General features: G+C 55.8%; 4 protein-coding genes and 1 pseudogene across 14 annotated transcripts; 3 read left to right on the plus strand and 2 right to left on the minus strand.

Moving 5' to 3' along the window:
* The first annotated feature begins 7,119 nt into the window (after positions 1-7,119).
* FLNC (filamin C) lies at positions 7,120-36,002 on the plus strand. Of its 2 annotated transcripts, XM_519364.7 has the most exons (48): positions 7,120-7,733; positions 12,064-12,312; positions 13,894-13,991; positions 14,132-14,282; positions 14,371-14,489; positions 14,721-14,798; positions 15,001-15,163; positions 15,338-15,538; positions 16,757-16,894; positions 17,282-17,408; positions 17,568-17,704; positions 17,904-18,097; positions 18,188-18,301; positions 18,964-19,107; positions 19,308-19,431; positions 19,527-19,687; positions 19,961-20,051; positions 20,140-20,309; positions 20,528-20,645; positions 20,736-20,998; positions 21,391-21,988; positions 22,722-22,895; positions 23,031-23,193; positions 23,475-23,635; positions 24,427-24,594; positions 24,675-24,798; positions 25,290-25,446; positions 25,522-25,711; positions 25,910-25,933; positions 26,060-26,307; positions 26,705-26,803; positions 27,113-27,212; positions 27,532-27,672; positions 27,961-28,089; positions 28,184-28,357; positions 29,320-29,481; positions 29,557-29,760; positions 30,198-30,350; positions 30,444-30,566; positions 30,703-30,945; positions 31,142-31,411; positions 31,504-31,641; positions 31,928-32,043; positions 33,247-33,379; positions 33,474-33,650; positions 33,847-34,065; positions 34,737-34,946; positions 35,065-36,002. In XM_519364.7, exons 1-48 carry the CDS (start codon positions 7,382-7,384, stop codon positions 35,250-35,252), a joined length of 8,178 nt encoding a protein of 2,725 aa, XP_519364.3. In that variant the 5' UTR covers positions 7,120-7,381; the 3' UTR covers positions 35,253-36,002. The 2 variants fall into 2 exon arrangements, with proteins under 2 accessions (XP_519364.3, XP_003318826.1); XM_003318778.5 differs by lacking the exon at positions 26,705-26,803 and having other exon boundaries at positions 7,121-7,733.
* Positions 36,003-39,586: 3,584 nt separating this feature from the next.
* ATP6V1F (ATPase H+ transporting V1 subunit F) lies at positions 39,587-42,469 on the plus strand. The gene is made up of 2 exons (NM_001252592.1): positions 39,587-39,780; positions 42,091-42,469. The coding sequence occupies exons 1-2, from the start codon at positions 39,623-39,625 to the stop codon at positions 42,290-42,292; spliced, it is 360 nt and encodes a 119-aa protein (NP_001239521.1). The 5' UTR covers positions 39,587-39,622; the 3' UTR covers positions 42,293-42,469.
* A 216-nt stretch (positions 42,470-42,685) lies between these two features.
* On the plus strand, positions 42,686-45,569 carry SPMIP1 (sperm microtubule inner protein 1). Its single transcript, XM_001142779.7, has 2 exons — positions 42,686-43,557; positions 45,393-45,569. Exons 1-2 carry the CDS (start codon positions 43,137-43,139, stop codon positions 45,500-45,502), a joined length of 531 nt encoding a protein of 176 aa, XP_001142779.1. The 5' UTR covers positions 42,686-43,136; the 3' UTR covers positions 45,503-45,569.
* A 1,812-nt stretch (positions 45,570-47,381) lies between these two features.
* On the minus strand, positions 47,382-88,813 carry KCP (kielin cysteine rich BMP regulator). 10 transcript variants are annotated; one of them, XM_016958133.4, is made up of 42 exons: positions 87,552-88,813; positions 85,079-85,221; positions 83,948-84,137; positions 83,785-83,861; positions 82,963-83,047; positions 80,754-80,836; positions 80,425-80,518; positions 79,474-79,556; positions 70,936-71,029; positions 70,712-70,791; positions 70,542-70,635; positions 70,126-70,211; positions 69,973-70,054; positions 69,605-69,757; positions 69,424-69,530; positions 69,250-69,343; positions 68,387-68,560; positions 68,192-68,274; positions 67,926-68,019; positions 67,646-67,837; positions 67,090-67,260; positions 65,620-65,796; positions 63,922-64,007; positions 63,583-63,673; positions 63,362-63,444; positions 63,171-63,264; positions 61,809-61,982; positions 61,493-61,575; positions 60,716-60,836; positions 58,665-58,744; positions 58,354-58,453; positions 57,726-57,814; positions 57,349-57,451; positions 57,116-57,258; positions 56,643-56,815; positions 56,448-56,559; positions 56,252-56,353; positions 55,288-55,452; positions 51,262-51,348; positions 51,054-51,186; positions 49,746-49,805; positions 47,382-47,464 (listed from the first exon to the last, which is right to left on the minus strand). In XM_016958133.4, exons 1-41 carry the CDS (start codon positions 87,625-87,627, stop codon positions 49,771-49,773), a joined length of 4,566 nt encoding a protein of 1,521 aa, XP_016813622.3. In that variant the 5' UTR covers positions 87,628-88,813; the 3' UTR covers positions 47,382-47,464; positions 49,746-49,770. The 10 variants fall into 10 exon arrangements, with proteins under 10 accessions (XP_016813622.3, XP_054512244.2, XP_016813624.3 ...); XM_054656269.2 differs by lacking the exon at positions 49,746-49,805 and adding an exon at positions 54,224-54,530; XM_016958135.4 differs by lacking the exon at positions 55,288-55,452.
* Positions 88,814-89,333: 520 nt separating this feature from the next.
* On the minus strand, positions 89,334-90,961 carry LOC740751 (filamin-C-like; annotated as a pseudogene).
* Positions 90,962-113,243: the final 22,282 nt, after the last annotated feature.

Consider the following 113,243-nt stretch of genomic DNA (forward strand, 5'->3'; position numbering starts at 1 on the left):
AGCGAATTTTTGTATTTTCTGTAGAGACAGAGTTTCACCATTTTGCCCAGGCTGGTCTCAAATTCCTGGGCTCAAGCAATCCTCCTGCCTCAGCCTGCCCAAAGTGCTGGGATTACAGGCATGAGGCATATTGCCCAGCCCCAAGCATATTCTTAAACCATAGTGGAAACAATGACCCCATGACTCCTGGCTTTCTTTGGACCCCTCTTTCTTCCTCCCTCTCACCCAAAAGGACTTTGTTCCATTCAACCAAACATCCAAAGAAACACATGTACAGAGTGTATACTGTGGTAGCACTGCCAAGCTAAATGAATTCTTTCCTTCTCTAGCTCTTACCTACAGGGAGTAGCAAGGACATTTAGAATTAGGATATTTTCAAGTTGTATTCAGCCCAGAGAAGTGACACGGCTGAATCAAAAGTCCATTTTGGCAGACATGGGGCTAGTGCTGAAATTGTGACTAGCCTCCTAGAAACGTGACTGCAACTAGGCAAACTGAGGACAGTGCCATATGCCTCTTTTGCCTTTGTCTAAATCAGCGGTCCCCAACCTTTTTGGCACCAGGGACCGGTTTCATGGAAGACAATTTTTCCACGGATGGAGAGGGGATGGGGATGGTTTCGGGATGAAACTGTCCCACCTCAGAGCATTAGCTAGATTCTCGTAAGGAGTGTGCAACCTAGATCCCTCACATGTGCAGTTCACAATAGGGTTCCTGCTCCTTATGAGAATCTAATGCTGCCACTGATCTGACAAGAGGCAGAGCTCAGGTGGTAATGCTTGCCTAGCCACCACTCACCTAATGCTGTGTGGCCAAGTTCCTGACAGTATCGGTCCATGGCCTGGGGATTGGGCACCCCAGCTCTAAGTGACTCCTCTTTGAAGACAGTTCTGACCTAGGCTGGTCTAGCTTCTTGCTAGTCCATGTGACCCACAGATCTGCAGCATCAGCATTGCCCGGGAGCTTATTTGAAAGGCAGATCTCAGGCCCCAACCCAGAACTACTGATGCAGAATCTGCATTTCCAACGAGATGCCCAGTTGATTCGTATGCACGGTAAGATTTGAGAAGCACCACCCTAGTCAATTATATTAGATTGTATGTTCTCAGTTGTAACCTAAAGAAATTATTTCACAACTGACCTGGTGCCACTGGCTGCTTGCTTTTCAGTGTAGTGAGACTGCTATTTACCCACTTTACTGCCGCCACCAGTTGACTGAAGAACATGGGTATGGGTGGTGGAAAGGACTTATAGCCAAATGCTATGGTAAGCATGTTTGTGTCTGCCCCCTATCCTGCAAATTCATATGTTGAAACCCTAACCCCTAAAGTGATAATATTAGGAGGTGGGCTTTGGGAGGTGATTAGGTCATGAGACCAGAGGCCTCAGGAGTGGGATCAGAGCCCTTATTAAAGAGACTTCAGAGAGATCCCTCACCCTTTCTGCCACGTAAGTTTATAGTAAGACTACAGCCAGGCCAGGCGCAGTGGCTCATGCCTGTAATGCCAGCACTTTGGGAGGCCAAGGCAGGCGGATCACCTGAGGTCAGGAGTTCGAGACCAGCCTGACCAACAGGGAGAAACCCCATCTCTACTAAAAATACAAAAAATTAGCCGGGCGTGGTGGCACATGCCTGTAATCCCAGCTACTCGGGAGACTGAGGCAGGAGAATCGCTTGAACCTGGGAGGCAGAGGTTGTGGTGAGCCGAGATCATGCCATTGCACTCTAGCCTGGGCAACAAGAGTGAAACTCCATCTCAAAAAAAAAAAAAAAAAAAAAAAAAAATGACTACAGCCATCTGTGAGGGAGTAGGCCCCTCGCCAGACATGGAATCTGCAGGCATCTTGATCTCGGACTTCCCAGCCTCCAGAATTGTAAGACATAAATTCTTGTTGTTTATAAGCCACCCAGTCTATAGTGTTTGGTTACAGCAGCCCAAATGGACTAAGACACCAAAGATCACTGATTTAACCTGGAATTACAAGCCAGGATAGAGGTCAGGTTCTAGTAGGGTGGTCCCCAGCTAGGGGACCTGAACCTAGACCCTGCCTAATGACAGGAATGTGGGCCTGCTTTTCCCACTTTTTTGCTTAGACTACAAAACCCCTCCCTTTAGGACATGTCCTTCTCTGTTCGTTTCATTGATTAATTGATTGATTGATTGAGACAGGGTCTGGCTTTGTTGCCCAGGCTGGAGTGCAGTCGTGCAATTTCGGCTCACTGCAACCTCCACCTTCCAGGCTCAAGCCATCCTCCCACCTCAGTTTCCAGAGTAGCTGGGACTACAGGCGCTCACCACTGCGCACAGCTAATTTTTGTATTTTTTGCAGAGATGGGGTTTTGCCATGTTGCCCAGGCTGCTCTAAACTCCTGAGCTCAAGTGAATCGCCCGCCTCGGCCTCCCAAAGTGCTGGGATTACAGGTGTGAGCCACTGCACCTGGCCCTCCGTTCATTTTAGAATCCCATTCTCTTCATTTGGTTTGGACTGTCTCCTTGTCTTAATGATACACTGTTACCCAGGCGTATTAAAGAGGAATCTTTTTTTTTTTTTAAGAGGAATCTTTTTTGTTGAATGTGAAACATTCACTTGAGCTAGCTTTAAAAAAAGGCAGTAGGATGTTCTCATTTATAAGTGGAGTTAAAGCCGGGCGCAGTGGTTCACGCCTGTAATCCCAGCACTTTGAGAGGCCGAGGCGGGTGGATCACAAGGTCAGGAGTTCAAGACAAGCCTGGTCAACATGAGGAAACCCCGTCTCTACTAAAAATACAAAAATTAGCTGGGCGTGGTGGCAGGTGCCTGTAATCCTAGCTACTCGGGAGGCTGAGGCAGGAGAATCGCTTGAACCTAGGAGGTGGAGGTTGCAGTGAGCCAAGATTGTGCCACTGCACTCCAGCCTGGGTGACAGAGCAAGACTCCGTCTTTAAAAAAAAAAATGTGGAGTTAAAGAATGTGTATAATGTGTACACAGGGACATAGAATGTGAACTGATGGACATTGGAGACTTTGAAGCGGCGAGGGGTAGGGGGGCGGTCGGGGCATGGGGCGAGGGGAGGGATGAGAAATTACTTAATGGGTACAACGTACATTATTTGGGTGATGTTACACTAGAAGCCCAGACTTCACACTAAGCAATATATCCATGTATCAAAACTGTACTTGCACCCTCTAAATTTATACCAAAAAAAAAAAAAAAAAGACAGGAGGGATTGATCTTAAGTCTGGAGGGGTACGCCTTGGAAGCCACAGGCAGGCGTGCACTTGGGCCTAGGTGTGCTAGAACCAGGGACTCAAAGCACCTTCAGGAGCCTCCATCTCTCCCCGCTGCTGCCCTCTGCATAACTGCCTCCTTTCTGCGAGCTCCCTGCAGCCTAGCCCTGTCTGGTTTCCCTTCCCAGGCCAAGAGGTAGAGCAGCCACCCGCTGCCACTCCTGTCAAGGACCAGCTGCTTTTGGGGCAGGGTGGGTGGTTCTAAAGATGACAGGTACTGCCGGTTCTGATTGTGGCAGAGGGAATGTTGGGTTGCAGGGAAGGGGAGAGGGGAACAGCCTGCAGATCCAGGCAGTGGTCCCCACGGAGGTGTGGACACAGAGCTGCAGGGGAAGGCCTCTCTCACCAGAACCCCTTAGTCTCCAAGATAATCAGAGGAAGCAAACTAATTGTTTTGGATCACCTATTAGATGCCAGGCACCATGCTAATCATCTTTCTTGTGATTTCCTTCCATTTTCACACATTAAAAAAAAAAAAAAAAAGATGAGAAAACAGGCCCAAAAGAGTTACATTACTTGCCCAAGGTTGCAGAGCTAGAAGTAGAGAGGCTGGAATTCAGCCCATGGATCATTCCACTCTACCACACTGTCCCTGGAACCTGGGTCAGAGCCACAGTCAGTATCAGTATCACTGAAAGTGCCTGTTGTGACCTGGCCAGCCCAGTATCATCACAGGTGACTGTGGAAATGTCCCTGGTTCCAGAAAAACAGGATTTTCAAACATGGCTCATTGTATCCGCTCACTTGGATTCAGCTCAGCCCAAGATAAATATGGCCAGTATTGGTGGCTGATGAGCAGAGCCCCTTGATGGCAGAGGCAGGACCAGGTGAAGAGCCAGGCAACCTGGTCTCCTGAGATAGGTCAGCAGGTGGTGAGTCAGGGGGCTATAAACGGCCTGTGGCCCCAGCCAGCACTGCCCAGATACTCAGCTGATGAAACCCCTTGTAACCCCCTGTGTGCCCCTGCCTGGCTTGGGGAGGAGCATGTCAGCGCTCCTCGGGGAGGGGGCCCTACTTGGCAGGCCGGGCCCAGCATTGTGCACGGTCTGTTCCAGCCTGGCTGGCCAGGCCCAGGGCCTGGGCTCATGGGCTATATTGAGGGCTGAGTCACCAGCCTGCGCCTGGGTCAGGCTGAGTGTCACTGGCTGCTGGGGCCTGAGTCAGGCCCCGATTTATCCTGGAGAGCAACAGGCTCAGGTTTCTGAGGACGGTTGCGGGGGGTGACGGGAATCATCCTTTGGCACTCTGTACCCTCCTCTCCTCTGCCAACCATTCACTTGATCCCCTGGGACCCGCACACTGACCTCCCCTGGAGCGAGCTCTTGAGTCAGAGGGAAAGCAAGGGAAGCTACGCTGGGAGTTCCTTCTACCCTCCCTGGCTTCCTCCGGCCTCTCCCACCTGAACAGAGGCGCTCAGCTGGCTGGGGGACCTCAGATAATGCCTGCAAAACAGGACTGTGGACCATTAGGGTCTGTAAAGGGGCTGTCAGCTCCGAGCTACCTCACCTTAACCCTTTCTCCTCCCCAGCAGCTCAAAGAGGAATGCATCCTTTCTCAGATCTGTGTCTCAGTTTACTCACCAGGGATTCAGAGGCAGCACTGCTGAACCCTGAGCCCTTGGCACATCAGGTTGGCTGTCAGAAGTCGGCCTTTGTACATACACAGTTCCCTTGTGAGGCCCAGCTGTGTGTCCTAGGAGCGGGGCCTCTCTCCACAGCAGAGCTCAGCCTCTCAAGTGTATGGACAGCACGGGTGCCTGATGGGTGGATTTAGCCATGAGTTGAAGGTGGCTTGGGGAGAATGAGAGTTCTAGAGATAGGGAGAAGGGGTTGCCAATAGGAGAGTGGAATTCCTGAGCACCTCGTCACAGGCAGCCAACAGAACATGAGCCGCAGGGCCCAGGCTATTTATACCTCGCCTGTCACTATCAGGGTCCCCAGAGCTCCCCCCACCTCCAGCCACGCACAGCAGGTCCTTTTGCTCTTTCTGGTCCCTTCTCTACTCCTCCCCCTCCCTACCTAAGGACCAGGCAATTTCATTCATAGACCCCTGTCATCATAAGCATTGCCCCCACAGAACCCTGACACTTTTTCCTCAGCTCCGTAACAGGGGGTGCCCTCATTGGCCCTTGGGGGAAAGAGCCCCCAAAGATGCTCACTATCCCTTCTTTTACACCACGTCTAGGGGTAGAAGAGGAATTAGATATAATGATTCATCTAAAAGGGCCCAGAACCTTCCCTGGCTTAAAGAAACTTCTCAGGCTCAGATATGGCCTCCTAGCCAGCTCAGCTAGACTTACTAGGTCTAGAAGGATGGGAAAGCTGAAGACACATGGCTTGAAAAAGGGGGAACTGGGAGATATGGCTGCACGTATGTTACAAAGTTGCAGAATGGATCCTCTCCTTATAGAAATACATTCTCTAGGCCCGGCACGGTGGCTCACACCTGTAATCCCAGCACTTTGGGAGGCTGAGGCGTGCAGATCACCTGAGGTCGGGAGTTCGAGACCAGCCTGACCAACATGGAGAAACCCCGTTTCTACTAAAAATACAAAATTAGCTGGGCGTGGTGGTGCATGCCTGTAATCCCAGCTATTTGGGAGGCTAAGGCAGAAGAATTGCTTGAACCTGGGAGACAGAGGTTGCGGTGAGCAGAGATCATGCCATTGCACTCCAGCCTGGGTAACAAGAGCAAAAATCCATCTCAAAAAGAAAAGAAAAGAAAAGAAAAAGAAATACGTTCTCTAGCTCTTTCTCCTCACCCCAGGCCAGAGTCTGTTTGGGTGCCTCGGTTTCCCTGCTGTTCTATTCCCCAGGCCTGCAGCCTTTGGCTTGCCCTGAGTGCAGCTTTGCCTGGGCATCCCAGCTGGCTCCCTTAGACTCTCCCTGACCACTCTGCCCCTGGCCCTGCCTACCCGCCTGGTCACATTTCCCCCTGGCTGCTCTGGCTGGGGCTCTCCCTGTTTCTGCCTGGCTGACCCACCCTTTCCCTGGCAGGATCTGCCCTGTGGCCCAAAAGGGCATGTTGCCCAGGGGGCTCCCTGGCACTATGGGGGAAGAGTCTCTCCTTCCCCTCTTATCATCTCAGTTGAGTCAGACTTGGGGGAGGGGGATACACAGTGTGAGTCACTGGGTACCCTTTTCCTGAGCTCAGCTTCATACCGAGGCGATGAGGCCAAACGGGCTGGTGACAGGGACACTGAGTCAGGGGCAGGGGCCCCGGTCTTACTCCTGGGCCTCTGGATTTGGGCCCTACATGAGGCTTTTCTATCTGTAAAGTCAAGCAATGGCTGGGAGGCACACACAACCCCCCGCCCCCCCGCAGGCTTCTCCTTCATTGGCCCGGGCAAGGTCCCTGCTTCCTCTCAGGCCGTCTCTGCACAAGCGCACACACTTCCCTTCCCTGTCCACAGGTGGACAATGCCCTGGGCTAGGAGCCAGCCCTCGCAGGCCCTGTCAACAGCCTGCCACCAACTAGTCTAGAAAATTCTGTGAACACCAGATCAGTGGGTTTTGCCCTAATCACTGGCCTCAGTTTCCCCATTTACCTCTTCAGCCCGTGCGGGGTGTGGAGGGAGCATATTTCATTCCTGACAGTTTGGTGTGTTGGGTGTGGATGGAGAACTGTCGGCCCTCCCCGCCACCTTCCAGCGCGGCGGCACCGGGGGCCCAGGGGTTGGCGCCCTCAACCCCGTCCCGCCGCTCGGGCGGCGCGGGGGAGGGGCGGCGGGGGCGGGGCGTCCTGTGCGGCGCGGCCCCCACCCGCGGGCCGGGCGGCATTCCTGGGAGGCCGGCGCTCTGACGTGGACCCGGGGGCCGCGGGCGCGGCGGGGGGGCGGCGGTCCGGGGGCTTCTTAAACCCCCCGCCCCGGCCCAGCCCGCACTTCCCGAGCACCGCTCCGCCCCTGGAGGGAGAGAGAGCCAGAGAGCGGCCGAGCGCCTAGGAGGCCCGCCGAGCCCCGCCGAGCCCCGCCAGCCCCGGCGCGAGAGAAGTTGGAGAGGAGAGCAGCGCAGCGCAGCGAGTCCCGTGGTCGCGCCCCAACAGCGCCCGACAGCCCCCGATAGCCCAAACCGCGGCCCTAGCCCCGGCCGCACCCCCAGCCCGCGCCAGCATGATGAACAACAGCGGCTACTCAGACGCCGGCCTCGGCCTGGGCGATGAGACAGACGAGATGCCGTCCACGGAGAAGGACCTGGCGGAGGACGCGCCGTGGAAGAAGATCCAGCAGAACACATTCACGCGCTGGTGCAATGAGCACCTCAAGTGCGTGGGCAAGCGCCTGACCGACCTGCAGCGCGACCTCAGCGACGGGCTCCGGCTCATCGCGCTGCTCGAGGTGCTCAGCCAGAAGCGCATGTACCGCAAGTTCCATCCGCGCCCCAACTTCCGCCAAATGAAGCTGGAGAACGTGTCCGTGGCCCTCGAGTTCCTCGAGCGCGAGCACATCAAGCTCGTGTCCATAGGTCAGTGCCGGGGGCGAGGGCACGGGCGCTGCGGGGATAGGGTCGTCCCATGGGGCAGGGGACACAGGTGCGGGGTGGGCGCGCGGGGAGCTGAGAGACAGGGCAGAGGGCACCCCCCTGGTATAGAGAGAAGACCCTGGCCCCGGCCCTCCCACCCATCGACAAGGGCCACGGGCACTGCCTGCACACCCCTCTGGGGACAGCGAGCACTCCCTGGGTGCCCCGGGGAGTCCAGGCCTTAGGGTTTGCGAGCCCTCCAGCTGCTGCCTCCCCATGCACATTCCCACCGCCCGCCTCGGCTCACCGTTCCCTTTCCTTCCATCGGGCAACCCTAGCCCACACTCGGGAGGACAGAACCAGTGCCTGTCACTGATTCCTGGGGGCATCTCCCCGCCCCCAACAAAACAAGTGGCTTCCCAGCTTCACAGCCCCTCCGCGGGCTGGGAGAGGGCTGAAGACAGGTCCCCAACCACTGCCCGCGTCTGCGGGCTCTGGGGCCGAGGGGAGCTGGCGCGGGAGGCCCTCTTCGTGCATGTGCTCAGCAGCTGGGTTCAGGCCCGGGGGCCAGGACAGGCAGGGCCCAGCCTCAGAAACCTAAAAAGGCACTGAGCGAGCGCGGGGAGACTTAACCCCTGACTGTCCTCCTCCTGCTTCAGCCTGCGGTGGAGGGGGCTTCCGCAAGTCCAGGCCCTGCCCCAGCCCACCCCCTACCCCGGGATTGGCTGCAGCTAACGGTCTGGGCTGCGGGGAGGGAGGGAAAGGCCTGTGGAAGGGAGGAAGTCATTGAGTGTAACCAGATTTGGAAGGTGTGTAGTGCAGGGTGGGGGCGGGGAGGTCTAGTCTTGGGAGCAGAGACGCCAAGGGTGGGCTTGGAGTGGCAGGAGGCTGTCCTGCCCTCAGAGTCCTGCAGTCATCCCTGAGGCTGGGGGCCTGGGGAAGATCCCCCCGCCCACCCCTGTGGAGAGCTCTTAAGAACCCTGCTGGGATTTGCAGGACGAGGTCCTTGGACGGTGCACCCCACGGCCCCAGGAGGGGAGTTTCATGTGGGGCCAGGTGGGCCCCACACAGGATGTTCCCTGAGATTTCTCCAGATGACTTGATGTCTGTCAGCCCCACTCTCCCTTGGGGCCATCTCTAGGCCTCCTGATATAGCAGCTGAGGTCAGCCCAGGGCCCTTTGCCCCGTCCAGTCCTCTCCCTAGCCCTTACCCCCTCCTGCCCCAATACTGCCCCCCCACCCCACCCGCCTGCCCTGTCCTGGAAATAGCCCTGCCTCCGTGACACAGCAGATGTCTCTGAGCTTTCCAGAAGGACAAGGCTGAGGGCAGGGGGTGGGGGAGGGAGCCTGGAGTGTGTAGTGAGACTGAGGGCTACGTGATGGAGGCTGAGGGGTCAGCGAGGAGTCAGTCCTGGGCCGGCATCCTCAGCAGGCTGGGTTTTGAAAGGCAGGACTGACTGTACCAGGTGGGGTCTGGGGGAAGAGCCGGAGGCTTCGGCAAGACATATAGGAAACCGCTCAGCCTTCCCCTCCCCTCCAGTCTGCGGGGGCTCTCGGCCCCTCTCCAGGCCTCGTCTTTCCTGAGCACACCTCTCCCCTCCCCCGTGGCGGTGCCTGGCTCCAGCCCCCTTGGCTCAGCGGAGGAGGGGCTGGCTCAGAGCAGAGGGGAAGAAGCAAAAGCTGGTTTGAGGGTGGGAGGGAAGCTCCCTGGTTCCCGCTGGGAGGAAGGGGAGGCAGTCCCCATTTGGGCCAAGTGGCTCACTGGCGCTGATGAGATAAGCTGTCAGCAATTCAGCTGCCGGCCCCAGGCTGAGGCTGGAGGGGAGGGGACACCGGCAGCGACCAGCTGGGGCGCCCCACCATGAGGAGGTTCAAAGGGGCTGCCCACGAGGCAGGGGCATCCTGCTTCTGCTAGCTCCCCTACTCCATTTAGTGGTGGGAAGGGGCTATCCATGGGGCCACCTTCTGAGTATTGTCTCAGCACCGAAATCGAGCATCTGGGCACCTCAGGGGGCGTCAGAAAGACTCCCCACTTCTCTTTCCAGGAGGGAAGTCAGGGTCTGGAGTAGCAGCTGGGATCTAAGTCCACCTGAAGAAGGGGCACTGAGCCCAGGTTAAAGGAGCTGTGCCCTTCATATCCTCACCACCTTGTCCTGGCCCCCCATCACCCCTCGTTCCCTCCGAACAAAGAGGCCTATGAGGCAGCTCTGTCTCGCAGCTGTTCCCCAGTTGCTATTCCTTCTCCTGGAGCCAACAACCAAGGGAGGGGCTGGAGGGGGCAGCAGCTGTTCCAGCACCTCCCTAGGCCCAGCCCTCTCCTCCCCCTCCATTTGAGGCCTGGGGTGGCCTCGGGAACTAGCTGTCTGGCTCCTCCCACTCCTTTGGGGGTATCCCTAGGCAGATGGAGAAGTGGCTTGGTGAGCCCTGGTGGCGCTGAGCTCCTCTCCTCTGCCTGGCCTCCGAGAGGGAGGAGGGAGAGGGAGGTCATTGCTTCCAGAGTGGGACTTGGGGCCCCACTGCCCTTCTCCTGCCCCAAGCCTGGACCACTTGCTGTCTGGCCCAGGGCCAGTTGCTGGGGAGAAACTTCCCTCTCCAGCAAATATGAATGACCACCCTCCCCATATACACACCCCCCCAACCCCTGCAGCCTCAAGGCTTCCTGCCCAGGGGTCTGGCTCCAGTTTGCAAGAAGTACTTCTGGGCGTGTGAGCTTTGGAGGCTGTCGGGGTTGTGAGAGGCTGGGGGCACTGGGGCATCCAGACTGTGTGAAAGTGTTGGAGCCTGTGTGTTTGAGAGAAAGCACCGGGAGGCAGGGAGTGAGTGTGTCATGGAATCTGAAAGCTGCCAAACCATTGTGCTGCAGTGGAGCCAGGGGAAGGGGGTGGGCTGGGGAGCTGCTGGGGAAGGAAGGATGAATCAGTGACAGGGTGGGGGAGCCCAGGAGGCCAGATCCCCAGCCAGAGGGACAGGGAGACTGAGGCACCCCTCCCGGGGCAGGTGGGAGTGGGGCAGGGGATGCCCTGGATTTCCCAGGCTCTCGGTCTCCTAACACTTTCCCCAAGACCTGGGGAAGGGTGGAGAGGAGAAGATGTGTAAGGGGAAGGCTCCACTCCACCCTCTCCCATCTCTCGGGCAACATCAGTAAACAAGACTGTCTTCCACCCCCTTCCAGCCTCCTGAAAGCAGTGCTTTGGGAAGCTGATAGATTTCAGAACTTCATTGCCCTTTACAAGTAAGCTGAATTCCAAAGATCTATCTACGTGCTAGGCCACCCCAGGCTTCTGGATATTTCTTTCTGATTGTTAAGGGGGATCTAGGCCCCCCCCCAAATCTTGAGGAACCAGTTCTGGCTCAAAGGATTCCTCAAAGGAGGTGATGGGTGGAGTGTGTCAGCTCCTGAGGCTGGAGTCCCTCTGGCCCCCAGCCTTTGACAACATGACTTTCAAGACTTAACTGAGAATGTACTGGACCCCACCCACCCACCCCTGCCCCACTATCAGAACCCCTTGGTTTCTAAAGCCCTTTCTGGCATTCGGGGTAGAGTGTGAGTGGAAACTTGTCCTACCCCACTCCAATTTCAGTTCTTAAAATATTCATTCAACCAATATTTATTGAGACCTTACTATGTTTAAGACCTTCATTGTAGAAAGATAAAACCTAGTGTCTAGAGTGAAAAAAACCAGACCAAAAAAAAAAAAAAAGAGTATATACTGTGTGATTCCATTTATATAACACTCTAGGAAATACAAAGTAATCTATCGTGACAGAGAGCAGATCAGTTGTTGCTTGGGATGGAGGGACAAGGACGGCAGGAGGGAGGGCTCACAAAGGGGTGTGTGCAAGGAAACTTTGGGGAGTGATGGATGGTACCTTCATTATTCTCCATCTGTGGTGACGGCTTCGTGATATATCCATAGTATCAAAGCTTCTCAAACTTCATTCTCTAGCGTGTGCAGTTTGCTGTATGTCAATCATAGCTCAGTAGAACTGTTAACAAAACAAAAAGGCTCTGCCCTGGGAGCCTTACAATCCCACAAGGCCAGAAAGAAACCAGGTAATTACATAGACAGGAGGCAGACTCACTTGCTGTAGCTGAGGTGAGGGTACCTTCCAGAACCACAGGAACACAGAGAAGCAGCCTTCTGACCGGAAGGGCCCCATAAAGAACTTGGCATCTGAGTGGGGCCTCGCAGGAGGGAGAGGGTCAGGTAGGCAGAGACTAGAGGCCTGACCCCAGAGCTCTGGCCCGAGGAGCTGTGCAGGTGAGGGAGGGTGCTCTGGGGCAGTGGAGGGTGGGGCGCCCCTGAGCCCGTCTGTGCCCTCCCCTCTGCAGACAGCAAGGCCATCGTGGATGGGAACCTGAAGCTGATCCTGGGCCTGATCTGGACGCTGATCCTGCACTACTCCATCTCCATGCCCATGTGGGAGGATGAAGATGATGAGGATGCCCGCAAACAGACGCCCAAGCAGCGGCTGCTTGGCTGGATCCAGAACAAGGTGCCCCAGCTGCCCATCACCAACTTCAACCGTGACTGGCAGGACGGCAAAGCTCTGGGCGCCCTGGTGGACAACTGCGCCCCCGGTGAGTGGGCCAGTGAGCACAGCATGGAGCCCTTAGCTCCCAAAGACAGAGGGGACAAGCTGGGGCTGCCAAGGCGTGTGGTTGTCAGAATGCACACCCTGGGGCCTGGGGGCCAGGATCCCCTGCAGGGTTTGTCCTCCTCCAGCTGTGGCTCTCCGCTGGCTGGTGGCAGGCCCTACCTGATGAGTGTGCCAGATTCCGCAGAGGCAGGAAGAGGTTTAAAACCCCTCATTTTACAGACAAGGACACTATGGCCCAGAGAGGGCTGGTGACTTATCCAAGATCACACAGCTTATCTGTGGCAGAACCACCTAGAGCCCAGGGCCTGGACTCCCTGCCCCATGAATTTTTTACTGTGCCATGAGGCACTATTCCTGCCGAGCTGAGAGAGAGGCAGTGTGGTGACCAGGACTTGTAGCAAGACCAGGAGTTAGCTCCAGAGAAGGCTCTTCTCTGGGAGACCCTGGGATGACTTTGAGAAGGGGTTGAGGCTCAGGATGATGTGGGATGAGGCCAGTGGGGCACTGCCTGGTGGCAGGTGACCCAGCCTTGCCCCTTCTCCGTGTAGGTCCTGGCCTGGTCAAGTGGGGGCAGCTCAGGGGCCATGAAAAAAGCTGAGGCATCACTGGCTAGAGCGTACCCCATGGACAGCTCCCTTTCTGCCCCTCATCTCCTGAAAAGATAGGTTTTCTCCAGGAGGCACAGCCCCTCGGGAGAATCCTCCTCCACCCTGGGGTCAGCCGGGGAGCAGGGGGTGGGAGGCGGGGGCACAGCCTCCTGGGAAGCATTCCCAGCTGCTGAGCCATGGCCCATAACTGGTGTGGCTGCCAGCAGTGAGCTCAGCTGTTCCAGCCAGTCATGGATTCCAGCCTTGAGCCGGCCCCCTCCCCGAAACGGTGTGCCGTCCCCCTCCTCCAGCTCTGGCCTGAACCAAGCGCCCCTTCACCTGCACCCTTCATAGGAGTGATCTGGGGCTGCCTCAGCATCCTTCCTGTTAGGAAGGCAGGGCTCCTGAGGGCTGCAGAGGAGAAGTCATTCTCTCCTCACAGGCCCTTTAATGCCTCAGTTTCCCCAAGTGAGCAGTTAGAAGGAATAGGGAGTCTCATACCCTAAGACTGGTGTGGAAAGCATTTGGAGTTCTAGAGCTTCGGGGCAGCTGTGAGGAGGCCTTCTAGGGGGGATGGGTCAGGGGCATATGTGGGACAGGCACTCTGACCTCCTCTGCCCACCCCTGAGAAAGCTGAATGAGGCAAGAGATAGCGAGAGGGGGTACCCTCCCAGGGTTTGGGGTTCAAGGTCTGAGCTGGGGCCTGGGCAGGCAGGAGGCCGGCCAGCAGGGCTGGTGCCAGGCTGCGTCAGCCAGGGCAGAAAGGCTTCATTGTTGGTGGTGGAGAGGGCTGTCCTGCTCCTACGTGGTGAGGGGCCTCGAAGCTGATGGGGTCAGCAGGAACCTGGCTGGTCAAGGCCTAGAGCTGGTGGGAAGGGGTGTAAAGCCACAGCCTCTGAGGGTGTTGGGTGAACAAATGCCCTGCATCCTGGCCGGCTGGCTGCCCCTCACCATCGTCTCCATCACCTCTCCAGGTCTCTGCCCCGACTGGGAGGCCTGGGACCCCAACCAGCCCGTGGAGAACGCCCGGGAGGCCATGCAGCAGGCCGACGACTGGCTTGGGGTGCCCCAGGTACATGCGCAGATGGGGCAGGGGGGAAAGGGGGCAGGGGCAGAGGTTGGGTCTGTAAGTTTACCTGGCCAGGGTGCAGGGGGAGACTGGGGCTGCTGGGAAAAGAGGGCGCCATGTGACATCACTCCTTTCCATCGCAGGTCATTGCCCCTGAGGAGATCGTGGACCCCAACGTGGATGAGCATTCTGTTATGACCTACCTGTCCCAGTTCCCCAAGGCCAAGCTCAAACCTGGCGCCCCTGTTCGATCCAAGCAGCTGAACCCCAAGAAAGCCATCGCCTATGGGCCTGGTATGTGTGAGCCTCTGGCGGCCCTCCTGGGCAGCTGGGCACATGTAGGCTCTCCCTGAGTAACCTGGGCTCTGCTCCTGCCCCGCAGGCATCGAGCCACAGGGCAACACTGTGCTGCAGCCTGCCCACTTCACCGTGCAGACGGTGGACGCGGGCGTGGGCGAGGTGCTGGTCTACATCGAGGACCCTGAAGGCCACACTGAGGAGGTATGCAGAGGCTGCTGGGGACAGAGGGATTCGCTTGGGATTGGAACCAGAGAGCGTGGGGCCAACAACAGGAATGGCCCGGAGGTGACTGCCAGAGCCACACACTGTGCTGTGCAGTCTGGGGAAGGTGTCACCATGGGGGCTGAGTGGGGCTGGGGTGCATAAGGCACTGTGGGGTCAGGAGGGGCTATGGTCATTGGAGAGGCTTCCAATCTTTTTCCTTCCTAATAGGCCAAGGTGGTTCCCAACAATGACAAGGATCGCACCTATGCTGTCTCCTATGTGCCCAAGGTCGCTGGGTTACACAAGGTATCTCCCTCTAGGCCCCCCTGCCTGCGCTGCTCTTCACATCCTTGGTTCCGGCTGCATGGACCCCTCTCTCAGCCTGTACCTCGCGCCTGCCCAGAGCCCCAGCTGCCCGCCTCTCACCCTCCTTGGCCTGGCTGTGCCCCTCTGCCCCCTCTCAGGACTGCTTTCCCCTAGAAGCTAACCTTTGACCTCTGGCCCCTAGGTGACCGTGCTCTTTGCTGGCCAGAACATTGAACACAGTCCCTTTGAGGTGAACGTGGGCATGGCCCTGGGAGATGCCAACAAGGTGTCAGCCCGTGGCCCTGGCCTGGAACCTGTGGGCAATGTGGCCAACAAACCCACCTACTTTGACATCTACACTGCGGGTAGGACGGGCCCCAGGGGGTGCAGGCGGAAAGCCCCTGACCATGTGGGGCTGTGTGGGGGTGGGGGGAGGCTGGGGCAGGGATGCCAGCCAGAGGGTGGGCAGCCTCAGGGTGAGGGCACCGGGGCAGCTGTGTGTGTCCAGAGTGGGTGCTGACAGCCTCTGTTTTCGGCAGGGGCTGGCACTGGTGATGTTGCTGTGGTGATCGTGGACCCACAGGGCCGGCGGGACACAGTGGAGGTGGCCCTGGAGGACAAGGGTGACAGCACGTTCCGCTGCACATACAGACCTGCCATGGAGGGGCCACATACCGTGCATGTGGCCTTTGCGGGTGCCCCCATCACCCGCAGTCCCTTCCCTGTCCATGTGTCGGAAGGTAAGGGCCCTTCACTGCTCCCCACGGTAGCCCTTACCAAAGCCAGAGGCTTGCAAGGGGCAGGAGGAAGAGCTGGGGCGGGGCTCTGCAGAGACCCCCTCCCTGAGTCCTCCACCCCACCCCCAAGGTGGCTGGAGTTCCTAAGAGCACAGCTGGGAGGCCACAGTGAAGGATCCCAGAACACGTGCCACCCTGGGAGGGCTGATCGGAAGTGATGGGGCTGTATGGGTGGGGGCATATCTAGGGAGTACTGCCTGCATGCCAAGCCCTCAGGTGGTGACTGCCCCACTTGTTCTCTCCCTGCACTCAGTGCCCATCGTCCACCAGGCCGAGAGTGATGCCACATTAATGCTCTCCAGTGGAGGCGGGGCCAGGCATGGCCGCAGCTGACTGGCCTCACCTGTGCTGTGTGGCATGGCCCGGGCCGTGTGGAATCGCCCCCACTTCCATGGCATTCTGTGGCAGGCCCCAGGTTCCATGCCGTTGTCTGTGTTCTGTGGCAGGTCTAGTGTCTTTGCCACTTGCCTGGTGATTTCTATGATGAAATCTGGGCTCTGAGCCATTGCCTGTGTTCCGTGGTACCCCTTGGGCAGTGCCGTCGCCTATGGTCATGGTAGTCCTGGAATATGTGTCGTGTCCTGTTTCGTAGCACCTGTGGGTCCCATGCCATTTTCTGGATTCTGTGGCAGGCTGAGATTCCCATTCCTTTGCCTGTGTTCCATAGCAAGGCCTGGGCTCATTGCCACTGGCCACGGTCTGTGGTAGGCTGATGTCCACACGTTGCCTGTGTTGTATGGCAGGCTTCGAGTTCTATGAAGTAGCTCTTGTTCTGTGGCATTGCTGGATGTTTTGTGGCATGACTTAGATCCTAAGGTTGCTTTGGTGCCCTGAGAGGCCCAGAGGGCTCTAGATGGATGGCCTTGGGCTGGGTAAAGGGGCCTTCCCTGTCTCTCTGAGCCCACTCTCAGCCCAGGCTCTGCCATGCATTTCCCCAGTGGCACTGGCTCGGAAACTTTCTTGTAACCTGCCTGATCTGGGGCCTGTAGCCAGCTCCAGCCCAGCAGCCCCGGTTGTGCTGGGGACACAAAGGGCTCCAGAGCAGGGCTGTGGGCCACTGCCTGTGCCTGGGAGGGGTTAGAAGGACTGTGCACAGGGAGGTGGGGGCTAGTGGTCCAAGGCCCCTCAGCACCCCCAACCTCCTTTCTCTTCCTCCCCTAGCCTGTAACCCCAACGCCTGCCGCGCCTCTGGGCGAGGCCTGCAGCCCAAGGGTGTTCGCGTGAAAGAGGTGGCTGACTTCAAGGTGTTTACCAAGGGTGCCGGCAGCGGGGAGCTCAAGGTCACGGTCAAGGGGCCAAGTGAGTGCCAGAGCCCAGGGTCGTGAGGGTGGGGCTGGGGGATCATAAGGGAAGTATGGCCAGTGGTTCTGACTCCCAGAGGGCAGTGACAGCCAGCACCACAGCTCCACAGTGACCAGAGGCACCCCAGAATCTCAGGCTCATTGTCTCCTCTCTGCCTCAGTTTCTTGGTCTACAAGCCAGGAATGATTCTCTCCACCCTAAGTGCTATACGGGGTGTTATGCACAGGGATGACAAGTGTTCCCTGCCCTGAGTTGCAGCACTGCTCACTACAGCACTGCCCTCGGGCTGGGTCGGGGTCCCAATGGCTCCTTGAGGGGATTGAGGAGCTGGGACTTCAAGGATATTGATCTGCCTTCTTCCCCACCCTGCCCCCATCTCCTCAGAGGGCACAGAGGAGCCAGTGAAGGTGCGGGAGGCTGGGGACGGTGTGTTCGAGTGCGAGTACTACCCGGTGGTGCCTGGGAAGTATGTGGTGACCATCACGTGGGGCGGCTACGCCATCCCTCGCAGGTGAGTACCTTGCGCCCCCCATGCTGTCCTGTCTAGGCCATCACAGGGAGGGACGAGGGGCAGTGGGCTGCGAGGGAGTTTGAGGGGAGATGGAGTTTGGGCTGCGAGGGACTTTGGGGGGCACTTCCTGGCATGGACACCAGCTCCCTCTCTGCCCAGCCCCTTTGAGGTACAGGTGAGCCCAGAGGCAGGAGTGCAAAAGGTCCGGGCCTGGGGTCCTGGTTTGGAGACTGGCCAGGTGGGCAAGTCAGCCGATTTTGTGGTGGAAGCCATTGGCACCGAGGTGGGGACACTGGGTAAGTGGCTGGGAGGCAGGAGGAGGGAGTGCTGCGGGGGAGGGCAGCAGGGGACACTGTGGGTAATGGGTGCAGTGCGCATGCTGGGGAGCACTGGGGTGAGCAGGGAGATAGGACATGAGGGCAGCTAGAGGGGAGCTGGGGGACGGAAGGGTCTTGCCTGATGCTGGACCCCCGACCCTCCCCCACCTTGCCCCAGGCTTCTCCATCGAGGGGCCCTCACAAGCCAAGATCGAATGTGACGACAAGGGGGATGGCTCCTGCGATGTGCGGTACTGGCCCACGGAGCCCGGGGAGTACGCTGTGCACGTCATCTGTGACGATGAGGACATCCGAGACTCACCCTTCATTGCCCACATCCTGCCCGCCCCACCTGACTGCTTCCCAGATAAGGTGTGGTCGCAGCTCACACACACCTGCCCCGGGGGTGGGGCAAGCTGGTTCTCCTCCCCTCCCCAACTCAGCCTTCTTCCCTCCGCACAGGTGAAGGCCTTTGGGCCTGGCCTGGAGCCTACCGGCTGCATCGTGGACAAGCCCGCTGAGTTCACCATTGATGCTCGTGCAGCTGGCAAGGGAGACCTGAAGCTCTATGCCCAGGTAGGTCATTGTCCAGTCTCTGCTGCCCTTACTACCCATGGCAGGGACCCTGGAAGGCAGGGCCAGGCCAGAGGCAGAGGCCTCCCAGCAGGAAATGACAGCATCACAGAAGATCAGGCAGGACTGATACTCATGGGCTCATCAGTACCATGGAAAATTTTAAATTTTGTGTTTTCTTAACGATGATAACCTAAAAACGTATTTTACCAAAGAGTCATTTTTGTGCTAATTTGTAATTGAAAGATTGTTTCATTGAATAAGACACTGGTTTCCCAAGTCAGTTTCTCAGACTGGTGTCCATTGACCCCTAGAGGTTAATGAACATATTCTTGAGGATCTAAGAGGGTGATTCTTCTTTGAAAGGCTCATGATTCAGTTTTAGGAACATAAATTTAGCCCACACTCTTCCTGTCCAACACATTTCAGAGTTGAGGAAACCTAGGCTGGGAGAGCAAGCCATACAGATGGCCTTGAGCCAGGCTCCCAGGGTGGGCTCTGGCCGCCACAGCACGTGGCCCTGGGCTCTGGTGGCCTCAGTGGCTGGTGTGGGGGCGGGAGTGCCAGTGTTGGGGTGGGAAAGGAGGCGCTGGGTTCACCTGCGGCCAGCAGAGGGCACTCTGCAGAGGCCACAGCTATGAACTTTGCTTGGGTGATGCCCACAGGACGCCGACGGCTGTCCCATCGACATCAAGGTGATCCCCAACGGCGACGGCACCTTCCGCTGCTCCTACGTGCCCACCAAGCCCATTAAGCACACCATCATCATCTCCTGGGGAGGCGTAAACGTGCCCAAGAGCCCCTTCCGGGTGCGTCCTCCCGGCCTGCCCCGTGCCCACCACCAGGGGTCCCTGAGGGAGGGCGGAACCCTCGCTGGAGTCCCTGTTGCCCCTGGGCTCAGGCTGGGACTGAGGCTTGGGCTGGTGCCACTGAGGCTGGGCCGGGTGCGCTGGGCAGGAGGATGAGGCTTGAGGGAGGGCACCACGCTGAGCTGCGACCCCTCCCGCAGGTGAACGTGGGCGAGGGCAGCCACCCCGAGCGGGTAAAGGTGTACGGCCCTGGAGTGGAGAAGACGGGCCTCAAGGCCAACGAGCCCACCTACTTCACGGTGGACTGCAGTGAGGCGGGGCAAGGTGCGCCCAGCCGGAAGGGGCGGGTCTGGGAGGGGGCGGGGGTGAGTCGGGGCGGGGGCTGAGCCCAACTCACAGCAGTGCCCGCTTCTCTGCAGGCGACGTGAGCATTGGCATCAAGTGCGCCCCAGGCGTGGTGGGCCCTGCAGAGGCTGACATCGACTTCGACATCATCAAGAATGACAATGACACCTTCACCGTCAAGTACACGCCACCAGGGGCGGGCCGCTACACCATCATGGTGCTGTTTGCCAACCAGGTACCCAAGCTCCTGGGTACTCACAGCGACGTGCACCTCCCAGCTCCAGAAGGCAGCTGGAGATGCTGTCACTGGGAACAGGGAGGGATGATTCCGCAGACATGGTGGAGCCCTACCTGTGTGAGGCAGGGTGCCTCAGAGGAAGCAAAGGGGGCCCTTTTGGAGGCTGCCCCGTCCATGCTGGGTCCCCTGGGTGTGTCCTGAGCCAGCATCTAGCCGAGAGCAGGGGTGTGTTCCCCTCGAGAGCCCTGACTGAGCCTCCTCCACATCCAGGAGATCCCCGCCAGCCCCTTCCACATCAAGGTGGACCCATCCCACGATGCCAGCAAAGTCAAGGCCGAGGGCCCTGGGCTGAATCGCACAGGTGAGTGTCTGGGCAGGGGCTGGGACTGGCTCGAGGTTGGGGTTAGGTGGCTGCCAGGCCCTCACCGCATCTCTGGGTGGGTCCTCAGGTGTGGAAGTCGGGAAGCCCACCCACTTCACGGTGCTGACCAAGGGAGCCGGCAAGGCCAAGCTGGATGTGCAGTTTGCAGGGACAGCCAAGGGCGAGGTTGTGCGGGACTTTGAGATCATAGACAACCATGACTACTCCTACACTGTCAAGTACACCGCTGTCCAGCAGGTGCGCTCTGCCCCTCCCATGCTACCGCCCGGCTGGCCCGCCAGAGCCCTGGGTCTCCCTCCTCCAGTCCCATGGGACCAGTTCTGGATCCTCCACGCCTTTCCTGCCTCCTGCCCTCACTCTCATGGTGGATCTGAGCTTCAGAGCCCATATTCACCACCAGGATGTTGTAGGACCTTGCCTTATACCCAGTTCTGACCTACCATTGTACCCAACAGGGCAACATGGCAGTGACAGTGACCTACGGCGGGGACCCTGTCCCCAAGAGCCCCTTTGTGGTGAATGTGGCACCCCCGCTGGACCTCAGCAAAATCAAAGTTCAGGGCCTTAATAGCAGTAAGTGGGGCAAGAGCCACCCTGGGAGTGAGGGGTGTTCGGGTAGGGTGGACCGGAGTCTCCTCATGGTGTCACTTGCCCTCCACGCAGAGGTGGCTGTGGGACAGGAACAAGCATTCTCTGTGAACACACGAGGGGCTGGCGGTCAGGGCCAACTGGATGTGCGGATGACTTCGCCCTCTCGCCGGCCCATCCCCTGCAAGCTGGAGCCAGGCGGTGGAGCGGAAGCCCAGGCTGTGCGCTACATGCCCCCGGAGGAGGGGCCCTACAAGGTGGATATCACCTACGATGGTCACCCGGTGCCTGGCAGCCCCTTTGCTGTGGAGGGTGTCCTGCCCCCTGATCCCTCCAAGGTGAGGAGATAGGAGCTGGTTGGGGCTGGGAGTTGGGGACTTGTTGGGAAGATAGATGAGTCATAGGGGGCAGAGGCCAGAGGGACTTATGTGCCTGGAGTGGGCACAGCCAAGGGTGTGGGGCTGAGGCCAGCCCCACCCCACCACCTGCCTTGGAGACAACTTAGCTATTAAGAGCCTGGCCTTGGAGTCACACCTGGGCTTGAATCCCAGGTCCACTAACTGGGGCAAATTGCTTCATCTCGCTGCCTCAATGTCATCACCTGGGATTGTTATAAGCACTCAGTCCACAGTAGCAGCCACAGTTGGAGGTGATGAGTTGGGTGGGGGCCATGAAGGCTGGGATGAGGAGGCCAGGTGCAGGGAACCCACACACCTGCCTCTTCCCCTAGGTCTGTGCTTATGGCCCCGGTCTCAAGGGTGGACTGGTAGGCACCCCCGCGCCATTCTCCATCGACACCAAGGGGGCTGGCACAGGTGGCCTGGGGCTGACCGTGGAGGGCCCCTGCGAGGCCAAGATCGAGTGCCAGGACAATGGTGATGGCTCATGTGCTGTCAGCTACCTGCCCACGGAGCCTGGCGAGTACACCATCAACATCCTGTTTGCTGAAGCCCACATCCCTGGTTCGCCCTTCAAAGCCACCATTCGGCCTGTGTTTGACCCGAGCAAGGTGCGGGCCAGTGGACCGGGCCTGGAGCGCGGCAAGGTCGGTGAGGCAGCCACCTTCACTGTGGACTGCTCAGAGGCAGGCGAGGCGGAGCTGACCATTGAGATCCTGTCGGACGCCGGGGTCAAGGCCGAGGTGCTGATCCACAACAACGCGGATGGCACCTACCACATCACCTACAGCCCCGCCTTCCCTGGCACCTACACCATTACCATCAAGTATGGCGGGCATCCCGTGCCCAAATTCCCCACCCGTGTCCATGTGCAGCCTGCGGTCGATACCAGTGGCGTCAAGGTCTCAGGGCCTGGTGTTGAGCCACACGGTGAGTGGACAGGAGGAGCCAAGAAAGGTCAAGTGGCAGGTGCAGGAGCTGGGTAGTCCGTGGGAGGGAGGGAAGAAGAGCTGAGAGCTGGAGGAGCAACCTGGGGTGAAGGGAGGGCTCTCGGAGCAGCCCCAGAGTCCTTACTGGCCCAGAAACCCCAGAGAAGGAGTGGAGGGGAAGACCGGGGGTGGAGATTGGCCTCTGCTCTTGTGGCAAAACTGCACCTGCCTCTGGGCGTTTTTCTGGAGAGATCTCTTCTTTCATGTGCTTAAGGGGTACCCTGATCCAAAAAGCTAAAACTCTGCTCTGGAGGGGGGCACGGGGAAAGCTTTGGGGTAGAGGATGACAAGAGTCAGAAGACAGTAAGTGGGAATGGGCCATCTGCCAGGGGCCAGACCCTGGCTAGGCATGGGGCATGGCAGAGGGATGCAAGACCCAGGCCCACAGCCTGGTGGGTGACTCAAGTGAACAGAGAATGTCACTACATGGAGAAGGGAGTGAAGGCAGAGGCTGGAGCTCACAGAGGTGCAGGGGAGGGTGGGGGCCCAGGCTCCGATTAGAGGAGCAGCCTGGGAGTTGGGGAGTGGGAGAGGAGGGGGAGAGGAGGGTGAGAGGAGGGGAAGAGGAGGGGAAGAGGAGAGGGAGAGGAGAGGGAAAGGAGGGGGAGAGGAGAGGGAGCATCTGTATGAAGGCTGCCCCCACCCCTGCTGAACACGCCACCCCTGGGCTCCAGGTGTCCTGCGGGAGGTGACCACTGAGTTCACTGTGGATGCAAGATCCCTAACAGCCACAGGCGGCAACCACGTGACGGCTCGCGTGCTCAACCCCTCGGGGGCCAAGACAGACACCTATGTGACAGACAATGGGGATGGCACCTACCGAGTACAGTACACCGCCTACGAGGAGGGTGAGGGCCGGTGGGCCAGGCTAGTGGGCAGGGCTGGGCGAGTGGGCAGGGCCGGGATCTGATGATATTGCCCTCGGGGCAGGAGGGGTGGTGGGGGCGCACACTCCCTGATTGATGCCCGTGGCTGGCTTCCAGGCGTGCATTTGGTGGAGGTCCTGTATGATGAGGTCGCTGTGCCCAAGAGCCCCTTCCGAGTGGGCGTGACCGAGGGCTGTGATCCCACCCGCGTCCGAGCCTTCGGGCCAGGCCTGGAGGGTGGCTTGGTCAACAAGGCCAACCGCTTCACTGTGGAGACCAGGTATCCTCCCCCTTTGCTAGCCTAAATCTGTGACCACCCTTTCCCAGCCCCTGGCCCTCCTCGCTCATCCCTCTGCCTGGGCCTCAGCCCCACCCCATCCTCTCTCAGGGGTGAGGCAGGAGCAGACCCCCTCCAGGACCCCAGATTGGCCCCTGTAGCTCGTTTCTCCTCAGCTGGGTCCCCAGCGGCCTGCCCTCTTTCCTCCCTGTCCCCCCATTCAGCTACTCCCTCATCCTCACTCACTGGTCTTATGAAGCTGATGGGGGGATGTTATCTCTCAGGGGAGCGGGCACCGGGGGCCTTGGCCTAGCCATCGAGGGTCCCTCGGAAGCCAAGATGTCCTGCAAGGACAACAAGGATGGTAGCTGCACCGTGGAGTACATCCCCTTCACTCCTGGAGACTATGACGTCAACATCACCTTCGGGGGGCGGCCCATCCCAGGTGTGCAGAGAGAGTGGTCGGGGTCTCAGGGAAGACAAGGGAGGGTGCAGGATGCTCGCCCCACAAGGGGAAAACTGGAAGGAAGTTGGGTAAGAATGTTCATAGAGAGGACAGCCTAGAGTGGGTTGGGGCCGGAGCCCGGCCAGAGGGAGGACGTGGAGGAGGCAGGCAATGAGGGTTGCTGTGACAAACCCCCTGGTCAATCACAGGAACACACTCTGGCCTCCTAGCCCCTTGCCTGGAGCTCAAGACCTTGGCTGTGCAGGTCCACCACTCACTGTGTGTCCAGAAACTCAGACACAGCCCACTCCTCTTGGCGGCTCAGGCCAGCCTTGGGCCTTCTTGCACGCATCGTCTGCAGAACTCCCCTGCCCTCTGCAGGCCCAGCTGCCCGGGCAGGTCATGTCTTCAAATATTGTATGACTTGGGACTGCTGAAATTGGAAATTTTTTCCCTTATCTAATTTCCCATCTTTTTATTATTTCAGCCACAGTGTCAGAAATACATTTCATTTTTGAAAACATTTTATTTTCACATTTTATTAATTTAGGAAGGCCTTCTCTTCCAGGCCTGGGACCCACATGAGTGAGGTTTGCCCAGCCTCAGTCTGCAGTCAAGTTCATTTATTCTTGTGTGTGTTTTCTTAGCAAGTTCCTAGCCATTTTCCCATGTTGGTCTGGCTTCCCTGTGGGCATTTCAAAGGCAGGGAAGGCCTCCTCCTCCGAGGCTCCTCAGCATCAGGGGGACCCATCAGGGCTGGTGGTCAGGGTCTAATGTCCTTCTCCTCACAGGGAGCCCGTTCCGCGTGCCAGTGAAGGATGTGGTGGACCCTGGGAAGGTGAAGTGCTCAGGGCCAGGGCTGGGGGCTGGTGTCAGGGCCCGGGTTCCTCAGACCTTCACAGTGGACTGCAGTCAAGCTGGCCGGGCGCCCCTGCAGGTGGCTGTGCTGGGCCCCACAGGTATAGAATGGCCGGGGCAGGGAGGAGGGAGGTGGGGCGGGACACCCGGAGGCTCTGCTGACCCTGTGCCCCTTGCCTAGGTGTGGCCGAGCCTGTGGAGGTGCGGGACAATGGAGATGGCACCCACACTGTCCACTACACCCCAGCCACTGACGGGCCCTACACGGTAGCCGTCAAGTATGCTGACCAGGAGGTGCCACGCAGGTGAGGACCAGCCCTGGGCTCCTGTGCTGCGGCTGAGCTCTGGGGTGCTCCTGCTGGGGTAGCACTCAGGATCACTGCTGGAGTCCCCTGGAGAGCCTCTCCCGGCTCTCAGCCTCGTCCAGTCTCGCCACCCCATCCCGCTCTTCGCCGGGGCTCTCTGCTGTGAGGCTTTCCTGCCCCAGGAGCTTTTACGGCAAACCTAGCGCCTTAGGAAGAGTGCAGGAGGCCTGGGCCAGGGCCTCCTCCTGGACCCTCCCACAGCACCTTCCTGGGGAATGGAGACGTACCCTGGCTCTGTCGAGGGAGTCCCAGAGTGCCCCCACCCCCAGACACGGAATGTCATCGGCTTCTGGGAACTGGTTCCTCCTCCCTGCCCCACAGTCCTCCCTCCTGCCCATGTCTATGGGGAGGACTCTGGCTCAAGATGAGATCACCCCCCACCGCCCCGTCCATGCCCCCCGGCCAACGGTTTATCCCTTCTGCTCCTCAAGCCCCTTCAAGATCAAGGTCCTCCCAGCTCATGATGCCAGCAAGGTGCGGGCCAGCGGCCCAGGCCTCAACGCCTCTGGCATCCCTGCCAGCCTGCCTGTGGAGTTCACCATTGACGCACGGGACGCGGGCGAGGGGTTGCTCACTGTCCAGATCTTGGTGAGTCTCTGCGCATCCCACCCCCCAGGTCATGCTCCAGGCACAGGCGGGCCTTGACCTCTGCTTCTCCCTCAGGACCCCGAGGGTAAGCCCAAGAAGGCCAACATCCGGGACAATGGGGATGGCACATACACCGTGTCCTACCTGCCGGACATAAGCGGCCGGTACACCATCACCATCAAGTATGGTGGTGACGAGATCCCCTACTCGCCCTTCCGCATCCATGCTCTGCCCACTGGGGATGCCAGCAAGTGCCTCGTCACAGGTGGGTGCCCACCCGCTGCCCGTGCCCTGCTCACCACCCAGCCCCTCAAAGCCTCTCCAGAACCCTGGCCTGGTCCCCAGGGGTCTGCTGGTCAGAGAGCACACATGCCCTAGCCCTGGCCCCTCCCTCCCTCACCCCCGCCCAATGCCCCAGCCCGCGTTGAGCACCACCTGGCCTCACACTCTTCTCTCTTTCCAGTGTCCATTGGAGGCCATGGCCTGGGTGAGTGCCCTTTCTCTCCTCTTCTTGCTGTGGGCCAGGGTGGTTGGCAGTAGGGGGTGGGCAGCGGGAACAGAGAGGGCTGGCTCCAGCCCACCAGCTCCCTGAGCAGGATCTCCCGCATGGCAGGTGCCTGCCTGGGCCCCCGGATCCAGATTGGGCAGGAGACGGTGATCACGGTGGATGCCAAGGCAGCCGGTGAGGGGAAGGTGACATGCACGGTGTCCACGCCGGATGGGGCAGAGCTCGATGTGGATGTGGTTGAGAACCATGACGGTACCTTTGACATCTACTACACAGCGCCCGAGCCGGGCAAGTACGTCATCACCATCCGCTTCGGGGGCGAGCACATCCCCAACAGCCCCTTCCACGTGCTGGTAAGTTCTGTAGCCACAGCAAGACTAGATGGCTGGGGAGGGGGGCCTGGCCCTTTTAGCAGCAGCAGGGATCCCAGATAACTGTCCCCAAGGAATCCCACTTCTCTGAGGGCTCCTGGGGCCAGAGTGCTCCAGGATGGAGGCTTAACTTTCCCCACAGCCCCCCCGAAGTGGGAGGAGAGCATGGCCCTGCCCCCTGCCCAGTGCTGTCAGCTCTCTCTGGAGGAACCCGCTGTGCTCTCCACCATCCCCAGCTCCATCTCCCCAGAGGCTGCCCTGCAGGAGGATGAACACCCAAGTTACCACCCAGCATTTCAGGTTCCTGGGCCATTCTCTGAGTCAGCCCCTAGGCCTGTGAGGCTGCCACACCCTGTGCCCCCGTGCCTTGCCTCCCCAGGCGTGTGACCCCCTGCCGCACGAGGAGGAGCCCTCTGAAGTGCCACAGCTGCGCCAGCCCTACGCTCCTCCCCGGCCCGGCGCCCGCCCCACACACTGGGTACTGCGCCTCCCACCAGGCGATGTCCTCCTCCTCCTCCCCTTTCTTCATTTCTTCTCTCTACTCCTCTGCAGCCAGGGTGGGGACATGGTCTGGGGGCCTCTCGGGGAGCAGGCAAGAGTTAGGCTGGGCAGATGGAACCCCACTTGGGCACAGCACTCCTTCTCTTGCAGCTGACACACCTCTCCTGCCACGCTGGTTTCACGATTAACTACCTTGTTCTTTCCTCACTCTCCAGCTTCAGTCATAGCATGGGCCAAACTCCTGGGCCTTCCCCAGTCACTGACTGTTCCCTCTCACCTGCTGCAGGCCACAGAGGAGCCAGTGGTGCCTGTGGAGCCAATGGAGTCCATGCTGAGGCCCTTCAACCTGGTCATCCCCTTCGCGGTGCAGAAAGGGGAGCTCACAGGTACTGCCCTGTGGCCCCCAGGCATGAGGGCTGAGGGGAGAAACCCTCTTCCAGGCCCAGTCCTGTGTCTTAATGATGAAAACCAAGGCCCAGAGAGAGGAAGTGAGCTCTACCCAGGGTCACACAGCAAGTTGGGCAGAGCCAGAACTCAGGTGCAAGCCATCTGTCCCCAGTTCAGGGCTCAGGCCACTGCCACAGGCTGTCTCTTGATGCCTGGCCTCTCGGGTGGCAGCAGAAGCACTCAGGACCAGGCCTGGGACAGCAGGGAGGTTGCAGTGGGGGAAACCAGGGTCTCCACGTAACTGTGTCTGCCCTGCAGGAGAGGTGCGGATGCCCTCGGGGAAGACGGCACGGCCCAACATCACCGACAACAAGGACGGCACCATCACGGTGAGGTATGCACCCACCGAGAAAGGCCTGCACCAGATGGGGATCAAGTATGACGGCAACCACATCCCTGGTGAGTTGGGAGCTGGGCTGGGCTGGGGCTTGGGTGAGAGGAGCAGGCCGCAGCTTCAGTCCTGCCTTCCTTCTTTCAACAAATATTTATTGAGCACCCGCTGTGTGCAGACACCAGGCGAGGCCCCAGGGAGGCTTATACCCTGGTGGGAAGCAGACCTCCACCAGCCAGGTCCCTACGGCACAGACGGAGGGGGTTGGCAGGGAGGCTGCTGGAAGGTGCTGGGGCCAAGGTGGGCTCAGATAATCCCTGATGCTGACCCAGCCCCCTTTTTCTCTGTATCCCCAGGGAGCCCCTTACAGTTCTATGTGGATGCCATCAACAGCCGCCATGTCAGTGCCTATGGGCCAGGCCTGAGCCATGGCATGGTCAACAAGCCAGCCACCTTCACTATTGTCACCAAAGATGCTGGAGAAGGTGAGGGAGCTGCAGGTCGCAGGCTGGGGTGGAGACTCGCCAGGGGCAGGGGTGAGGGCAGGACCTCTGATCTTGGCCACACCTCCACCTACAGGGGGTCTGTCACTGGCCGTGGAGGGCCCATCCAAGGCAGAGATCACCTGTAAGGACAACAAGGATGGCACCTGCACCGTGTCCTATCTGCCGACCGCGCCTGGAGACTACAGCATCATCGTGCGCTTCGATGACAAGCACATCCCGGGGAGCCCCTTCACAGCCAAGATCACAGGTGAGGCGGGTGTATGGGCATGTGCAGCCCATGAGACACACACACCGCATACAGTGCACTCATGTGCAAACCCAGCCCGTTCAAGTCACTCGTGACATTAGGGCAGAGGCCCTTCGAGGTGTGAGGGGTCATATTTTGATAAATGTAAAAACACTTTGTTCTCCACAGCAGCTAAGAAGCAGTCAGCCACCCCTTGTGCCTGAAAACACGTTGCCTCATTTAGTCTTTGAAGTCATTTGTTTTGTTTTTGTTTTTGAGACGGAGTCTTGCTCTGTCACCCAGGCTGGAGTACAGTGGCACAATCTCGGCTCACTGCAACCTCCGCCTCCCGGGTTCACGCCATTCTTCTGCCTCAGCCTCCCAAGTAGCTGGGACTCCAGGCGCCTGCCACCATGCCCAGCTATTTTTTGTATTTTTAGTAGAGACAGGGTTTCACCGTGTTAGCCAGGATGGTCTCGATCTCCTGACCTTGTGATCCACCTGCCTCGGCCTCCCAAAGTGCTGGGATTACAGATGTGAGCCACCACGCCCAGCATGAAGTCACTCTTAAGAAGTTAGGGCACGGATAATCCTTTTGATAGATAAGGAACCCCTGTCCCAGAGAGGCCAAGCAACATGATTACAGCCACACAGCGAGGAAGGGGTCTGGGCGGTCCAGTCTAGTGTTTTGTTATCACAACATCATGTGACTCAGGGTTAAAATGCAGGAGGTTTTCTTTAGGGATTTAGCCCACAAGGACTGAGGCAGCCACAGTGGAATTGGGGTACAGGCCCCTCTGAGTCTCTGCCAGCTCACATGTGAGTGCAGACTGCACTTTCCAGGCCTTGGGCCTCCGTGCACCTGGGAGTGGCCCCCCATGTCTGTTGAGTCCAGCAGGGGCTGCTCAGGAGGGTTCCTGAGCCCTGTGAGGGCAGGGCCTGCCTGGAGTCACAGCAGCCTGATGCCCCAACTCCCCCACCAGGTGATGACTCCATGAGGACCTCACAGCTGAATGTGGGCACCTCCACGGACGTGTCACTGAAGATCACCGAGAGTGATCTGAGCCAGCTGACCGCCAGCATCCGTGCCCCCTCGGGCAACGAGGAGCCCTGCCTGCTGAAGCGCCTGCCCAACCGGCACATTGGTGAGCGTGGGGCCTCACGGGGACCTCAGGGGTCGGGGCCCACAGGATGCTCTGCCTAACACCCACTTTCCACAGGGATCTCCTTCACCCCCAAGGAGGTCGGGGAGCACGTGGTGAGCGTGCGCAAGAGTGGCAAGCACGTCACCAACAGCCCCTTCAAGATCCTGGTGGGGCCATCTGAGATCGGGGACGCCAGCAAGGTGCGGGTCTGGGGCAAGGGCCTTTCCGAGGGACACACGTTCCAGGTGGCAGAGTTCATCGTGGACACTCGCAATGCAGGTACCTCCTGCCCCAGAGAGCCCCCATTCCAGCGGGTGCCTCCCACAGGCACTTGTCCTCGTCCTGCCCAGCACCCCCTTGGCCGCACTCTCTCCTCCCTGAAACTTCCTGACCAGTCTGCGTCAGGATTCGCATTCTGGGGCCCCTTGCGGGAAAGTGAATGGCCCCGCATCAGTTCTCTCCCTTTTAAGAGAAAGCTCAGCTGTCCTGAGTTTCTGTCCCTCCCTTGCTCACTGGAATCCAAGAGGCTTACCTTAGGGAATTTTCCAGACCGCCTGTCCCGTGGTGCCCCCGCTCCTCCCACTGAGCCATTTTTGTTAGTGGTCACTACACACATCGGTGCCCATTCTGGGTGGAGCCTGCAGTCTGGGGAGAGGAAAGCATTGTGGCTTGGCCAGCCTAGGACTGAGGGAGATGTGTTCCTTGCTTTCCCCCAGGTTATGGGGGCTTGGGGCTGAGTATTGAAGGCCCAAGCAAGGTGGACATCAACTGTGAGGACATGGAGGACGGGACATGCAAAGTCACCTACTGCCCCACCGAGCCCGGCACCTACATCATCAACATCAAGTTTGCTGACAAGCACGTGCCTGGTACGGCTCTGGGCAGAGGTCGGTGGCGAGAGACAGGGAGGCCAGGAGGCTGGGGCTCTGAGATTCCTGACCCACCCTTTGTCCCCACTTCAGGAAGCCCCTTCACTGTGAAGGTGACCGGCGAGGGCCGCATGAAGGAGAGCATCACCCGGCGGAGACAGGCACCTTCCATCGCCACCATTGGCAGCACCTGTGACCTCAACCTCAAGATCCCGGGTAGAAGCCTGGAGGACCCTGGGTGGGGCGGGTGGTGGGAGAGGGCTGGCCCGGGCCAGAGCCCACCTGTCGGGCCTCCACCCTGCTTCCTCACCCCTCGCTTCCCTCCCTCACCCTGGCTCCCTTGACCACACAGGAAACTGGTTCCAGATGGTGTCTGCCCAGGAGCGCCTGACACGCACCTTCACACGCAGCAGCCACACCTACACCCGCACGGAGCGCACGGAGATCAGCAAGACGCGGGGCGGGGAGACAAAGCGCGAGGTGCGGGTGGAGGAGTCCACCCAGGTCGGCGGGGACCCCTTCCCTGCTGTGTTTGGGGACTTCCTGGGCCGGGAGCGCCTGGGATCCTTCGGCAGCATCACCCGGCAGCAGGAGGGTGAGCACCGCGCACTGGGCCGGCCGGGTCCTCACGGCGGGATGGGAGGGTGCTGCGGACCAGGCTTGATGCTGGCAGACTGGCCCCGAAGGCCAGGGCGGGTCTGAGCAGAGGAGGAGGTTTAACTGATGGGGGAGGGAAGGGCCAGGGCTAGGAGGAATCCCAGTGTTGCCCTGACATCCCCCAAACCCTGCAGGTGAGGCCAGCTCTCAGGACATGACTGCACAGGTGACCAGCCCATCGGGCAAGATGGAAGCCGCAGAGATCGTCGAGGGCGAGGACAGCGCCTACAGCGTGCGCTTTGTGCCCCAGGAGATGGGGCCCCATACGGTCGCTGTCAAGTACCGTGGCCAGCACGTGCCCGGCAGCCCCTTTCAGTTCACTGTGGGGCCGCTGGGTGAAGGTGGTGCCCACAAGGTGCGGGCCGGAGGCACAGGGCTGGAGCGAGGTGTGGCCGGCGTGCCAGGTAAGGGGCAGGTGGCCAGGAGTGGGGATGAAGTCAGGGCAGCCAGTGTGAGGGGCGATGATGCTGAAGTCCCCTACCTTGCCTGTCCCCAGCCGAGTTCAGCATCTGGACCCGGGAGGCTGGCGCTGGGGGCCTGTCCATTGCTGTGGAGGGTCCTAGCAAAGCGGAGATTGCATTTGAGGATCGCAAAGATGGCTCCTGCGGCGTCTCCTATGTCGTCCAGGAACCAGGTGGGCGTCCACACTGGCAGTGGGGCTGGGCCTGCCTGACCTTCCAGACTGGGTTTCTGCCCACTGGCCAGGCAGGAGATGCTTGGGGCCACAGAACTCCCCTCCCCGGAGCCCCCTGCTCTTCCTCTGCCCCGTCTCCCTCTACCCCACACCCTCAGAAACATGTGTCTGCCTCCAGATCTGAGCACTGACCACAGAGCCTTTCCTGGGATAAGGCCAGGGTGGGGAGGCTCCCGCCCTGCCAACCTCCATCCCGGAACCTGTGCTGACTGGTCTCTCTCCCCAGGTGACTATGAGGTCTCCATCAAGTTCAATGATGAGCACATCCCAGACAGCCCCTTTGTGGTGCCTGTGGCCTCCCTCTCGGATGACGCTCGCCGTCTCACTGTCACCAGCCTCCAGGTTTGTGCCCAGGGTGGGGGTGGAGGGTTTCTGCTATCTGAGAGATGGGCAGGAGTTGAGGACAGCAGGTCCATGGGGCCAGGGATTTAGCAGTGACCTTGGAAGGGCCAGTTAGGAGTCCCTTCTCATAAGGCACGAGGCAGGGCCCTTGGGGACGGTGGGCTCCCACCCTGGGGGCTTGCCCGTGCACTCAGGCATGCCACGCCTCGTTCTGCCTTTCTCAGGGTGTGTCTGCCTGTCCTACTGCCACCTGCCATTTCTTGTTACAGTTTGTTCCACCTTCTGTTGTAAGAATGCTAGATGACAACATTTATAAGAATGAGAGTATAAAATCTATACAAACTAAGAGTAAACCAGTTTGCACAGAGGGTGTGAGAGGCTCCTCTAAAGGGAATGCCTATGGGCTGCAGAGCCTGGGCTGCATCCTCTTCAGGCCACTGGGGGCCTGGCTTGCTTTCTCTTGCTGCTGACTTCTAGAGATGTGGTATGTTCCTTTCATTCTGTCACAGCGGACATGTGCAAGGAAGGCTTTCAGCAAGTCACACTGAAACATGCAAACCAGGGGGCCAGGTGTCCAGGGGACACATTGTAAAGGAGCTTCTGCATAAGGCGCACAGAATGGGCTTCACCCCACCTCCTTCTCCCACGCGCCTCCTGGCTGCCCCTCAGGGTGGTCACATTAGCCCATCCAGAGTCCTTGTGCATCTCCTCCTCCCACTCCTGAACTGGGCTCCCCGATGCAGGCTCCAATCCCTCCCCCAGAGCCCTTCTGTGCTTCTTCTGGTCCTCCCTGTTGATCCACCTTCTCCAGGAAGCTCTCCCAGGCCAGGCCAGTGAAACTCAGCTTCCTACCTCAGAGCTCTCTGGCACCCTCAGCCCACACAGCCCATCAGGCACTTGCCCTCCGCCCTCAGCCTGCCTCACACAGAGTGGGGCCCTTCCTTCCTCAGCCAGGACAGGGCACATCGTCTGTCATCTCCCACACACCAAGCACAGCTAGGATAGCAGGTGCACACATAGGGCTGCATACCGGACCCTGGCTCCTCCTGCTCCCAGGCTGGGCTGGCAGGCAGGGGCCAGGCTGGGCATGGGGTGGCGGCAGCCTTTGGGCTGGGCTTACAGTGAGCACCGTGTGGGGCTTCAGAGAAGACTGCTCCAGCCCCGGCCTCCCAGGAGTCTGAGCATCCTCCGTGGCCTTTGCAGGAGACGGGGCTCAAGGTGAACCAGCCAGCGTCCTTTGCCGTGCAGCTGAACGGTGCCCGGGGCGTGATTGATGCCCGGGTGCACACACCCTCGGGGGCTGTGGAGGAGTGCTACGTCTCTGAGCTGGACAGTGGTGAGCTGGCCCTGCCCCTGCCAACTCCCTTCCAGGCTGGGGCCTTCTGGGGAGGGGAAGGATGGAGGCTAAGCCACCAACCCTTTATCCACAGACAAGCACACCATCCGCTTCATCCCCCACGAGAATGGCGTCCACTCCATCGATGTCAAGTTCAATGGTGCCCACATCCCTGGAAGTCCCTTCAAGATCCGCGTTGGGGAGCAGAGCCAGGCTGGGGACCCAGGCTTGGTGTCAGCCTACGGTCCTGGGCTCGAGGGAGGCACTACCGGTAAGTGCCTGGAGCTGGGGAACAGGGTGACTTCTGGGGGTGCTTGGCCACTAGTCTGGTGCTGCTTTGCTCCAGAGGTAGGGGCCCTGCTTCCTAAGCCAGGAGTCCCCACAGAGGCTGTCCAGGGAGCTGGGGCCCAGTCCCTCTTGGGCCACAAGCCCTTCCTGCCCTCAGCCTTGCTACCTCTGGCCCCCAGGTGTGTCATCAGAGTTCATCGTGAACACCCTGAATGCCGGCTCGGGGGCCTTGTCTGTCACCATTGATGGCCCCTCCAAGGTGCAGCTGGACTGTCGGGAGTGTCCTGAGGGCCATGTGGTCACTTACACTCCCATGGCCCCTGGCAACTACCTCATTGCCATCAAGTACGGTGGCCCCCAGCACATCGTGGGCAGCCCCTTTAAGGCCAAGGTCACTGGTGAGTGCCAGTTTGGGGGAGGTCCACCCAGCCTGCAGCCCAGCCCAGCCTGGAGGGCTCCGGTGGCCACGCACATCTAGGCCATAGTCTGCCCCCAGACATCATGGTCAGTTTACCAGGGCTAGAGGTGGGCCTGGCTCTACACAGTACACGTTCTGTGGAGTCAGGCATGATCATGTAAAAATGCCATTCTTCCTCTCCATCGTGGCCCCTCACTCCTTCAGCTCTGGCCTGCGCTGGCTCCTCAGGCTCTAGCACCACTTTCTTCCCTCCTGGCTTCCCATATTCCTCCGCTCCAAGAAGACACAGTTGGTATTGAGCAAGCTTCCCCTCTTGAGGCTGTCTGTAGGATGAGTTGGGTGGGTGTTCCTTTGTAAAGTGGCTCTTACCCTGTGAGTTAGCCTGAGTTCCCAGACAAAGCCTGCAAGGATGAGGGACGCAGCATCTGAGGCCCCAGCCCTAGGGTGGAGCACCAATTGGAGCTGGCAGCTCAGGGCCCTGGCTGGGAATGAGGCTGTGCTCCTAGAGTGGCCCTTGGAGGAATTTGAGGGGGAGCCTCAAATGCAGGCAGTGAGTCCCACAGAGTGGCAGTGCTGGCCAAGGGTCCCCTGCCTGGGGAAGAACAGGAAGCCCTTCTGACTAGGTTTGTGCCCCCTCCACCCACCCCTCAGGTCCGAGGCTGTCCGGAGGCCACAGCCTTCACGAAACATCCACGGTTCTGGTGGAGACTGTGACCAAGTCCTCCTCAAGCCGGGGCTCCAGCTACAGCTCCATCCCCAAGTTCTCCTCAGATGCCAGCAAGGTGGTGACTCGGGGCCCTGGGCTGTCCCAGGCCTTCGTGGGCCAGAAGAACTCCTTCACCGTGGACTGCAGCAAAGCAGGCAGGTGGCGGGGGGAGGGCGTCTCCCGGGGTGTGAGCAAGAAGCTGTCGGGGAGCAGGGTGTGGGTCACAGTAGGGGACTCCCTGGTGTGAGCCTGTCCCTCTGCCTCCCTCTCCAGGCACCAACATGATGATGGTGGGCGTGCACGGCCCCAAGACCCCCTGTGAGGAGGTGTACGTGAAGCACATGGGGAACCGGGTGTACAATGTCACCTACACTGTCAAGGAGAAAGGGGACTACATCCTCATTGTCAAGTGGGGTGACGAAAGTGTCCCTGGAAGCCCCTTCAAAGTCAAGGTCCCTTGAATCCCAAAAGTGCCTCCCCAGCCTCAGCCCCCACCTCCAGCCACACACACATTACACACACACACACACACAAATGTGCCACACCCAGACACACGCACAGAATCAGACACTACAAACACCTGCCTTGGGGGTGAAGTGAAGGCCCAGCCTCCCCACCCCACCGCGCCCCAGGGGTTGGAGGACCTTGTCTGTGTCAGGACAGTGTCCCTCCCTGGGAATGTGACATGAGGGCAGACTGGAGCCAGGCTCAGGGGCAGAGGCTGGGACACAAGGGGCTGACGAGTGGGCTGCGAGGCCAGGGAAGCCCTGAGTTTTCTGGCGGGGCTGAGCAGTGGGGGAGCCTTGTGTTGTGGGTGTCTGTGTGTGAGGTCACCCTCAAACTGCACTGCCGGCCAGATACCCTCCTGCCCCTGAGGACTTGGTCTGGTCTCTCTGGTGGCTACAACCCCAGAGTTTTAAGGACTTGGAAAGGAAAGCACAATCAGAGAAGAAAACAGCCCCTGAACCAGCAGGAGTGGCCTGGCACATGGACCGGCCCGAGCGATGTGCACTCCACCCAAGCCAGGCTCCCAGGGGGCCTGATTTCTCTCTCACTGTCTCTTTTTTTAAAATGGTTGCACGGCTCTGCCCCATGGGGGGCCTTTTTTACACACTGCGAGGCCCAGCTTTCTAGGGGACTTTTGCACATGTCATGCAGCTCAGCTGGGAGCTGCTTAGGTGGAAAACTCCAAATAAAGTGCGGCTGTCGCAGAGGCTTGGCTGTTCCTTGGGGGTGTGCTCTGTGTGGCTGGCTGCCCTCTGGCCTGCCACACGAAAAACCGGGCCCTGGGGAGGCAGAGGCGGCCTGGCTGTTCCCTGGAAGATTGACCCAAGTCGAGGGAAAGGTCCTGGGGCAGAAGTGAGGTCTGGGATGTTGGCAGAGTGCTTGAAAGAACCGGGGGTGGGGGCTCGGGGATGTGGGAAGGGGTCCCAGCGGGAGGGTTCGTGGAAAGTACAGGGTGTGGATACTGTGTTCTACAGTACTGCCCCAGGACCCCTGGGAGGCCAGTTTCAGTTCAGCCTGACCTCAAGGATGTTTTTCAAATTAAGACTTTAAAACAGTGAGCACTGACTCAAACAGGAATATTCCTCAACCAGCAGGCAGGCAGAACCACCTGCAGACTCAGCACCTTCCCCCTAGTCAGTTCCTGAATCAACTTGGCCTGTTTCATGCCCCTTTCCAGCACTAAGCTTGCACAGGGCCTCCCTCCTGAACTCCTGCACCAGCCCTGCCCTGGCCAGCTCCCTCCAACCTCCCCTCCATGCTGCAGCTTGGCGGGGGGGTCACTTTAAAGATAGTATATGCCCCTCTCTGGTTTAGGGCCATCTGTGACTCCCTCCTGCTCCAGAGTAAAGTCTCCTCTTCCTGACAAGGTCTCCAAGGCCCCCCAGGTTCAGACAGCAGCCTCCCCAGCCATATGAGTTGGGCAGCAAGCCCACTCTCCATTGTACCCTCCACCTCCAACCCCCCTTCATTACCTCTGGGCACCCATGCTGTAATTTGGGCCCTTGCCCGGAAACACCCTTGCCTCCCCACCCTCTTCATCTTCCTGGCCAACAGGAAGTTTTCCTGGACCCCTCCCTACCCCTCCTGGATCAGTGCCCCCAGCTCCCAAACTGCCCTGGGACACATCTCTAGTTGTAGTTACGACCCTGAGCTGTGGCCATGTATCCACGGCTCCTCACCAGATGGAGCTCCCTGGCCCTGGGTGTGAATGAGTGAGTAAATGGGTATGAATGAATAAATGAGCAGCTGAGTAGCTGCAGCAGGGAAAAGAAGTCTTTCATTCAACTGATCCCACAATCTAGACCCACCTGGGCATTTCAGCACATGGTGGTGGGCTTGGCAGAAAAACCCACGAGTCCCCAACTCCTAATCCCTGATCTCCCCACCTCTCTCACCAGGCTCTGTGCTTCCTCCCTCTTCCCTCACACCCTCCCACACACCCATCCTCACTCTCTGCCCCCCTCACCCTCACCCTCACCCCTAGATGTGCTAATTTCCCCCTCAGCTTCGGCTGCCTCCACCTGTGTGTGGCTGATAAGCTCACAGACCTCCAGCCTGCCTGCTTCCAGCCAGCCACAGTGTGGCCCTGGGTGCTGAGCCTTACAGGCCCTTCCTCATTAATCCTCATAACAGCCCTACGAGGGGGGGCTACTACCATCTGAAGAAACCAAGGCCCTGGGAATTTCAGTGATGAGTCTGAAACCGTACCTTTAAGTAGTGGGGCACAGATTGAAACCCAGGTGTGCCCGAATCCCAAGCTTATCACACATACAATCGCTAGACCAGACCACGGGCACGTCTCAAGCACTCCAAACTCACAAACCCCATGCCAGACACCGGGAGTGCTGGTTTGTTAAAAGGGAGGAGGAAAGAGTGGCTCCTTCCCCTTCAGCCTGCTCATCTTACAGAGGTCACTTTCTTGGCAATGTTACTCCCATCCATGTGCTGCACAGGCCAGAAACCTGGAAATCACCCAGGTCTCTCTCTCTACCTCACTCCCCAAACACATCCACTCTGAAACCAGTTTTGTCCTAAATATCTAAATATCTCTCGGCTCTACCTACTTCTCTGCGTTTCCCATTATCACCACCTGAGTCCTGGCCACCATTATCTCTCACAATGGCCTCCCAATTTGGTTTCTCCTCCCTCAGTTTCGCCTCTGCACACAGCACAGTCACAGTGAGTGACAGCTCTAAAACGTAAGTTTGGCGATAGCACTCTCTTACTTGAAATCCCTCAGCAGCTTCAGGATAACTGTCCTCAGGATAACTTCCAGATCTTTTTTTTTTTTTTTTTTTAAGACAGAGTCTCACTCTGTCACCTAGGCTGGAGTGCAGTGGCGCCATCTCAGCACACCGCAACCTCCCTTGCCCGGGTTCAAGCAATTGTCCTGCCTCAGCCTCCCGAGTAGCTGGGACTACAGGCACACACCACCTCACTGGGCTAATTTTTTTTGTATTTTTAGTGGAGACGGGATTTCACCATGTTGGTCAGACTGGTCTCAAACTCCTGACTTCAGGTGATCCACCCGCCTCAGCCTCCCAAAGTGCTGGGATTACAGGCGTGAGCCACCGCGCCCAGCCTGCAGATCCTTTTTTTTTTAGACAGGGTCTCGCTCTGCTGCTCAGGTTTAAGTGCAGTGCCGTGATCATAGCTCACTGTAACCTTGAACTCCTGAGCAAGCCCTGCTGCCTCAGCCTCTCGAGTACCTGGAACTATAAGTGTGCACCACCACGCCTGGCTAATTTTTTTTCTTTTTTTTTTTTTTTTTTTGAGACAGAGTCTCGCTCTGTCACCCGGGCTGGAGTGCAATGGCACAATCTCGGCTCACTGCAACCTCCGCTTCCCGGGTTGAAGCAATTCTCCTGCCTCAGCCTCTCGAGTAGCTGGGACTACAGGCGCCCACAACCACGCCCGGCTAATTTTTTGTATTTTTAGTAGAGACGGGTTTTCGCCATGTTGGCCAGGCTGGTCTCAAACTCCTGACCTCAGGTGATCCACCTGCCTCAGCCTCCCAAAGTGCTGGGATTACAGGCGTGGCGTGAGCCACCATGCCTGGCCTTACCAATTATTTAACTTTCCTTGAAGGCCCTACGCTCTCTAGTCAGTACGCCTTTGCACATGCTGTTCCTCTGCCTAGAACACCGTCTTGTCCTCACTTCTAGCCCCTTCATCCTGCAGGTCCTTCAGGTCTCAGCTTAGATCTGAAGCAAGCTTCTTGGGGAAGGGTTCTTTGGACGCCCCCTCTCTCCATGGGTTAGTTGCCATGGATGTGTGCTTCCATATACTTTTCACATTCTAACCATTAACACACAGCTTTGTAGTCGCCTGTTCCCTTGACTTTCCACCTCACTAGGCAGTATCATCATTAACTTTTGCATTCCTTTAACTGAACAAACGTGTGTTACTTGTGAACTATGTGTCATAGTTACACACATACATACACGATAAAGACCCAGATCCTGCCCTTGAGATGAGTAACTGCGTCTCTTCTCTGGGGTCTCGGCGTCTAACAGCGTCAGGTCCAAAGCGCTTGTTGAACGAATGAACCAAGGAACGAGTGAATGAACGAATGAATGCCCGCGAAGGACGTGGTGCCGCGCGGTCTTCTGGGAATCGTAGTCCCCTGGTTCGGGCCTGTCTTTACGGCGCAGGCGTATTCACATGGAGGCCGTGTTGCTGTTAATGCGCATGTCCCGGAATGCGGCTGGGAGGACTGCGCATGCTCGAAGGGTGGGGGTTGAGGCCGACGGGGCGCCGTGCGGCGGAGGCGGGGTTTCAGTGGCTTCTGGTGCTCTAGGGTGAGCTCTGCCCGGCTGCAGGGATGGCGGGGAGGGGTAAGCTCATCGCAGTGATCGGAGACGAGGACACGGTGACTGGTTTCCTGCTGGGCGGCATAGGGGAGCTTAACAAGAACCGCCATCCCAATTTCCTGGTGGTGGAGAAGGATACAACCATCAATGAGATCGAAGACACTTTCCGGTACGGTACCGCGCGAGGCCTGAACGGGCCCTTCTGCTGCTCGGTGGAGTGCGGGGCGAGGCTGGAGGCTGCCCGGACGGGGGTGAGGGGACGATCCTGAAAGTCCTTCCGCCCTTCCGGAGCGGAGGCCTCCGCGCCCCAAGTTCCCGTTTGGGGCTCGGTGGGACAGAAGCTGTATCAGGTCCACGAGCCCCCCCACCTCACATGATCGTGTGTCATGAAAGAAGGGGAACAGAGCTCGTGACAGCCTAGACAGTGGGCTTGGACTTTGTTCTGCTTTCTCCTCCTTTAGAGGCTCACCATCGTCCCGTAAGGCAGGGATGATTTTTGTCCTACTCACAGGTGAGAAAACTAAAGCTCGGAGAGGGTAAGGCACACACTAAAGTTACGAGTCGGCAGAGGCAGAGCTAGAATTTGAACCCAATCCCAACCCTTTCTGCCTCCGGTAAGCCAGGTACACACTCTTTGCAGGTCTCCTCAGGCGGCCTCGGAATTTCCTTGTAGTCTTGAGCACAGTAGGCAGAAATGTCGGGACTGTGAGAGCCTTCTGCTAAGACCTTGCACTCAAGCCCTCACTGCCTGCCTTAGGTCAGAGTGTGGGTGCAGACATGCTTTTAATCCACCAGGGGTCCTGGTGACTGGAATTAAGGATACCAGCCTCCTATTTTATTCCTCACCCCTTCTCCAGGGCCCCTGTACCAAGTCTCAGGAATAAACCACTCACCTGTTTCCCCCAAACAGTCCAGCCCAGGGCTGCTGGCTGAGACTGGTTCCTGCTGCCTGGTGTATTAGGTAGTCCCTGACCTGGGAGGCTGTTATCTGCCGATCTCTAAGCTGTCTGGTAAAGTGACCCAAGTTATCATGGGAGAAGGACAAATTTTACTTCAAGAATTTTTTATGTTTCCAACCAAAAGGGACCTCAGAGATCAAATCTAACCCAGTGACTGGCAGGGGGTGGGTGCTCAGTAGGTAATTTTTAATCAGTAAATAAACGAATGAGTCTGGGTGCAGTGGCTCACGCCTGTAATCCCAACAGTTTTGGAGGCCGAGGCGGGTGGATCACCTGAGCTCGGGAGTTTGAGACTAGCCTGACCAATATGGTGAAACCCCATTTCTACTAAAAATACAAAAATTAGCCAGGCGTGGTGGCGGGTGCCTGTAATCCCAACAAATCAGGAGGCTGAGGAAGGAGAATTGCTTGAACCTGGGAGGTGGAGACTGCAGTGAGCCGAGATCCACCACTGCACTCCAGCCTGGGCGACAGAGGGAGACCCTGTCTCAAAAAAATAAAAATAAAATAAACAAATGAATGGGTGGGTGACCACAGGAGAGAAGGAGCACAAGGCCAGGTTCTTTTTGTGCAGAAAGTGTGATTCCTTCATCAAGGTGTCCTCTTCCTAGCTTGTGATCTTGGTTCATGCCAAAGTTTCCCTCTGACCCCTCCACCGCCCTCATCAGCATAGACCTTGAGGCCTTCAGTGGTCTCATCAGCCCTATTTTTAAATAATTTGTTTTCTTTTTAAAAGTTAATGTGTCTTTTTTTTTTTTTTTTTTTTTCTGAGACAGGGTCTCACTCCTGTCACCCAGGCTGGATTGCAGTGGCGTGATCGCAGCTCACTGCGGCCTCGACTTCCCAGGCTCAAGTGATTCTCCCACCTCAGCTTCCTAAATAGCTGGGACTACAGCTTCCCAAGTAGCTGGCACATGCCGCCACATCCAGCCATTTTTTTTGTGTGTGTATATATATAGATAGATAGATAGATCCGCCACATCCAGCCATTTTTTTGTGTGTGTATATATAGATAGAGAGAGAGAGAAGGAGATGGGGGTCTCACTGTGTGGCCCATTCTGGTCTCAAACTCCTGGGTTCAAGCGATCCACCTGCCTCAGCCTCCCAAAGTGCTGGGATTACAGGCGTGAGCCATCACAGCTGGCCTTCAGTATCTGCACATAAAAAGGGATCTGCATACATATAATCTTATCCTTCCCCTTTCTGACACATCACTGCATATTGAATACACCAGTGTGCACCCTAATCAATCTTCATTACCAGTTCACTTGGAAGCCTTCCGGGCCGTGTTGTAGAAGCCAACCCTAATCAGCGTGACCCCCCGCTTTGGGATGAAATTGATTCTAGATAGGGTTGACAGAGGGTTGAGCGTGGCAGCCTTTCCCCTTGTCCTCTGTGCCCTCTGGGTCATGCTCATTCCCCTCCACAGCCCAGCCCAACAACTCGGAGAGGGCTGCCTGGGTAGGAGAGACGGCAGCCCCCAGAGCTGTCCTGGACTCCCTTCTCATCTCTCCCCACAGGCAATTTCTAAACCGGGATGACATTGGCATCATCCTCATCAACCAGTACATCGCAGAGATGGTGCGGCATGCCCTGGACGCCCACCAGCAGTCCATCCCCGCTGTCCTGGAGATCCCCTCCAAGGAGCACCCATATGACGCCGCCAAGGACTCCATCCTGCGCAGGGCCAGGGGCATGTTCACTGCCGAAGACCTGCGCTAGGGGACTCCTCATAGCCCTCAGCCCTTCCCTCGTTTCCAGGCCTCTCCCCAGGCTTGCCATCAGCCTTCTTTACTTTTTGAGCCTCTGATTTCCAATTCCCTGCTCCTTCCCACTCCATTAAGAGGCTAGGTGAGGCGCTTCTAGGTTGCTGGGGCTCTGCTGTTAAAATCAAAGCTGGTTAAGGAACAGGAAGCCTGACCATCTCCCTCCACTACCTCTTCCCTGTGCTGTTACACAGTGTCATTGTTGATGTTAAATTAAAGTCATATTCTTGCTTCTCTCCAGACGGGTTGGGTGCTGGAAAGGACACGTGTGGGGTGAGGCCATGGGGCAGATTCGGTTGGCAAGGATGGAAAAGGTGCTGCCAAAGACAGGCATAGAAGAGCTGGCCCAGGAGGATTGTGCCGGGAGGCAGAACTCAAGGACTGGTCCTTGGATCAGAGAAGACCAGCTCTGGTCTGGGGAGGAATGGGAGGAGGCTTGAGCCCAGCTCCTGCCTCCCCTACCTTGCTCGGCATTGGGCTGGGAAGGGGGCCAGATCCAAAGGACAGAAGCAGAAAGCACACGAAACCTGGGAGCCTGTGATGCCAGATCCCGCGTGGGCCCTGCGGGAGTTTTGGGGAGCAGGGCTCTTAACCAGTGGGCCCTGGCCTCAGGCTGCCTCAGGAAGCCAGGCTCATGGGGTCTGCTGGGGGCATGGCAAGTAGAACCCTGGCCCTGTGTGAGGTGAGGCATGGTTGCCAGGTGACTGTGCCTGGGCAGCCACTCGCCGTCAGAAGCACTCTGCTTGCTGTGCTCACCCCTCAGCTGTGGCCACCCTGGTGCCACTCCTTCCCTGGCCACCATGTCACGGCAGCTCAACATAGACACGTTACGGCAGAACTTCTGGAAGGAGGAATATCTGAGGGAAAAGATGTTGCGCTGTGAATGGTACCGCAAGTATGGGTTGATGGTGAAGGCCAAGCAGAAGGCTAAGGCCGCAGGCCGCCTGCCCCTCAAACTGCCCACCCTGCACCCCAAAGCCCCACTCTCACCCCCACCCGCCCCCAAGTCAGCCCCTTCCAAGGTGCCCAGCCCTGTCCCAGAGGCGCCTTTTCAGTCGGAAATGTACCCGGTACCACCTATCACCCGAGCCCTGCTGTATGAAGGCATCTCCCACGACTTCCAGGGGCGCTACCGCTACCTCAACACTCGAAAACTGGACATGCCAGAGACGCGATACCTCTTCCCCGTCACCACCAGCTTCACGTATGGCTGGCAGCTGGGTGAGCCCAACCTCTTGGAAATCACCTCAAAAACAGAGCACTAGCCATGTGCTAGGGAGTGGGCATCCTGGTGAAGGGTCCAGACCATAAACAGAGCAAGGAGATGGCCAAGAAGTGTCGACACGTTCCACAGAACTAGGGAGTGGCGGTGGGCAGGGAGGCAGCGGCCATGTGCTGCTATTTATTGGATTGTCAGGAAAGGCCTTTCTGAGGACCCGAGGCTGAGAGCCAGATGATAAGGATGGGTTTGGATTTTATTTGTTGTGCAGGGAAGCTGATGGAGGGTTCTAAGCAGATTTCAAGAGTGACACTGGTGAACCTTTTAAAAAGTCACCCTGACCTGTATGTAGGCAGTGGCTTTTTCAGGGGAAATGGTAGAATCTGGCACATGAGTTGGGCATCTGTTTTGTTACCCTGTGGTAGTGGCCTGAGGGATCAGCAATAGAGCTGAAATCAATTCAGGATGTTTTGGGGGAAGACTCGGTGGAACTCACCCATGGATAGAATGTGAGAATAAGGGGAAGAGAGATCAATCACCCAGGTGTTTAGCTAAAGCTGCAGTGACAGGGAAGACTGGGAGAGGTCAGGGCTGGAGCGTGCATGAACAGGTCCTATTTAGCCATGTGTGTTTGGCTATGTTATGCTTGAAGTGTCTGTAGGGTGGCTGTGTCTATAAGTCTGGATTAAAGTCAGAGCTGAAGATGCAAATTCGGAGGTCATTTGAATATAGGTGCTTTTTTTTTTTCTTTTTCTTTTTGAAACAGTCTGACTCTGTCACCCAGGCTGGAATGCAGTGGCACGATCTTGGCTCACTGCAACCTCTGCCTCCCAGGTTCAAGAGATTCTTCTGCCTCAGCCTCCCAAGTAGCTGGGACTACAGGCGTGTGTCACCACGCCCAGCTAATTTTTGTTTTTTTAGTAGAGACAGGGTTTCACCATATTGGCCAGGCTGGTCTCGAACTGCTGACCTCGTAATCTGCCTGTCTCGGCCTCCCAAAGTGCTGGGATTACAGGCATGAGCCACCGCCCGGCCTATAGGTGCTATTTAAATCCATGAGATCTAGGGAGCTCAAGTTGCTGGAATCTGATGGGAGTGGGGGCAGGAGGGCTGAGCCAGAGGGGGTAGGGGATGTCATTGGCAGGAAGCCTGTCCATCTCGGCTGAGTCTTTTTTCTGTGAGGTTGAGTCAAGGCCATCAGCGGGGAGGGAGCTGAGCTGAGGCAGTGGAGTAACTAGAGATGAAGAGGAAAGGTGTGGAACAGGCATGTGCCAGGCAGGGCTGCTGGGCGATGTTGCTGCACATCCCATTGCTGTCTGTGCTCATGAATGTCAAGTGAGACTCCTCAGCCCTGTACCCTTCTCCAGCTGCTTGAGTGTCTTGCAGAAAAGGTGGATGGTTGGGGATTGACTCAGTTGAGATTTTGCCCCCAAACATCCCTTTCCCCCAGGCCCCTAAAGGGGAAGTCAGGGAAATAACTTTCTAACAAAAGCAGGAGGCGAGCCCTAGAAGGGGGGAGCAGGAGGCCGAAGGAAATCTCATCTCTCCACAGTCTGTCCCTGTGACAAGCAGGCTAGGGTGGCCCCCCTCCCTGCAGGTAGAGGATCCTGAAGCTAGGGTAATGATGGCAGATGGCAGATGGCTGCTGTATCCTGGCATCCAGCCAGCTCCCAGTATTTGCCCATAGCTCCCATTCCTCCAAAGCACTTTCTATTTCTTCCCACAAAGTGGCTACTCCACTGACGGATTCCTAGGGCTGTGCAGACAGACAGGGCTCCCATGCTCTGCGTGTCCCTCCCTCAGGAACCCATGCTTGGCCTCTGACATCTTTTCCCAGGCCCCCCAGTGAAGCAAGAACTGGTCTCCTGCAAGATGTGCCGCATTGAGTCATTCTTCCGCAAGAACGGGGCCTTCGCACTGCTTGATCCCCGAGACCTGGCCCTCTGACCGTGGGCCAGGTGTGGGCTTAGGGGAGGGAAGAAGAAATAACAGGCCTCCTGGTGGGGCAAAGCTGCTGTGTGTGTCTGTGCCCCTCTGCTCTCCCTGTCCCTGAGGTTGCATTCAGGCCTTTCTGAAACTATCTGACCTGCAAGTTGCCCTCTTGCTTTTTCCGTAACCCTCATCTCTTTAATCATCCCTTTGAGGACCCAGCAATGACCAGAGGGGGCTGGGAAAGGCGAGCACTACTTCGCAGGCACGGGATCCTCAGCACCAGGGGAACACAGTAGTTCCAGGAAGTTCTGGGTGTTCCTGGGGAGAGAGCGGCTTGTCATTTCGGAGGCCAGGGAAAGGGGCCTCCTGCCACCGCCACACCCCTCCTTGCCCGCCCCTCACCTGGCCCCGAGGGCCCGCAGCCGCTCGGTCCTCTCCCGATGCATTTGCTCCAGCTGCTCCCGCAGGGCGCGCCGCCGCCCAGCCGCGTCCTCCTGGTGGTGCAGAGCGCTGAGCGTCCGCGGCTCAGTGGGGCGGGCGGGGCAGCACCTGGCACACCTGCCCCTCGCGCCCCGCCGAGTCACTGCCAGAGTGCAGTGCGCTCACTTCAAAGGGACCCGGGCGCGCCAAGCTCGGCCCCTGCCCCGCGCAGGCTCCTTGTGGCCCCACCTCCTTCTAGGGGTCTTGCCTGTGGCGGGAGTTGAGCCGGACTGGGCGGGAGCCCCACGGGGTGATCCCGGCAGTGGCGGTTCCTGGCGATGTGGAGGCGTTCCAGGACCTGCAGAGGCGGCAGTCAGCGTCCGGCCGCCCCTCGGTGCCCCGCCCGCTCCAGGCAGGCCCCGATCCCGGCGTGGGGACACACCCGGAGCCGCTGCTGCTCACGGTCCCGCCGGCGGCGCCGCCGCCTGGCCGCGCTGTGCAGCTCCAGCAGCCGCTGCAGAGCCGTCACCTGCTGCGCCGCGCTTAAGCCCGCAGGCGCCTTGGCGGTGCTGAGGGGCGCTGGCCACGCGGCCATCAAGGCCTTAGGACGCTCAGGGCCGCCCCCACCCGACCCCGGAGGGCACCCAGAAGCCAAGCCTGGCCCACCTCCTGCTCCCCCGGGGCGGGGCCCACTCCAGGGCCCTGCAGCCCGTGCGGATCGCGCTCCAGGCCTGGGGGCCCCCGGAGAGCCCCGAGGAGCCCCTGCTGCCCGGATACCTCGGCGCGCAGGGTCGCTGGCATCTCGGCTCCGGCTCCGCGACCTGGGAGCCGCCGCCGGGCCGGGGGCTTCGGGCCCGTAAGCGCAGCCCACGCCCCCTCCCGGGCGGCCCCCAGCTTTGCCACCGCCGGTGCTGACCTTTGTGTCTCGCCTTTGATCATGCTCTGCGTCAGCGTGGTAGTCCTTCTCCGGAGGTTTGGGCTCTCCCTGCACACAGGCTTTGGAGTCTGTGCTTTCAGGGACCCGCAGGGGTCCCTCGGATGGCTATGGGGGTCGCCTTCCTCTGGGGGCTGCACAGTGGCCTCTCCGGGAGCCACCTCCCAGGCTTGTGAGATATTGCCTTCCCAAGACCGCAGCATCTTCTTCCCTGGACTCTGGGGACTCGCCTTTCCCTGGCATTTAGGACTAAATTCTCTTCGACTCCTCCCTCTGACCCTGAGGAACCCTTGGGCTCTGGCCCCCGTGTGTCTTCACCCTCTTGACTCTGAGGAGCATCTTTGATCTCGCCCCGGGAGGCCTCCGCCCTCTTACGCTGAGGGGTCTCTGCTTTCTGATCCTGAGGGTCCTCCTCTCTCAGACTCAGGGGTGTCCATCCTTGGTGGTCTTTGAAGTTCTGCTCTCTCCTGGCCCAGGTGCGGGTCCGAGCCCAGCCCTTCAAGGGCATCTTGGGAAGGCAGGTTTTGGGAGGGCAGGTCCCCCGGCCCAGGGGTCCCGGGAGTGAGCTTTCTTTTCTGGGTCTCAGGCTCTGCCTCACTCCTCTCTTCCCTCTGGGCCAGGTCCTGGAAAGGAAAAGCACTTTGGGCCCAGGTTTGAGAGGGAACCTGCAGACCCCTGGGGCCAGCCTTTGCCTGATTCCTGAATTTGTTAAAGCCATTTTATGTAGTGTGGAAGGTGCTTCACTGAAGAGCCTCCCCCTCACCCCAGCAGCCTCCTCCCAGGCAGACCCACCCCTGCCATCCCCAACCTGAGACCCTTGACCTTTTCACCTTGCACTCTGAGCTACCTGGCACCCCAAAGCTCCTCCTGGTAGTGGGGTTGAGCTCTTGTAAGGAGCCTGAGGAAGAAAGACCAGTATTGGGAGCTCATGTCCCAGCCCCTCATGCACAGTTCACCTAGACTAGAGCCAGGAAGTTTAGGGAGTCCCAGTGCATGGCTAGGGGTGCCCTGAGGGCGCTGTCCGAACCTCAGGCTGTCACAGTTCATCAATCAGCCAGCCATGCACCTGTCAGGTGTGCCTGCCAACAGCCTGCCCCATCTTTCTCATCCTCCCAGCCAAGGCAGACCACTCCAGAGGGACCTGCACAGCCCCTTCCTCAAGACCACCACAGGAGGCCTGGGAGTGAGAAGGGTCACGGTGCTGGGTGCCTGGGTTCCTCAGCACCGGCCACTCCCACTTTGCCCTGGTGTGCCCATCAGGCCCAGAGAAGAAACCCGCTCTGGGCGTCTTACTTTTTACTCTTATTCAGAAAAACCTTCCTTAGCCTTTTCTTTGTTTCTGACAGCAAAATCAAAGGAAATTCAAGATGAAATTTTAGGCCAGAGCCTGGCCTAAAAACTGCAAGTGTTCATAATTAACAAAAGAAATCTAAAAAAAGAGATGATGTGTTGCCGCGCCCCTGCAGCTGTGGAGGAAGGAGAGCTGTTCTGCATCCATAAAAGCCAGTTGAAAGGGATTTCATAAGGTCTGAAATCGAGAACTTTCCCAAGAATACTGCATCTTGTTCTCTTGTGCAATATACAGACGTGTGAATATTCCTAACAGTAACCAAATGGGTGCACTCTCTGTGAAAACACATCTTTCAAAGAGTTTTTTAAACAAAGGAGACTCCTGGGCCTTTAGAAATAATTGCCACAAACTGCAAAAACAATCTCCAACCTCCCACTTCTGTAATTCTCATCTGTTGTCTTACTAGAAAATTTATTTCTCTGGTAATAATGTTATAATTGATATCCCTGTCTTCTCAAGATGTAAAATACTTGTAAAAACTTCTCTGTCCATCAGAAAATAATTATTGGCACTTTTCTTCTCTCTCATGTGCATGATGGAACAATAAAAAGCTTATGGCTTTGCTAGATCTATTATTTAACAAACAATTTGAGAGTCTGTTTCATTTAAATTAATAGGCTCAAGGCTCACAGTATCCATTCCACTGCCTGTTTATTGTCATGCTATTTCTAGCCTGTGATCTAAAGACAAGCACCTAGTCTCCTTGTTCTCTGTATATCTCCATTGCCCAGCTGAAGGGTGGCAAACAGGTGGCCTGTGCCTGGCTGAAGGGTGGCAAATAGGTGGCCTGGAGTTGGTATTCTGTTCCCTCATCCCCGGGCAGCCAGTGATGCTCATTCCTGAACTTTCTCCCCTGAACCCCAGTTTAGCATCAGAATCCTACTGGACACAGTGCCTAAGACAGCTGGTACCAACCAGGTGGAATTGGCACATCAAATAAAACCTACTTGCCATCGCTGGGTGTCCCGGCATTCCCATCAGGAAGTGTGAGATGACGAATGAGTGAAAAAAGAAGTCCTGCGACTTGGGGAGAGGACTTTCCTGCCTCATCCCAATCCAGTCTGGCTGCCCCAGCCCCAGGGGCCCCCTGCCCTCCTGGCTGTCTGATGACGTACTGTGTGTGGGCTCTGCAGGTCCTCCAGGGCTCTCCCACCCTTGGTCTGCACCACTACCGGTTTCACCCAGATCTGGGGCTGATGAGAGGTCTCCGGCCTGCCCCCTACAGGAGTTCAAGGGCTACCTCTGATGCACCTCTCTGGGCCCATGGGCTCTGGAATGGGAAGGAGTCTGCCTGCCAGTCTCCCGAGACCCCCACCCCAGCATCCAAACACTTGAGTCCTGGGTGGCCGCCCCCAGTACCCTCCCTCCTCCCCCATCACCAGATCCTGGGAGCTGGAGTTTGGAGGTTAACCTTTCCAAGGGCTGTGGGGCAACCATGGGTGCAACTAAGAGCCCAGGAGGCGTAATGAGGGGCACCGGGCAGGACTGCAGAAGGTGACAGGGAAAGAGCCCAGTTCACAGAGGGAAAGGCAGGATTCCCCGGGGAGACTCACCCCTCCAGGAGCTGATGGTTCTGGCTCAGGGAGTCCCTGTCCTGGGGTAGAGGATGCAGCCTAGAATTTTGGAAGGTTTGGGGGCACCCTAGTCCACAGGGCTCCATCCCCCAGTGTGGCAGCCAGCCTCTAAAATGGCCCCTAAATGATCCCTGCCTCCTGGAATTCATGCCCTCTGTGACCCCCGCTTCCCCTCCATGCAAAGGAGCTTGGAAACAGATCCCTCCTGCCCGGTTGAGCCTCAGATGAGACCACAGTTCTTTCCAGCGACATCGGCTGAACCCTTCCTAAGTTGCACCACGAACACCCCTCCTGCTACAGTGGAGAGTGCCTTGGCCCAGAGAGGGCTACCAACCTGCCCAAAGTAACTCAGACAGCTGGTGGCTGAGCCAGGACTGGGACCCACATTCCCAATTCCCAGCTCTGTTCTGGGCCCAGTCACCACAGCACCCCCCTCCTGGAGGCTCAGCCCAGCTGCAGCCCTGGAGGGAGGGGCCAGCGGCTGGGGCTCTCAGCCCCTGTGTCTCAGGCGCACACTGGGCATCAGTGCCTTTGCTCTCTGGGGCCCTGCCAGGCTACTTTCCTCCCACGCTGCGGTAACATGGAAAGGCTTCCAGATATCACCACACAGGTGATTTGACCAAGACAGTCGTTAACTGTGGAATGAGAATAACGGCCTGCCTGGAAAGAGCAGGCCCTGTGTGCCAGGCATAGCCCATGAGTCCACTCTTCCTCCCGACAGCCCTTAGAGAAAGATCTCTTCTTGTGGGCGTTTTCTTTTTTTTTTCTTTCTTTTTTTTTTTTTTTGGCCGGGGGGCTTGGGGGAAACGGAGTTTGGTTCTTGTTGCCCACATTGGAGTACAATGGTGCGATCTCGGCTCACTGCAACCTTCACCTCCCAGGTTCAACTGATTCTGCTGCCTCAGCCTCCTGAGTAACTGGGATTACAGGTACAGGCATATGCCGTCACACCTGGCTAATTTTTGTATTTTTAGTAGAGACGGGGTTTCTCCATGTTGGTCAGGCTGGTCTCGAACTCCCGACCTCAGGGGATCCGCCCACCTCGGCCTCCCAAAGTGCTGGGATTACAGGCGTGAGCCACCACGCCCGGCCTCGTGGGCATTTTCTAGCTGAGGAAAGGTAAACTCAGAGCCCACGGGGGTGGTCAGTGTGGAGATTCAAACCCAGCCCTGTCTCCAAAACCCTGCCCCTTCCGCTTGCCCTCACCACAGCAGGGCCCCAGTGTTCCCAGAACCTCTGTCCCCGCCGTGCCCCCTCACCCACTCACCGGCTGCTCAGGGTCCCCACCTGTGCTACCACCTGGCTGACAGCACTGGCTCCATGCTTGCTGGGCCTGGCCCCTCGGACCGAAAAACTGGGCCTGGGGTGGCCAGAAGAGGCCCAGCTCCACACCAGTCAGCAGTTCCAAGTCCCACAGGAGCTGCAGGAAGATGGGGTGCCAGGGCGTGAGGGGGCACCCACCCTGGCCTCAGCCACACCCCCAGCCAGCCCTTACCTGCTCCTGGGCCCGCCAGCTCCACTCCATCTGCAGCAGCACAGGGGGCAGCTCCAGCCCTGGGGGATACCCGCGGCCCTCTTGCACCTGGAGGGGCAAGATGGTGTCAGGTCCCCCGCCTGTCTCCTTCCTTCTGAGGCAGTGCCCCTCCCTCACCTGCCAAAGTGCAGCCCTGAGCTGGCCTGGGCTTGCAGGGCACCAGAAGAGATACTGGTACAAAGCCAAGGCCTGTCTGGGGCTGCAGGGGAGCCCTGAGGCCCCCGGGGTGGCTGCCTGCACCATGCGGAGCCTGGAGGGAAACGGAGGACAGGAAACCAAGAGCCAGGAGCAAGGAAGGACAAAGGCTCTGATCTCAATCATGCAGGGCCTGACACCTGAGCCCTGGCTGGACCGCGGCCAAGCCTCATAGACTCTGACCTGTCTCTGAGATGGCTTTTATGGCCCTACAAGTGGCAGCGTGGAGTGAGCAGTGTGACCCCGAGAGAGGGAGGTATACGCATATGCTTGTTTACAGCCCCCAGTGAGCATTTGTTTGACATATACTGTACAAGCATACATATGCACATCAACCACACAGCTGCATTATTTGGGCACACAATATGCCCAATATGGGTAGCAACAGCAGCTGCTACCAACAGTTTAGCTTGTGCGGGAATGAAGATGCTTCGTACATATAATCCTTCCTTGCAGCAACTCTATGAAGCAGGCTCTATTATTATCCCCACTTTATAGGCAAGAAGACTGACTCAGAAAGCAACTTCTCCTAGGCCAAGTGTGGTGCTTCACCTCTGCAGTTCCACCACTTTGGGATGATGAGGTGGGAGGATGGCTTGAGCCCAGGAATTTGAGACCAGCCTGGGTGACATAGCAAGACCCCACCTCTTAAAAAAAAAAAGTTAGCCAGGAGTGGTAGCACGTGCCTGTAGTCACAGCTACTTGGGAGGCTGAGATGGGAGGATTGATTGAGGCTGGGAGGTCAAGGCTGCAGTAAGCTGTGATCGTGCCACTGTATTCCAGCCTGAGTGACAGAGCAAGATCCTGTCTCTTAAAAAAAAAAAAAAAAAAAAAAGGAATAGCTTGTCTTAACATGTGGCAGCATTTTTTTCATCTGGAGATGGATGGATGTGATACCCTCTGGGAAGACATGGTCCCGGGAGCCCAGGCCGTCCATCAGCAAGAGGCGAGTGGTAAGAGGCCCTGCCCCAGCGAGCACTGCCCACGTGCTTATCCATGCTGTCCACCTGGTAAGTGCTGTCCATGCGTCACTGTTCATTCCCCAACACATACCAGATGCTTGTTACTATCATCCTCATCTCGCAGATGAATAGACAGGTCATTTAAGTTATCTAATCAGGAGAGGGGCTGAGTGCAGGAGCTCTGCCATCTTTACATCCTGCCCTGTCGTGAGCAGATTTGCCTGCTGGCTACTTTGTCCCCATTCCGTGAGAGAACGGAGCAGACCCTCCTCTTGGCCAGAAGAGAAAACAGCGTCAATGAAAGAGCAATCAGGCTGAGTGGCCTCCAATTCAACCTGGCGCTCTTTTGCGTCCTTGCCTGAGCACAAAGCCCTTCACTCCCTGTTGGAATAGCAGGGAGCAATGAGGATGGAGTCCCCTGACCTCATGACCAAGGTCCCTAAAACACCAAGGTCACAGAGCTGGTAGGCAGCAAAGAAAACTTGAATTCTGGACTTTTTCTATCTCAAAACCCATGTTCCCTCCCTACAGTGACGTCTTTACACGCTGCCAGTGTCTACTGCCCATATGTCTGCCCAGGGTGGGTGTGGCTGTGAAGGCAGGCAGGTATGCATTGCACGTGCTTATCTGGGTTTCTGAGGGATGTGTGTTTGTGTGTGTGTTTCTGTGTGCACACGCAGGTACATGTCCACACTGCATTGCGGTCTATTGCTTCTGTTTCTCACCCCAGGCATAGGGTCCCTGTGTCACTAGCTCTCAGAGTGGCCCAGAAGGTGCCTGCACACTCAGTATCCCCAAGCCACAAGGAAGGGGGAGGCCATTCTCTGATGCAGCCCCTTCTCCATGGTTCCTCAGCCCCTGCAGGATCCCACATGGATCCACAGAAGGTACCACATGGGGCCACGTGTCATGCCTGCTACACAGAATGAGCACAGGGCTAAGACCAGGGCACCAGGGTCCTCCTTCTACCCACTGCAGGGTTTCCCAGACAGCACCAGGGAGTGGCTGGGTGGGGCAGCCCAGGCATGCAGGTGCAAGGAGTAAGCATGGTGCTGTGATTCTGCGGCCACTGATCACTGGACCCCATGTTCCTGGCAGCCCAGCCTCTGTCCCAGCACCAGGAGGAAATACACACACACACAAGGAAGCCTTCGGGCAGGCCTAGAGTTTACTGCTTGTGACTCAACATGGCGAGGGTCTTTGCAGGGCAGGGGCCCAGGCTCCAGTGTCCAGGCAGGGCATTCTCTCCATAGCCCTAACCAGGGTGGGAACTGCTCGCCAAGGGGAGACTCCTGGCCTGATGAACCCTGATCATGCACTGTCCTGGCTCAGGGTGTCTCCTGGGGCTCCCGGCTGGGGCTGGGCCGAGCACCAAGTGGCTGGTCTCCAGTGAGCAGGACTTGGGGGCAGGCCTCGGGTGGGATGCAGTGGGCCTCGTGCTCCACCAGGCCTGCAGGGCACTGGCAGCCAGGCACACAGGGCCTCACGCAGTGGGCTGCCAGCTCCCCCAGGGGGATATGCTGATTGAAGCAGGTGCGGGGACAGGGTGGGCCGCACTCATCAAACACGAAGCCACGCTCCAGGGGGCAGCCTACCACTGCAGGGGGAGTGGGAGGCGGGGTTACCAAGGCACCTGAAACTGCCCCAGTTGCTGTGCGTACCCCTGCGAGACTCGCCATACCCGGCCTGGTCCTGCCCCGAGCCCTCCGGGCTGCCCTTCTCTGTGCTGAGCCTCCCCCAACCTGCAGCGGGCATCACCCCCTCACCACACAGCGTGGGGCCTCGCCAGGTAGGTGTCACTCCTGCCTGGCGACAGTGACTGGCGTAGGCTTCCAGGGCATCACAGAGGCAGGCATCAGCGGAGGAGCCAGGGCCACAGGCACACAGGTCATACACACAGGCGGCAAAGAAGGGCTCCGGTGGCACCACAACATGGCAGCGACTGAATGGGGAGGACTTCAGCACCCCACACCGGGCATTGGCCTCACGCCTGGCACGGTAACCTGCTGCCCGGCACGGATCCACCTCTCGGCCTGCAGAACAGGGCCGGCCAGGCCACAGCCCCTCTGAGACCTGGGTGGGGAGAGCAGCCCTGACGTGACAGCACCACTGACAGCTGGCCTCTGCATGCCGTGCTCTTCAAAGCACTTCCCACCCAGTCATTTGCTTTAGTCCCCAAAACCTCCCTAAAAGAACAGCAAATGAAGTACTGTCTACCTTCTTTTTGTCCCCATTTTACAGATAGACAGACCAAGGCCAGAGTAGGTCAGCACTTGTCCAAGATCACACAGCCAGTGAGTGGCAAAGCAAGGCTTGAGGGTTCAAGTAACAAGGTTCTTTTTTTTTTTTGAGACAGAATTTTGCTCTTGTTGCCCAGGCTGGAGTGCAGTGGCACGATCTCAGCTTACCACAACTTCCACCTCCTGGGTTCAAGTGATTCTCCTGCCTCAGCCACCCGAGTAGCTGGGATTATAGGCATATGCACCACCAGGCTGGGCTAATTTTGTATTTTTAGTAGAGATGGGGTTTCTCCATGTTGGTCAGGCTGGTTTCGAACTCCCAACCTCAGGTACCCACCTCAGCATCCCAAAGTGCTGGGATTATAGGCATGAGCCACCCTGCCCGGCCAATGAGGCCTCTTTTGACAAGCCGCCCTACCTCTCCAGCACCAAGACAGGCAAGAAGCCCCCACACCTCCCTGAAAGCCCAAAAGCCTATCTTGTGTGACTTTGCCCCCACCTTCCCTGCTTTCCATGCCAGAGGGTTGCTCTGAGACTCATGCTCAGCTGCGTCTCCCCTAATCCCCATCCCCGGTTCCTGTGCCACTCACCTGCCAGCTATTCCCAAACGCAGCCTCCGAGGGCAGGAGCAGCCCCTCAGGGCCCTGCAGATCGTCCTGGGCAAAGCCATTGAAGTTCCCACAGAGCCCACAAGTCCGGCCCTGGTAGGAGCCAGGTACGCTCACCTCCACCTGGGACTGCCCATCCCACAGCACCTGTGTGGAGAGGCCTGGGACTGGGGAGCAGGGAAGGACAGGGGCCTTAAGAAGCCCAGGGTCCATCATGGCCCCAGGCACTGTGTTCAGTGCGGCCAGTGCTGTAGGGGAGGAGAATGGACAGGTGGAGGCTCCCCTTGGAAGAAACACCACCCTGGCCAAGGCCAAGTGGATACATTCTGTGCCAGCCCTGGGCAAAGACAGATGGCAGGAGGAGCTGCCCACAGCTCCTGCATGAGGGCACCTTCTCCTGCTGCCATCCCTGAACTGGGCCCCAGGTGAAATGCAACCTCCTTCCAGGGATTCACTTTCTCATGGGCATTCGGGTCTTGCAGAGGACAAAGCACAATTAGGGTCCGGATTAGAAGTGTACACCCTTATTCTATGAATTTACGAGTTGTGTTTCCTGCTGGGGGCAGGGGGCAAATTACTCTTCCACATGAGAGTTGGAAGGAACCTGAGACACCCCGCCAGGAGACTTCAGCTGACATCCTCCCCACTGCCACTGACCCTTCCCATTCCCCACTTTACAGACGAGAAATCTGTGGCCCAGAGGAGGCTGGTGGTGGCTTAAGAGGCTGAGCCGAGATTAGAAATCAGGCTCAGAGCTCAGAACTCCTCTGACTGCCTGGGGAGATCTCTGACCCTGATCCACCTCCCCTCACACCCCTGCACCCCACTCCTTGCCTTTTTTGGCTAGGAGGTAGCTGGCATCCCCACCCCCTCTACAGATACAGAGGCCTAAACAGGACTGAAGCTCCCAGCAGGCAGCCCACCCAGACTCGCCCTGGAGCCGCACCTGGAGCCCGGGCTGGGCGTGCAGGATCACAGTGTGTCCTCGCAGCTCCACATACAGCAGCGGCTCCTGCAGGAAGGGCAAGGCCACCGGGTGCCCATCCACCTGGAGGATAAAGGAGGTGGGAGGAGGGGTGATGTCGAGGCACATGGGTGGACAGCACAGGATCCACCTTCCTCCACTCCTCGGCTTTGCTCACCGTGACTGCCCCGTCCTGCAGCAGCCGCACGGCCACGTCTCCCAGCAGCACCGCCACCTCCTGGGTCCAGGCCACACCGCTCCGGCCCCGGTCATCATTGGTCACGTGCACACTGTGGGCAGGAAAGTCCCAGGTGCCAATGGTCAGCAGGGCTGGGTGTAGGGGTTGGGGAGAAGAGAGACAGGGGATGCACACCTGAAGTCCCCGCTGTGGCAGTCCTTGGCCAGCACATAGCTGCAACTGCCCTGGAAGTGCAGCAGGCGGCCGTCGAAGGTGCGGTAATGGGGGTCTCCGAAGGCCATGCAGGAAGCGGGCCGAGGCAGGCAGCGGGGGCAGCAGCTGCCAGGACTCAGGGCAGGGGCCTTGTCCTGCACTCAGCCCCAGACACTATCAGACACACCGCCCTCCCCGCCATGCCTCTCGCAGACCCTCCCAGAAAACCAAGCATCTCCCAGGAGTCTCCAGGGATCTCCAGGACTCTGGCTCCCAGGCTCCCTGTGAGTGAGGTCAGGGCACCACTTCGTGGTCGCACTGGGAACAGCACTGTCCCCAGCTCCCAGCTGGCGGCAGGAGCCCAGCCTCCCTCTCTGATGCCTGGTCACACCAGGATGGCGGTACCATGTGCCCCCACCCTGACCCTCCCCACCACTTTAGATTGCGGCACTCACGGGGCCACACGAGAGCGGTGAGCAGCGCTGGCTCTGGCAACGCACGGTGCCCGCCATGCAGGAGCAGCTGGTGCAGGTGTCCACAGTCCAGCGCTCTCCAGAGGCCACCTCACGGCCCTGGTGCACGCAGGACTGGGTGGGAGCTGAAGGGATAGGAGCTGGAAGGGTCAGCTGCTCCTCCCACATGCCCAGAAGGTCTGGCTTACCCCTCCCCCATCACCCTGGCTGCACACCTTGGCATCGCTCACAGCAGCTGTCAGCCTGGGGCACCTTCGCCCAGCCATGGGGGCAGGAGAGGGCCTGGCACTCCTCGAGGTGGCACTCCACATGGCCCCACTGAGGACAGACATCATTGTTCTGGGGTTTTCTGCAGGGCTGGAGTCCCCGGCCTCATGCTTCTGGGGGCCTCTGGGCATGGACTTCTGCCTGCCCCTCCCACAATACATTCTTCACAGTTCAAGTGGGGAATGAAATCCAGCCTTCGGCTCCATGCCCGGCGCAGGGATGCCCCTGACCCTTAAAGACCCCATATCTGCTGGTGGAGTGTTGGACACTCCTCCCTTTATCCATCTGCGAGATCCTCCACCCTCCCAGGCCCACCCCAGCTCACATGGCAGGTGCAGGCGATGCACGCATTGCTGGGGTCCCGCCAGCTCTCTCCATCTGCCACTCTCCGGCCCTCGGCCTCCACCACACATTCTGAGGGGGGAGACATGGGATGGGCAGGCACTGTCCCTCCAGCTGTATCCTCCCTCCTTGGAGCTTACCCAGCATTTCACGGCAGGAAAGCACCCACTCCATGTCCCTACCACCCTGATGGTGTTGATTTCTTCAGCCAATATCCACAGGGCCTATTAGACATCAGGCCTCGCATCAGAGCTCAGGATGTCTCTAGGGTCCTAGGAGCCCAAAGGGCCAGAGGCTGGAACCCCACTCTGGGCCAGCTGCCCGCTCAGCAGTGCAATGCCCTCTTCATGGGCCTGGGGATCCCGAGCCCCCTGACAGGCATCAGGCCAGACCTTGAGAATCTAGGCTTCATCCCAGCTTCCCCCTGCCTCATGGGTCTCTTCTCCACCTCAAGAACAGCCCCCCTCCATTTCTAGAAAAGAATGAACCCTGCATTCTGTTCTAGAAACCGAGTACAAACCCTGGGCTGCCCGCTTGGCCCATGAATGCCTCCCCTTCCTGTGTTCCCCTGGGCTCCTCTCTGAGGGTGGAGGCCAAGGTTGGGCACTTACCCCGGCATACAGGACAGCAGCTCCCAGGGGGAGTGTGGCGCTCTGAGAGGGGACAGCTGAGCTCAGGACAAGCCTGGTGGATGCAGAGCCATGTCAGGTCCTGCCCATGTGAACACAAGAGATAGAGAATGGCAGATCTCAGGGAGCTGGTGGAGGAGTAAGGCATAGGCAGGATGTGACAGTCAGGACAAGTGGGCAAATGTCAGGGCGAATGGAGAGCCCTGGAGCTGCTGCGGGAGAGGAGTGGCAGCCACAGCCCACAGAGAAGGAAGAAGAGGGGCTCTGTGAGTCCCCAAGGCAGGAGGGCTCACCTGGCACTGGCACGTGTAGCAGGGGTCTGGTGGGGCTAGCTCAGATCCCAGCAGGCCCTCTGAACAGTTACTCAAGGCCTCTGTGAAGACAAGAATCCAGAGTGGGGGACAGAAAGAGGGGCACAGGGCTGGAAATCCCAGCTGTCCCCATGCACTGTGTCCCCACGTTTCTAACTCGAACTCCTGAGCATACCCATATCCCAGCACCTTGACTCCAGGGAGGATAAGTCCTCTTTCTCTTCAATTCAGTCAAGTTTACACGTTTTAAAAGAAACTTTGCTAGGCTATTATTTGGGGCCGGGTGGGGGTGCAAGGTGACTGGAAACAGACCAACCATGGCTTCCTTAGCCTGAGGTCACTAAAAATGGCCAGTCTGCGGCCTGCTCTCCCTCCCGCTATCTGTAATACAGTGTGGCTACAACAGCGCAGGGAAGCACACAGCCAGGCATCCCGGGTTCGAATCCTGATGCCAGCACTCAGTGCCTGTGCTTATTAGGTTAGATTAATCCACCTCTCTGAGCCTCAGTTTCTTAATCTGTAAAAAGAGATTAATAATACTTCCCTCACTGGGTAACTACGAAAATGAAGCGAGAGACTTTATTAAGAGCACCAACTACAGTCTGTGGCATGGAACAGGTGCTTAATCAATGTTAGTCTTCTTCCCTTCCCCTGAAGCACCCCCTAGCAGGTGTTGATCAGAGCAACCCTCCCTGATGGATGCCAGGGATGACTGCACAGCATTATGAACGTATTTAATACCACAAACTGTACACTTAAAAATGGTTAGGATTGTACATTTTAGTGTCTTACCACCATAAAAAACAAACAAACAAACAAAAAACAGAAAAGTCGGCGAGGTGGCTCACACCTGTAATCCAGCTCTTTCGGAGGCTGAGGCGGGTGGATCACCTGAGGTCAGGAGTTCGAGACCAGCCTGGCCAACATGTTAAAACCCCATCTCTACTAAAAATACAAAAATTAGCCAGGCTTGGTGGCGCATGCCTATAATCCCAGCTACTCGGGAGGCTGAGGCAGGTGAATCCCTCGAATCCAGAGGTTGCAGTGAGCTGAGATTGTGCCACCGCACTCCAGTCTGTGCGACAAAGCGAGACTCCGTCTCAAAAAAACCAAATTGGAGAAAATAGGATTATCATTAAAAAAAAAAGTATGTTTTTTCTTTTTTTTTTTTTTTTTTTGAGACAGAATCTCGCTCTGTTGCCAGGTTGCAGTGTAGTGGCACCATCTCAGCTCACTGCAACTTTTGCCTCCCAGGTTCAAGCTATTCTCCTGCCTCAGCCTCCCGAGTAGCTGGGATTACAGGCATGCCCCATCACGCCCAGCTAATTTTTGTATTTTTAGTAGAGACGAGGTTTCACCATGTTGGCCAGGATGGTCTCGATCTCTCGACCTTGTGATCCTCCCACCTTGGCCTCCCAAAGTGCTGGGATTACAGGCGTGAGCTACCAACCTCAGCCTGTTTTTTCTATGTAAGGATAACGTTCACCTGTATTGCAAAGGTAGGTTATCATTTCAGTGCTGGTATAGGACCAGAAACAGAAAAAAATTCCCTCCACAACAAATGTAAAATGGCTGTGTTAGGTAAACAACTATTAAATCCAGGAGACAGAAATTGGCCATCTTTCAATATTTGTAATAAAAATAAAACTGTTTCTTTACTTTTCCCCCCAATCTTAATAAATTTTTACTCTAACAACGACAACAAAAAAAGCTCGCCCACCCCTGTGGCTGGGCTACCCCCTGCCTGCCTGGGCCTCACGTCTCAGCACAACTGTCGCCCTGCAGCGCCACCTGCTGGCCAAGATGCTCCACAAACTGCACCCAGCTGCGGAGAGGCAAAGGGTTCCTGTCAGCTTCCCCAGTTCCCTTAGGGATGGTGCAGCCCTCGCTGCAGCCCTCGCCGGCCAGGCATGGGGTTCTAGAACAGTCCACTGGAGTCGGGAAGAATCTGGGGCTGGGACTGGTGAGGAAGGGCGGCGGGGGATGGCAGCCCTAACCTCATATCTCATCTACCCCCACAACCCTGGACTCACCAGCACAGGTGGGACAGCAGTGCTGGGGCCCAGGGGGCAGGAGCTGGCTGGGGGGGCAGCCCACCAGGCTGGGACACTGCCGCCGGTGACAGCGAAGGCTGGGAGGCCCCTCAGGCTGTGGCTACAAGAATGAGTGAGCAGCGGTGGGTCCTGGGCCGCGAAAACCCAGAGCTGCCCTTGGCCAGGACTTCCGGCCCCTCCCTCTGCCTGCTGCAGCCTCTTCCGGGACATGTCTTGGGCCCTGAACTCAAGGCTGAAGACTCAGTGTCTTCTAGACGTGCTCCTCACCCCATGCCCTAGTCTCTGAGATGATGTCTCCTTCTCCTTTAAGTCACTTGGGCCTGAGCCCTCATGTGACCTTTGATCCTCCGGCAGGCTCATGCCATCCTCCTCCCCAGGCCCATGGCTTAGTACCCTGACCTGTGATGTCATTTGCCTGCTCCAAGCCCTTCCATGGCCTTGCAAATAAAATCTCCACAATATGACCCCTAGCCATGTCCCAGGTGGCTCTCCGGCCATACACACCCGCCCTGCACTGCAGCCAGGGGGGCCACCTACGGCCTCCTGCACACTTGGAACCTGTACTCCTTGTCTAAACCCAGACCTCCTGGCCCTGTTGGACCCAACCCTGCCTTGTCTCCTGGCCACAGGGATACACTCCTTTGGCCCCCAGAGTGCCTGCTCCATGCAGTGACCAGCTTGGCTGGGCCTCACCCCATGCTGCCCACTCCCCGCCACCTCGAGGTGCCCCAGCCCCACCACTGTGCCCTCACCTACCTGGCAGATGCACACTTCACAGGGGTCTGCCCCAGGCTGGAAGCTCTCCCCGGGCTCATACTTCCGGCCCTCATGCTCACAGTCTTTGGGGTGGAGTGAGAGCAGAACGGGACCAGGGGTCCTTCAGGCTGGCAGCGAGGCAGGGGTGGAGTCCTCTATCTCCAGCCTCCCCCTGACCCCAGGGAGTGGAGTGTGCACAAGGACGGAGGCCACTTCTCCAACTGCCTGTCTCTGCCACCCGGCCCAGCAGTGGCAGGGAGGTGTGGGCCCAGGGCTCCCTCCTCGCCTTTCCCCTCCCGCCCCAGGCTTCCAGTACCAGAGCATTGAGGACAGCAGTCATGGGGCCCCTGGCGGGGCTGGGCGCAAGAGCTGATGCACTGGATGCGTGCACAGGTGACGACGCCCTCGTGACACACACAGGAGGAGCAGGCACTGTCGGGGGGCACCCATCTACTGCCTTCAGGGTGCTCTTCCCCATGAGCCAGGCAGCCTGTGGTGCAAAGTGGGCAGGGACAAGCTCGGAGGTTGAGATCTGGACATCTGCTCCTGGCCCCCACCCTCAGTGGTCACCTAGGCACATGGCGCCAGGAGTGAGTTTGCAGGGATATGGCGGGAAGGTGCGATGGGGCAGAACTCCTGTCTGTTGTGGAGGGGAAAGGCACTGGGAGGGGTTCAGAACACCTGGGTTCTAATCCTGTTCTGTTCCTACCTGCTCTCAAGACCAAGCTCCAGGCAGCAGGCACTGCCCAGTGCAGCCTGCACCGGCCACAGACCTGGCATGCAGCAGCTGTGTCATAAATGCATGTGGACCAGGTGAATGGCTCCATCGCTAACCATGGGCCCAAGGTAACTCACTCTCTCCGGGCCTCAGTCTCCTCATCTGTTAAATGGGGATTTCCTCTGTCCTGCCTCCCTCCCAGAGCAAGTGAAATGCTATGACAGTTCTGTGGTTCTGTAGAAACACCACCACACTGGGCAGGGTGTGGGACGAGGGGGCAGTGGGCAGGCTAAGAAAGGCTCAAGTTCAGAGCCAGATGGTCCAAGTGTCCATCTTGACTCTGCCACCTTCTCTACCTCTCTGTACCTCCACTTTCTCATCTGTAAAATAGGAGGACTAAGAGTGCTTATCTGGTAAGGTTGTTGTGCTGATTAAATGAGATAATACACGTAAAGTGCTCAGGGCCTGGCACATGCTACCTGCTCACTGAATGTCAGGTATCTTGATGATGATGGTGATGATGATGATGATGATGATGAATGGGGTGTGGTTAGGAAGAGGGGCAGCTTTTTGTTTTATTTTTTAGACAGAGTCTTCTTTGTTGCCCAGGCTGGAGCACAGTGGTGCAAATGCAGCTCACTGCAGCCTCAAACTCCTGGGTTCAAGTGATCCTCCCACCTTGGCCTCCCAAAGTGCTGGGATTGCAAATGTGAGCCGCTGCACCCAGCCCAAGACAGGCAGCTTTGAGGGAACTCTAACCAGCACCTGGAAGAGGGATGGTCTGGGCAGTCCGGGACAGGGAGAGGTAGGAGAAGCTGAAGGTGGCAAGGGTGTATGCAAGGGCCAGTTGTTGGGGCAGGGAGGTGGGAGAAGAGCTGGCTGAGGGGAGGGAGGTGGGGTGGACAGAGGGACACAGGGCCAAGGGGCTGAAGCAAGGGGTACGGCTAGAGGCGGCCATACCTCTGCAGCGAGGGCAGCAGCTCCCCCGCTCGGTGACCTGGAGCTTGCAGGGAAGGGGTGGGCACTGCAGCCGCACACAGCTGACCTGGCCAGCCTGTAGGAGATGCAGGGACACTGGCTCGCTGCCTAGACTGGGGCCCAGAGGTGCTATGGTCCAGCTGTCACTCCACACCCCCCACCTCCTGCTATACCTGACAGAGACACCACTCACAGCTGCCTGCTGGTCCCTCAAACTCCTCCCCGTCCTGGTGCTCCCGGCCCTGAGAGACACAGCCTGTGGGGGACACACCTCCTGGGTGGGGGGCCTGTGCCACCCTGCCCTGCTCGGCCCAGCCTTAGGCCTGGCAGGAAGGGAAGGGGGAGGGAGAGGCGGGGAAGGGCATGGGGGCCGCGCATGAGGAAGGCAGCTCACTGTGGCAAACAGGGCAGAAGCAGGGGCCTGGAGAGGGGTGGGGGCAGAGAGCTGGGGGACATGGCTTCTTCTGGCAGCGCATGGAACCTTCCTGGGGGAGAGAGGCCCGTCACACCCTCAACTGGACTGCACATTTCCCCAGGGCTGGAGCCCCTACTGAGCCTGCAGGGGCCCAAACACCCTCCCTTGGCCCGGGACACCTCAGCCCAGTCCTGTCCCATGAGATATGAAGGGCAGAGCGTAGCCCTTGCCACCTGAGTGGAGGAGACAGCCTCTTCCTGGCCAGAGAGGAGTATCAAGGGAGGAAAGGTTACCAAGGTCCTAAAGGGGCTGCCTCACCTGGCAGGTGCAGAGGGAGCAGGTAGGGTCAAGTGGGTCAGGAAGGGTCTCTCCGGAGGCAGCAGTGACGCCATGGTAGCGGCATCCTGGCAGAGCGGGGAGTCCAACAGAAGAGCTGCCATCAACAGAACCTCCACTGTCACACACACACACAGCCCCTCCCCCTCCACACATACACACACAGCCACAGCCAGACACACATACAGCCACACACACACATACACATACCCACATACACACACACCCATATACACAGCCACACACACACATACACATACCCACATACACACACATACCCATATACACAGCCACACCCACCACCACATACACACACACAGCCACACACATACATACACGCATACACACACAGCAGGTGGGAGTGCAACAGAAAATCTGCCATCAACAGAACCGCCACTGTCACATACACACACAGCCCCTCCCCCTCCACACATACACACACAGCCACACCTACACCCCCCTACACACATAGCCACACACACATACATACACAACCACACCCATATACATACAGCCACACACACACATACACACACATATACCCATATACACACACAGCCATAGACACACACAGCCACACCCACACCCTCATACACACACACATAAACACACAGCCACACACACACATACACACACCCACATACACACATACCCATATACACACATAGCCACATACACACACACATACACACATACCCACCTACACACAGTCACACACATACACACAGCCACGCACACACACACCCACACACACAGCCATACAAACACATAGCCACACACACCCCCACATACACAGACGCGCACACACCCACACACAGAGACCCCCCCACGTAGACGCCCACACACAGCCACACACACATACACACACACGCACATACACACACAGCCACACACACATCCCACATACACAGACACAAATACAGACACACACACACATACCCACATACACACAGCTACAGCCATACACACACACACACACACAGGGCCACACACACATACACAGCCACACAAACACACATATACACACAGTCACACATACACACACAGATACACAGCCACACACACACAGCCACACACACATACACAGACACACATACGGTCACACACACATGTACACAGACACACAGACACACATACACTGTCACACACACACACAGCAACACACACACATACACAGATACACCCACACAGAGCAACACACACATACACAGATACATCCAAACACACAGGCCAACACACACAGCCACACACAGACACACACATACACACACATATACACATGGCCACACACACACAGAGCCACACACACATACACAGATACACCCACACAGGCCAACACACAGCCACACACAGATACACACATACACACATACAGCAACACATACATACACACATATACACACGGCCACACACACACAGCCAGACACACACACACACACATGCATACACACAGACACACACATACACAGACACACACACACAGAGCCACACATACACACACACATACATACAAACACACAGCCGTGCCCGGGACCTCTATCAAAGGTGAGGGAGTCGGAGAGTGAGAGAAAAGTATGGTGGAGCGGCAGGCAGTGGGAGGGCTGGGAGGAAAGTGGAATCAGTGAGAAAGGCACCCCGGGAGCCCCAGCAGGGGGAATGGAAGGGCAGGTGTGGCTCTACCCTGGCAGGTCGGGCAGCAGTGCCCAGAGGGGATGAGTGGGTGGCTGCAGCCCGGAGGCTCACAGGGCTGGCGGCCGCAGGTCACGAAGCCTCCAAGGCAGGTACACAGGTTGCAGGGTTCTCGGGGGTCTGGGAACTCCTGGTTACTCAGGTAGGACTCCCCCAGGTACTCACAGCCTTTCAGAGAAGAGACAGAGAGGCCGAGGGGAGGGACAGAAAGGGATGAGAGGGCAGTGGTCATAGGCTCTGAGCTTGGGCCTGTTATGCATCCAAGATCTCAAAGATCTAGCGTGGGGGCTGGGGGGTCACAGGCCAAGCCCAGGGGGCAAAGCAGTCGTGAGGGGGGCGGGGTTTGGATTAGCCAAAAGGCAAACTTTCTCCCCTTTATCCTGCAAAAAACCTTCCTGTTTAATTTGTAGAAAAACACCCACAAGGAATCTGCTGCCCTTGGGGTTAAATACTCAGCAGGCCATTGCCAGAGGCACCAGTTTCCCAACCCGGAGAGCTGGGAGTAGCCCCAGCTGACTCAGGTGGTGTGGACCCAAGGTAGCGCCTTTCCCATGCTCTTCCGAGCCCACTGATGAATCCAGGAAGGGGTGGGGTCCCAGGGTGGTGGCAGCCTGCTCTTGGCACCTCTGCCATTTGCTCACCTCCCTTTTTAAAAAAGAGGGGTGAATTTCAGGCTCAAAGCCTTGGTGGGCAAAAGTATCTGACAAGGATTTAACAACATTATAATTTTAATTATATTCATTTTTATGGTAATGTGGTTCTGGCAAGTCTAATTTTCCACTCACAGTGTGATATAAAACTCCTTTCTAAATCAATTTAAATTAATAAGTGAGTTAATTGGAAGGCAAATAGTAAATAAAATTACAGTTGGTAAGGGCAAGTGGCCAAAATGGCCAAGATCGCACAAGAGTGAGGGAAGACGGGGGACTGGGGGACTGGGTCTTTTTACAAGAGCCAAATTTAGGCCCAGAGAGGCTATGTAACTTGCCCAAGACCACACGGCAAATAGCAACAGAGGCAGGAGAAGATCCAGGCTTTAGTCTCAGGCTTTTTTTTTTTTTTTTTGAGACAAGGTCTCACTCTGTCACCCAGCCTGGAGTGCAGTGGTGAAAACACGGTTCACTGTAGCCTCAAAATCCTGGGCAATCCTCCCACCTCAGCCTCCGGAGTAGATGGAACTACAAGAGGCACCAGGACCAGCTGATTTTAAATTTTTTGTGTAGAGACAAGATCTCTCTATGTTGCCCAGGCTGGTCTTGAACTCCTGGGCTCAAGCGATCCTCCTGCCTCAGCCTCCCAAATTGTTGGGGTCACAGGCTTCAGCTAGGGCTCCCAGCCTCGGGGCTTTTTCTTACTGTAATAAATATTTTAGATCCACCCTAGGGCAGTAAAGATTATTCTGACCCAGCCCTCTGGTCCCCCGCATCCCACCCCAGCAGCTCCCTATCCCATGACCCTCACCATCACAGTCAGGGCAGCAGTCGCCCCTGGCAGGGAAGGGGCACAGTGCAGGGGCACATGCCCTGGGCTCGCAGCTCACGCTGCCCTCCCAGCAAAGGCAGAGGTGGCAGGCAGCAGTGGGCGATGGGAAGCGCTCCCCACTGGCAAACTCCTTCCCCTGGTACAGGCAGCCTGGGGAGAAGGGCAGGGGCTGGGGGGCCGTGGGGACTGGAGGGTTGTGGGGACTTGGTGGTCGTGGGATTGAGGGGCGTGGAGGATGGGTGTCGTGGGGGCCGTGGGGGCTGGGGGTCGTGGGGGCTGGGGGTCCGTGAGGGCGGGGAGGCCGTGGGCTCCGTGGAGGCTGAGGTCCGTGGAGGATGGGTGTCGTGGGGGGCTGGGGCCGTGGGGGATGGAGGGCCGTGCCGGCTGGCTCCCAGGCCGTGCTGACCGGACACTACATTCCTAACAAGATCCCCGACGTGGGCGGAGCGGGCCTGGAGGAAGGGGACTGGGCAGGGCGCTCCGGGGCGGGGCGGCAGGACGCGGGTGGCCGGGAGGGGCACCGCCAGGGCGTTACCGTCGCAGGAGGGGCAGCAAGGCCCCTGGCGCGGGTGCGCGCAGGGCGCGGGCGGGCAGGGCAGCCGCTGGCAGGACACGGAGCCGTCGAGGCAGAGGCAGCGGCGGCAGGGATCGCCGGGCGGGGAGAAGTACTCCTGGTGGCGGGCGGGGGCCGCGCCGGGCCGTGGGCAGCCGGCGGAGGCTGGGGCGGCTGCGGCGAGAGAGCGCATCAAAGGGGCCCAGGAACAGGCCTCCGAGGGGACCCCCAGTGAGGAGCAGCCGAGGGGTGCGGCCCCTACCTGGGCACTGCGGGCAGCACTCTCCCGGCAGCAGGACAGGCTCTGGACAGGGCAGCGGCGCGCAGCGGCGGGCCAGGCACTGCACGTTGCCGCTCTACGGACCGACAGACGCACCACGGGTCAGTGGGTTAGTTGGGGGAGGCCGAGGAGACCCCTCCCACCCAGTGCCACCAGGTCCCACCCCTCCCACCTGGGCGGGCCTCTCCTGGCCTCTGCAAGTCCTGCCTCCACTCCCCTGGGCTCCTCCCACCCAGGTGCAGACTCACCAGACAGCGACACAGACGGCAGGGGTCAGAGGGGTGGGGGAAGTCCGCTCCGCTGGGGTACTCTTTCCCGCCAAAGGCACAGCCTGGGGGAGGGAGCGGCTATAGCCTGGGAGAGGGCGACTGCCCCAGGGCGTGCTGCCTTCCGAGGGCCACGCCATCCCATCCCAGAAGGCCGCCGTGACCCGCCCACCTCACCGCTGCAGTCGTTCGGGCAGCAGGTCCCAGGCAGCGGATGGGCACAGGGGGCCCTGGGGCAGGCGCGAGGCTGGCAGTGGGCATGACCTTCCTGGCATCGGCACTCCTGGCAGGGGTCTCGGGGGTGGGAGAAGCTCTCGCCGTCCACAAACACCTCTTCATCCAGGATGCAGTCTGGGCAGTGGACAGTGGGGGCAGGTATGAGGGCAAAGCCTGACAGTCCCTCCAGCCCTGGAGTCCAGAGCCGCCACGCAAGTACCCACTTGGAAGGTGACTCGAGGGGAAAGAGGAGGAAGTGGCCATGTGCACAGGCATGTGTATCGTTGTGAGCACACATGAGTGTGTGTGCGCATTGGGGGTCATTCACCTGCAGGCAGATGTGTGTCTCTGAGGGGAAGAAGGGGAGTGCTTACACACGTGTGTACCTGTGTTTGACACACGCCCTCACACAGACTCTCTATGCGGGCAGGGACGTGTCCCATGCATCCCAGCACCCGGCCTCCTACGTGGCAGGCTCAAGTGCCTGCTCATGAACCTGTGTTATCCAGGTAGATACATGGGTTTACCTGGGGGGTAGGGGGGTGGGGGCCCTAGCGTGGTGGTGGTGGGGGGGGCAGTAGTTACTAGAAGAGGAAATGGAGCATGGGAGGAGAGGGTGGTGTAGGTACAGGCAGGAATAAACAAATCTCTCTACTCTCCCTCCCACCCACACCCCGTGAGTTCCAGAGAGTTCTAAGCTCTGAAACAAGACTGAAACCATTCAGAAGGCCATTGCTTTCTAAGGTACCTGTTAGGCCCATGGGGCTGTGGGACAGCAGCCTCTGGGGCCCTGATTCCCTCAGGCCCAGTGAGTGCCCACATACCTGGGCACCTGGGGCAACACTGGCCTGGTCCACTCTGGGGCCTGGCACAGGTCGTGGGAGGGCAGTCAACCAAGGAGCATGTCACAGTTCCATCCTGCGAGAGAGCAGGGGAGAGAGCAATCGGGGCATGCCCAGGAGGGGCTCAGCAGGGCAGCAGCAAGGCTGGGCAGCTACCTGACAGTGGCAGGCATGGCAAGGGCTGTCTGCATCCGTGAAGTTCTGCCCATTGGCATACACTTGGCTGTGGTAAGTGCAGCTGTCACAGCTGGGGCAGCAGGCACCTGGGTGGGGCAGGCTGGTCAGGGTGAGCTGGGTAATGCAGGGGAAGAAAGCCAGGATCAGCCCAGGCACTCACCAGGGGGCTGGGTGGGGTGCTGGCAGGGGGCTGGGGGGCAGAGCACAGCCCCGCACTCGGGTACCCCATCTTGACAGATGCAGGCGGTGCAGGGCCGACCATCAGGCTCCCACTGGACTCCCTCAGCAAACTCCTCTCCATCCAGCTCACAGGCTGTAGTAAGGGGGCTGTCACATGGCAGCCTGCACACCTCCCACCCATCCCTGTCCTTCCCAGGACACAGGGACCCCACCTTCGCCATCCCCACTGACACTGTAGAATGGCTAGTGGACTTAGCAACCCGTACCCCGTCCTGGGAAGGAGCACCCTCCTTCTGCAGCCCTCAGAGGCAGCGCCCATAGCAGCTGCTCCTCCCCCCTCACACACACCTGGGCAGAGCTGGAGGCCAGAGGCAGGCAGGGCACAGGGGGTGACTGGGCACTCCTGCTCCTCACAGGAGACCTCGCCAGCCTAGGAGGGAAGCAGGTGAGACACCCTGAAGGAATGAGGCAGATCTGGGTGTGAGCGGAGGGACCGCCTACCTGGCAGGAGCAGCGGACACACAGGCCCCGCTCTTGGAGTCTGAAGGTCTCCTGGCTCTGATACTGGTGTCCCTGGTACTCACAGCCTGGATGGGATGACAGGGGCGTGGGGGTATAGGGCTGGAGGCAGAGGGGAAGCTTCATGTCACCCTGAGGTGTCCAACCCCCACCCTGACAAAGAAGACCCAGCTGAGTTCTCCAGGGCGCCCTGCCAGCAGCCCCCTGCCCCCCCACAGCTATGCCACAGAAGCGCAGGCCCCAGCATGGTGCCAGTTTGCCATGAGAAGGTGTGGTGAGGACTCACTTTGGGAACAGGGGAAAAGGGGCTTAGGTCCAAGAGAAGCAAATCCCCCACACCTACAGCCTCTCTACAGCCAAGGCCTGCCCCTCCCGCAGAGACCCCGGCCCCCACTCACCATCGCAGACAGGGCAGCACTGCCCAGGGATCCTGCCTGGGTGTCTGCAGGGCACTGGCGGGCAGGGCAGAGGCTCACACTGGACACTCCCATTCTGCCAACAGGGCCTGGTCAGCACGCCAGAGGCAGGCCCCGGAGCCAGGCCCTCCCCGCCAGGCAGCCACACTCACAGCACAGCGGCAGTGCGAGCAGGGGTCCCCTGAGCCCACAGGCTCCCCGCTGCGGTGCTCCCGCCCGTTTAGGAAACAGCCTGTTGGGAAGGGGGGCCTAAGATGTTCCTCAGGGGCCCCTCCCCGCCGTCTCCTGGCCTTCATGGGCCCCCGAGCAGGGCCACCCATCAGTTTTCTCCAGGTTGCCCACCATGGTCAGGTCCCTGCCCTACCCACCGACTCACCATCGCACACAGGGCAGCAGGTGCCTGGGAGGGGCCGGGCTGGGTATGGACACAGGCTGGCACATTCTCGCTGGCGGCACTGGATGTGACCCTCCTGGTGGGGAGAATGAACAGGGGAAGGGGCCGACAGGGCTCAACTGAGAGGTGGAAATGGCATTAGAATCCCAGCTATCCACTTATTAGATGTGTTTATGGGTTGAATTGTGTGTCCCCGCCCCCAAATCCATATGTTGAACTCCTCACCCCCAGCACCTCAGCCTGTTACACTATTTGGAAACAGGGTCATTGCAGATGTAATTAGTTAAGATGAGGTCATACTGGAGCAGGATGGGTCCCTAATCCAATATAACTAGTATCTTTTTTTTTGAGATGATAAAAAAGACTTGCTGATAAAACAAGTTGCAGGTTTGCAGGTTGCCGGTTGAGATGGAGTTTCGCTCTTGTTGCCCAGGCTGGAATGCAATGGTGTGATCTCAGCTCACTGTAACCTCCACCTCCTGGGTTCAAGCGATTCTCCTGCCTCAGCCTCCCAAGTAGCTGGGATTACAGGCACGCACCACCACGCCCAGCTAATTTTTTATATTTTTAGTAGAGATGGGGTTTCACCATGTTGGCCAGGCTGGTCTCAAACTCCTGGCCTCAGGTGATCCACCTGTCTTGGTCTCCCAAAGTGCTGGGTTTACAGGTGTGAGCCACTGTTCCAGGCAATATCCTTCTAAAAAGGGGAAATTCACACACAGACACACACAGGGAGAACGGTATGGAAAAGAGAAGGCAGAGGTTCAGGTGCTGCAGAAGCCAAGGAATGCCAGAGATCACCAGCAAATCACCAGAAGCGAGGGCAGAGGCTGGAGCAGATTCCTCCTCACAGTCCCAGAAGGAACCCTCCCACACCTTGATCTCACACTTCTGGCCTCCAGAACTGTGAGAGAATATATTTACGTTGTTCAAGACACCCAGTATGCACTTATGCACTTTGTTACAGCAGCCCAGGAAACTCATACAGATACATAAACTAGCATGTCACTTAAGCTCTCTGTGACTCAGTTTACTCGTCTGAAAAAAAAATGGACCTGAAAAAATAGTCCTGTTCTCATAGGCTTGTTGTGGGATGAAAGGAAACAAGGGGTCTGGTGTGGCATCTACCTCTAGAAGCTGGTACTTAGCATGGTGGCTACTGCCACTACCCCATGGCCTGACCCCAAAAGACCCCATGCCTTGAATTCACACCCACATCACTGGGCTCACTGCCTCCAGCCCCATCAGGGTCTGAGCAGCCAATGACTTCTCATGGGTGGGGAGAGGGAGGACGTGGTTGTGTCAGAGGTGTTTGAACCAAAGCAACTCCATCTTGAATAGGGGCTAGGTAAAATGAGGCTGAGACCTACTGGACTGTATTCCCAGATGGTTAGGCATTCTAAGTCACAGGATGACAAAAGAGGTCGGCACAAAATACAGATCATAAAGACCTTGCTGATAGAACAGGTTGCAGCCAAAACCCACCAAAACCAAGATGGCAATGAGAGTGACCTCTGGTCGTCCTCACTGCTACACTCCCATCAGTGCCAAGACAGTTTACAAATGCCATGGCAATGTCAGGAAGTTACCCTATGTGGTCTAGAAGGGGGCATCATGAATAATCCACCCCTTGTTTAGCATATCATCAATAAATAACCATAAAAATGGGCAACCAGCAGCCCTCAGGGCTGCTCTGTCTATGGAGTAGCCATTCTTTTACTCCTTTACTTTTCTAATAAACTTGCTTTCACTTTATAGACTCACCCTGAATTTTTTCTTGTGCAACATCCAAGAACCCTTTCTTGGGGTCTGGATCAGGACTCCTTTCCTGTAACATCTTTCTGGAGACCACTGAAGGGATGATAGTGTGGAAACCCCCGACCCAAAGGCTAATTTTTGGTAAGTGGTGGGGTCTGGTAATATCTTTCTGGTGAGCCATGGAAGGGACAATACTGAAGAAACCCCCCGACCAGAAGGAAATAGGCTGCAGCACTGACTGGCGGACTGTGGGTAAGTGGGGTGCATATACCCGGGTAAATAATGGGATTGGGTTAGAGGCCCAACTTAGGGGAGTTAGAGGCCTCTCTTAATAAAAGGCAAGGATGCTTGATGGACCTTGGGATAGAGGCCCAACTGGGGAGGGTTACAGTCCCTTCTAATATTTAGAGGGTTAGAGGCCCCTCTGGGTAAAATCCCTCCCGGTTAAGAATGGGTTTGGCACTACGGGATGTTAACTGCTATTCTCTTGGGATTAATCTGCCTTGTACTCTTTGCTGACGGCTATGGGTGACAGGATTAGGCAAGTACAGGATCATGGGACATGCGGAGCTTTTTCCTCCCTAAAAGGGAAAACTTAAGAGCTAATAGGACTGCCAAAAAAGATCCCTCCATGGCCGGTCGCGGTGGCTCACACCTGTAATCCCAGCACTTTGGGAGGCCGAGGAGGGTGGATCACGAGGTCAAGAGATTGAGACCATCCTGGCCAACACGGTGAAACTCCGTCTCTACTAAAAATACAAAAATTAGCTGGGCGTGGTGGCACACGCCTGTAGTCCCAGCTACTTGGGAGGGTGAGGCAGGAGAATCACTTGAAACCGGGAGGCAGAAGTTGCAGTGAGCTGAGATGGCGCCATTTCACTCCAGCCTGGCGACAGAGCAAGATTCCATCTCAAAAAAAAAAAAAAATTCCCTTCTCTACCGATACACAGCTACCCAAACTTTTGAGCAATAGGTGGGTCTTTCTCTGGCCTCCCTGAGCACTTTGCCTTTCCCACTGTGCCTCAGGCAATGTGTCCCCCTGTGCCCTCCACTGCAAGCTGGGTGAATGAATAGTAATAATCACTGTTTATTTCCTCTGCAAACTTTTGATTAATGGAAAAGAAAAATGTGTGAGCTAGTCTTAAGCTATAGTGAATCTGGTATGCTTTGTGTGTCTTTCTGTATTGTTCTGTCATAAAGAAAGGTACCTTAGAATAGAACACAGGCTTAGGACACCTGTAAGCCTGCTTTGCAAGACAGCCCAGCAAACTTGTCAGTTACAAACTTTGCTGCAAGTCCCTGAAAAATAACTGGATAAGGTTTCCCTCGTCTTGTATGTCCTTGGGAACTTGACCTTGTAACCACATGGCAGTACTTTCTCTTGGTCTCTGCCATCACAATGGTGACTTGGGTTCAGGGTTCAGCTCACAACTTAGAGGATGAGTCCTTTATCTTCTTTCGTCTGTGTATTTATATGTGTTGTGTGTGTGATGTTTATATAGAAAAGAGCTTTAACTAATTGGTTTAATAAGAGCTTAAATATTTTGTCAGAAAAGTAAAAAGTCTAATGCCTTTTAGTTCATGTGACTTAAGTAATCTTTGGGAAATAAGGACAGTTTTAAAGATTATTGATAAAATAAAAATATCTTCAAAAATGTAGACATTTGGTCTAAATTATGCAGGTCAGATATTAGGTTTGCTAAATGCTTTAAGGTCATAACCTGCTTCTTTGACTTTTGAAAATTATCCAATTTATTTTGGAGCTTTAGATTCTAGATAAGGCCTGGGGACATGTGGAATTAGCCATGTCTCCTAGCTATGCAAAGAAGGTTATAAAGCAAAGAGATTTTATATAAGAAAGGATCTTGTGTGGTAAACTCTTGTCCTAAAGTAAAATGACTGGTTGTTTAAAAAGAGGAATGTTTAGGACAAGTCAGAAAGTCCCAAGCATATTGTAGATTGTCTGTGTGAGTCATGAAAGAATTCATGAAAGGGAATTTATGCAAGAAATGTTGTACAATTTAAAGGTTGTTAGGCCTCCTAAATGTGTCATAAAATGCCACTGTGACTATTTTTTTCTTTTTTTTTTTGAGACAGTCTCACTGTTTTCACCCAGGCTGGAGTGCAATGGTGCGATCTTGGCTCACTGCAACCTCTGCCTCCTGGGTTCAAGCCAGTCTCCTGCCTCAGCTTCCTGAGTAGGTGGAAGTATAGGCATGCACCAGCATGCCCAGCTAATTTTTGTATTTTTAGTAGAGATGGGGTTTCACCATGTTGCCCAGGCTGGTCTCAAACCACTGACCTCAAGTGATCTGCCCACCTTGGCCTCCCAAAGTGCAGGGATTACAGGTGTGAACCACAGCACCCAGCCCCACTATGACTCTTAACTATACAACTTGCCTGCTTTACAGTTAGGTAAGGCCTGGGACATGTGGATTTTGCCACACCCCCTAGCTGTGCTGGAAAATGTCAGACCTTATTCTGCACTTCTGCCTGGTGTGTCCTAGGCTAGGCTCCACACCTAGTACATAGTTAAAATCCTGAACTTACCAAGGTTTTCACCAAAAGTAAAAGTTGCTAAGGATTAACACTGTAACATGTAATTGAGACTACTGAAAAAGCAGTTCTACATGCAAGGCATGTAAGAAAAGTAGAATGTGCTTTTGGTAAAAGATTATAAAAAGTCATGGGAATGTGGGTTTCTAGCCTAAGTTTAGAGAGTTAAAGGATTGTTTTAAGTTAGATAGAATAAAGCTGAAGGTTTGAGCAAGTTGTGGAAGGTTTGTGAAAAATTAATCTTGTAAAAGAAATTGTGTGTGAACATATTGGTTAAAGTTAAAGGGGTATTATTCAGTTTTTCTGTAAATTGAGCATTGGAATAAAAGTACAACAGGTTTTTCTTAAAGCAAAACCTGCTTGTAATCTGCTCTTTAACAAAAATTTGTAAAGGGTTATAAAACATTTATAAAAATCTTACCATAAACTGATTAAGAAATATATTTGTCTATAAGGTTTTATTAAGAATTGGGTTTGACATCAATAATGCACCCATGCAACAGTGACATTTGGCTTATTTGGTATAAAAGTCATATGGGAAGTATTGTCAAATATGAAATGGTATTTGGTTTTCTTTGGGCTGTATTTGTATAAATGTGTTACTGGTATGTGTTCCAAAATTATAAGAAACTCCTATAATGCTGATATGACTTAGTGTATGTTATTAATAATTATAATTGTTATGTGAAATTATTATATGCCACAAGAGTAACCAAATTTCCTTATCAATTGTGGCTTTAATAGCGGCTGTCCTAAAACTTTTTGCCATCCACAAACAATTGTTGTCTTGTTTTAACCCTCTTTAAAAGGTGGTTTTATAACCAACTATAGGACTTCAACAGGTGCTCTTAAATGCAGGTTTTCTGATAACTTTGGAGATTGTGACATCAGAATAGAAGAAAAAACTTTCAGAACTCAGAGAGCTGAGCTGAAATGTTCATGAGTATCAAACAGAAGTTAACTGCATGGACTCTGACATTATCTATTTGACTTTTTGCTCAAAACATTGCTGATCCTTTGTTTTGTTTTTCATAGTCAAGGACACTTTTTCTGAGCTATTTACAGCTTTTGGCAATTGAGTAAAGTACACTCCTGTGAACAAAATTGGAGCATATTTATTTCTCTCTACCTAATTTATCCAGAATTTGGAAACTATTTGTGAGTATTCTTAATTTATGGCAATATAGCTATTTGCATGAGTGCAATAAGAATCTGTTTTCTTTTGTAACAGGACACAATTGGAGAAACTGGCTATTTTACCAAGGCTTCGACTGGAATGGCATACTTTCCCTTAAGGAATCAAATTTGACTTGTAGAGCCAATAAATGCCCCTTGGAGAAACCAGCCTCATACCTTGCCTACACAGTCTCTGTACAGGGTTTCTGACCTGTGGTAAGTAAAGAATGTCACTTTCTAACAGGCCCAGGAGCCCCAAGTTATCTTGGAACCTCAAAAGGAGAGGAATTTACTCAACTCATAGGTATTTGAGGGCACAAACCCATGGCAAGGCTTGGCTCAAAAAAAAATCTTATCTGAGATTCTTTATGAAACAGAGTTCCATCAAAGCCAATTTCAAAGAGCTTATATAAAAAATTATTATTCTTGCGGCACTTTATACAAATAATCAGGCCAAATATAATAAAGCAAGTCAGTGTTACCATGATTAGTCTTTAGTAAAAATGGGAAACTAGAGACAGAAATATTATATTTTAAGAACTATGGTATACTTGTTATTAAATTCTAGTCTCAGCAGTTGTTTTTAAGTTTTTGCAATTTAGACTGACTGCTTGCTCCTGTGACCCAACCAGAGATCTCTGGCTGCTGCTCAAAAGAAACAAAAAGGACAGGTTATGTAAAAATCTGGAGTCAATATTCTAATTCTGGGCATGTACTGGAATCATCTAGCAACCCCATAACAGCTTGGTTCCAACAGTTGCCCAGTTCATGGAAAGCCTTCTGATTTAATTTACTTGAGATAATTTTACTGATTTTGCTTTACTCTTGTGGAATATATTTCTGTTGTACTCTTTGGGTAGGAATAAGGATAAGCTTACTCAATGTTTTCTTAAATTAAACTTTTATTAATCTTCCAGATATCAACTTTTGTTGGAACTCAGAGTTATGAATGGCCCTCGCCATGCTGATGCTTTCTGATTAAGCACCTCTGTACCCTGAACACAAGAGAGAGAGACCCTAACAGTTAGGCAGGAATATCATTGCCCCTATTCAGCCTGAAGAAATTACAAAAGATGGATTTTTGTCCCTCTGCACCCCTTAGGATCAAGGGTTCTCTTATAAAAGGGAGAGGGAAAATGTCAGAGGCATTTGAACCAGAGCAACTCCATCTTAAATAGGAGCTGGATAAAAATGAGGCTGAGACCTACTGGGCTGCATTCCCAGATGGTTAGGCATTCTAAGTCACAGGATGAGATAGGAGGTCAGCACAAGATATAGGTCATAAAGACCTTGCTGATAACACAGGTTGCAGTAAAGAAGCCAGCTAAATGCCACCAAAACCAAGATGGCGACGAGAGTGACCTCTGGTCGTCCTCACTGCTATACTCCCACCAGGGCCATGATAGTTTACAAATGCCATGGCAATGTCAGGAAGTTACCCTATATGGTCTAAAAAGGGGAGGCATGAATAATCCACTCCTTTTTTAGCATATCATCAAGAAATAACCATAAAAATGGGCAACCAGCAGCCCTCAGGGCTGCTCTGTCTATGGAGTAGCCATTCTTTTATTCCTCTACCTTCTTAATAAACTGCTTTCGGCTGGGCGTGGTGGCTCACGCCTGTAATCCCAGCACTGTGGGAGGCAGAGGGGGGCGGATCACGAGGTCAGGAGATCGAGACCATCCTGGCTAACACAGTGAAACCCTGTCTCTACTAAAAATACAAAAAATTAGCCAGGCGTGTTGGCGGGCTCCTGTAGTCCCAGCTACTCGGGATACGGAGGCAGGAGAATGGCGTGAACCTGGAAGGCGGAGCTTGCAGTGAGCCAAGATCACGCCACTGCACTCCAGCCTGGATGACAGAGCAAGACTCCGCCTCAAAAAAAAAAAATACATAAACTTGCTTTCACCTTACTCTATGGACTTGCCCTGAATTCTTTCTTGCGCGAGATCCAAGAACCCTCTTTTGGGGTCTGGATTGGGACCCCTTTCCTGTAACAATTGCAGTGGGGTTGGGTGCCCTGTAGCTTTCGCACAGAGTCCTTAGTCCTCAGCAAGCTGTCAGGAAGCTCCCATGAAACACAGCCCTCCTCAGGTGCCCCCACCTGGCCTTCACGGCTTACATGTCCCTACCTCCCCCAGGCTATTCCTTATATCTGGGGTACGTTCCCCTCTTTTTCCCTGCTCAAATCCTACTTACCCTTTGAGGCCTAAGTAAACACCACCCCTCCCATGAAGATGTTCTAGATCTGTGCTGCCCGGTAGAAATACAATGTTAACCACTTATGTCATTTTAAGTGCTCCAGCAAATGTTAATGTTTTTTAATTTTTTGAGACAAAGTCTTGCTATGTTGCCCAGGCTGATCTCAAACTCTTGGGCTCAAGTGATCCTCCTGCCTCAGCCTCCCAAGGTGCTGGGATCACAGTCATGAGCCACCATGCTCAGCCTCACAAATGTTTAAAAGTAAAACAAAACAGATGAAATTAATTTTAACAACATATTTCATTTGGTCCAATGTATCCAAACTGTTATTTCAACATGTAATCAACATATAATGGATTACTATTTTACATTCCCCTATTTCATAGGAAGTCTTTGAAATCTGGCATGTATTTTACACTTATGGCACACCTCATTTTGAACCTGGCCACATGTCAAGTGCTCGGTAGCCACAGGTAGTAGTGGCTGTGAATTGGACAGCACAGTTTTAGATGCCTCAGGTCAAACCGTGATTCCCCTACTCTGGAGCTTTTGCCGCTCGCCATATCCTGCCCGGTCTCCTTCTCTAACCTGTGAGCTCCTTGAGTTCATTCACTAACCCGGGCTGAGCACCTCTTGGGCTCAGAGCTGGGCACGCAGATGAGCTCTGCCCAGCCCCCGCCTGCACAGCCCCCAGCAGACAGCATCTAGGTCTTCTCCACTGGGTCCCCTCTCAAAACCTCTGCGAAGTACTCCATGGAATGAACAAATGAATACAGTGGGCCTGAGGGCAGGGAGGGGGACAGACCAGGAGCAGCCTCAGGACTCACCAGGCACCGGCAGATTCGGCAGGGGTCCCCAGGTGTTGTCCACTCTTGGCCATGTTCCCAGTGAGAGCCACCTTCTGTGCAGCCTAGGGTTGAGGGGTTGAGAAGAAGGAGGCCTGGTGGGAGCTGGCCTGGACCCCAGCCTCAGCCTGCCCACCCTCCTCGTCCACATGCCCTCTGAGGGCTCTCTCCCGAGCCAAGACTAGATGGGGTCAGATCTCTGCCTAAGATTCCCCAGTGGCTCCCAGTGCCCCAGGCAGGGTGAGGCCTCAGTTCCTTAGCCCGCCCTTTCTGGTCTTCCGTGGACAGAGCATAGCCACACCCATGTGCCCCACCTATCTCCGGCCCCTCATCACCTCTCACACCTTCCCAGCCAACATTGCACACTCACCCTCCGTGTCAGGGCCACGCCTGTGCTTGATTTCTCCCCTCTTCCTAGAAGGTTCACTGCCTTCCTCAGCCCTTCACCAAGCTAACTGCTCTTTATCCTTAAGGGCCACCTGGGGACCAGCTGCCTCCAGGACGCTTTCCCTCCTGTGCCCAGGCTGGCTTCGGTCTCCTTCCTCTGAATTCGCACACTAGCTGGTGCCTGCTTCTATTCCTGCCCTTGGCTGTTACAAGATTTTGCATTAGTGTATGACCCAGTGTCACACTCTAGTGGTCATCCCTGAGGGCTGACCCCATGTCTCATGATTGGGGAGCACAAAGTAGAAAGCAAACATTTATTAAGCTGCACTATGAGGCATGGAATATCATTATCTGCACCTTACACATGGGGAAATTGAGGAAGAGAGTCACATAAGCACTAGGTGACAATGGCAGAATTTGAGCTCAGGCATTCCATCTCCCCCATGGACCAAACCCACCGGAGGCCGGCAAGGTGGGCTCTGGAATTCAAGAAATGGCACGACAACCTACCTGTAGCTCTACCAGGGAGGGGCCAGGGGCTCTCACCTTGGCAGGTTGGGCAGCAGTGCCCAGGCCTCAGCACTGGCTCTGGGCAGGGGCTGGGCGGGCACTTCAGGGGCATGCAGTGAACTCGGCTCCTCTGTAAAGCACCAGTGGCTGTGAGGCTTCAGGTCTGGCTCCTGCAGAGGGCTGGGTGGGCGGGTGTTGGGCACCCTCGGAGGAGGGTGGCACAGGGCAGGGATGGAGGGAGAACCTAGCTGGCTCCACCTCTCGGGAGGCATGTGAGGGGGCTGGAGGAGTGGCAGGTAGGGCCCAGGGCAGGGCAGGTATCCAGGGAGGAGCAGGGCCTGGGCAGAGGGGACAGGTGGACTCACCAGGCAGGTGCACTGCAGACAAGGGTTGGAGCTGGACAGGAAGGTGCCCCCCTCCTCATAAAGCTGCCCCTCATAATCACAGCCTGGGAAGGTTGGCAGGATGACAAGTGGGTCACCAGGGAGCAGGGTGGGTGGACATCACTTGAGGTAAGGTATGACCCCAAGTAGGTACTGGACCCTTGGGGTTGAAGGGATGGCGGGGCAGGGCAGGAGGTCACTGGGCTGGCAGATAGGGCAGCACTCCCCAGGTGGGGTGCAGCTCTCCAAGCAGTTGAGCTCTGAACACGAGGGCCCCTGGCACTGCATGGCTCCTGCCTGCAGGGCAGACACTGAGCCAGCCCTCCCTTCCCCCACCATCCTCCCTCTTTCTCTCTCTCCTGCTCTCCCTCCTTGTCCCTTCCTGCTCCATCCCTCTCCTTTGCCAGAGCTGGCTTACTCTGCAGGCCTAGCAGGCTTCAGCCCTGATGCCTGGGCAGTGGCAGTAGCAGCCCTGCCTAGCCCCCACATTTGGGTTTGGCATGGCCAGGCTGGCAGTCTGCCCAGCAGCAGGGATGTGGGTGGTGGCTGATTCCTTTACCTGGCAGGTGCAGATGACACAGGGCTCTGGATGCCATGTTTCCCCAACCCCGTGGCCCCGGGGCAGCCCAGAAAACCAGGCCCAGACCCCCAAGTAAGAGACCCAAAGGACTGGGTGCCACATTAAAGGGGCACCATTCACGTGACAGACATCAGAGACTTTGATATTTACTACCCCTTTCCAGCAGATGGCAGTAAAGTGTCCGACAGGCACATCATCAGCATGGTTCCATTATTTTACAACAGATGGAAGTAGTGTCTTGAGGAAAGGGTGCCTTTTAAAATTTCACCAAAGATATCATATAGGCTAGCAGTGGCCCTGAGGCACCACGTGCCCTGAAGAGTGTGTGTGTGTGTGTGGGGGGGGGCGTTCGGGGTCTTTTCTTTGTGTGTCTTTTCTTTGAGATCCATCAACCCCCAAGATTTTAGTCCTCATCTCCAGCCAACACTCCAGGCTGCATTTCCAGACCCAACTGGTCTGAGTCCTTGTCCTACCTTTCTTACTATCAACTGAGACTCCTCTCTTGGAGGGGCTTCCAGATAAAATATAGGATGCCCAGTAAAATTTGAACTTCAGAAGAATAAGACATCAATTTTAGTATAAGAATGTCCCAAATATTGCATAGGATATACCTATACTAAAAACTTACATGCCGTTTATTGAAATTAAGATTTAACAAAGCATTCTAGACTTTCATTTACTAAATCTGGCAACACTATCACCTTATGAGCCAGTAACACCCCCCTGCATAGCCATGACCTCCTCTTCCTCCCAGCTCTCTTCATGTCCCCAGCACCACTGCTATCCTAGTGTCCCAAGCTCAGCCTCCACTATTCCAGGGGACCCAGCCAGTCATCGGCTCCTGCCCGTCCTTTAGAAACGTGCCCCTTTCTCCAGCCCACTGCCATCCCTGGCTCCATGCCTAGACAACTGCTGTCACAGCCCCGACGCCTCTGTCTGCATCTAGCCCTCACCAGGTGAATATTCCTCAAGCGCCCCCTTGACCATGCCACACGCTGCTTCAGCCTTCAATACCCCCCACTGCCCATAGAAAAAAGTCCTAATTGCATGGCTTACAGCAGCCTGTTCCCACTGGCCTTCCCACATGGACTTCCTGCAACCCACCTCTCTCCACCCTGTCCTTGTGCCCAGAGGAACCTCACGTACTCCTTCTCCTTCAGGTGAAACCCCACTTTCCCATGAAGACCCAGCTCAAAGGACCCATTGTCTGTAAAGGCCCCCTGACTGCCCAGCCTTGACGGGCTTCCCCTGCCTCCTCGCCCTCCTCTGGCAAAATACACACTGCACTGCCTTCTACACCTCCTCTTAATCTGCTCATTGGGTCTTCAATCTTGTGGTAGCTTGGCTATGAACTTATCTTCTCAACTAGATTGGAGGCTCCCTGAGGGCAGGAAAAAGATTTTGTGCCTGTTTCCCCATGGTCTCTGGCTCAGTCCCCGGCCAGAGCCAGTATTTGCTGATTTGCGCATGGGTTCTGCACTCCCCTGGCCACTGTCAGAGTGAGTGGGTAGGCACCCCTGGGCATGTCCCAGACTCACTGAGGTGGCAGGCTGTGTCTGTGGGCCAGAGAAGGCATGCAGGAGGTGGGGCTGAGGCTGGCAGGAGGCTGACCTGGCTCACAGTGCGGGCAGCATGCTCCTGGCTCAGGGCAGGGTCCTCTTGGGCATGGCTTCTGGTTGCAAGTGATGGTACCTTCCTGTGGGAGCAGACTGAGGTGGCTGCACAGACATCAGAGCCCTGGAGGGCAGGGCCTCTGGAAGTAAAACCTCAGCCCAGGCTGGGACATGTCATAGGGGCAAGAGGATGAGTTGGCTCTGTGGATGTGGGCTACCCTCTGTGTAAAGGCAGAAAAGAGACATCCCGCCCCCACTCCCATCGTCTCCTGATGCTCTTAACCCTAGGAAACCATCTCTTCCAGGTGCCAGCACATTCCCCAGAGAGGGGAGATCCTAGGAAGAAGAACGAAGACTTTCTCAGGGAGGAAGGAGGAAGGAAAGACTGGGGGAAGGTGGATGTGGCACCTGGTGAGGGAGAATAGGCAGGCCAGGGGGTTCCGAAGTAGAAGATGGGCAGTGGAAGAGTGGGAGGTGATATAGGAGGACAAGCAACTATTAAGTTGGTGCAAAAGTAATTGCGGTTTTTGCCATTAAAAGTCATGTCAAAAACCGCAATTACTTTTGCACCAACCTAATACATTCTCTGCCCTCCATGCCACTGTTGGCCAGGTCTGAATTGAGTGGCTTGGGGACCCCCCAGTGTCCGTGGGCATTGAGCTCCTTTTCCTACTCGGAATCAACTGAAAGCCACCGTGGCAAGGTGTGGGAGTGGCAGGCAGAGCCCATTATGCGACATCTTGAGTGCCACGCTGCAGTGACAGGTAGCTGAAGAGAGGCAGACAGGTGAGGGATATCCAGGTGGGTCCTGGGAGCTTACCAGACAGCGGCAGGTGGTGCAGGCATCTGGGGAGAAGGTCTCCCCGTTGCCGTAGGTCTGGCCATTTTGGCTGCAGCCTGAGGAGACAGCAGTGTCACTCAAGCACCCCATGCCATCTGCAGGTCTTTAGGTGGCCCCAGTGGGCGGATAGGGTGGCACTTACCCCTGCAATGGGGCAGGTGTGCTTGGGGGCCACAGCGAGCGGCCCCATCCTGGCAGATGCAGGCTGTGCAGGCGTCAGGCTCCCAGTGTGCCCCCTCGGGCCAGGCACGCCCCAGCCCCCAGCACTGGGGAGATGCAGGGTGGCACTCACAGGACTCCAGCTGCCTCACCCTCGTCTGCAGGTCCTTATTCTGGAGGAAGGAGATGGAATAGCAGGCACTGGCTCAGCTTCCCCCACCATCTCCAGTAGAGATGAGGGGTGTGAAAATGAGGCAGGATGAGAAAGAAGTTCACCAATTCCAGAGCAGAGATGGGTCCCCCTCGGTCAGCATCCAGCTCGAATGATCACCATTCTCAGGGGGGCACGGGCCCCAATCTCTCCTTTGGACAAAATGGGGACCCAACCCTTGCCCCAAGAATTAAAGACATCTTTACCCATCCAAAATATTTTTGATGATGCCTTATATAGAATGCATTCCATAACATTCCCCAAATACATGGAGCAGTACGAAACACGAACTGACAAAACAAATAGCCTGGAGGTTCTTCATTTGCATGAAAGAATCAATGTTAAGAATTGTTCTGGCCAGGCCTGGTGGCTCACACCTGTAATCCCAGCACTTGGAGAGGCTGAGGCGGGCAGATCACCTAAGGTCAGGAGTTCGAGACCAGCCTGGCCAACGTGGTGAAATCCTATCTCTACTAAAAACACAAAAATTAGCCGGGCATGGTGGTGCACACTTGTAGTCCCAACTACTCAGGAGGCTGAAGCATAAGAATCACTTGAACCCAGGAGGCAGAGGTTGCAGGGAGCTGAGATTGTGCCACTGCACTCCAGCCTGGGTGACACATGGTGACTCCATCTCAAAAAAAAAAAAGAGAAAGAGAGAAGGATGGAAGGAAGGAAGGAAGGAAAAGAAAGAAAGAAAAAAAAGAAAGGAAGGAAGGAAAGAAGAAAGGAAGAAAGAAAGAAAGAAAGAAAGAAAGAAAGAAAGAAAGAAAGAAAGAAAGAAAGAATTGTTCAGATAAGAGCTCTATTTTAGGCTCCCCCCTCCAAGCCTAACTCCTTCTCTCCCTCCCACTATGAGAAGCCCTCCCTACCCAATGCAAACCAGCCCTGTCTCCATGGTACCTGTTCTCTGAGCTCCATCACTGCAGCCTCCAGTTGCCCCAGCCACTCTCGCAGGGGGTGCCACTGCTCCTGGGAGTTCCCAGCAAGGACTGAGGAATGGGCAGGTGTCTGCTGCCCAGGGGGCTCCCTGGGGACAGCCCCACCTGAAGGGCACAAGAATCCCATGTGGGCCTGAGGGTGAGGGGCTGGCCTGGCCACATTTTCTGGGTTCTGTCTTCTGACCCACAGGGGAAGGGGGTCATCCTGTGCACCCTGCCCTCTCCAATTGCCCACCCACCATCCAGGGAAGGAGATGTGGTCTGTGAGGGCTGGGGAGTGAAAGCTGGAGGTGAGGGCATGGAAGAAGGGGAGGAAGTTCTGAGTGGACAGATGTGGCCCAGACCAGCTTCCCCCGCTTGTCTGGGTGAGCCACAGGGCCTCTGACCCACCAGGGGACACAGAGCAGTCTCTAGAGCAGGGCTTCCCTGCAGCCTGCCCCGGCTGATGTCCCCAGCCATGGTGAGCATGTCAGGATCATCCCGCCTCTCTTGGTCCAGGGGCTTGGCCAGAGGTGGCTGGGAAGCCGACATGTCATGCTGGGAGGGCCCGGAAGCCAGCACAGGCTGAAACACAGGGGAAGGCCACAGACATGCGCCAGGCGGAGCTGCTTTCAGGGGCCTGGGGTCTGGCTGAGAGTCTTTTCAGGGAGAACACGAGCAGCCCCCATCCCCTGACTCTCTGCACCTGTCAGAAAGGCCACAACTTTTGGAGAATGTGCTCAGGGAAGGACAACTGCTCCCGCCCCCAACCCTGAGCACGGTTTTCCAGGCTTGTGACAGGGGTTCCTGGGGGCTCCCACATTGGGTGGGGTGGGCTTCAAAAGTGGCACTTGGCTGCATTTTCCGAAGGGTGTGAGAAAGGTGCTGGCAAGGCCCCTGCTAGCTTTGAACACACCAGATCCAGTGAAGACAGCCTGTCCCTGCTTCTAGAAGACACTATGTCCAGGAAGGAGGGACGGGGCACCTCTGAGCTCTGGCCTGGGGTTGGGGGCGGCCACTTTCACCTTTTCACTTTGATCCTTCTCCTGCAGCCCAGAAAGTAAAGGCAGGAGGGGAAGAGGCAGACATAGGTCCCTCCTCCAGGCAGGGATGGGCAGGGAAGTGGAGGGTCTGGAGCGGAGGCAATAGGAACAGAGAGAGGAGGAGGGAGAGGGATGGGTCTTTCCCACCATGGCAGCTCATTAGTGAGGCCAGGCCTGGAGTGGCTTAAAGGGGTTTCTCACAGACACTAGGCCTGTGAGACAGGGGAACAATGTCACCCACTGTCACCATCAAAGGCAGAGGGGATTCTAGGCTAAAATTGAACTTGCTTTGTCCCAAGTTCCCTGGCTTGGTTAATGCCATCCCACGTACCCAGTTACTTAAGACAGAAAGCTGGGGCTCAGCTCCCCTATTTTGTTGCCTGAGTTGTCCCCTAATACATCCCCCGCTTCTCCTCTCTCCACCATCTCCATTCAGAAGGCTGAAGACAAAGCGTCCCTGCCTCCATCTGTGCCCCTTCTCTCCACTCGACCTTTCTGAATCACACAGCCGAAGTCTCCCAGGAGCAAGTCCCGCTGCGATGGATCACAAGCACCGCCCACCTTTCCAGCCCCGCTACTGCCGGCTCATATCAGGGATTCTAACTCAGTTCCCGCACCCTGGGCGAATACTGGCCCTCAAACCCCAGGTGCCCTTTCCCATCTCCGTCCCTGTACTGGGGATCCTGTCACCCGGAATGGCACCCGGTCTCAGTCCTTCCCAAGCACACAGAGGGCGGCCACGATGGGCGTCTCAGCATCTGAAACCTTCTACCCAATCTAGACTCCCGTGGGGCCTCATCCTGCTGCCCAGGGCCCCTCCTCCCAGGCCACTCCTCCAGTTCTGCTTAAGTAGGCAGGCAGGATATGGGAGCCCCGGAGAAGCTGAATCCTCTGGGACCCCTAGGTGAAGCTAGGGCCAGCCTCGCCTGGAGAGACCTGCAGAAAGAGCTCCGAGTGGCACAAACTTGGTTGGTCCCCAAGGAACTGTCCCGGGCTCCCCTCTTAGCCTCCCCTGGCCCCGTGCCGGCACCGAGCCCTCCATTCCCGCCTGTCCCGCTCCGGGGAGGGCCAGACACAGATGCAAAGTCAGCTTCCACAGCGGGCCCCTTTTCTCCCCCTCCTTCGTCAAGACAAATAATTAACTTCAGACTCCCAGATGCCAGGGCAGCCGCACTCTCTCCCGCCACCGGCTGCAGGAACGGCCCCCCTCTCCTGAACCCCCTGCTTTGGCCGTGGTCTTCCCCACCCTGCTCGCTCCCCCGACGGGGAGGACGGAGCTGGCCAGGGAGGCGCGCGAACCTCAGGCAGGGCTAAGAGCAGAGCCCCCGGCCCCTCTCGGCCCCTTCAGGCCGGGCTGATAGGAGGGAGGGGGTGCACCTGGCCGGACCCCAAGCCTCCTGCACCTGGACTCACCTTCCGCGCCCGCGGCCAGCGCCAGGCCCCCGAGGTGCAGGAGAAGGGACAGCGCAGCGGCCCCGACCCCGGCCATGCTAGCTCCGCCTCGCTCGCCGTCTGTCGTCGCGGCTCAGCAGGCGCTGGGGAAGGCGGGGTGGGGACACACAGGCCGCTCCCACCCAGGCTTTGTTCAGGGAGGGCTCAAACCCCCCACCGCGCGCGCCTTTCCCATGGACACCTCCACCCGCCCCGGGCCCGGCCAGTCCTGACCCCAGAGAGCAGCTCCAGCTCGCAGGAAGCCCAACGAGGGTGCAGGCCTTGTCTCCGCTTAAGATCCAGGAGGAGACCCTGAAAAGAAAATAAACCCAAGTCCACCCCTCTCGGGCTCCTGGACAGTCTCCCTGCCCTTTTAGGGTTACTTCATCACCCTGGGTTTCCAGATGGATTTTTCCTCTCTCTCACAAGTTTACAGAAGAAGCAGACTGAGCTGGGTTTAGATCCCTGCTCAGCCAATTCCATGTGGCCTTAGACCACTAACTTCTCTGTGCCTCAATTTCCCTATCTGTAAACTGGGGATCACCACATCTACTTTATAGACTTGCAGTGAGCATTAAGTGAGATTATATAAGAATTTAGAGTCGGTAGACAGATGGTAAATGCTCAGTAAATAACAATAACAATAAGAACTCCTGATCTCTGAAATCATGGACGCGACCAGTGTATTCCTCTCTCCACCTATAAGTTTCTTTCCTGAACTCCACTCAACACCCCTACCCACCCCAGCAGTCGCAGGCTTGGCCCCAAATGCCAAGGCCGCCCTTCACTGGCTGGTCTCAGCCCCATTTCCCACTCCTGAGCTCAGGCCTGGCTGTGGGGTGAGGCTGGGTAGGGGGCAGGGCTGGGCCCTGGGCTCAGCAGGCAGAGGGGGCCAAAGGGAGGAAGTGAGGACAGCCGTCCCTGTGGGCCCACAGGCTGGGAAACTCCTCCTTGCAGCTGGGAAGCAGAGGGTTGGGTCTCACAGGCGAAGCTCACAGGCAAAAAGGAACATTGAGGGCGGAGCTGTGAACCCTTCCAAAGCTCTCCCTCCCTGCCATAAAGACCAGAAGTCGGAAGCCACCCCTCCCCCTAGACCAGGCAGGGACTGAGGTCTCCCCAGCCCACTCTCCACCAAGCTTAAAGCTTCAGTAAGGAGACGGCAGCTTCTCTGCCCCAGAGTCTGGGCCCATAGTGGACCTGAGCCTTTGCCACTGGGGGCAGGGAGGCTGCAATGCCACGCTAAGACCTGGCCTCAGTGCCTGGAGCTGGGGTCACAGAGGAAAGCCAGGGCCAGCCAGCCAGAAGAGGAACAAGGAAGCGGCAGCGCTATTCCTGGCAGGTTTAAGGAAGGTGGCTTTCATTGACCGGGTGCCTCTGGAAGGCAAGTCCTCTGAGGGGCTGGGTAGTGGGACGGTTCAGAGCACAGATTCTGGCAGAGTTGCCAGGGCACATCCTGGAGCTCTTGCTTTCTGCTCTGGGGCCTCTGGCTGGTCACTTCACTTTTGGTGGCTGATTTTTCTGAGCTGTGACTGGAGCTCTAACAGCACCCACCTCATGGAGTGTTTGTAAGGATTAGTAATGCATGGTGCTTGGCACAGAGGTATGAGCAATTTTTACTTCCCTTATGAAGAATGGGGGCACCTCCATCCCCATTTTACAGAAAGAATCAGAGAGAATCAGGGTGAGCAGCTCTAAACCACACTAGGAGGACGCACAGGGCTTCCCTCGCCCCACAGTCCCCTTCCAGTCCCTCGTGTCTTAGCCTCTGCCCCTGAGCCTGGCTCCAGTCGGCCCTCATGTCACATTCCCAGGTAGGGACACTGTCCTGACACAGAAAAGGTCCTCCAACCCCTGGGGTGCAGTGGGGTGGGGAAGCTGGGCCTTCACTTCACCCCCAAGGCAGGTGTTTGTAGTGTCTGATTCTGTGCGTGTGTCTGGGTGTGGCACATTTGTGTGTGTGTGTGTGTGTGTGTGTGTGTGTGTAATGTGTGTTTGGCTGGAGGTGGGGGCTGAGGCTGGGGAGGCACTTTTGGGACTCAAGGGACCTTGACTTTGAAGGGGCTTCCAGGGACACTTTCGTCACCCCACTTGATGATAAGGATGTAGTCCCCTTTCTCCTTGACAGTGTAGGTGACATTGTACACCCGGTTCCCCATGTGCTTCACGTACACCTCCTCACAGGGGGTCTTGGGGCCGTGCACGCCCACCATCATCATGTTGGTGCCTGGAGAGGGAGGCAGAGGGACAGGCTCACACCAGGGAGTCCCCTACTGTGACCCACACCCTGCTCCCTGAAGGCTTCTTGCCCGCACCCCGGGAGACGCCCTCCCCCCGCCACCTGCCTGCTTTGCTGCAGTCCACGGTGAAGGAGTTCTTCTGGCCCACGAAGGCCTGGGATAGCCCAGGGCCCCGAGTCACCATCTTGCTGGCATCCGAGGAGAACTTGGGGATCTAGCTGTAGCTGGAGCCCCGGCTTGAGGAGGACTTGGTCACAGTCTCCACCAGAACCGTGGATGTTTCATGAAGGCTGTGGCCTCCGGACAGCCTCGGACCTGAGGGGCAGGTGGAGGGGGCACAAACCTAGTCAGAAGGGCTTCCTGTTCTTCCCCAGGCAGGGGACCCTTGGCCAGCACTGGCACCCTGTGGGACTCACTGCCTGCATTTGAGGCTCCCCCCCAAATTCCTGCAAGGGCCACTCTAGGAGCACAGCCCCATTCCCAGCCAGGGCCCTGAGCTGCCAGCTCCAATTGGTGCTCCACCCTAGGGCTGGGGCCTCAGATGCTACGTCCCTCATCCTTGCAGGCTTTGTCTGGGAACTCAGGCTAACTCACAGGGTAAGAGCCACTTTACAAAGGAACACCCACCCAACTCATCCTACAGACAGCCTCAAGAGGGGAAGCTTGCTCAATACCGACTGTGTCTTCTTGGAGCGGAGGAATATGGGAAGCCAGGAGGGAAGAAAGTGGTGCTAGAGCCTGAGGAGCCAGCGCAGGCCAGAGCTGAAGGAGTGAGGGGCCACGATGGAGAGGAAGAATGGGATTTTTACATGATCATGCCCGACTCCACAGAACGTGTACTGTGTAGAGCCAGGCCCACCTCTAGCCCTGGTAAACTGACCATGATGTCTGGGGGCAGACTATGGCCTGGATGTGCTTGGCCACCGGAGCCCTCCAGGCTGGGCTGGGCTGCAGGCTGGGTGGACCTCCCCCAAACCGGCACTCACCAGTGACCTTGGCCTTGAAGGGGCTGCCCACGATGTGCTGGGGGCCACCGTACTTGATGGCAATGAGGTAGTTGCCAGGGGCCATGGGAGTGTCAGTGACCACATGGCCCTTCAGGACACTCCCTACAGTCCAGCTGCACCTTGGAGGGGCCATCAATGGTGACAGACAAGGTCCCCGAGCAGGTGTTCAGGGCGTTCACATGATCTGTGATGACACACCTGGGGGCCAGAGGTAGCAAGGCTGAGGGCAGGAAGGGCTTGTGGCCCAAGATGGGCTGGGCCTCAGCTCCCTGGGCAGCCTCTGTAGGGGGCTGCCACTGCCCCATGCCCAGCCTGGCCCCTGCCTGCCAGCCCAGCCTGGGGGCAGGAGGAACCAGGGTCCAGTGTGCAGTCCATGGCATGTACCTGCTCTGAGGGGCACGGGCCTAGCTGTGCTGGGTACCAGGCAAATGAGAGATGATATGCCCTGTCCTGGTTGAGGAAGGCAGAGCCCCACACTGTGTGAAGCAGGCTGAGGGCAGAAGGCAAGTGCCTGATGGGCTGTGTCAGCTGTGGGCGAATGAGCACTAAAATGTGGGAAGCTGAGTGTGGCTGGACTAACCTGGGAGAGCTTTGGGGAGGAGGCAGATCAATGGGGAGGACTGGAAGGGCTCTAGGGGAAAAGGAAATAAACTTGTTGGGGGAGCCCCAGACCTGGAATATGAGGAGGGGATGCACAAGGGCTCCTGACGGGCTGGTAAAATCTCACAGCCAACCTCAGGGCCCCAGTGGAGTCCCAGGCGACAGTCCCCTCACTCCAGGAGCTGCAAGGCTTTGGTACCAGGGGGCCACTAGGGGAGGAAGTGCCACAGCAGTCCTAGTAAGAGTGGCCAGACAGCAGGCGCCCTGCTGCCTCCAGGGTTGTTCTGGGTCACATGTCTCCTTGCAAACCCACACCCAGCTCAGGGAGAGGACAAAGGTTTTGCTGCATTGGGCCTGATCCTAAATCCCATCCCTCCAGGTGAGATGCCCACACCCCAGGCCCTGCTGCTTGCCTGGTCCAAACAGGCTGAGGCTCTGGGGCAGCAGGTGCCCAGGAAGAAGCTTCTTTCGGCTTCCTCCGAGAGGCAGGGTGGGGGAAGACCAGGGTACAGGGGGAAAACCCCCAAGTAGGGCCTTCAGATAAAAAGGGGTGATTTTCCAGTGACTCCCTAGACTCTTGGATCCCCTCAGCCCCAGCCCCAGGCCCGACAGCTACGGGGTAGGGGGAGGATGGAGGTAGGGGGAGGATGGAGGTAGGGGGAGGGGAGGTCTTGCCAGTTTTCTCTGTGGACACAGCCGGTGCACTTTCAGGCCCTGGGGAGTGGGTCCACGGGGGCCCAGGCCCACTCCAGTCCTCTGCCCCCGCTCCCCGCTTCCCCTCCGCCCCCACCCCTCCCGCTGGCTCCGCGGGGGCACACCTCCTGGGCCAGCCCGCGGAGCCACCCTCACCCCCAGGGACGCTCCCCCTGCTGCTGGAGCAGCACCCCGGTCCTCGCCCTGCTGTGTCCAGCGTGGCCGCGAGGCTGGGAAAGTCCCCCACTCCCACCTCTGCTCCCGGGCACCTGCTCCCGCCCTCCCGGGTCCGGAGACAACCGCTCAAGGCCAGCGCTGGTCCTCGCCATCTTCCCCCAAATCCCAGCCACGCTAGTCTCACTTTTCCTCCACGTTCAGCCTCTTCGTTGTTGCCTTCTTAAGTTCTGGGACAAGACCTACAGAAACCAGCCCAGAAACTATTGCGCCCCATCCTTCTCCGCTGCTCTGGGGGCCGGCGTCTACCATTCCCGGCCGCGAGCCCAGGGACGGACGGAGCCTCTACCTGACACTATCTTCCCCCAAACTCTTGCACAATTCCTGCCATTGGCCTGAAGATCCCGGGGGATGAACGCTTTAAACCTCAACCTTTTTTTCTGAAAGGGTGAGGGTGACCCGGGAAGAGCGAGGGCGAGTGCATCGAAAGTAAGGATCGGGCCTCGCTCCTCTGTGGACCAAGCCAGCCTCCAGCGGGGCGCCTGGGAGCCCCCATTCTGGGCGATGGCTGGGGGGGCGGGTGGGAGCAGCAGAGCCTGCGCCCCCAGCTGCGGTGCCGACCTCGCCGCCTGGGCCTTGGGGTTCCCCGGGCGCCAGCACCCCAAACGGATCGGGGCGTGAGGGGCGCCTGGGAGGTCGCAGGCCGGCGGGGCGCGCCCTGCTGTAGGCACCCACCGAAGCTCGGTCTCCAGGCGCAGCTGGACGCGGAATCCGCCGTACTCCAGTCTTCATCCCACCGCCCGCAGGTGCCTGAGGGGCGCGGGCCCTGGTCGAGCCCTAGACTTGTGGGTGGGCAACAGCCGGTACCGCTCCCACCACCTTCCGGGCGCACCGGGCGGGGACGCGGAGAGGAGAGAGCGGCGGCCGGGACCCACCTGTCTGCGATGCTCCTGCGTGGCTGCGCCCTTGAGCACTGGTGGGGCGGCGGGACCGAGCTGACTCTGCCCGGGCTGCGCTGGGTTCTTCTGCACCGCGCCGGCCCCGCCCGGAGGGACCACTCAAGGCGGCCGGCACTTACCGGTGACTACTGACCTGGAGGGAGCATTGGGCCAGGCCCAGGGCCTGGAAGGAGACGCCAGACAGACAGCGCGGTGGCCTAGACGACCACTGGGCTTCTTCGGCAGTCTGGAACAGGGAAATAGTAATTCCATAACCTCAAATTCCGCTCCGCGCCCCGCCCCCCGACTCCCCCCAGCTCTGAAGGGTCCGCAGGTCTTCCCCAGTCCGTGCCATCGTTGAGCTCTGGCACCTGAAAGAGATGGTTTCCCGGGTCAAGAGCATTAGGATGCCAGATGGTGGCTTGCGCCTGTAATCCCAGCACTTTGGGAAGGCCAGGCAGGAGGATTGCTTGAGTCCAGAAGCTGACCAGCATGGGCAACATAAGGAGACCCAGTCCCTATAAAAATAATAAAAAGAAATTAGCCAGGCGTCATGGTGAGCGCCTGCAGTCCCAAGCTACTCTGGAGGCTGAGGCCGGAGGATCACTTGAGATGGGGAGGTCGAGACTGCAGTGAGCCATGATGGAGCCACTGTATTCTAGCCTGGGCAATACATTGAGAACCTGTCTCAAACAAAACAAAACAAAAAACATCAAGAGACGACTCGGGTTGGGGCAGGATGCCTCTTTTCTGCCTTTACGCAGAGGGTAGCCCACATCCACAGAGCCAACTCATCCTCTTGCCCCTATGACATGTCCCAGCCTGGGCTGAGGTTTTGCTTCCAGAGGCCCTGCCCTCCAGGAATCTGATGCCTGTGCAGCCACCTCAGTCTGCTCCCACAGGAAGGTACCATCACTTGCACCAAGAAGCCATGCCCAAGAGGACCCTGCCCTGAGCCAGGAGCATGCTGCCCGCACTGTGAGCCAGGTCAGCCTCCTGCCAGCCTCAGCCCCACCTCCTGCATGCCCACAGCCATGGCCTGCCACCTGAGAGTCAGCGAGTCTGGGACATGCCCGGGGTGCCTACCCACTCACTCCTGACAGTGGCCAGGGGAGTGCAGAACCCATACACAAGTCAGCAGATACTGGCTCTGGCCTGGGACTGAGCCAGAGACCATGGGGAAACAGGCACAAAATCTTTTTTCTGCCCTCAGGGAGCCTCCAATCTAGTTGAGAAGATAAGCTCATAGCCAAGCTACCACAAGATTGAAGACCCAATGAGCAGATTAAGAGGAGGTGTAGAAGGCAGTGCAGTGTGTATTTTGCCAGAAGAGGGCACAGGAGGCAGGGGAAGCCCATCGAGGCTGGGCAGTCAGGGGGCCTTTACAGACAATGGGTCCTTTGAGCTGGGTCTTCATGGGAAAGTGGGGTTTCACCTGAAGGAGAAGGAGTACATGAGGGTCCTCTGGGCACAAGGACAGGGTGGAGAGAGGTGGGTTGCAGGAAGTCCATGTGGGAAGGCCAGTGGGAACAGGCTGCTGCAAGCCTTGCAATTAGGACTTTTTTCTATGGGTAGTGGTGGGTATTGAAGGCTGAAGCAGCATGTGGTATGGTCAAGGGGGCGCTTGAGGAGTATTCACCTGGTGGGGGCTAGATGCAGACAGAGGCGTCGGGGCTGTGACAGCAGTTGTCTAGGCATGGAGCCAGGGATGGCAGTGGGCCGGAGAAAGGGGGATGTTTCTAAAGGACGGGCAGGAGCTGGTGACTGGCTGGGTCCCCTGGAATAGTGGAGGCCGAGCTTGGGACACTAGGATAGCAGTGGTGCCAGGGACATGAAGAGAGCTGGGAGGAAGAGGAGGTCATGGCTATGCAGGGAGGTGTTACTGGCTCATGGCGGGATAGGGTTGCCAGATTTAGCAAATAAAAATGCAGAATGTCCTGTTAAATTTGAATTTCAAATAAACAGCACAATTTTTTAGCATAAGCTCAGAGTCACAGTGGGAATAAGCTGTAGAGAATGGAATCAATTTGAGGTCCTTAGGATCCTGGGGCCTGGCCAGGCCTGTCCACACTGACCTCCAGCCAAGTAGCCTGGCCCTATCCTTGGCACGACCTACTAGGCGTTCTCCCTAGAAATGTTATCGTCATGGGAAGTCCAAGCCTCCTCGCCATCCCTGGTCACTGTGACTCTCAGCTGCTTCTTTCCCGGCTCACCCCCTGCTCTGCCCAGTCCCACACCCCAGCACCCCCACCTGCCCTCTTCATGCCTCTGTCAGAGCCCCTGAATGTTGCTGGATAGCATCTTACCACTCCATTGCTTCCATGGCAGACTCGTGGCCACAAACATCAATGAGCACTGGACATTGCCAGAAATCCTCCTACAATCTCTTGGCAAATCGTTCTCCCCCTCCCTGAGAGGAGCATTTTTTTTTTTTAACCTTCCAATGGTTCTGCCCCTTACTTGCCATATGATCTTGGCAAGTTATTGAACCTAAGTCTCAGGTCCTCCCCTATGAAACAGGGGTAATAAGAGCACTTCTGTCTTTGCTCTTGTTAAGGATTGTCAGACTGGGTGTGGTGGCTCATGCCTGTAATCCCAGCACTTTGGGAAGCTGTGGTGGGTGGATCACCTGAGGTCAGGAGTTCGAGACAAGCCTGGCCAACATGGCGAAACTCTGTCTCTGTTAAAAATACAAAAAGTAGCCGGGTGTGGTGGCGGGCACCTGTAATCCCAGCTACTTGGGAGGCTGAGGCAGGAGAATCACTTGAACCCAGAAGATGGAGGTTGCAGTGAGCCGAGATTAGTGCCACTACACTCCAGCCTGGGTGACAGAGTGAGACTGTCTCAAAAACAAAACAAAACAAACAAACAAACAAATAAAAAACGATTGTCTTAGCCTGGGTTCCTGGAAATCAGAGCCTGAGACAAAGGCTTGCATGCAGGCTGATTTTGGAATATGATCCCCAGGAGCAGGAGGGAGGATTGGAAGTGTGAAACTGGGAAGGATGGAGAGCCAATACAAGGGTGCATTATGCAATGGAGCCGACCACTGAGGTGGGCATCAGCATCCGGTCCTGCAGGACCGGGGGAGCCATGTGAAAGGCAGGCAGGCAGTAGAAGCCATTGAGCCTGGGAGGCCCCCAGGGCATTAGCTTGCTCCCAGTTATGCATGAGCCAGTGCCCACGTGGGTTCCCGAGGGTATCCAATGCTGTGCATCAGAGAAATTCCAACATGAGAGAGGTAGATTTGCAGCCAGGACCTGAGGAGAGACGCTGTCAGGGTGCACTGTGTGGAGCTGCTTGCAAACTGTGTACAACTGGAATGAGGTACAGCTGAGAGGATTTGCATAAGAGATGGCCAGCCCAGGTGTTAAGTAGGATAATACACACAGAAAACTTTTTACAGTGCCCAGCACATTTTAAGCACCACAATCTGTTATTATTTTCATTGTCATAATCATCATCTCCCTCTGAGGTCCAAACCGAAAAGTCAATGTTAACATTTTTTAAAAATCTGCAACAGAAGGTAAAGAAGCTTCTGGAAAACTCACCCTATAAAGTGAAAGCCCAGGGCCCTGAGGAAAGGGTGTTATTTGCAAGGCACTTGAGTTCCACAGTTGAGTATGATCACTGTGTGCCTCTTTTTTGGGTGCCAGGCACTGTGCTCAATGCAGGGGTACAGTGGTGAATGAGACAGGGTCCTGCCTAGAACCTTCTGGGAAATGAGACTCCTGGTAAAGGGAACCACATGAGCACTGGGCTCAGGTCCACACAAATGTCAGGCTTGGAATAAGCATCTGGCCTGTTTTTCTCTGCTGGGCGGCGGGGACCGTGGTGCAGCCTTTCTGACCAGAAACAGCTCTTTCTTTACAAGAAGAGGATTTGGCTAGAGAAAGAAAGAAGGAATGGCTTGGGCCCAGGTTTGAGTCCTCGCTTGGCCTGGAAGCCCCTCTGTGGGGACACTGCTGGTTCCCTTACCGTGATGCGTGGGCCCCTGGGAGGCATATGGCCGCAGTAGCAGCATATGATGCTGAGGCGGGCGCAGTTCAGAGTCAGTGAGTTCAGAATTCAATTCCTGTGCTCCCACTTACTAACTGCCCTGAGTGTCCTCTAATTCTCCCTCCTCTCCTCCTCTGCCATTTATTCCCTGTCCCTCTTGGTCTCCTACAGACGGCATCACTCTGTGCTTTCATGCCTTCTGGTTTCCTGTTGGTTCCACCAATGAGAGGCCCCAGCAGGGGATGAGGGGGCAGGAGGGAGAATGGTTGGGGTATTTCTTTCCCGGTCTCCTTCTGCTCTGCCTGGGCTCCCGAGGTTACACTATTCCTTCCCCTTGTCCCCTCGAACTGGGAGGTGGCAGTGGTTTCCTGCTACTGTTAGTCGCTGGGGGGCCTCAACATTCCTTGCTGGTCATTATAACCATGTCTGCAGATCTGTGAACAGCTCCTTCTTTACATTCTCTTTAGCTAAATCGTTTTTGAGGGAATTCTGTTTCCTCCTGGGTCCTTAACTGATAGGCTAACCTTATCCACTTGCTCCAGCGAGTTACTTAACCACCCCTAAGCCCAAACCCTTCATCTGTAAAATGAAGTAATACCCCCTACCTTAAGCTGGGATAATTGGACCGGGCAAACTTAATACATTGGTTCACTCCTGTGTGTGTTGTACCTGGCACACAGGAGACCCCAGCATAAGGGACTCCCCATTCTTACCACCTTTGGGTTGCACTGTTCACAGTAGCAGGTTGGTTTTTTCTCTGAGTTTGGTGGCTGGAAGCAAAAGGTCACTGTGGGGAGGGAGGCAGAGAAGGGATTAGTAAATGATTAGATTTTTCTGCTTCATTTGATATCTTTTAAATCACGACAGTTGTGATAAATGAAATAAGCTGACGGGCCAGCTGAGCAGCCCCAGTGGGTGGGGGGATGTGCTTTTTATCAGAGATCTGAGATTCTAATCCCACAACTCTTATCTCACAGCCTGGCGACATCTTTCGTAAATTCAGACTATGTAGCCCACCAGTCCCCTCCCGGGAGGAATTTCCTTTGCCCGTCCTTAAAATGCCCCACAGGTCCACCTCACTGCATTCCAGGCACAGTGCCAAGCGGCAGTGTTGCCCACTCAAGTACGAAATGTCAGTCCACACCCCTGGCCGGCCGGGTCACAATCAGGGTTGGGACCCAATACTTCCTTGTTGGATGGAACCTGCTGGGATTTGAGGAGTGTGTGTGAGTTTTTTTTGTTTCCAGTATAGAAAGACCAATGCACTCAGATTGCAATATATATATATAGAACTATATATAATAAACATATAAAAAAGATGTATATCTTTTTATATGTAATATATACAATAAATTTTACTAAAATATATATTTTTAAAATTTATTTTTTGGAGGGGTCTTGATCTGTCACCCAGGCTGGAGTGCAGTGGTGCAATCACAGCTCACCTCAGCCTCGACCGCCTGGGCTCAAGCAATCCTCCCACCTCAGCCTCCCAAGTAGCTGGGACTACAGGTGTGTGCCATCATGCCTGGCTAGTTTTTTTTATTTTTTATTTTTGTAGAGACGGGGTCTCCCCCTATGTTGTCCAGGACGGTCTCGAACTCCTGGACTCAGGCTATCCTCCCACCTCAGCCTCCCAAAGCTCTGGGATTACAGGTGTGAGCCACTGCACCCAGCCACATTGCATATCTGAACCCCATGCCACAGCCTGCCCCTGGGGACTGGGCAGGAGGTTTACAGGCACTCACACGGTGACCCCCCGCCAAGCCTGGAGGTTCTGCAGCCTGGAGGAAAACTTGCCAGTAGAGCCTCATGCCTCTTCGCACCTGGGGCTTCTTTAATCCCTTTTGACTTCTCAAAGGCTGACACCTGGGGATCCTATTAGGGTATGGAGAAGCTAAGAGGTTTGGGGAAGTGTGCTCCCCGCCTGGCATTTTCTCTTCCCACCACGGCTCTTCCTGTCCTTCCTGGCCTTGCTCTCAAACTTCCACAGTGCCCCCCCTCACAGTCCAGTAGGACTGTCTGTGATGATGGACGTGTTCTAGATCTGTGCTGTCCAATATAGTGGCCACATAAAGCTATTGGCACCTGTCATACGGCTAGAGCAACTGAGTGTCTGAATTTTTCATTTTAATTAATTTCATCACTTTAATGTAACTAGCCATATGTAGCTAGTGACTACCGTACTGGGCAGCACATATTTAGACATTGAAGGCCCCAGTTCTCGAGACAATTTACTTCCACGGGCTGAGAAATTTTTATAACAGATCCACAATGGCTATGATGTGAATCAGGCCCCCTAGAGTTGTGAGGCACCAAGCTCCCCCTGTAGCAGCCCCGGTTTCAGGAGCCCCCCTCTGCACCCGATAGGGCAGTGATAATGACTCCTGGGCCGAGTCCTCTATGGGCGCCAGGCCCATGCCAGGTGGGTTACATGGACAATGGTGATTTGTGCTCACGGCTGCTCTAGGAGGTAGGTGCTATGATGGTCCCCAGGAAACTGGGACTTGGATAATTTAAGAGGCTCAGGCAGAGGAGAGGAGCTGGTTCTCTACCCCAGCTCTGGCGGGCCCCAGACTCTCCGTCACAATAGAGACCTCTGCTGGCACCCCCCAGCCCCTGTACCTGCCCCATACCTTCCAAGTGGCTTCTCGGCACACTGAGAAGTTCAGCTTCTCCATGGTTTCCACAGCACTGGGTCTTCCCTCTGCTACGGCATCCAGGCTTATCTCCTCGGGCGCCAGCCCAGGGGTGCCCTGGGAGCTGGGCTTTGCCATCTCTGCACTCCCCTGCTTTTTTGGTGGGGAGAATGGCCCTGGGGGTTATTTGGGTGGGCACACACAGGGGGTCTCTCCTCTAACTGCCTCAAACCATATGCAGTGCCCAGGAATTGGGTTGGGGGGCGGTCCTGAGACTCAGAAGCCCCTTTGGCCCCTGCTCCTGTGATCTTGATTTGTGGCTGCAGAATTCAGACCCCCAACAGACAATACCTGTTGGCGTTGAGCAGCCTGGGGGCTGGGTGAGGAGGGCGTATAGCCTACACCTGCCAAGGGCCCTATGCTTTGGAGCAGCTCAGCACCTGTCAGCTATTCTCTTGACTCCCTTAGCAGTCAGGCCCTGAATTGCCAATATTTGCCTTCCCCGGCTGGCTGGCCAGAGGAGACATTATCTCTCAGGAGCTTGGGTCAAGACTAGCCAAGGGTCCTCTGGACAACAGCCTGTCCTCACAGCACCATAAGTCCCAGCCCACTGTTTAGAGGCAAACAGGACCTTAGACAGCGGCCGAGGCCATGGAATGGCAGCTGCTGCTGCTGCTAAGTAATATGAAGTAGGAGCGTCCAATGCAAGGGGGTAGTTAGAGGCCAGTGGATCAAAACCGCAGCTGGGGCCCTCCCAGGGCACCAGATGTCCTGGCACCCAGTGGTGATCTCAGGCCACTCCCCTTTTTTGTAACAGCTTTATTGAGATATAAGTCACATACCATACAATTTACCCATCTAAAGTATACAATTTAATAGTTTAGGCTGGGCATAGTGGCTCATGCCTGTAATCCCAGCACTTTGGGAGGCTGAGGCGGGAGGATTACTTAAATTCAGGAGTTTGAGATCAGCCTGGGCAACATAACAAGACCCTGTCTCTACAAAAAAAGATAAATAAAACATTAGCCAGGCATAGTGGCACATGCCTGTAGTCCCAGCTACTTGGGAGGTTGAGGTAGGAGGATTGCTTGAGCCTGGGAGGTTGAGGCTGCAGTGAGCCATGATTGTACCACTGCACTCCAGCCTGGGTGACAAAGTGAGACCCTGACTCAAAAAAAAAAAAAGAAAAAATTCAATATATTCACAGAGTTGTGCAACCATCACCACAATCAATTTTAGAAAATTTCATCACCCCGAAAAGAAATCCTGTACCCTATCCTCTCCCAAAGCAAACCACAAATTTACATTTTTTTTTCCTCTGTGGATTTGCCCATTCTGAACATTGTATTTAAACAGGATCATACAATATGTGGTCTTTCGTGTCCGACTTCTTTCATGTAGCATGTTTTCAAGGCTCGCCTAAGTTGTAGCATGTAGCAGTACTTCATTCCTTTTTATTGACAAATAATATTCCATTGCATTTATATACCATATTTTATCCATTCATCAGTTGATAGACATTTGGGTTGTTTCTCCTTTTTGGCTGTTATGAAGAGTACTGCTTAAACATTCATATACAAAGTTTGTGTGGACATGTGCTTTCATCTGTAACAGGGAATAGAATTGTGGCATTATATGGTAACTCTATGTTTAAGCTTTTTTTGTCTTTTTTTTTTAAACGGAGTGTTGCTCCATCACCCAGGCTGGAGTGCAGTGGCACGATCTCAGCTCACTGCAAACTCCACCTCCCAGATTCAAACAATTCTCCTGCCTCAGCCTCCCGAGTAGCTGGGATTACAGGAGTGTGCCACCACACCCGGCTAATTTTTGTATTTTGAGTAAAGACGGGCTTTCACCACGTTGGCCAGGCTGGTCTCAAACTACTGACCTTAAGTGATCCGCCTACTTCGGCCTTCCAAAGTGCTGGCATTACAGGCATGAGCCACCACGCCTGACCTCTGTGTTTAAGCTTTTGAGGAACTGCCAGACAGTTTTCCAAAGTGGCTGCACTATTGTACATTTCACACACAACAGCAGTAAGTGAGGGTTCCAATTTCTCCACATTCTTGACAATACTTCTTATTATCTGTCTTTTTTGTTATAGCCATCCTGTAAGTGTGAGTGGTATTTTATTGTGGTTTCGATTTACATTTTCTTAATGAGTAATGATATTGAGCATCTTTTCATGTACTCATTAGACACATATATTTTAATTGGAGAAGCATCTATTGAGATCCTTTGCCTACTTTTAAACTGAGCTATTTGTCTTTTTGTCTTTTTATTATTCAATTGTAACAGTTATTTATATATTCTAGATAAAAGTTGCTTATCAGGCATATGGTTAGCAAATATTTTCTCCCATTCTGTCGGTTGTCTTTTCACTTTTTTTGATGGTGTCCTTTGCAGCACAAAAGTTTTTAATTTTGATGAAATCCAATTTATGTTTTATTCTTTGTTGCTTGTGCTTTTGGTGTCATTTTAAAGGAATCATTATCTAATCTAAGGTTAGGAAGATTTATCCTTATATTTACTTATAGGAGTTTTATAGTATTAGCTCTTCTATATAGGTCTTTGATCCATTTTAGTTAATTTTTATATATTGTGTGAAGTATGGCTCTGATGTTAGTTGCATGTATGTTTATAATTATCACATCTTCCTGATGGATTACACTTTTATCATTATAAAATGTCCCTCTTTATCTTCAGTAATTAAAAAAATTTTAAATCTACTGTCTGACAGTAATACAGCCCCACCAGTTTTCTTATGGTTGCTGTTTGCTATATATATATATGTAGGAAATAATATATATATATATATGAAATACATTGGAAATCAAACAAACCAGAGTAATTAACATTTTTAATTAAAGTGGATAACGATAAATCAACATTCTGTATTTTAAAAAGTAAATCATTCAAAAACTTTGGTGGTTTATTGCTGTAAGAAATTCTTCGCAAGACATTTCAGAACTGATCAGGACAAACCTCTGGGCATCAGCATAGTCACTGTGAACTACTAGTTTAGGGTAGAGTTTCTGTCTCTGCTCTACTCATCTGCCTGGAAGTTTGACTAATAAACTTCTGAGCCCCTTCATCATCATCTCTATATATATATATATATATAATTTTTAATAATTTTAATTTTTTATTTCTCTTACATTTCCCCTTGTTTATTCACAAGAATTATATATAATTAACATGTTTGTCTAAATAAATTCAAAAGGCCATTTAAATAGAAAAGTTAAAACACAGATAAAAATATTGTATTGGTTTATTTGGCAGTTTTTTTTCTTAGTGGTACATAATATTTGCATAATTACAATTGGTGACATGATGAAACATGATACAATAAATTTAAATTAATATGAAATAGTATGATACAACATTAGGACAACAGATGCCATATGACTCTGATAATACCTCCATTTACTTTCCTAAAGTTTTGCAAAAATTTTACTCTTGGTTATCACTTCAAAAGAATGGGCAAAATCTTAATGCATGGCTTCCTACCACAGCACGTCCTCCTGACTCTTGGTATCTAACTCCTTGGAGACCAGTTTTGGGGCTTCACTCTTCACCCTCCAGGGATCTATTACTTCCTTGTTAGTGCTCCTGATCAGTGTGCTGGCTCTCTCGCTCCAAAATCTATTGATCAATTGCAGGTCATTCAAGGGCTGTTCAAAGTGGAGGTGAAATATTACTTTTCAGCTTGAGTTTTGGATGCATATTTGGTTTTAGCTTTTTTTTTTTTTTTTTTTTTGAGACAGTCTCACTCTGTCACCCAGGCTGGAGTGCAGTGGCGTGATCTCAGCCTCCTGGGTTCAAGCAATTCTTGTGCCTCAGCCTCCTGAGTAGCTGGGATTACAGGTGTGTGCCACCACGATGGTAGATATCCATTTTTTTCTACCCTCTTATTAAATCTATTTACATCTTTAAATCTAAAGTGTGCCTCCTGTAAACAGTATATTGTTGGATCTTGTTTTTATTTTGTGTGTTTTTAAATTAATTTATTTTTATTTTATTGTTATTTTTTGGAGATAAGATGTCTTTCTTTGTTGTCCAGGCTGGAGTGCTGTGGTTCATCACGTTAGCCGTAACCTTGAACTCCTGGGCTCAAGCGATCCTCCCACTGCAGCCTCCTGAGTAGCTAGGACTTACAGGTGTGTGCCACCATGCCAGGCTAATTTTTATTTCATTTTATTTTTTGTAGTGTCGGGGTCTCTTTATGTTACCCAGGCTGAAACTCCTGGCCTCAAGCAATCCTCCTGCCTTGGACTCCCAAAGTATTGGGATTATAGGCACAAGCCACCGCAACTGGACAGATCTTATTTTTAAATTGGGTCTGACTATCTCTGCCTTTTGGTTGGATTGTTTAAGCCAGTGGTGCCCAACCTTTTTGGCACCAGGGACTGGTTTCATGGAAGACAATTTTTCCACAGTGGAGGGTGGTGGTGGTGGGTGGTGGGGGGGGTATGGTTTCGGGATGAAACTGTTCCACCTCAGATAATCAGGCATTAGATTCTCATAGCAGTGTGCAACCTAGATCCCTCTCATGTGCAGTTCACAATAGGGTTCCAGCTCCTATGAGAAAATGAGAATCTTTTTTTTTTTTTTTGAGACAGAGTCTCACTTTGTCACCCAGGCTGGTGTGCAGAGGCAAGATCTTGGCTCATTGCAAACTCCTCCTCCTGGGTTCAAGCAATTCTCCTGCCTCAGCCTCCCGAGTAGCTGGGACTACAGGCACCCACCATCAGGCCCGGCTAATTTTTATATTTTTAGTAGAGATGGCGTTGTGCCATGTTGGCTAGGCTGGTCCCAACTCCTGACCTCAGGTGATCTGTCCGCCTTGGCCTCCCAAAGTGCTGGGATTACAGGTGTGAGCCACTGCACCTGGCCTCCTATGAGAATCTAATGCCACCACAATCTGACAGGAGGTGGTTGCCTGCTGCTCACCTCCTGTTGTGAGGCCTGGCTCCTAAGAGGCCAGAGACCACTACCAGTCCATGGTGCAGGGGTTGGGGCCCCCTGGTTTAATCCATTCACATTATCGATATACATAGTTGAATTTCCATCTGCCATTTTCTAAACATGTGATGTCTTTTTTGTTCCTCTATTTCTCCTTCAGTGCTTTTTTTTTACATTAAGTGAATATTTCTAGTGGGACATTTTAATTCCTTTAATGATTTTTTTAACTACATTTTTGAGTGATTTTCGTCATATTTGGTCTAGGGCTTACCTGTGGGCAGTGTACTACACTATCTTCCTGTCCCGTCCAGGTAAGCTGTCCACAGCAAAGGTCCTGGGCGGAGGCCACAGCGGGAAAGTTGCCTGAAGAGCGATGCATGGCCTTGGACAAGGAAGCCCCAAGGAGGAGAACTGGGGCCTTGAGATGGCCACAGGCGGCCCCAGTGAGCAATACAGCAGCTGTAGCTTTGATGGGCATGTTTTTGGGCTGCACGGCCCTGGGAATCACCTCAGATTTATGAGTCAGAATAGATGTCCCGGCCCTAGGACAGGGGTCTGGGGTGAGGATTAAAGCGTGTGTCCTAGGGTCTGGGCACCACTGCTGTCTGGCTGCCCTGGCAACTGCCTCTGCCACCTCCGTCCCATGCCTTGAATGCCTCCCATCATGAGCCCCTGAACTGTCCACACTCCTCTCTGCACCAGGGGCCAATAAGACTGTGGGGCAGGGCTCAGTGAGAATGGCAGCTGCCCCACCCTTCCCTTGCACATCCTAAAATGTGTCAAGGCCTGAGCTGGGACTGGCTAGCAGGCAGACAGGGGATGAAGGGCAGAGCAGGGGCATCTGATGTGGGGAGGCATCGGGAGTGGAGGCTGGTGAAATGCTCTGCCTTCTCTGGTCAGCCGAAGCCCTGCTGAGAAAGTACTGGGTCCCTATTGGAACCCACTCTCTGCACATCTGGAAATCTTTGGAAATAGACCAGAGACCAGGGTGCAGGTATGCCATGGGACAAGGTGAAGACCCAGGATCACCTGCACACCAGAGTCCACCCAGTAGGACAGGGTGCCCTGCCACTCACTCAGACTTCCACAGGGGCCTGACTGAGGGCTTGAGGGGCCAGGGTTCAGCCCTTGGTTGGGGGTGGGGTGCATATTGGGAGGGAAGCTCTGCCCTTTCATCTTCACCCCAGGCCCCTGCCCCTCATCCCAGTGATGCTCAGCTTCCTGGCATCCACCACACAGTAGTGCAGGGTGCTGCCTGCCAAGCGCTGGTCCAAGGTAGAGGTGGGGGTACAGTGTCTGAGGATCCATGTGGGAGACCGCAGAGGAGAGGACCTGCCCTAGGCCTCTGACCTCCCACCCTGGCCCTCACCCCCAATCCCAGTGCTGGCTCCTGGATCCCAAAGGCTCAGAGCCCCTTGCAAGGTCTTCCCCCATGAGATCTGGGCCTCACTCCTTCTCCGCCTCTGCACCCTTGGACAGTCAAGGCTGGTGGGCCCACGTGGCCTCCACCAAACCCCTGAGTCTCCTGGGAGATATACCTGGAGCAAGAGGGGTGATTCACATACAGACCAGGACTTGCACTGGGGTATGCAGGTCAGAGAATGCACACGCACAGGTGTGCAGGTGCCCAGCTCAGCGTCAGGCCCTTCCCAGCCCTGCCAGGGGCCAGGGGAAAGCACTCCCCCCCCCCATTAGCTGCCACCAGCCTGCCTCCCGGGGCACTCAGAACATGCACGGTCCGGGTCAGCTCTGCCCCTCCCACCAGGAGGTATGGGCAAGAGACAGGAGGGCGACAGAATGGAACAAAAGGGATTTCTTCCCTCTGCCTGCAACGTTCCCAGGGCCACAGGTCCCAAAGGACGGCCCCTCTGAGGGTGGAGGTGGTTCCCAGCTGATGCTAGGCCTTGGATGCCTGGAAACTCCACAGTGGCTTTCAGAACCCTGTCTACACCTTTGCAAGTGTCCACTTCACTCAACTCTCCTCTGTCCAATATCACCTGTGTCCTGCCAGGATCCTCACCTGGAGCCACCTAGTTGGAGCGTGGGCTCTCGGCCTGGGTCCCTGGAGTAGCCAGGGAGCCTGCTGGACATCACCAAACCCCTGGAGACAGTGCTCAGTCTCCCAAGAGCTGTGGGGGAAGCAGAAGAGGGACTGGCAGGACAATTGGAGGATGGCCCAGAAGAGCCAGGCTGGAGGGAGGGAGGGAGAGTGGAGAGAAGACGGCACTACCTTGCCTCTTGGTGAAGGATGCTTCTTGGATCTGTTCTTTTTCTTTCTTTTCTATTTAAAAAAAAATTACTTAGGGCCGGGTGCAGTGGCTCATGCCTGTAATCCCAGCACTTTGGGAGGCCGAAGCAGGAGGATCATGACGTCAGGAGATCAAGGCCATCCTGGCCAATATGGTGAAACCCCGTCTCTACTATAAATACAAACATTAGCCAGGCATGGTGGTGGGTGCCTATAGTCCCAGCTACTCGGGAGGCTGAGGCAGGAGAATTGCTTGAACCTGGGAGGCGGAGGCTGCAGTGAGCTGAGATTGTGCCACTGCACTCCAGCCTGGGTGACAGAGAAAGACTCTGTCTCAAAAAAAAAAAAAAAGAAAAAGGAAAAGAAAAGAAAAGAAAAAAAAAGAAAATTACTTAAAATCTTTACTTTAGACACACTTGAAAGATTTCTTTAAAACAGTTAACATATATAAGTCTTTTGCTTAGGTACAAAGGAAAATACAAACCATATAAATTAGTTAAGCTTTTCCTAAAAAACTCCCTTTTTTTTTTTTTTTATACAGGTTCAAGTGATTCTCCTGCCTCAGCCTTCCAAGTAGGGTGGACTACAGGCACGCAACACCATGCCCGAGTAATTTTTTGTGTTTTTAGTAGAGACGGGTTTCACCATGTTGACCAGGCTCGTCTTAAACTCCTGACCTCGGGTGATCCACCTGCCTCAGCCTCCCAAAGTGCTGGGATTACCTGCATGAGCCACTGTGCCCAGCCAAAACTTCTTGACGTTTAGAGTTTGAATCTTCTGAATCATGAAACATTTTTAAATTTTTACATTTACATACAGTAAAATTCACTCTTTTTAGTGTACGGTTCTAGGAGTTTCGGCAAAGGCGGAGAGTTGTGTAAACACTGGCACAGTCAAGAGACAGAACTGTTCCCATCACTTCATGCTGTCCCTTAGTGGTCAGCCCTTCCCCACATCCGATCCCCTAATTTGTTCCCTGTTTCTTGATTTCTCTTGGGCCTGTTCCTGTAGTAAGGCAGCCGGGGTAGGGGGTGGCAGGCAGGCTCTTTGGGGGTCCATGATCATTCTTCTGGCACATGGGCCTCCTTCTCTACATAGACAACATGCCAGGGCCGGGGTGAGGAAGGAGGCCACCAGCAGCCAGCTGCTTTCCATCCTTCCCCAGGCCCAGGGGAGGGAACGGGAAAAAAGGAGGGCGTGTCCGGGGCAGCTGGGGGTGGGTCTATGGATCTCTGGGCTGGGGGAGAGTGGGAACCCACATGGCTCCCTGGCTCTGCCTGCCCCAGGGAATCAGGCAGGACGGCTGGTCATGGTGAGGCAGCCGCCCAGAACCGCCAGAGCACTGGGCATGTTCTACGGAGCAGCTACTGCTATGTTGAGTATAATCACTTCCACACTGTGTCAGGCGCTGGGCCGGGCCTGATTCCCGCAACAGAACAGTTGCCCCGCAACAGTTCTTTGTTGCCGACGGTGTATCATTAGTTCCATTTTACAACAAGGACACCCAGACTTGGAGAGGTTGAACAACTTGCCGAGCTCATCCAGCTAGGACCTGAACCCAGGTCTGTCTGGTTCCCAAAGGATAAAATGTCGCTGATGGTTTAGTCTGGTTCAAGTGCCAGTGCCTCATGTCACTAGCTGCTGTGTGCCTTTGGGTAAACTGCCCCAACCTTCTGAGCTTGGCTGACTGTCCCCTGGTGCAGTCCTCTTGGGCTGTCCTATGGTCTGCTACTGCAAAGCAGAGCCTCCTTCGAGCCAGTGAAGAGGCACCATAAGCTCTTTCTTGCCTGAGCAGGTTGCCCTTTCTTCTTCCTAACTTCTCCTGCACCCCTACTCCCTAGCAACGGCCCCTGGACAGGTTATCAGGGTATGTCAGTATCCCCATGGCTTTGGAGGTGCTGCTCCAGGAGAGAAAGGAGGAGGACAGGCCGGGAGACACAGAGGAGACCCGACCCTTGAGACAGGCATGGGTCGGTGGAGACGCTCCTGAATCCACAGGTCCACCGGCACACTCAGGGGCCCAGTCTGTCCGGCACAGGGGTCTGGATGGGCATCAGAGTTCAGTTGGCTCCTGGCTTGGAGAATTGCAAAGCACCAAGGCTCCAGGACACTGGCCTAGTAAGAACCTGCCCCCAGAACCCTCTCTAATGAGGCCTGACACCCTCTTCTTCCCTGAGAGGGCTCAAGACAGGAGAGGGAGCCCTGGCCCATGGTCCCCGCCAGGGTTCTTCAGCCCCTAGGCTCTCCGCTTCCTTGAATTTCTGCTCCCAGAATCAGAGGCTACGGGAACAGGACAGACTCCTGGAGGGTGCCCCACCAAGAGCCCCCAAGGCCTGACCCATAGGGTCATAGTGTTGGCCCAGGGGTGAGCAGCTGGCAAGAGCCAAACACCAGGCCCTGCAACTCTGTCCAGCTGCCAGCCCCCAAGTGCTCCCTCTCCTTCCTGCCTCACACCTGAAATTCTCAACTTGCAACGCACCCCCACACCCTACCCGTCAGGGGCCAGAGAGGGACAGCCGGGATATGCCTCCTCATGGTTGAGTGTCGAGAGGCCACACGAGAGGAACGTCATACCCCACACCCCTCCCATGACCTAATACATCAGCGACTGCAGGCCAGAGAGTATCGGGGTCAGCCCTGGAGGGGTCCCCCACAGAGGGTGGCTCTGTCACCTCCCCACCACTCTGAGGAGAGCACCCCATGCCCTTGGGCTGGCCCTGCCATCCTGGAGAGAATCTAGTCTCTCCCCCTTTCCCATCTGAGCCCACCTGGGAGGGACCACCATCCTGCCCAGGAGCAGCCCTAGCCTTGGTTCTAAGCTGCAGAGGCTTGAGATGGATCTGGTTCAGAAATGCTTCAGAGTCTGAGGCCGGTGGCCCCCTTCACCCCACATCAAAGATGGGTGGACCTCGTGGGCCTGGCTGGGACACCTGCAGACGCTGAGCTTCAACAAGGCTCATTCTGGGACAAAAGTGCATACCGGAGGTCTTTGGCTGGTGCCTGTGGGGCTGGATTGGCATCTGTCCCCACAAAGCGGTGGCCCTAGAAGGCTGGGGTCTCCAGCTAGACTTTGTCCTTTTCCCTTTCCTCCTTGTCCAGGTGCCTCATGCTCCACAGCGAGCCCTCGAGACATGCAGGAAGGATGGACGTCCCACCCCTTCCGTAACAGAGCCCAGGAGCAGGGAAGGAAGTGGTTTGAGCACAGTGCTGAGCTAAGCAAGTTTTAGAAGCACTGAATCAGACCACGTGCAGCCAGTAGGGGAGGAGAGAACCTCTGGGCCGGTGTCCTGGAGGCCCGCGGGGGACAGGGGCACAGAGGCGCAGACTCAGGATGCTGAGCTGGGAGAGGAATCCCGGAGGAAAGTGAGAGGGCTTCAGCACGTTTATTTAAAGGGGATGGTGAGAAATCTAGGAAAGAGTGAAACCCCAAGATCTGAGGGTTTAAGTGAGAGAGGTAGGTAGAGACTGGAGTTTTGGGGGAGTTCCCGTGGGTTTCAGGGCTTGCTTGAGCTGTGGATCCAAGGCCTGGAGGACAGGGTGGGGCCAGAACAGATTCCACCGACAAGGGCAGGAGCCAGGTTGCAGGCATCAGAGAGGACAGGTGACCTGTCGGGGCCTGGAGCAAGGGCCCGGGCAGCTTCCTCCACAGGCCATGTGAAGACAGAGCCATGGATTGGGAAAGGTGGAGACTCTGAGTGTAGAGGTGTCCATGTAACAGTGCTGGCTGAATGGGGGACTTCCAGGTCACACCCCAAAAAGCTCTGAGCCAGTGTTAGCAAGAAATGGGGAGGAAGGCCCAGCTGTGGCGCCCTGGGCATTAATCCTAAAAAAAAAGATACCACTTCTATGTGCCAGAAACTTCAAAGCAAGTGAACACTTCAAATACGAGAACCAGAGGTGTTTTTTTGTTTTTTCTTTTTTCTTTTGAGACGGAGTATCGCTCTGTCACCCAGGCTGGAGTGCAATGGTGCAATCTCGGCTCACTACAACCTCCGCCTTCTGGGTTCAAGCAATTTTCCTGCCTCAGCCTCCCGAGTAGCTGGGATTACAAGCATGAACCACCACACCTGGCTAACTTTTGTATTTTTTTTTTAGTAGAGACGGGGTTTCCCCATGTTGGCCAGGCTGGTCTTGAACTCCTGACCTCAGGTCATCCACCTGCCTCAGCCTCCCAAAGTGCTGGGATTACAGGCGTAAGCCACCCCACCCGGCCAAGAGGTGTTAAAATCTAAATCAGACTATGTCATGCCTCAGATCTGAACCTTCCAGTGACTGTCCCTAGCAAAGCCATAGCCTGTGAGGTGCCCCTCAAGGCCTCACCCGATTTCATTACTTGAGGATTTATCGTCTATCTTACTCTGCAGAATGGAAGCTCCAGGAGGGCAGGGGTTTTTAGACAAAGTAGAAATTGTCCACCACTTTATCCTGGCAGGTACAACATGCCCGATAAGCATTGTTGAATGTAGACTCACAGCCAATTTGTGACATTGGTGTCACCATTCTCCTTTACAGATGGGAAATGGGGCTTCTGGGGGAGTGAATGGCTTGCTTAGGTCACGCAATTCTAGATTGCAGAGTGAGGATTTGACTCAGACCTGTTGACCTCAGAGCCTGATGTCCAGCCAACAAGTTCTCAGAAACTCGGGGTTTCTGAGAAATAGGACAGTCAGCCTAGGGACCCCTGAGAGCCCAGGCCGAGGGGGTGGGTTTCCTGGGGTAGAGGTTTTGAGAGGCAAAGGCAGTTATCATCAACCCAGGCTGCACTGAAGGGGGCTGTTCCAGAGCCAGGGTGCATTGTTCAGCTGCCCAATGGGCCTCTGGGTTTCTTTCAGTTCCCTTTGGTGACACGGCTTCCCTCCTCCCCCCTGCTCCCCACCCCAGCCACCCTACTCTACACTCGCTCACACAGCGTAGCTTCTACTCGAGTCAGGGGAGGGTGCCTCCTACCACACCCTCAGTCTGTGATATTCCAGCCAGGGGAAATGGGGGAAGGGGCCATCTCACCGTGGGGAGTGGGGGGCCTGGACAGACCTCCCTGTCCCCACCGCCTCCTGCCCCATCAAGGGGAAATGGGAGTGCTCACACAGGGGCCGGGTGTGGCTTCACTTCCCCTCTACTTGCCCTTCCACCCCCAGGATGGCACTGGGAGGCCAAGGGATCCCAGATCCTGGAAACACTGGAGTGCTGCTCTCTGTCCTTCCTTCCTCCTGGGCCATGTCTCTGGCCCCAGATGATTCTTGGCTCAGGTTCTTTCAGTTGAGGGAAGTCAGGATCTGAGCCAAGCTGAGCCCCTGCATAGCCTCTATCCCGGGAGCCCCATATCAATGCTGCCGGCTTGGTAACATCATCCCCCTTTTAGAGACGAGGAAATGAGATTTGAGGACCTACTTAAGGCCACTTGGCTGGAATACAGCAAAGCCAGGTGCAAGCCCCTTCTCTGCATGCAGCCCGTGCTGCTTCTTGAGGTTCAGAGGCTCTAAGGAAGGGGCCTCACCTGAGCAAGATGGACAGTGGGAAGGGGGCAGAGGGCAGAATTCTAGGATCTCACGGTCCCTCAGAATGGGTGAGGAGTATTTGATAACAAAAGAAGGCTCTTCTTAGCTATTGCTCCAGATACGACCAGCATAGAATATTTTTCTATTAAGCATAACTGACCTCCAGTGAAAAAGGTTCCCATTTTGTGGGGAGCCACTTTTGAAATAGCAATTTCATTTTATTATTATTATTTTGAGATAAGATCTCACTTCTACGCCCAGGCTGGAGTGTGGTGGTGTGCCTCCTGGGTTCAAGCAATTCTCCCACCTCAGCCTCCCAAGTAGGTGGAACTATAGGTGTGTGTCACCACGCCAGGCTAATTTTTGTATTTTCTGTAGAGACAAGGTTTTGCCATATTGCCCAGGCTGGTCTCGAACTCTTGGACTCAAGTGATCTGCCTGCCTTAGCCTCTCAAAGTGTTGGGATTACAAATGTGAGCCACCGTGCCTGGCCTAGCAATTTCATTTTTAAAGAAAGAAATATAAAACGATCTACCCATTCACATTTTCCCCATCCATACTTTAAATTTTAAAAATATGAAATAATGAAATACTCAGCAGATACAAATAATAAAATACTTATATATAATGATATTTCGACTTCATATTAGGGCTACAAAGGTCAGGAAAGAGGGAGAGA

The sequence above is a fragment of the Pan troglodytes genome, chromosome 6 (genome assembly GCF_028858775.2).
Source record: "Pan troglodytes isolate AG18354 chromosome 6, NHGRI_mPanTro3-v2.0_pri, whole genome shotgun sequence".
Lineage (NCBI taxonomy): Eukaryota > Metazoa > Chordata > Mammalia > Primates > Hominidae > Pan > Pan troglodytes.

Bases quoted from the DNA above. Each gene is read 5' to 3' on its own strand.
- KCP (XM_016958130.4), bottom strand. From the start codon at position 87,627: ATGGCCGGGGTCGGGGCCGCTGCGCTGTCCCTTCTCCTGCACCTCGGG. The intron at 70,212-70,541 runs GTGAGTGGGGGC...CATCCCATCCAG, and splicing joins GTGCTGCCCTGTCTGCGATG to GCTGTGAGTACCAGGGACAC. The intron at 56,354-56,447 runs GTGAGCAAAGCC...TTTATCCTCCAG, and splicing joins TGCAGGACGGGGCAGTCACG to GTGGATGGGCACCCGGTGGC.
- SPMIP1 (XM_001142779.7), top strand. From the start codon at position 43,137: ATGTCACGGCAGCTCAACATAGACACGTTACGGCAGAACTTCTGGAAG. The intron at 43,558-45,392 runs GTGAGCCCAACC...ATCTTTTCCCAG, and splicing joins CACGTATGGCTGGCAGCTGG to GCCCCCCAGTGAAGCAAGAA.
- FLNC (XM_519364.7), top strand. From the start codon at position 7,382: ATGATGAACAACAGCGGCTACTCAGACGCCGGCCTCGGCCTGGGCGAT. The intron at 28,358-29,319 runs GTGAGGCGGGTG...CTCCCCCACCAG, and splicing joins CTTCACAGCCAAGATCACAG to GTGATGACTCCATGAGGACC. The intron at 31,412-31,503 runs GTAAGGGGCAGG...GCCTGTCCCCAG, and splicing joins AGGTGTGGCCGGCGTGCCAG to CCGAGTTCAGCATCTGGACC.
- ATP6V1F (NM_001252592.1), top strand. From the start codon at position 39,623: ATGGCGGGGAGGGGTAAGCTCATCGCAGTGATCGGAGACGAGGACACG. The intron at 39,781-42,090 runs GTACGGTACCGC...CTCTCCCCACAG, and splicing joins GAGATCGAAGACACTTTCCG to GCAATTTCTAAACCGGGATG.